Source organism: Camponotus vicinus, unplaced genomic scaffold (assembly GCF_025532165.1).
Source record: "Camponotus vicinus isolate PSW18456_S1 unplaced genomic scaffold, iyCamVici1.0 SCAF_4, whole genome shotgun sequence".
Taxonomy (NCBI): domain Eukaryota; kingdom Metazoa; phylum Arthropoda; class Insecta; order Hymenoptera; family Formicidae; genus Camponotus; species Camponotus vicinus.
Genome location: NW_028141976.1, coordinates 2,508,258 through 2,652,436, shown reverse-complemented (window position 1 = coordinate 2,652,436; position 144,179 = coordinate 2,508,258). Strand labels below are relative to the sequence as shown.

Genomic DNA, 144,179 nt, shown 5'->3' with positions numbered 1-144,179 from the left:
TTACTGCTGTATTCATCGATATCATCACTAAATTTATCGACATATTCAATGCATGAAACTAATTTATAATTAGAATTTAAGAAAATGATATTCAATGGAATTTCTGAAAGAAGGATCGTTTTAGACCTAACAGGATAATTGTTTTTGTAAGCAAAATTAGACCATTGTAACATTTGAATATCTATAAAGAGATGGGCGCCTGTTCTAAAAGTTGTGCATACATTTTCGTTATTACATTGACTACATTTTTGTATTGCAGGTATGACTGCTTCAGTGACAGCCTTTTGTAAATTTACTATACCGTATTTGAATAACAATCTGATATTAATTTCAAGTACAACAATTTCTCTTTGATCTTTCCAATCGCAAATTGAGCATTGTTGCAATATCTTATATGACACTGCATTGGGCAATAATTGTTTAATTAGTTGAGTGATGTTAGTGACACAGTTTATTATTCCATTTTTTATAGGAAATAAAGTGCTCAATATTATAGCTCTCTCTTTATAAAGATCTGGTGTTGTACCAACTACAGACATCAGTTTTATAAAATTCAAAATCTTATTCGGAGTGAAATCTACATAATTCTTATAAGAAACTGAGTCACGATATGCAACTAATAATGATTGCATACAAGCATCAAATGCACAAGTATTTATTACGGTCACTTGTTGCCCATATATTATAAATACTTGTGATCGTAAAATATTACCATTTTGTAATACTGGAACTTTTGAATTTATTTCACACAAGGAAAAATCTTCTTGGTTTTTATAATCATTGAATGTTTTTACATACTTATTATAATAGCATTTTCTTTTGTTTAAAAGATTTTTCTTATTTAAATCTTTTTTCTTTTTTACACATACTTGTTCTATGGTAATGATATGTTTAACGACGATCATTTCATCGTCATTTGCCTTGTTGGTTTTATATAACTTGATATAATTCAAAGTTCCTGACTCTTCATCTTCAGATTTCGTCATCTGTCTGTATTTTCTTCGTTCTTTCGAAATTAATTTTTCTCTTTTACATAGCGATGTTACATCTTCATCTTCACCATTAATTTTTCGTTTTAACTTTTCTGATTTACTTGGTGCAGCATATGAAATGCACTGAGGTATACGTTTTAGAATATGTGAATTTAGCATCGAAGTTGATGAGTCGCTAGTTGATAAGGAAAGACGTTGCGGAATACGTGGGCGTAAAAGACGCGGTGAAACAGACGGAGTATGCGATGGTACACGCGGTGAAATATGTGGTAAAATAAGCGGTGGAACACGCGGTGAAACATGGGGTGAAACACGCGGTGAAACACGCGGTGGAGTACGCGGTGGAGTACGCGGTGGAACACGCGGTGGAGTACGCGGTGAAACATGCGGTGGAGTACGCGGTGGAGTACGCGGTGGAACACGCGGTGGAACACGCGGTGGAGTACGCGGTGGAGTACGCGATGAAACATGCGGTGGAGTACGCGGTGGAACACGCGGTGGAACACGCGGTGGAGTACGCGGTGGAGTACGCGATGAAATATGCGGTAGAGTACGCGGTGGAACACGCGGTGGAGTACGCGGTGGAACACGCGGTGGAACAGGTGGTGGAGTACGGAGTAGCAAACGTGGCGAAACAGGCGGTGAAATATGTAATGGAGCCCGCGGTGAAACACACGTTGAAACATGCGATAGAACTCGAGGTAAAACTAAAGGTAAAATACGTGGTGATGGATCATGTGAAATTGATGCTGAAATCGGTTTTTCTTTTGTACTAATCTGTCGCTCTTCTTTCGATGATAATTGTTTTTCTTCTATGTCTCTGATAATACATGGTGGAATACGTGATAAAACTTTACGTTTTACTTGTTTTTTCTTGAATATATTTTTTTTTATCACATGAGATATGAATTTTCTTCTTTAATTAGTCCTTTATATCGCCATTAAAATGTACACTATATATTGGACTTTGTTCTTCGTTCTCGCTTCTAATATAATTACTTATAGAAGGATCAGCAGAAAATGTTATATTTGTTATCTGTGGTGTGTCTTTATCGAAATATATATCAAGTCTCCAGGGCTTTGAACAAGATGGTGGACACGTAATCCAATTTGAATCGTTTGATTTAACGCTTTTTTCTATCAAATTTTGAGATAAAATATATTAATATATAAAATATATTTCAATTTTTTATTTTAAATTATAGATGATTAATTTCGTTATAAATTCAACGTACAGAAATCTGTAGCGAATGCTTACCTTTTTTTTTTTTGACATGTGTGTAATTAGATAAATGCAATTGATCTTTATCGTCAAAAAGATTTTGTCTTTCAATAATTTAAAACGCCAGTTGATGTTTTTTCTCAACTGATAAGGCATTATATAGTCAATATGCTGTTTCTAATTATACATCAATCAAGAAGTTCTATAGATTTTAAATGTATTATAATTTTAATAAAGCCTTTCTTAATAAAACATAAAACCTTCAATATTTAAGACATATATTGAAAACTTTCATAAAATCTTTAAAATGTCATGTAAAGATTAGTCAAAACCGTTATTATATGATCGTTGATCGTCATTTTATTAATTCGTTTATTAAGCACAGACGTCTATATATAACTAGACTGCTAACTCCCTAAATGTTGCTATATAAAAGAATGGCTGCGTTCAGTAGAAAAAGCTGCTTTGCAACTGTTGTAAAATTCGTTGAATCTACCCAGATAGCAAAGTCTGTAGAAAGCATATCATGCCAAGTGTCTGCTACCAACTAATGTTAGCAAAAAGACTACAAATTTGATACTGAAGTTGTTATTACTAATTAAGTTGACAAATTGATGTCAAAAATCGAGCAGAGCCTGCTCACAGAATCTGACGCAGATTGGTGGCAGAAACCAAGCAGAATCTCCTAACATGACTTGATATCAGATTATCGGCAAAAATCAAGCAGAATCTGCATGCGCGCAATTTGACTGCAGATTGACAGCAGAAGTGCAACAGGGTTTGCATGCGTGATCTGATGGCAAATTGGCAACAATCTGCATTTGATTCGATAGTTCCTTCGCTTACCGCTACGTGATGTATTTTCTCGCAATCAAATTTCTGTCAGAAATATATATAAAGTCGCGATTATTAATAAAAGATCAAAAATATAGTAACTATTTCTATCACTTTAATTTCTGATATGTGATACAAGTAGATAAGATTCAGAATATTAAACTGACTGGAATCAATAGGATAAACGAAAAATTATTCATTTACTGCCTATTTGAAGCATAAAGGAAGAATTTAATTCTAAATAAATTATATCTCAAGTTTTATAAATTAAATTTAATTATTTTCACCATTTACTTTATTATTAATTTAATTAAATTGAACTAGTCCTTTACTATTAGATATAACTACGATATAACATATTACATATATGTTGTATTAGAAGAAAATTGTAATTAACTGATAACTCGCCGATAGTCTTATTTAGCATCTGTAATAATTAATTTTATTGTATTTATATTACTTATTTATATGAATGATCAGAAGCAGCAGATTCTGCTTGGGATCTGCTGCTAATCTGCCGTCAGATTACGCGCGCGCAGATCCTGCTCGGTTTCTGCCGACAATTTGACGTCAAATGATGTTAGCAGATCCTGCTCGGTTTTTGCTGACAATCTGCTGTCAGATTCTGTGAGCAGGTTTTGCTAGCAAATCGTGAGCCTATTGCGGACATAACGGATGCCAATCTGCTAGCAACTTTTGTGGAAATCTGTCGCCAATCTGCTAGCAAATTGCGCGCAATTTGTTTACCGGGTAAGAGCATACACCAATCAGATTCACGAGTTTTACAACAGTTGCAAAGCAGCATTTCCTGCTGAACCACTATTATATATATATATATATATATATATATATATATATATATATATATATACTAGACTTCTATATACAGGGTGATTCAAAATAACCCCTGTGTCCCTGAAATGACATATTCTTGAATCAATTCTAAGACGATTTTTCCTTCGGCAAAATTTCGTCCGAAGCTTAGTTTTTGAATTATTAAAGGAAGTAGTTAACGTATGACGGGTCGAATACAAGAGGCAGGCAAGGGTGGCGCGATTCACCGTCAGACGCGGGAGCTTACGCGGGGCGCCTGCTGCGATCAGCTGATCGCTATACATACAGACACACATGCGAACACATACATTCTCTGTCTGTCTCTCTCTCTCTCTTTCTCTCTCATTCGCTCACTCACCTGTAAATTTTTTTTTTACGAGAGAGGGGAAAATGCATTTTATGCATACCCACCGGTCGATCCAGTGAGTTATGTGGGACTCGAGTACCAAATCGAATTATCAACTCGGTACTCCCTACCCACTAAAAACCCCTCTCTTTTCACGAATTTTCTTTGACACACTGTCCCTCTGACTTCCCGAGATCTGTTTTCACATAACGTCAAAAAATAGTTATCATTACCTTGATCGATGACTTTTGATGTATTGCTGTAATTGCTTGAAGGAGAAATGAATTTTCCGATAGATCGTACGTTCTCAAATTTAACGTAGATATCACGTTGCAAAAGACAAGAAATCCACACTAAATTATTAACTGAATGTTTTTCTTCTTTCATGAACTGTATTCTTTTATAAACTTTAACGTAATCACATTTATTTACTCACTCGATGAGACGAGAAATTTACTAATGACTCTATCACTAATCACTATTAATCACTGTCGAATAATAACTGTTGGCGATTAAAAATCACTCGATGAAAGAAACACGCGCGAACACGTTACTACACGACGCGACGACGCGACAATGCGACGATAATTATTCGGCGACTGCAAGCAGTTTTTTGTCATGGTAGGTTGTGGTAGGTTATTGTACTACATGGTAGGTTGTGGTAGGTTATTGTACTACTGGCGCTATCGAACGCGATCATGTATTTGATTGAAGAATGCGGTAAACACAATAATCATTTAACATATTAATATTATTATTATCATGAATGTGTGTGATACCCATACATCGTATGATATCTATTTAAAAATTAATTAGATTAAATAAGTGTTTTTAAAATATTTATTACTTTTACTATTATCATATAAAATATTAATATTAAATATTTATTTAACTATTTTATCTATTTTATTTATTTATTTATTTATCCATTTCACCTATTTATTTTTAACTATTTATTATCAATGACCGATTTTCGGCGGTGTGGGAAGGATAGCGCTACGTGTGTGAAGAGGACAGTGCGACAAGGATGGCATCAACATGTGACAAGGATGACATCAACGTATGACAAGGATGGCGTCAACGTGGGACAAAGATGACAGATTGTAAGATGCAGCATAGGTGGGAGAAGGACGACGCAAAGGTAAGTGAGCGAGTGATAGCGATGAGCATATGAAAGAGAGAGAACGATAATATCGCGAACAACACGTACGAAAGAGAACGATATTGCAAGAGCATCGTGTGCGAGAGAGAACGATAGCGCGAAGAGAACGCATACGAAAGAGAACTATAATATCGCGAGACTTAGAACGATAATAGCGCGAGAACAACGCGTGCGAGAGAGAGCGAGAGAGCGCGAGAACAACGCATGAGAGAACGAAGATATCGCGAGACTTACAACTAACGCGCGAGAGAGAACACAACGAAGAGATCGCGAGACTTGCAACTAGCGCAAGAGAGATAGAGATGTCAAAGGATGGAAGCGCAAGGAGAGGCGTGTAAATAAATACATTTATTTTTAATTAAAATATAAAATTTATTTTAAAATGTGTGTGTTTGTGTGTGTGTGTGTGTATGCTTAATATAATAAAAGATATAAGATAAAATTTAAAAAATATAATAATAATATAATATTAATATATAAAAAAGTATATAATAAAAAATAAAAATATATATGGGGAGGGGGATGCGTGAGGCTAAGGGGAGGCCGCTCCTGGAACAGAAAAAGACATACATTTCATTAGATTTAATAATTTATTTTAGAACTTTTGATGTATTATAAATTTAAAGTTACTTACAATGTTATCCATTTATTTTAATTTGTACAAATGGGGCACATATTGCATGGTATTATTTGGTGCAAATTTTTCCTGCACTCTTTGCAATAACTGCCTATTAATAGAGCACAATAATCCGTTTTGTGTTTCCGAACGGAGTATACGTTTCGAAACGACAATGCCAATCTCAGAAAACAGTCTGAACAATACTTAGTTCCTTCTTCCGCATCATAATAATAGTATTTGATGCGACACATTTTTATGGTAATATCCAGATTATTTATTTCCATCGCGTTTAAATGTTTATACTTTTTCAGTCTTAATTCGTCATCATTATCACTAGCATAATCTGAATCCACTAAAGATGGTATTTCCTCCTCGGATTCTTCCTCAGAGCCATCCTCGTCTGATTCGTCTAGATTATCAACATCCATTTGGTTGCCATCTCATTACGATAACAACCTCTTCAATGTCCTCGTCGATGATAATAATATCGTCGTCATCGATGATAATAATCTCTTCTTCAGCCATTGCACTAACGTAACACAAGACTAACGAAAAGAACAACGATAGAAATAATATTCTAATGCTGCAGACTCCTCTTCATTATATATCTTTTAATATCTTTTGTCTCATTCCAACTAGAGCATCACGTCTCATCTACCTTAGCATTTCTCTATATCTTTAGCGGAGCGTGTTGAGAAAAATTGTCAACTATTCTTATTCGTATGGAAGGAAAGAATTAAAATCACAGATGGTATAAAAATAATTATTTATTGCACACATCGTAAAGAATATCATTTACAGCACATGTTAATAATTCGCAATCGATTAATGATTCGCTGTTAAAGACACTCTCGCGTATCGTTTTTACAGCATCGCATACAGTAGTAATATTGTTACGTTGTAATACAGTTTCAAATTGTTTAAATATTTCATTCACGAGATACGTATTCTCGCATAACCAATTGTGCATATGATCGATACAATTTTCAAAATTAAATAAATATAATAATGTTTGTGGTTTCATGTACAAAGAATTTTCACATAATGTAAGTTTTACAATTTTCGATTGATACATTTCGATCGATAAATCTCCAATCCTTAATGGGAGAGCAGTCGATTGTAGAAATTGTTCAACGTCTGCTTGCTTCTGCATCAACAAATTCCACGTTGAAAAAGGCAACACTATTTGATTGCCTCGATTATCGCCGAGAATCAGTTCCACGTACGATACAGCTCCAACGCTTATTCGAATGTCCAAATACTTGTACGACGTTGGGGTTAGAGCGTATCTTCTTCCAAGTATATGAGTCACACAACGAGGCTGAATGCTATAAAATATATAAATTAGATCAATATTTAAAAGAAAATTAATAAATAAAATTTTTAAACGATCGAAACTTACGTGTCGCATTTTTGCTTCTTACACGGTGGAGTTTCACCGTTTCGAATCGGAACGTAAAAATTCATGTTGATTTCTTCAGTGAACCTTTCACACGCGCGATTGATGCAATACTGATCGTATTAGAATTAATATCAATTCAAATAGTATCGCAAATTGCAATGTAGAGGGGATTATTGCTGACACGACATTTTAATTTCCTCTAAAATTTTGTCGCGCCGATGTACGGCTGCGATGACATCATCATCCCTAGAACAAAGATTTAGCTGAATTCGCTAAAATCGAGCGCCGATGTACGGCTGCTTCCGACGCAACCACGTTAGATTTTTCAAATGTACGTGACAAAACGCGAAATTATCAAGGTTAAATTGCAGACGCTACTCCGGGAATTTTTTAAAATGAAATCATTCTAGAATGTTCGATGATATGCATGAGACAGTATATAAATCATGTCGTCAAGGTTAAAACACACATCACCCCTAAATTGCGCATCAGAACAAAGATTTAGCTGAATGCGCTAAAATCGAGCGCCGATGTACGGCTGCTCCTGATGCAATCACGTCAGATTTTTCAAATGTACGTGACAAAACGCGAAATTTTCAAGGTTAAGATGTGCATCGGAACAAAGATTAACCGCCAAGGTCAAAACGCACATCACCCCTAGACAAAGATTTAGCTGAAATGTGCTAAAATCAAGCGCCGTTTTACAGCTGCTCCCGATGCAACCACATCAGATTTTTCAAATGTACGTGACAAAACGCGAAATTATCAAGGTTAAATTGCAGACGCTACTCCGGGGAATTTTTTAAGATGAAATCATTCTAGAATGTTCGATGATATGCACGAGACAGTATATAAATCATGATCAAGAGGCACGCCCCGCCAGTAATTTTGCTAAAGTACATCCGGAACTATCATTGGGAAGCGCATTTCGCAAGTGTGTTACAATATGGAGGAACAAAATTTGCGAGAGCAATCCACATTGATTGATTCGCTGGAAGATTACATTGTGTGGGAACAACGATGCGACCAATACATCGAGTCGTTGGAAGAGCAAAGTCGCATCAAGCGACCGCGATTATCGATCGGAAATCGACAATCGCTGATTGCTCGGATCGCGCGCCTCGAAGGGTTGAAAAATTCGGTACGTGGACGTTTCGTACACGCGGGTGCCGGATGTAGCGCGCGTCAAAATAGACTTGTGTGGCGCGAGATTGATACGGCGTTCGAGAGTCGCGTATCGACTGGTGCGGTGATAAACTATAATCACATTGAACCTCGCCAATTTCTCGATGACGCCAAAGACATAGTGATAGAACATGTGCAGGACGTTATGAAAAAACACTGTAATGTGAAAGTGAACACTATATTTAACGGTGAATTCGTGGCTGGGGATAAACACGCCAACAAAAGTATCAATACGCGAAACTATGAACTCTATCGCACATCCGATTTACGCGAGTGGTACGAACGGCGTGTTATCGAACCCACCCTAGCGTCTCTGGAAGAGTTTCAGGAACGCGATAGCGGGTGGGCTTTTTCACGAATACTAAATTTAACTGTAAATATAAATAAGTATAATCCTATGCGTGCGGGGTGTCACATCAAATTACCGCGGGAGATTATGTTGAAAAGAGCGGTGATTAATGTACAATCTAAAGACAATGCGTGTTTCGCGTGGGCAGTGGTCGCCGCCCTATACCCCGCCGAAAGAGACACGAATCGGGAATCATAGTACCCGCATTACACGACAGTGCTGAATCTCCAGAACATTGAGTTTCCAGTGACTGTGAACCAAATAAAAAATTTTGAACTTGCCAATAACATTTCGATCAACGTCTACAACATCGAAGACAAGAACAGCATTGTCCCGATGCGTCTTTCGCAGCAGAAGCAGGACAAGCATATCAACTTGCTTTACATTGAAGACGACAACAGCGTCGGACATTTTGCATGGATTAAGAATTTATCCCGGCTCGTGAGCTCACAAATGAGCAAACAGGATCACAAGAAATATATATGCGACCGGTAAGTTTAATTTATATTGAATAATTATAGGTTATATACACTTTGTTATATAAATCTTTAAAAAATTTTTCTTTTACAGATGCCTGCACTATTTTAATTCGGACGCCAAGTTGCAGTCGCATACGGTCGACTGCGGAAAGATGAACGATTGCGCTGTCCGATTGCCGAGCGATAAGGACAAGTGGTTATCGTTCAACAACTTTAATCGGAAGGAGCGGCTCCCGTTCGTCGTGTACGCCGACCTGGAATGCGTTCTGGCCAAGATGGATGAAGAACAGCGAAATTTGCGTCAACATCACCAAGAATTTAGTATAGCTTATTATGTACATTGTTCATACGACGAATCTTTATCTGCGTACCATTCGCGTCGTAGCGCCGATTGTATAGCATGGTTCGCCGCAGACCTCAAAAATTTAGCGTTACGTGTAAAAAATATTTTAAAAACAAATGTCCCCATGGTAAATTTGACGTCCGAAGAGTGGGAAAAATTCCATAGCGCCACTCAATGTCATATATGCGAAAAACCGTTCGTGCAAGACGATACACGCGTCCGCGATCATTGCCATCTGACCGGGCGGTACAGAGGTCCAGCACACTCAAATTGCAATTTAAATTATAAAGAATCTTTTTGTATTCCCATAGTTTTTCACAATTTATCCGGTTATGATTCACATTTCATTATCGAGGAAATAGCCACATCGTTCGAAGGGAAAATCGAGTTACTTCCGATAACAAAAGAGAAATATATTTCGTTTACAAAAGATGTTTGTATGGATGAAGAATCAAAAAATCATGTAAAATTACGTTTCATCGATTCATTCAAATTTCTCGCATCGAGTCTCGACAAATTGGCATCATTTTTGGACAAAGATAAACTCAAAATTTTAAAATCAGAATTTCAAAATTTATCAACAGAAAATTTCAATTTGTTAACGCGAAAAGGTGTATTTCCGTACAAATACATCGACTCTGTAGAGAGGTTGCAAGATACGTGTTTACCACCGCGCGAATCGTTTTACAGTTCCTTGACCGGTGACACTGTATCCGAGAGCGATTACGCGCACGCCGAGAACTTCTGGACGCGATTCTCCATTCGAACGCTAGGCGAATATAGCGATTTATATCTTAAAATTGATGTCTTGTTATTAGCCGACATTTTCGAAAACTTTCGAGATAAATGTATCGAAAGTTACGGACTCGACACCGCGTATTACTATACTCTCCCCGGATACACGTGGGACGCCATGTTGAAACATACCAAGATCACGTTCGAGCTGCTTACTGACATCGACATGGTTATGTTCATCGAACGTGGTATACCCGGCGGTCTGAGTCAATGTTCGGGTAGATACGCTCGCGCTAATAACAAGTACATGGAGTCGTACGATCCATCGAAATCATCATCGTACTTGATGTACTTTGATGTAAATAATTTGTACGGATGGGCAATGTGTCAACCGTTGCCTTACGCCAATTTTCAATGGGTCGACGATGTGACCAATTTTGATGTATCATCCATCACGCTAGATTCGCCTACAGGCTATGTCCTCGAAGTGGACCTCGAGTACCCGCAACATCTTCACGATGCACACACTGATCTACCGTTTTGCCCGACACGCGACAAACCACCTGGCAAGCGGGAATTCAAACTGCTTGCAACGCTATACGATAAGAAGCGTTACGTGATACACTATCGCAACCTGCAGCAGTGTACGCGTCACGGTCTTCGCGTAACAAAAATACATCGAATTTTACAGTTTTCACAATCTCCGTGGCTTCGAAATTACATAGAATTAAATACACATTTTAGAACATTGGCTAAAAATGATTTCGAAAAAAATTTATATAAATTAATGAACAATGCAATGTTTGGTAAAACGATGGAAAATGTGCGCAATCGTGTCGATGTTAAATTATTCACAAAGTGGGATGGTCGGTATGGCGCAGAGGCAATGATCGCGAAACCAAATTTCCACAGCAGAAGCGTTTTTTCAGAAAACTTAATCGCTGTGGAATTGCGCAAACTCGAGGTGAAATTCTACAAACCGATTTACGTGGGTATGTGCATACTCGACATATCCAAGACATGTTTGTACGAGTTTCATCACGAGTATATGACGCCAATGTATCGCGACAAATGCCAGGTAATGTACACCGATATGGATAGTCTCATATATCACATTGAGTGCGCGGATGTGTATGAGAATATGAAGCGCGATATCATCAGATTCGACACGAGCGATTATGCAGTGGATAATGCGTACGGTATACCGCTTGTAAATAAAAAGGTACCGGGCCTGATGAAGGACGAAAACAACGGTACCATAATGACCGAATTCGTCGGGCTCAGAGCAAAGATGTACGAGTTACGAGTGAATGGAAAAAAGGACACGAAGAAAGTTAAAGGTGTCAAGAGTAACGTTGTTGCGAGAACGATAACGTTTGACGACTACACGCGGTGTTTGAAAGAAGAAATTGAAATGACACGTCAGCAGTCGTGTATACGATCTAAACTGCACCAAGTATACACGATCTGCGAGACGAAAATTGCTCTGAGTCCGTACGACGATAAGCGGTATACAGGGCGATCCTGAAAAACGATCCGTCTATAAAATGACATATTCCTGACACCATTCTAAGACAATTTTTCCTTTACCAAAATTTGATTTGAAGCGTAGTTTTTGAATTATGAGCAAAAATAGTTAGTAAATCACGCGTCGGGTACAGAAGGCAGGCAGGAGCGGCGCGGCGTGCCGCGAGCGCGGGCGCAGCTGACCGCCCGACGGGTGATTATCACCGCATGAGTCGCTAACTATTTTATCTTATAACATAAAATTATGCTTTAAATAAAATTTTGGTAAAGAAGAAAATGTCTTAGAATTACGTCAGAAATACGTGTTGCTTAAAATAACATTATTTTAATAATGAAAAGTTGTTCCGGATCGCCGGCCGTCCGACGTTGCAATCAGCTGATTGCTACACGCGATGTGTGTATGGTGGAGTGTGTGCGTAAGAGAGAGAGAGAAAGAGAGAGAAAGAGGGAGAGAGGGAGGGTAGGAGGGACAGACATTCATACACACGCACGCACTTTTTTTCTCGCTCTCTTCTCTCTTTTACGCAACACTCATACACTCTCTCATTCAGTCTCTCACTCACACTCTCTCGATCACTCACTCACTCACTCACCTGCTTACTCACTTGCTCATTCACCTTGTAGCAGCGTAGCGAATCTTCATGCTATGTATTGTTGTATCTGCTGCACGGTTATGATTGCTAGAGATGCGCGACACATTGAAATTTTTTCGATTATTAGTCTCACACTCGATTGACACAATACAGATTACGCGATAACGAGTTTACTGTTTATTCACTCATTATTGATTTATCGATACCAAAAATTACTTTCAAAGAAACGCGAATGCAAACAGCGCATGACTCGACGCGAAGCGACGGACCGCGGAGACTGCGCGACCACAAGAGTTATGTTGCCAGAAACGCGACACGCGACATCTAACAAACGACTTGCGCGTGGCGCGTGATTGACGCGAGATAAGACGAACGATCGGCTAAAACCTTCGCATTGCGAATGCGGTAGAAAACATGAAACGTATAATGACATACTTAAAAAATTAATTATTTATTATAAATATTATTATATAATAATGAAACATGAAACATGAAACGTATAATGACATACTTAAAAAATTAATTATTTATTATAAATATTATTATATAATAATATTTATAATAAATAATTAATTTTTTAAGTATGTCATTATACGTTTCATGTTTTCTACCGCATTCGCAATGCGAAGGTTTTAGCCGATCGTTCGTCTTATCTCGCGTCAATCACGCGCCACGCGCAAGTCGTTTGTTAGATGTCGCGTGTCGCGTCTCTGGCAACATAACTCTTGTGGTCGCGCAGTCTCCGCGGTCCGTCGCTTCGCGTCGAGTCATGCGCTGTTTGCATTCGCGTTTCTTTGAAAGTAATTTTTGGTATCGATAAATCAATAGTGAGTGAATAAACAGTAAACTCGTTATCGCGTAATCTGTATTGTGTCAATCGAGTGTGAGACTAATAATCGAAAAAATTTCAATGTGTCGCGCATCTCTAGCAATCATAACCGTGCAGCAGATACAACAATACATAGCATGAAGATTCGCTACGCTGCTACAAGGTGAATGAGCAAGTGAGTAAGCAGGTGAGTGAGTGAGTGAGTGATCGAGAGAGTGTGAGTGAGAGACTGAATGAGAGAGTGTATGAGTGTTGCGTAAAAGAGAGAAAGAGAGCGAGAAAAAAAGTGCGTGCGTGTGTATGAATGTCTGTCCCTCCTACCCTCCCTCTCTCCCTCTTTCTCTCTCTTTCTCTCTCTCTCTTACGCACACACTCCGCCATACACACATCGCGTGTAGCAATCAGCTGATTGCAACATCGGACGGCCGGCGATCCGGAACAACTTTTCATTATTAAAATAATGTTATTTTAAGCAACACGTATTTCTGACGTAATTCTAAGACATTTTCTTCTTTACCAAAATTTTATTTAAAGCATAATTTTATGTTATAAGATAAAATAGTTAGCGACTCATGCGGTGATAATCACCCGTCGGGCGGTCAGCTGCGCCCGCGCTCGCGGCACGCCGCGCCGCTCCTGCCTGCCTTCTGTACCCGACGCGTGATTTACTAACTATTTTTGCTCATAATTCAAAAACTACGCTTCAAATCAAATTTTGGTAAAGGAAAAATTGTCTTAGAATGGTGTCAGGAATATGTCATTTTATAGACGGATCGTTTTTCAGGATCGCCCTGTATCGTACCCGAAACCACCGATACGTTACCATGGGGACATTATAGAATACCATTGTAAATAAATGTATATTTTATTTATTATTAATTGTATATTTTGTACATAACCATGTATATATTTTTATATTTAATACATTTTATATATTTTTATATTATTAAATATTTATATATTAAATTATTTATATAGTTTATATGTATATTATTTTAATAAATATTTATAATACACTATTTTTATGTATCCAAGTGTTGTATAATTTATCCATTCCCAACCATTTCACGTATACGTCATCACCCTTTTCCCGCAAAATTTTTTCCACGAGATATACGTCGGGATTAGCGACGCGTTGTAATTCGTATTCGTAGAATCCTCCAGCGACGGGATCTCCACGCGAATCTTCGAGTATGAATGTCGCGGGATTAGTTTTCTGCACCTCGACAATCTTAAAAACTTCGGTCGTCCAATTAGGTGTGAAACCTTTTTCAAAGATGGTCTTGTATTTGTTTACGCGTACCGAATCGCCTACTTTAAATTTTGTCGGAGCCGCAATTTTTACGTTGCTATACACCGTATTTAAAAGTTTTTCGGCGATCGCTGGAGTGACGTCGGCAGGTCTCATACCGATGGTGCGATGTTTTCGCGTATTGTACTCTGCAACGAGTCGAGATAGCTCGTCGATCCATTTGTAATTTCCGTTGAGCGTAAACATTTTCCACATATTGTTTTTCAAAGTACGGTTGAATCGTTCCACGACCGAGGCTTTCATAATGGAATACGTCGAGTAATGATTAATGTTGTGTTTCTTCATGAGTTTCTGCACACTCGCGTTGTAAAATTCTTTTCCTCTGTCTGTTTGAAAATTTTTCGGACACCTTTTATCGTCTCCAATAATCTTTGCAATCGTTTCGGACATTTCGTTTCCGCTCTTACTCTTGAGCGGTACGGCCCACGCATACTTGCTCAACACATCGATAGCTGTGAGTATGTATTTATGACCCTTGTTGAGTCGAGAATACGAACGCATGTCGACCACGTCCGCCTGCCACAGATCGTCGTATCCGCGTACAATGACGCGTCTTCGTGGAAAATTTCTTCTCGCCGGAGCATGTAGTTCCTCGACAAGTTGTCGCTTTTCGGAGGTGTTTATATTCTTTCGCACGTTTGATCGAGGCATAATTAATATTGCGATATTAGTATCTCTCGTTTACTGTGTCGAGTCAGATGTTGCATATCTCAGCACATTCTTTATCTCGTCCATCATTATTCGTAGCGCCTGCACGTGTGTTTCAAGCGTGATAATTTTTTGCTCAATTTCTCCCTGTCGATCTCTCAAAAGTTTATCCACGTATCGTTTGTTGACGGCGTCAGTATCAGTTTCCGGTTGCGCTACACGTTGAATTTTGCGCGACCTTGCGTCAAAGCCGGTAGTAGTCTGGCAGAGAGCGTTATTGCGAACGTAATTTCTCAATAATCCATTCCATTGATAGTACAAATTATTCAACGTTCCGAGCAATAATCCAAATTTATTAATCGACATTTCGGTACCGAGAACTTTGACCGAATGACATGTATCGTTGACGCATAGTTTAATTTATAATAATGCCAGCCTCGCGAAGTTCTTCGATAATTGACAAGATTTCATTGTCGTGAGCATTGTTGCCGGCTCGACGCGAGGCGTCCAGCAATCGCAAACGATCTACCAATTCGTTGGGATCGTTCCAATGCACGTAATCGATCATGTTGTCGCTTAGCGTCATGGTGTGCGGCGCGTCTATACCTCTTCCCACCTTTCTATCGGGGAATAATGGTGCAATTATATATTTGTACTTGTATCCTTTGTTACTTTTAATAGGATTATTAACTTTGTTGTCACGTTTATGCGCATTTGTTGCTTTTAATATACTTTGATATTTATACAAATCGTCTTGAGTGTATTTTTTATGATTTGGAAATTTTTTAAAAATCAAATCGTAGATACCTTCGGATCCCGTATATTTTATTCCATCGATAATTATATTATCTTCCATGTCCACATCGAAACGTTTATCACCGAGCATCATTCCTTCGCTGGTAAATTTAACACCGTAGACGTAATCCATACTCTTATTTTTATCAACACTCATGATAGCTCCTATATATTTTTCCGCTAGTGGACCAAAATGATCTCGAAACGTTTTCTGACCTTCGGACGTTTCTAATTCATGTCGGGCCGATGTTACAAACGAATCGGGCGTGGTCTCATAAATTTCTTCGACGGACGGGGATGGTATTGTTTGACGCGGTTGTACTTTTATCGGAGTAGAAACAGTAGCCATATTAGAAAATTGTTTCCTTCGTTTCGATCGATTCGGTGTCGAATATATCGGCGAATCGTTTATCGGCATATTTATCCGTGCTCGCTTTATTCCTTGCTTCGACTCTTTTATTTTTTCCTCGTGCTTCTCTCCAAACGTTAAACTCAATGGTTCAATTTTCGGCGCATCAGATTCCACAGTATTTTCAATAAGCTGTTTTAAAGGTTCGGTAATTGGCTTAAATTGTCTTTCCAATGCAACGTCTTCCTCCATTTTACCAGTTTTCAAAGCGCGATATTTTTTGCGAATTGATTCGCTCATTTTTGCAATCTCTATCGCAATCTTTTCACGATCGCCGTTCATGATGCTTGATCGATGTGTCGATGACGACTGATCGCTTTACGGTATCGCGAAATCATTAAATCCTCTTCTATATCGTCCATTGATCAACGTGCTGTCTTTATCAATGACTACGAAGCCATATTTGCGTTGCCAACATTTCTGACACAATGCGCGGAAATCGTTGTAAGACATGTCGGTATTTACATGATCGTTGTACACATGTTTCAAGTTTGTGCCGTCTTGTTTAAATAAAATCAAAAGATTCGCATTGTCGCGTATAAGATGCTTAGGTATCTTGGCATACGTTTGACAGAGATAGAAACAGTCGACGCTCGAGTGTCGACCCATTGCAAAGTATTCTCTTATCGTATCTTGCTTGTCACATGCCACGTCATCGAAGATAAAGATGGAATTCGGAAGCGCCTCGCTCGGTGGAATGACATCGCTGTTATTAAAGAATGTGAAATAACCAATTTCGTCTATAGGTGCTAATAAATTTTCCAAGTATCTATATTTCGGTTGTTGAAGCGATTTCGAGTATACGTACGCGTTCTCGAAACGTACACCGTACGGACTTTCTATCAAACTAATCAACACGTTTGTCTTACCGCAGTTTGAAGGGCCGCAAACGATACCGCGTATAGTAGTCGGTAGCATGTTTCCATGCTTGCGTACTTTTTTCTCCGATATTAGTCTATCGTCGAAATTTGATACTTTGATTATCCGCGCTTGTCGCACGAACCGCATGTTTTCTCTTTCGAATCAATTTTGCGAATGATCACGAGGGGGGAGACCTATTTATAGAGGTGTCTCAACTCGAAACCGTTCAGTATCAAAATGTTTCTCCTTCTGTCGGATGAAAGAAACATTTTCCGGCTTACCGCCGAACAACTGCAGTATATCCCAAAGATTGTTTTACTACAAAATTTTGGTGATTACGTGGAACGATTGTGGGACAAGCTTCCAGAATATATAAAGGCTGATTCGGAGGTTCGACAATATCGTTCGTGCATGCGATATCACAATCAGCCGTTGCAGCGAACGCACATCGACGGTCCGCCACCGTTAATAAAAGATTGCTACGAATGTCAGCGAGAATCGTAAGAGGTAGCGGTCTCTTAAATCGTGCGATAAACGCGCTTACCATCGAATTACATATCCCCGGTTATCAGTTTTGCGGCCCGGGAACTCGATTATAGAAACGATTGGCTAGAGGCGATCGAGGCATCAATCCATTGGACGCCGTTTGTCGCGAGCACGACATTGCTTACTCGCGAAGCAACGATCTCGGTCAACGACACGTCGCGGATCGCATACTAGCTGCAAGAGCGCGAGAACGCATTACCGCGAGGGATTCGACTCTTGGCAAAAGAGCAGCCGCTACGACTGTTTGGGCGGCAATGAAGGCAAAGACAAAACTCGGCATGGGAATGAAAAAGCCATCGACGACAAAGAGGAGGAAAAAACGAATACTTCCAGTAGCGAAACGCGGTGGTATTTTACCACTTTTACCGTTGTTGGGAGTTGTCGGTTCTTTGGCCGGCGGTGCGGCGGGAATCGCAAAGGCGGTAAACGATAGCAAGGCGGCGCAACGTCAGCTGGAAGAGTTGCAGCGTCACAATCGCGCTATGGAAGGTCGCGGATTTTATCTCGCTCCGTACAAGCGTGGACAGGGATTCTCAACAAAGTCTAAGAGAAAAAAAAAACGTCGAAAAAACATTAAAAATGCCTACGGGTGCGACAACTAACGTGCAATTGGAACAATTGGCGAAACGTATGCACATACCGTTCTTTAGAGGTGTTTTCATGCGCAATAATTTACCAATAAGCGGTGTACGACGAAACGAGAGCGGTATCGTCAATTTGGATGACGTTGATGGTCCCGGTACTCATTGGGTAGCGTACGCAAAGAGGGGAGATCGTGTCGTATATTTCGACAGTTTTGGAAACCTTCGAACACCCAAGGAACTTGTGCGATATTTCGGACGAGTGAAAATTGAATACAATTATGCATCTTATCAAAGTTACAATCAGAGCATCTGTGGACAGTTGTGTTTAAAATTTCTTCAAACAGTCGACGATCAATTTAAAGGCTGACAATCCATCGTCACGACTCAGTATTCGTTCGACATGTCACTGACACTTACGTTGACTGGCAGAAGCAGCGTTCTCGCTGTAAGCTATTTTCCCGCTATAGATTTGACTGATGCCGATTATGAGCTTGGATTAACGGATTTTGAAACTTATCATACGATTCCAAACGTAAATTTTTCGAATAATAAATTTTACTTTGGCAACGACGACAAGGAAATTACGATTCCCGAAGGATCGTACGAATTGCACGCTATAAATGACTATCTCAAACGTGCAATTTTGCAAGATGAACACCTTTCCAGAGATGTTGAAAACGATTATGATGAGGAATATCCAATAGCGCTTCGCGCCAATCATAGCACGCTAAAGAGCGAAATCAAATGTGCCTACAGAATAAACTTTACCAAACCCGACATGTAGGATCCTTGCTTGGATTCTCATCGAATCGTATATTGCAACCTCGCGAGTGGTACGAATCGGACGAACCAGTTAATATTATAAACGTAAATATTATTCGTATAGAATGTAACATGACTACTGGTGCGTACAGCAATGGCATGCGCGTACACACAATACATGAATTTTCACCGAGCGTACCACCAGGATATAAGATATCGGAAACGCCGGCACAGATCATTTACCTGCCGATCATCGTACGGAGCATTACGGATTTAACGATACGTATTGTGGATCAAAGAGGTCGATTGCTCGATTTTCGAGGAGAGGAAATTACCGTAAGATTGCATATACGGCGGCGACAAACATAGTATGCTCGTGCTGAACGAAACGGAGCACGCGAGAGACAATACTTTTACGAGGGACAATACTATTGCGGTATCGGGTGACAATAATAAGATAGCCATTAAGAAGAAGCTGAGCGCGTTGAATCGTGAATTTTTAAAATCATTGGGATTCATCGTACGAAAAGAATGATTGATATTTTGAATATCGGAGGTGAGCCAGTCTTTGACGATCGCATCGTCAAGATTGAGACTCATACATACAATCCGTACGCCAATACGACGCTTGGATACAGCGACAAGATACGAATACCTATACAACATCAGGATTTGTACACGTTACCGTGCGAAAGCTTTCTTTACATCGAGGGAAGGTTTAATGTGCGTAAAGCGAATGACGAAATGAAGGTTGTATTGGGAAACAATTGCGTTCGCATTCATGTTTGATGAGCTTTGATACGAACTCGACGGAGTAGAGATTGATCGCAACAGAAATGTTGGAATAACTTCGACGCTCAAAAATTATGTCTCTCTAACGCACCAGAAAAGTATAAACTTGAAGAACGCTGCGTGGGATTTGACGTACAATGGTGACAAAAATTATTTCAACTATTGCGTACCGCTCAACATGCTGCTGGGATTTTGCGAAGATTATAAACGCGTTGTGATTAACGCTCGTCACGAATTGATTTTGATACGTTCGCGCAACGATAATAATTGTCTATTCGGACACCCATCGTCGGAAGCAGAGATTGAATTACTCAAGATACAGTGGCGTATGCCTCATGTAATATTGAACGAGATTAATAAATTGTCGATGTTGCGAATGTTGGAAAGCGGACGATACTTGAACATGAGTTTCAGATCTTGGGATCTATACGAATTTCCTCTGCTGCATAGCACGACTAAGCATTCATGGACCGTGAAAGCCGCCTCCCAGCTAGAGAAACCACGATACGTGATCTTTGCATTGCAAACTGGTAAAAAGAATTCAGTGCCACAAGATGTTACATTGTTCGATGACTGCAAATTGACCAACATTAAACTCTATTTAAACTCGGAATTTTATCCCTATGATGATTTAAATTTAGATTTTGAAAAAAATAGATTCGCCATTCTATTCAACATGTACTCTCGTTTTCGCAAATCTTATTACGGATGCGATAACAGCACCACGCTATTAACCATTTCAAAGTTTCTACATTGCGGTCCTCTCGCGGTCATTGATTGCTCGCGACAAAACGAGTCTATCAAAACTGCTACCGTGGACGTGAGAATAGAGTTTGAATGCAGGGAAAATATACCGGCGAATACTACCGCCTATTGTCTCATCTTGCACGATCGGGTTGTCGAATATAATCCATTGACCAATGTAGTCCGCAAAATTACATAAGTCAGCAAATATCCCCTCCATTGCATATGAAAAAATATAAAAGATTGAGATGTTTGACGATCGACATCAGTCTGTGATCAGATCTTGTCATCATGGCTGTGCCAACGTTTGTGGATCTACAAGGATTTATCGTTGACAAAAATTTTGTCGTGAAGGAAGCTGCTGTTCTGAGAAAGGGATCCGTACTTTCTCATTATATTTTTACATGTCCTGAACCATGGCACATGCTCACAAAATCTGAGAGATGTCAGGTTTTATGGCTGATGAAAAATCATCATGGATTATCGTGGAATGATGGACACGTTTCATATTGGAAATCGAAACGTTTAATTATGACGGCGGTGATGGGTGCAACGGGGGAGGATGATGATGCGTCACCTCTCGTGTACGTTAAAGGGCACGAAAAACGAAATGGTTAGCTGATGTACTGGACAATGATGTGAGAAACGATGTGATTATCGGAACTTTGGATGCAGACTATGAGGATGTAGCTTCTTTAAATAAGTTAGATGTTAAGAATACTGTACGTTGTGAAAATCATGTAAAAAATTGCGCTTTAGAAAATGTATTTAAGATTTATAATTGGTGGTTGAAACATCATGATTCATCGAATCCATATTTATAATAAATTGATGATGCAATATATTTTTATCGTCTTTCTTATTCTCTCCTTTCTTTCCTCATCTCTATCTATGTACGTGTGCAGTATCGTGTTTCCGTACGTGACACAGCTTCCACAGATATTGTATTTCGATACTACATTGTGGTACATGATAAAACATTTAAATATTTGATAATTGAATATAGTTTTACGTTCGAAGACCGTTCGACGAGCGTTCATTCCCGTTCGATAGCCGTTCATTTCCGTTCGACGGGCGTTCGTTTCCGTTCGACGAGCGTTCAATTACCGTTCAATTCCGTTCGATTACCGTTCAATTCCGTTCGATGACCGTTCATTTCCGTTCGATGACCGTTCAATTACCGTTCGACGACTGTTCATTTCCGTTCGATGACCGTTCGACGAGTGTTCGTTTCCGTTCGATGACCGTTCAATTACCGTTCGATAGCCGTTCGATTACCGTTCAATTCCGTTCTATGACCGTTCGACGAGCGTTCGTTTGCGTTCGACAGTCGTTCGTTTCCGTTCGATGACCGTTCGACAGGCGTTCGTTTCCGTTCGACGAGCGTTCGATAGCCGTTCGACAGTCGTTCGTTTCCGTTCGATGACCGTTAAATTTTATAGTTTATATGTTTTATATATTTTTTATTATATTTTTTAAATTTTATATTTTTATTATATTTTTTAAATTTTAAATTTTATATTATTATATTATTATTTTATTAGACACACACACACACACACACACACACACACAACACAAATTGTATAATACACGCACACATTTTAAAATAAATGTTATATTTAGTATTGAAAAGAAATGTATTTATTTACGCGCCTCTCCTTGCGTTCCCATCCCTTGCGTCTCTCTTGCGCTAGTTGTAAGTATAGCGATATCGTTCTCTCTCTCTTTCGTACGCGCTATCGTTCCAACAATAAGTCTCGCGTTAGTTGTAAGTCTCGCGATATCTTCGTTCTCGCTCGCACGCGTTATCTTAGCTATTATCGTTCTCTCTCGCACACGTTGTTCTCGCGATATTATAGTTCTCTTTCGTATGCGTTCTCTTCGCGCTATTATCGTTCTCTCTCATTCACAAGCTCGCCGCTATCACTCACTCACTTACCTTTGCGTCGTCCTGCTCCCACCTATGTGGCATCTTACAATGCATCATCCTTGTCCCACGTTGACGCCATCCTTGTCGCACGTTGATGCCATCCTTGTCGCACTGTTCTCTTCACAAACACTTTACGCTATCCTTTTCCCACACGTAGCGCTATCCTTCCCACACCGCCGAAAATCGGTCATTGATAATAAATAGTTAAAAAAAATAGGTGAAATAGATAAATAAATAAATAAATAAAATAGATAAAATAGTTAAATAAATATTTAATATTAATATTTTATATGATAATAGTAAAAGTAATAAATATTTTAAAAACACTTATTTAATCTAATTAATTTTTAAATAGATATCATACGATGTATGGGTATCACACACATTCATGATAATAATAATATTAATATGTTAAATGATTATTGTGTTTACCGCATTCTTCAATCGAATACATGATCGCGTTCGATAGCGCCAGTAGTACAATAACCTACCACAACCTACCATATAGTACAATAACCTACCACAACCTACCATGACAAAAAACTGCTTGCAGTCGCCGAATAATTATCGTCGCATTGTCGCGTCGTCGCGTCGTGTAGTAACGTGTTCGCGCGTGTTTCTTTCATCGAGTGATTTTTAATCGCCAACAGTTATTATTCGACAGTGATTAATAGTGATTAGTGATAGAGTCATTAGTAAATTTCTCGTCTCATCGAGTGAGTAAATAAATGTGATTACGTTAAAGTTTATAAAAGAATACAGTTCATGAAAGAAGAAAAACATTCAGTTAATAATTTAGTGTGGATTTCTTGTCTTTTGCAACGTGATATCTACGTTAAATTAGAGAACGTACGATCTATCGGAAAATTCATTTCTCCTTCAAGCAATTACAGCAATACATCAAAAGTCATCGATCAAGGTAATGATAACTATTTTTTGACGTTATGTGAAAACAGATCTCGGGAAGTCAGAGGGACAGTGTGTCAAAGAAAATTCGTGAAAAGAGAGGGGTTTTTAGTGGGTAGTGAGTACCGAGTTGGTAATTCGATTTGGTACTCGAGTCCCACATAACTCACTGGATCGACCGGTGGGTATGCATTTTCCCCTCTCTCGTAAAAAAAAAAAAATTTACAGGTGAGTGAGCGAATGAGAGAGAAAGAGAGAGAGAGAGAGACAGACAGAGAATGTATGTGTTCGCATGTGTGTCTGTATGTGTATAGCGATCAGCTGATCGCAGCATGCGCCCCGCATAAGCTCCCGCGTCTGACGGTGAATCGCGCCACCCTTGCCTGCCTCTTGTATTCGACCCGTCATACGTTAACTACTTCCTTTAATAATTCAAAAACTAAGCTTCGGACGAAATTTTGCCGAAGGAAAAATCGTCTTAGAATTGATTCAAGAATATGTCATTTCAGGGACACAGGGGTTATTTTGAATCACCCTGTATATAGAAGTCTAGTATATATATATATATATATATATATATATATATATATATATATATATATATATAGAATAGTGGTTCAGCAGGAAATGCTGCTTTGCAACTGTTGTAAAACTCGTGAATCTGATTGGTGTATGCTCTTACCCGGTAAACAAATTGCGCGCAATTTGCTAGCAGATTGGCGACAGATTTCCACAAAAGTTGCTAGCAGATTGGCATCCGTTATGTCCGCAATAGGCTCACGATTTGCTAGCAAAACCTGCTCACAGAATCTGACAGCAGATTGTCAGCAAAAACCGAGCAGGATCTGCTAACATCATTTGACGTCAAATTGTCGGCAGAAACCGAGCAGGATCTGCGCGCGCGTAATCTGACGGCAGATTAGCAGCAGATCCCAAGCAGAATCTGCTGCTTCTGATCATTCATATAAATAAGTAATATAAATACAATAAAATTAATTATTACAGATGCTAAATAAGACTATCGGCGAGTTATCAGTTAATTACAATTTTCTTCTAATACAACATATATGTAATATGTTATATCGTAGTTATATCTAATAGTAAAGGACTAGTTCAATTTAATTAAATTAATAATAAAGTAAATGGTGAAAATAATTAAATTTAATTTATAAAACTTGAGATATAATTTATTTAGAATTAAATTCTTCCTTTATGCTTCAAATAGGCAGTAAATGAATAATTTTTCGTTTATCCTATTGATTCCAGTCAGTTTAATATTCTGAATCTTATCTACTTGTATCACATATCAGAAATTAAAGTGATAGAAATAGTTACTATATTTTTGATCTTTTATTAATAATCGCGACTTTATATATATTTCTGACAGAAATTTGATTGCGAGAAAATACATCACGTAGCGGTAAGCGAAGGAACTATCGAATCAAATGCAGATTGTTGCCAATTTGCCATCAGATCACGCATGCAAACCCTGTTGCACTTCTGCTGTCAATCTGCAGTCAAATTGCGCGCATGCAGATTCTGCTTGATTTTTGCCGATAATCTGATATCAAGTCATGTTAGGAGATTCTGCTTGGTTTCTGCCACCAATCTGCGTCAGATTCTGTGAGCAGGCTCTGCTCGATTTTTGACATCAATTTGTCAACTTAATTAGTAATAACAACTTCAGTATCAAATTTGTAGTCTTTTTGCTAACATTAGTTGGTAGCAGACACTTGGCATGATATGCTTTCTACAGACTTTGCTATCTGGGTAGATTCAACGAATTTTACAACAGTTGCAAAGCAGCTTTTTCTACTGAACGCAGCCATTCTTTTATATAGCAACATTTAGGGAGTTAGCAGTCTAGTTATATATAGACGTCTGTGCTTAATAAACGAATTAATAAAATGACGATCAACGATCATATAATAACGGTTTTGACTAATCTTTACATGACATTTTAAAGATTTTATGAAAGTTTTCAATATATGTCTTAAATATTGAAGGTTTTATGTTTTATTAAGAAAGGCTTTATTAAAATTATAATACATTTAAAATCTATAGAACTTCTTGATTGATGTATAATTAGAAACAGCATATTGACTATATAATGCCTTATCAGTTGAGAAAAAACATCAACTGGCGTTTTAAATTATTGAAAGACAAAATCTTTTTGACGATAAAGATCAATTGCATTTATCTAATTACACACATGTCAAAAAAAAAAAAGGTAAGCATTCGCTACAGATTTCTGTACGTTGAATTTATAACGAAATTAATCATCTATAATTTAAAATAAAAAATTGAAATATATTTTATATATTAATATATTTTATCTCAAAATTTGATAGAAAAAAGCGTTAAATCAAACGATTCAAATTGGATTACGTGTCCACCATCTTGTTCAAAGCCCTGGAGACTTGATATATATTTCGATAAAGACACACCACAGATAACAAATATAACATTTTCTGCTGATCCTTCTATAAGTAATTATATTAGAAGCGAGAACGAAGAACAAAGTCCAATATATAGTGTACATTTTAATGGCGATATAAAGGACTAATTAAAGAAGAAAATTCATATCTCATGTGATAAAAAAAAATATATTCAAGAAAAAACAAGTAAAACGTAAAGTTTTATCACGTATTCCACCATGTATTATCAGAGACATAGAAGAAAAACAATTATCATCGAAAGAAGAGCGACAGATTAGTACAAAAGAAAAACCGATTTCAGCATCAATTTCACATGATCCATCACCACGTATTTTACCTTTAGTTTTACCTCGAGTTCTATCGCATGTTTCAACGTGTGTTTCACCGCGGGCTCCATTACATATTTCACCGCCTGTTTCGCCACGTTTGCTACTCCGTACTCCACCACCTGTTCCACCGCGTGTTCCACCGCGTACTCCACCGCGTGTTCCACCGCGTACTCTACCGCATATTTCATCGCGTACTCCACCGCGTACTCCACCGCGTGTTCCACCGCGTGTTCCACCGCGTACTCCACCGCATGTTTCATCGCGTACTCCACCGCGTACTCCACCGCGTGTTCCACCGCGTGTTCCACCGCGTACTCCACCGCGTACTCCACCGCATGTTTCACCGCGTACTCCACCGCGTGTTCCACCGCGTACTCCACCGCGTACTCCACCGCGTGTTTCACCGCGTGTTTCACCGCGTGTTTCACCCCATGTTTCACCGCGTGTTCCACCGCTTATTTTACCACATATTTCACCGCGTGTACCATCGCATACTCCGTCTGTTTCACCGCGTCTTTTACGCCCACGTATTCCGCAACGTCTTTCCTTATCAACTAGCGACTCATCAACTTCGATGCTAAATTCACATATTCTAAAACGTATACCTCAGTGCATTTCATATGCTGCACCAAGTAAATCAGAAAAGTTAAAACGAAAAATTAATGGTGAAGATGAAGATGTAACATCGCTATGTAAAAGAGAAAAATTAATTTCGAAAGAACGAAGAAAATACAGACAGATGACGAAATCTGAAGATGAAGAGTCAGGAACTTTGAATTATATCAAGTTATATAAAACCAACAAGGCAAATGACGATGAAATGATCGTCGTTAAACATATCATTACCATAGAACAAGTATGTGTAAAAAAGAAAAAAGATTTAAATAAGAAAAATCTTTTAAACAAAAGAAAATGCTATTATAATAAATATGTAAAAACATTCAATGATTATAAAAACCAAGAAGATTTTTCCTTGTGTGAAATAAATTCAAAAGTTCCAGTATTACAAAATGGTAATATTTTACGATCACAAGTATTTATAATATATGGGCAACAAGTGACCGTAATAAATACTTGTGCATTTGATGCTTGTATGCAATCATTATTAGTTGCATATCGTGACTCAGTTTCTTATAAGAATTATGTAGATTTCACTCCGAATAAGATTTTGAATTTTATAAAACTGATGTCTGTAGTTGGTACAACACCAGATCTTTATAAAGAGAGAGCTATAATATTGAGCACTTTATTTCCTATAAAAAATGGAATAATAAACTGTGTCACTAACATCACTCAACTAATTAAACAATTATTGCCCAATACAGTGTCATATAAGATATTGCAACAATGCTCAATTTGCGATTGGAAAGATCAAAGAGAAATTGTTGTACTTGAAATTAATATCAGATTGTTATTCAAATACGGTATAGTAAATTTACAAAAGGCTGTCACTGAAGCAGTCATACCTGCAATACAAAAATGTAGTCAATGTAATAACGAAAATGTATGCACAACTTTTAGAACAGGCGCCCATCTCTTTATAGATATTCAAATGTTACAATGGTCTAATTTTGCTTACAAAAACAATTATCCTGTTAGGTCTAAAACGATCCTTCTTTCAGAAATTCCATTGAATATCATTTTCTTAAATTCTAATTATAAATTAGTTTCATGCATTGAATATGTCGATAAATTTAGTGATGATATCGATGAATACAGCAGTAATAAAACCGGGCACTATGTCGCTTATTGCCATCGAAAAACAAGAAATTGGGAAATGTATGATGATTTAAAAAGATATATAAACATTTGCAGCACTATATCTGGTAAAGCGTTCTTGCGACAAAGAAAAATAACATTATTGATTTTTATTAAGCAAGACTAATATTTGGCAAATTCTTTAGAAATCAATCATGCCATGATTAATCATTTTAACCATTATTAAACACTTTGCGATCATAAAAGTGATCACTCTCGGATTGTCTAGCATCTTGGATACAAGACTTAATAAGAATCGATGTTTTCGCTGAACACGGATATATTGTGCTCCAATGATATAAGTAGAAATTTATAGAACAAATATGAACTCATAATATCCAGAGAAAGAACAATAAATTCTATACTGATGTATATAAGATATAGATTTTCCCGCCAATAATGTCGATGCTCCAATTATCTTTATTATATCATGTACATAAATCGTACGGCTCTTAATAAACGATTTTGCAACGAAAAAATGTTATTAATTTGGAGTTAGATGAGCTCATTGTTTATGTTTAAAATAGTACGATCGTTTATAATTACTGTCTCTTTTGCTAATTTTCATTATTTTTTATATTGTAATACATGTTTTGTATTGTAATAAAATATGTAAAATTTGTCTTATAAGACATATTGTTTTTACATATTGTTTTTAATTATCTTAATTTATTTTTACATAAATCATTAAAGCATTAAAAATTACTACAAAGATTTATATTTATATTAATGCATTTTCCAAAATAAAACTTCTCTTGTATGTAGCATTTAAATGATGATTTTGCAATTATTTAACAGAAGATTCAGATGATGAATTCTAGATCAAACAATTAACGCGAACAGGGCATGATGTTAAACATTTGTGTTTATATTTAATGAGACAAATAAGTCTCAAATGAAGTTGCAGCACTGTACAAATGCTAAAATTTTTTCCCATTTTAGAAGATACATTTGTAAATATTTGTACCATCCCGGCAAACATGATGACGACTAAAAACGTCTTAATACATTAAAACATCTTTAGACGTCATCATGTTTGCTGGGATATTAATCTTATGAAATATGTAAACAAAAATTGATTGTAATAGTAATTGATTGTAATAGTAATTGTAATAGTGATATATTTAAATCACAAAATATTACAAACTTCTAATGACAAAGATATATTTTTTATTAACTAATGGTATTTTTTCGAATAGCAGGTTTGACCGATCCGGGAGCGATTTAATGACCTCTCATTGAACAATCATAGCCGTTCCTCTAAAGAATAGAATGCTATGATTTTAGTCAAAGATATTAATTATTCTTTCGGATCGGTCAAACCTGCTACACTCGAAAATGCTATAAGAAATGAACAGGTAATATAAAAATTTGATATTTTTGCAGGTGTGATCAGAAATGCACGCCTCTGTGAAGGATCAAAATTTTATATGTATTTTTTAAAATAAATGTAATATATCCATATAATTGCAAGTCACAAATTTCATGCAAGATTATGTCATATAATTTTATAAATGTATTCCTATCGGGGCGTAAACTTCTAGATGACAAAATATTATATATTTAAAAGGAATTGTGATTTTTGCTTTCCATCTGAATTGCTTGATGAATTCTGCAATAAATAAAATTAATCATATTTATCAAAATTTTTCAATTTTTCTTCATTTAAAAAAAATAATTTATTTATCTCGATTATCGCAATAATTTATTTAAAGTTCAATAAACATTTTATTTTCACTATCTGAAACTTCGCGATATATATGTATATGAATATATATAATTATAGTATAATTTCCAATTTTGGCTGATTAAATATTTCAATTTATTTTATCTAGAATGACTCAATCTGATACTGAAATGTTCTTTGATATACATATCTTTTTTCACTTTTCTTCTTACTTGTTCAATCATAAAGAAATAATGTCAAAAAATAATTTAACATAAATTGTTCCTTCCTGACGAAATAAAGTGAATAATGTTCACGAAATATTATAATCATAAAGAATATTATAATATTATACAGGGTGTATATGAATTGATGCACTAAACTATAGGAGCGTATTCTAGAGGCCAAAATAAGACATTTTTTTCTTATGAACATTCTTATAGACATGGGTCCGCAAAGGAACCCCTTTCCGAGCTAAAATTCGAAAATGTGTGCTTGGTAAATTAATGTTTTCATGATATACATTTTTATTTTTTCATTTTAGTGGCTTACTTTACTTCATAATTTACTGTGCTTTACCAAATTTCAACCTTCTGCCATTTTTTTTCTGAAATACAGCCAATTTTCAATTTTTGTTCGCCAAAACTTTAGGGGCCTTTAGCTCGGAGGGAGGTTCATTTGCGGACCCACGTTCATAGGAAAAAAAGTTTCATTTTGACCTCTAGAATACGCTCCTAAAGTTTAGTGCATCATTTCAGATACACCCTGTATATTATAATATTATATTTAATTATACGCTCTATAAGCTCTAACCCGGAAGCCAAATCTAGTTTATTGATTTTAAGTATATTTCAACTTACATTTTTTCTAAACATTGTATTAAATATGTCGATATATAGTCTATGGAAACAGCAGTACGATTTTGTAGGTTCTCCTCCAATTCTTGAATTGCAATTCGCAATTTGGCTTCTATTGTAGCAATTATGTATACTTTTTTTGAATGCGAGATCGTGGGCGATTGAGGAATATTGATATAGTAGCTTCCATCTTTCCATGCAGCCTATGTGGCATCACTATGCAATCGACCACGCCTTCAGTTAGCGGAAAAGTTTGAATCACAGAAGCGTTCAATAATTTTGCAAGGTTCTTAACTTTTTCCGGAATGCCTTGATTTTCTGAATATCTTGTGCTAAACATAATAGGTCCTGATCATTGACATCTGAATAGATAGACGGAGCTTTTAAAAGGGGTAACTGATAAATGCAGTAAGGGGGGAGTGCATGAACTTCGGTTAATTCCGTCAACGTTCGACTATATTTGGCACAATTTGACAATACATGACATCATTGATTCCATTGACATCATTGATTCTAAACTAGATTTTCACAGAAATGTTTAAAAAGTGCTTATTTAGAGAAAATCGCTAACGCCGCTAAATATAAAAATAATATGAAAATATAGAATAATATTAAATAATATATAAAATATACATATATATATATATATACATATATATATATATATAATATTATGTATATATATTATTCAATAAATAAATAAACAAAGAAATAAATATATATATATTATATATTAAACAATATTAAATATATTAATATTTAAGATTTCAAATGTAACTTTAGTAGAAACATTACTGAATCATTGTATAAATTGCAGCAACATTAAGATATATCTGTTTTTAAAAATAATTCAATATTCAAAACATTAAATCATAATAAATGTTTAAATAGAAGACATTTGCTTTTCTACTGTATTATTGTAAATATTATTGAATGTGAAGATTTTAATGTTTCTGTAATTTTATATAATGATGCAGTGTTTTACAATAGATTGGCAATATTGCAATCTTTTAATAAAATTATTCAGCAATTTTTGTATGCTGTATGGATTTATTATTTTAAACTATAGCTAAAAATAAAAACCTTTCTAACATATTTTATAATATAATTTTATATATTTATAGAATTTAACGGAATATGATAAAGAACATATCCAAAATTAATAATTAATATGAAAATATGAAAATATATACATAATATTATTTTAATACATTTTACCTATTATTATTAGAAATTGATTTTCTAAAGATCTTGTTCGACTTTCCACGCATCGTTTTTTTTCTTTGCTTAAATGGTATTGTTTTCTTATCACGTCTGAAAATATTTTCTTTTTTTTGGTTAGGTGAATATGCTCTGTATCTCGGCATTGGTTAATTGGTATTGTTAATACTAGATAATCATTCAAATTTTAAAATTATCTTGTAATGTCCAGAATTTATTCATTTTATATTGTATATATCATATAAAATATATTATTATATAAAATAATACATATAATAAAATGTTGTACACTTGTAAAATATAAAATTTGACAATTTGATAGGTAACAAATGACAATACAGTTCATTTTGGGTGCGTTCCGTTTCACGCATTGAACACATTATCGCATTAACTAACGTTCCGTTTCCTTCAATACGGTTTCCATGCGCGCATCAAAAAGTGATATGACGTCATAGTTCGCCATATTTTTTCCGCATTAACTTCACATCGTGTGCCTCTACCTCAGAGTAGAAGCAGTCAATGCAGAGTTAATGCGCTGGCATTTTACATGCAATGCTAATATCGCGCATTGCAAAACGGAACAACTTTAATGCGATGTACAATGACGTCATTCCTGCGCATTCAAAATGAGCTGAATGCGAGAAACGGAACGCACCCTTTATTTGTATCATTTGTTCTTTTTAGCTAAAGTAGTGCTGCACTGGAACCACACTGAACTAAATTTAATAGTGCTGAATTGTATTACATCGCTATAGAGGCAGAAAAGAAAACGCTGTGCAGTAACCAAAACAGCTCATGGAAATATTTAAAATGTAGAAATATTAGAATCTTCTGATGAAGAAATCTTTTAATCACTTTTATTTATATACTGTGTGGGATTTATTTTTAAACTCTCCGTGAAAATAATTGATGATTCCTACAAATTACTAAAGTTATAAACTGGATTATTATCCTTCAAAGATATTCGTTCACCTATGAAAGAACACATAAATATATATTTTTTTTCTTCTTGTAAAAATGTATTTAATTTTTATTATTAATTTATTCTTACCTGCCCAATAACATAATGGTGGTAAAATTCTACGGCCTCTTGAACTAATAGCGGTATTCAATAAATCCAATGAAATTTTATTTTTATTGGCATTGTGTGCGTCATCTAAAAAGTTTCAAAAAACAAAAAATTTTGTAATATATAAACAATAATTGATAGATAATAAATTTTTATTGTTTATTTTATTTTTAATTCATGTCTAATTGTGATTTAAACCATATATCTGTTTTTCTAACGTTTCTTTAGTTTTTTTAACATCTTTTCGGTTCTAACATCTCTTTTTTTATTATCCTTTATTGTTATCTGGAAAATAGTATTTTTCTTTGTTTGCTGTGAGAGCGAGGAATTTCCCATGTTATTGTTACGCGAAAAATTAAAATATATTCTATGTATTTGATGCGTAGTTGTTCCTCTGCGACATTGTGGACAAGTTTTCGATCTGCAAGAATAAATTATAGAAACATAGATGTATTTCATAATTTATTTTTATTAAAAATATATATACAAGTGACTAGCAATAACAATTACCTCCATATATATATATATATATATATATATATGGGGAATTCTTTTTTAAATCAGCCACCCCCCTGCCCATTTCAATTTTGGGGAAAAAAATTTTTTTAGCACACGAAAAAATTTGTCAAGAAGTCTAGTTTTTGATGCCGTTATGTGTTTAAAAAAAAAAAATTTTCTAACCTCAAAAAAACTGTCTAAAGTGAGGCATCTCGCAAAAAAATGCCATTTTTTAGTCAAAAATGATCGAAAAAATTATAATTCGTCAATAATTTTGACCAAATTACTCATTAAAAGTATTTTGGGGGTCGCTGAACAAGAATCCGATGTCAGATTTCAAATTCAAGATGGCGGATCCAAGATGGCGGACAGTATTTTTCTTACTGTTGACCAATTTCTACTAAATTCTGTATGTAGGGGTTTTTGGGATCGCTGATTACGATTCCGAATTCGAATTTCAAATTCAAGATGTCTGATTCAAGATGGCGGACCTTAATTTCAAATTCCAGATTGCGGATCCAAAATGGTGGACAGATATTTTCTTATTATTGGCTGATTTCTACAAAATTTTGTAAACGGAAGTTTTTGAGGTCTCTGATAACGAATTTGAGCTCAGGTTCCAAATTCAAGATGGCGGATCCAAGACGGCGGACATTACTTTTTTAAAAACAGACATTTATGTCCACCATCTTGGGTCCGCCATCTTGAATTTTGTAAATCAGACCTTCGTAATCAGTGACCTCAAAACCCCCCGCGTACCATATTTGATGAAAATCGGATGACTTTCAAAATTTTCATTCGCCATCTTGGATCTGCCATCTTGAATTGAAACCTGAGCTCAAATTCGTTATCAGAGACCTCAAAAACTTCCGTTTACAAAATTTTGTAGAAATCAGCCAATAATAAGAAAATATCTGTCCACCATTTTGGATCCGCAATCTGGAATTTGAAATTAAGGTCCGCCATCTTGGATCAGACATCTTGAATTTGAAATTCGAATTCGGAATCGTAATCAGCGATCCCAAAAACCCCTACATACAGAATTTAGTAGAAATCGGTCAACAGTAAGAAAAATAATGTCCGCCATCTTGGATCCGCCATCTTGAATTTGAAATCTGACATCGGATTCTTGTTCAGCGACACCAAAATACTTTTAATGAGTAATTTGGTCAAAATTATTGACGAATTATAATTTTTTCGATCATTTTTGACTAAAAAATGGCATTTTTTTGCGAGATGCCTCACTTTAGACAGTTTTTTTGAGGTTAGAAAATTTTTTTTTTTAAACACATAACGGTATCAAAAACTAGACTTCTTGACAAATTTTTTCGTGTGCTAAAAAAATTTCTTTCCCCAAAATTGAAATGGGCAGGGGGGATAATTTAAAAAAGAATTACCCATATATATATATATATATACATATACAAGATTTACCAAAAGTGTGGAAACCCCTTAATATTTTGAACAATACGCATTTAAAAAAAAATGTTTCATACAAAAGTTATAGGGTTTTATGTGGCGCATTACACAGCAACATTGTTATGACCTCGAATAGCGTTGTCAAGGTTATGTGAAGGTCACCTCCAACTTTTTAAATGGGACACTCTATATGCTTTTGCATATACTTGTAGCTTATCTCGAGAGCTTTCCAAAACACTAAAATTAAGTTAGTTTTCATTAAGTACTTTCCGAGTTAATTGCGAATTACATATTTTTTCTTAAAAATAACTATGTTTTTTCTTTACACCAATTGATTCCTCTCATTATTTGTAAATAAAAGAATTAAGGTAGGATAATCGAAAAATGAATATTTTACCAGATATTTTATGGTTTATGTAAAATTAAGAAATGATTTCAAGCCTCATAACTTCACATAACCTTGATAACGCTATTCGAGGTCATAATAATGTTGCTGTGTAATGCGCCACATAAAAAAACCCTATAACTTTTGTATGAAACATTTTTTTTTAAATGCGTATTTTTGGAAGTATTAAGGGGGTTTTCCACACTTTTGGTAGTAGGTATACAAGGAGAGTAACCCAGGTCCTCTCAGGGGGGGTGTAGCGCGAGGGGATCTCAGCGGCGCGGGGGAATGACGTCACGCAGGATGGAGGGGGTTTTCGGTGGCGCGGGGGAATGACGTCACGCGGGACGGAGGGGATTTCGTAGGCGCGGGGGCTGCGGGGCGGGGCGGGGGACGCTTGGGGACGTGTTGGATGTTTTATGACAAGTATAAACAATCATAAACCGATGTCCGATTGATAACAACAGTATTTGAAGAGGATTGGTTATTAGGGCCAGAATTATTTTCCATATTTTTTCTAGGAAGAATTGCAACGTATCAGCGCGCCGATGTTCGGCTGCTTTGTACCCTTGCCGCGCGTGTGAGAGAGAACGATAATATCGCGTGCGAAAGAGAGAGAACGATAGCGAGACTTATAATTAGCGCAAAGAATGGGAAAAGGGTAGTGCAAGGGAGAGGTGCGTAAATAATTATACATTTTTCTTTTTGAAATATAAATTTATTTAAAAAAAATGTGTATGTACATGTGAGTATTACAAATTGTGTGTATGTGTGTGTGTGTGTGTGTACTTAATATTAAAATTATATAAAATTTAAAAATTGATATAATATAGAAATAAAAAAAAATGATGAATATAAAATAGGCCGTCGGGCTATGTTGGGGAAGCCGTTTCTGAAAACATATGCATTTCATTAGTTTAAATTATTTAATAATTTATTTTAAGATACTTTTGATATATAATAAATTAAAAGATACTTACAATGTTATCCATGACTAATCTATTTTAATTTGTGCAAATAGGGCACATGTTGCAGGGCAATATTTGATTCAAACATTTTCTGCACTCTTTGCATGACATATTATCCATATTGCCACAAGCTATGGTTCTATGTTCCCGAACAGATCTAGCTTCTAGAAACATATACGATAGTTCAAGAAAGCATTCAGTACAATATTTCAATCCATTTTCCATATAGTAATATGAAATGCAACATATCTTTGTTGCTTCGTTGAATGTTATTATTTTAGGTATGATTAAATTTCGCTGTTTCTTTTGTAACAGTTCATCAAGAGTATCGTCACTATTGTTACTATCGTAATCACTGTCCTTCTCCAAGGGTTCTATATCAGATCCATCATCTTCCATCTCTCTCCTCTCTCTCTCCTCTCTCTATCTCCATCCTCTCCGCCACAACTGGTTATAAAAAGTTTTTTATACCCTTATATATTTTTTTTATAACTTTATGTCATAAACTTATATTTTGAGATATTTCGGGGTCCGACCTTTTCGAGCAATCTGTGAATCATAGCGAGATAACAACACATTTTCAACCCTAGGTTTAGTTACAAAAAAATTTTTTCTTTTGTGCCTCCAACAATCTCTAAAAGTTTGTTGGTTGAATATAAGAAGAATTGAAGCGCATCAGATCATAGTACGTGATTTGAAAGCGCATCGACACGTCGGTATAGTAAAAGTATAGTCAAAAAGTATAGTGTTCTGTCAGAAAGTATAGTGTTCTATCAGAAAGTGTGATAATATATATATATATATATATATATATATATATATATATATATATATATAGAGAGAGAGAGAGAGAGAGAGAGAAAAAATGACGTGTAATAAAAATTTGATATCAAGATGTGTAAAGTTGGCTGCGAATTTATCTCCAAAGATAAATTTCGCGAGCTACATTTCCAAATTAACGGAAACAAGTGAACATAATTATAGTGTATTTTCGAGTTTCGCATGTGCCTGCTCCGATACAATGCTTGCAATTTTATATAAATTGAGGCATTTCGACGGCGACGAGAAATTGCTAAATATTGCCGGCGAATTAATTAGTGCACGAAGAGCCTTGAGAGAAGATGAGAAATATGAAGAAGAGGAAAATGTAGATGGACATGTAACCTACCTACTCCAAAACTACAGCAGGATCCAGTCGGCGGGTAATTATTTTTACTCATTTTATTTACTTTTACTTTCGATGTAAAAATATAAAAAATCGCGATTATAAAGTTAAATATTTAATTACTAATTAATCGCAGGAAACAATAATCCCGCGAGAACAGCGATGGTGCGACCTTCGCGTAGACGCCGCGCTGAGGAAGAACCCGAGGCAGGTCCTTCACGTAAGTTTGCACGTAATAAAAACGCGTGCTAATTTTTCTCTGATAGATTGTTCGGTAGTAATAAAAATAATAATTAATACTAATTAAAATATTCTACATTTCAGGAAGATCGCGATTACTCGAGGAAAATCCGGCGATTCCCGTTGTCGTTCTTGACGATGACGACGGTGAGGAAAACATGGACGATGACAATGCCGACATCGCATACGTGGTCAGCAGCCCCGATAGCGAAGTGTTCTCGCCAAGTAAGATGATGTTGATGTAAAATATATATTAAAACGAAAATCCGAATATAAAAGTATTTTTAAAACTTTTTTTAATTTCTATAATATTAAATATTCAAATCTTAAAATATTATTAGAATTTCTGCGAGAGATGGAGGAGCGCGAGAGAGTGGAGATTAATGAAGAAGAGACAGAGGAGAGCAGGGAAGCAGAAGAAGAAGTGCAGGAAGAGGAAGAAGTGATAGTGGTAGAAGAAGAAGAAGAAGAAGAGACAGAGAGAGAGAGAGGAAGAAGAGGGGGATGAAGAAGAAGAGGAAAATGTAAAGTACAAGACAATTTTTGAGAAAGGTTACACGCCAAATTGAACAACCGTAGTGTTTAAAATTATCTTGTATTTGCTAACGCGTACCGAGTCACCTTACTTTGAATTTCGCCGGACCCGCGATATTTACACGGTTGTACACTGTAGCCAAGAGTCTTTCAGCGATCGCAGGGGTAACGTCGACGGGACGCATACCGATCGTTCGATGCTTGCGCGCGTTGTAATCCGATACGAGTCGCGGCAACGCGCTGATCCACTTGTAAGATCCGTTCAGCGTAAACATCTTCCACATGTCGTTTTTCAGTGTGCGATTGAATCGCTCAACGATCGATGCCTTCAATACTGAATATGTAGAATAGTGATTGATGTCATGTTTCCGCATGAGCCGTTGCACGTCAGCGTTATAAAATTCCTTCCCCATATCAGTCTGTAAGTTTTTCGGATATCTTTTGCTATTTCGAATTATCTCAGCGATAACATCAGCTGTCTCGCTTCCGCCTTTACTCTTGAGTGGTGCGGCCCACGCGTGCTTGCTCAACGCATCGATGACTGTGAGTATGTAGTGGTAACCTCTGTTGAAACGAGAGTACGGACGCATCTCGACAATGTCAGCTTGCCACAGGTCACGTATCAGCCGTTTCTGAGCCGTTTCTGCCCCGTTCGATAGCCGTTTCTGACCCGTTCGATAGCCGTTCGTTGCCGTTCCTGCCCCGTTTGTTGCTGTTCGATAGCCGTTCCTGTCCCGTTCGTTGCCGTTCGATAGCTGTTCGCAGCCGTTTGTTGCCGTAATTAGCCCGTATATATATATATATATATATATATATATATATATATATATATATATACAGGGCGATCCTGAAAAACGTTATGTCTTTAAAATGACGTATTCCTGACACCATTCTAAGACAATTTTTCCTTTACCAAAATTTGATTTGAAGCGTAGATTTTGAATTATGAGCAAAAATAGTTAGTAAATCACGCGTCGGGTACGGAAGGCAGGCAGGAGCGGCGCGGCGTGCCGCGAGCGCGGGCGCAGCTGACCGCCCGACGGGTGATTATCACCGCATGAGTCGCTAACTATTTTATCTTATAACATAAAATTATGCTTTAAATAAAATTTTGGTAAAGAAGAAAATGTCTTAGAATTACGTCAGAAATACGTGTTCCTTAAAATAACGTTATTTTAATAATGAAAAGTTGTTCCGGATCGCCGGCCGTCCGACATTGCAATCAGCTGATTGCTACACGCGATGTGTGTATGGCGGAGTGTGTGCGTAAGAGAGAGAGAGAGAAAGAGAGAGAGAGGGAGGGTAGGAGGGACAGACATTCATACACACGCACGCACTTTTTTCTCGCTCTCTTTCTCTCTTTTACGCAACACTCATACACTCTCTCATTCAGTCTCTCACTCACACTCTCTCGGTCACTCACTCACTCACTCACCTGCTTACTCACTTGCTCACTCACCTTGTAGCAGCGTAGCGAATCTTCATGCTATGTATTGTTGTTATCTGCTGCACGGTTATGATTGCTAGAGATGCGCGACACATCGAAATTTTTTCGATTATTAGTCTCACACTCGATTGACACAATACAGATTACACGATAACGAGTTTACTGTTTATTCACTCACTATTGATTTATCGATATCAAAAATTACTTTCAAAGAAACGCGAATGCAAACAGCACATGACTCGACGCGAAGCGACGGATCGCGGAGACTGCGCGACCACAAGAGTTATGTTGCCAGAAATGCGACACGCGACATCTAACAAACGACTTGCGCGTGGCGCGTGATTGACGCGAGATAAGACGAATGTAATTAAAATTACATTATTCTTGCGATTGACTTAAATCTTCGCATCGTGAATGCAATAATTTCGAAAACGTAATAACATACAACACATGCTTTTTAAAATAATAATTATTTATTATAATTAGAAATAGTTATTATTTATAATAAATAATTAATTTTTTAAGTATGTTATTATACGTTTCATGTTTTCTACCGCATTCGCAATGCGAAGGTTTTAGCCGATCGTTCGTCTTATCTCGCGTCAATCACGCGCCACGCGCAAGTCGTTTGTTAGATGTCGCGTGTCGCGTTTCTGGCAACATAACTCTTGTGGTCGCGCAGTCTCCGCGGTCCGTCGCTTCGCGTCGAGTCATGTGCTGTTTGCATTCGCGTTTCTTTGAAAGTAATTTTTGATATCGATAAATCAATAGTGAGTGAATAAACAGTAAACTCGTTATCGTGTAATATGTATTGTGTCAATCAAATGTGAGACTAATAATCGAAAAAATTTCGATGTGTCGCGCATCTCTAGCAATCATAACCGTGCAGCAGATAACAACAATACATAGCATGAAGATTCGCTACGCTGCTACAAGGTGAGTGAGCAAGTGAGTAAGCAGGTGAGTGAGTGAGTGAGTGACCGAGAGAGTGTGAGTGAGAGACTGAATGAGAGAGTGTATGAGTGTTGCGTAAAAGAGAGAAAGAGAGCGAGAAAAAAAGTGCGTGCGTGTGTATGAATGTCTGTCCCTCCTACCCTCCCTCTCTCTTTCTTTCTCTCTCTCTCTCTTACGCACACACTCCGCCATACACACATCGCGTGTAGCAATCAGCTGATTGCAACGTCGGACGGCCGGCGATCCGGAACAACTTTTCATTATTAAAATAACGTTATTTTAAGGAACACGTATTTCTGACGTAATTCTAAGACATTTTCTTCTTTACCAAAATTTTATTTAAAGCATAATTTTATGTTATAAGATAAAATAGTTAGCGACTCATGCGGTGATAATCACCCGTCGGGCGGTCAGCTGCACCCGCGCTCGCGGCACGCCGCGCCGCTCCTGCCTGCCTTCCGTACCCGACGCGTGATTTACTAACTATTTTTGCTCATAATTCAAAAACTACGCTTCAAATCAAATTTTGGTAAAGGAAAAATTGTCTTAGAATGGTGTCAGGAATACGTCATTTTAAAGACATAACGTTTTTCAGGATCGCCCTGTATATATATATATACAGGGTGACCCATTTTAACTTAGGCAGCCAAATAACTCGAAAAATAAGCAAGATAGAGAAAAATGTTTTAGCCAAAAGTTGTATGGTTTCGAGGGGGCCATAAGATGGTATCATTGGTTTGACCTTGAAGAGTCATTTGAAGGTCACGTGAAGGTCACTTCAATTTTTTTAAATGGAACATCCTATATATTTTTGTACATTCTTGTAGCTCATCTCGAGAGCTTTCCAAAACACTATAATTAAGTACATTTTCGTTAAGTACTTTTTGAGTTATGAGGCTTGAAATAATTTCTTAATTTTACATAAACCGTAAAATATCTTGTAAAATATTCATTTTTCGATTACCTTACCTTAATAGTTTTATGTACAAAATAATGAGAGGAATCAATTGGTGTAAAGAAAACACATAGTTGTTTCGAAGAAAAAATATGTAATTTGCAATTAACAATTCCATATTTTTTCTTAAAAACAACTATGTGTTTTCTTTACACCAATTGATTCCTCTCATTATTTTGTACATAAAAGTATTAAGGTAAGATAATCGAAAAATGAATATTTTACAAGATATTTTACGGTTTATGTAAAATTAAGAAATTATTTCAAGCATCATAACTCAAAAAGTACTTAACGGAAAGGTACTTAATTATAGTGTTTTGGAAAGCTCTCGAGATGAGCTACAAGAATGTACAAAAATATATAGGATGTTCCATTTAAAAAAATTGAAGTGACCTTCACGTGACCTTCAAATGACTCTTCAAGGTCAAACCAATGATACCATCTTATGGCCCCCTCGAAACCATACAACTTTTGTCTAAAACATTTTTCTCTATCTTGCTTATTTTTCGAGTTATTTGGCTGCCTAAGTTAAAATGGGTCACCCTGTATATATCCTCTTCCTAATAGTATAAGACAGCCTGTCATGAATAAGTAGCAAGAATTCCAAGTCCTAGCAGCTGAAAATGACAATCAAATAATATTTGGCCGTATGAAAAAATTTATTTAACATAAATACTAAAAACATCAATCTATACAAAAACCTATTATCATTATAAAAATTTTAATTAATCAAAACTAATATACTAAAAAGGTATAATATTTCACAAATGTATATAACCATATAGGAATGAGGAAACTCAAATAGTAAAATAAGTATGATGAATCAAATATTAATACATTAAATTTTAACAATAAATATATTAAATTAAATAATAACTACAAAAGGGAAAAATTTCAGTATGAATAAAATTTTTATACAACCTTTTCTGCATGCAGAATAATAAGTCACCCTATAAACATAGCCTCACTCGGTTGTCCACCGGGTGTCTCAATATCTTCATCACCTAACGAACACCCTATACAGAAAAATAAAATATATTCATTAGTAAAATTTCCTTAGAAATACATTTCAACAATAACCTACACGTGAATCCATATTCAAAAATACATTACTCAATTACAAATATAAAATTTATATATATATATATATATATATATATATATATATATATTTGAATATACTTGCCAAATGAATTTCAAACAAAGAATTACGGATGTTCTCCGTAGCAGCCTTGTTAAATATTTAAAAGAGGCTCATTTCGTACACACATTATCCATGAAAAATCCATAGGCTTGTGCCTTTCCAGTTATATGTATATACATATACATATATAAAAACCTACATAAAGGAAAATCACATTTTAATAAATCAATTAATAGTAAATAATAACGCCAACAATACTTACTAAGCCTCCTCTAACATATAATAAAGCATAATCGAATGGTTAAACCGATCGAGATTTATACGCGAGACCTCAATAGGTAGTACGTGAAAGTGAGAGACCGCACTATCGGTCGGCCCGCGCGAGCGAAAGAGACAGCGCTATACGTAATCCCGTATGCAAGAATTAATGAGAATTAAATCGCGAAACAAGCTCGGACCGACTTGTCACCCTTGTTATTAGTATATATGTATAATTATTAATAAAAATAACAAGATGAGTTGGGCATACAAAATTTGTAGTCATAAAAAACATGCAATATAGTTTTATATACTTTAAGTATATATATATATATTATCCAGGGAATATCCGTTAGCTTAAGGGCTTTAATTATTCATACAAACATATGTACTCTAGCAACCTAAATACAATAATTTTCTTTCTTTATTAATAACAAACCTAAAACTATAGGTAAATGCGAATAAAATATGATTTTATATGCGTGAATTAATAAGTCAGTCAGGTGGACAAGGCTAAAGATGTGCGGTGCGTTATCTATTGACACGCGTCGACGTATCTTATATCCCTTGATACTTACGACGTTCATGCATTAGACTTCAGACCAAGAAGACTTGGAAATAATATTCTTTTAAAGTCAAAGCGTGGAATAGACTTCAGACCGACCTTTTGCTTTAACCATTAACGCGCATGGTTATTAATAAATATACATTGCAATGTTTTTATTAAATTATTAAGTTGTAAATCGTAAGAGAATACGTAACACATATACATACGAAATTTAAAAGGCGAATTATAAGAACAATATAACTGACAATAAAAAATAAATTTAATGAAGGAAATAAGATATGTTAAATTATATTAAAGGGATTAGAACAAAATTGAAATCCAACAAATATACAATCTTATAAAATTTAGTAAAACACAATTTTATTCGTACTAATAATTAAGCTAAATTATAAATCTTCTTATATATGCCAAAGGCTAAGGCTAAGCCGAACGCAGTGCGTTATCGGTTGGCGCGTGTCAATAATCTTATCTTCCACTATGTCTCAACATACGCGCCCGAGCCTAAAGACAAAGAGGACTCGAGAATAATCGAATATTATAAGAAGCACTTTCTATTGCGAGCGTAATATTCATAAAATTATAAAATTGTTAAAAGAATATATATATACATATATATGTATATACAGGGTGACCCATTTTAACTTAGGCAGCCAAATAACTCGAAAAATAAGCAAGATAGAGAAAAATGTTTTAGACAAAAGTTGTATGGTTTCGAGGGGGCCATAAGATGGTATTATTGGTTTGACCTTGAAGAGTCATTTGAAGGTCACGTGAAGGTCACTTCAATTTTTTTAAATGGAATACCCTATATATTTTTGTACATTCTTGTAGCTTATTTCGAGAGCTTTCCAAAACACTATAATTAAGTACCTTTCCGTTAAGTACTTTTTGAGTTATGATGCTTGAAATAATTTCTTAATTTTACATAAACCGTAAAATATCTTGTAAAATATTCATTTTTCGATTATCTTACCTTAATACTTTTATGTACAAAATAATGAGAGGAATCAATTGGTGTAAAGAAAACACATAGTTGTTTTTAAGAAAAAATATGGAATTGTTAATTGCAAATTACATATTTTTTCTTCGAAACAACTATGTGTTTTCTTTACACCAATTGATTCCTCTCATTATTTTGTACATAAAACTATTAAGGTAAGGTAATCGAAAAATGAATATTTTACAAGATATTTTACGGTTTATGTAAAATTAAGAAATTATTTCAAGCCTCATAACTCAAAAAGTACTTAACGAAAATGTACTTAATTATAGTGTTTTGGAAAGCTCTCGAGATGAGCTACAAGAATGTACAAAAATATATAGGATGTTCCATTTAAAAAAATTGAAGTGACCTTCACGTGACCTTCAAATGACTCTTCAAGGTCAAACCAATGATACCTTCTTATGGCCCCCTCGAAACCATACAACTTTTGTCTAAAACATTTTTCTCTATCTTGCTTATTTTTCGAGTTATTTGGCTGCCTAAGTTAAAATGGGTCACCCTGTATATATATATATATACAGGGAGATTCTAAATAACTTTATGCTTTTGCAACAACATAATCTTGACCGAATTCTAAGACGATATTTTCTTTGGCAAAATTTCGTTCGAAGCTTAGTTTTTGAATTATTAAAGGAAGTAGTTAACGTATGACGGGTCGAATACAAGAGGCAGGCAAGGGTGACGCGATTCACCGTCAGACGCGGGTGCTTACGCGGGGCGCCTGCTGCGATCAGCTGGTCGCTATACACATAAATACACACATGCGAACCAGAGCTGCCAGATCCGAGACGCAAGCAACCGGCAACCGTGAGTGGAGGGGGTAACGGGCATGTGAACGTGAGCGTACGTGTGACCTCGCCGAAGCGCCGAGCTCACACGTACGCTCACGCTCACATGCCCGTTACCCCCTCCACTCACGGTTGCCGGTTGCTTGCGTCTCGGATCTGGCAGCTCTGATGCAAACACATACATTCTCTCTCTGTCTGTCTGTCTCCCTCTCTCACCCCCTCTCCCCCCTCTCTCGCTCATTCGCTCTCACTTTTTTTTTACGAGAGAGAGGAAAATGCATTTTATGCATACCCACCGGTCGATCCAATGAGTTATGTGGGACTCGAGTACCAAGTCGAATTACCAACTCCGTACTCCCTACCACTAAAAACCCCTCTCTTTTGACGAATTTCCTTTGGCACACTGTCTCTCTGACTTCCCAAGATCTGTTTTCACATAACGTCAAAAAATAGTTATTATTACCTTGTTCGATGACTTTTGATGTATTGCTGTAATTGCTTGAAGGAGAAATGAATTTTCCGATAGATCGTACGTTCTCAAATTTAACGTAGATATCACGTTGCTAAAGACAAGAAATCCACACTAAATTATTAACTGAAAGTTTTTCTCTTTTCATGAACTGTATTCTTTTATACACTTTAACGTAATCACATTTATTTACTCACTCGATGAGACGAGAAATTTACTAATGACTCTCACTAATCACTATTAATCACTGTCGAATAATAACTGTTGGCGATTAAAAATCACTCGATGAAAGAAACACGCGCGGACACATTACTACACGATGCGACGACGCGACAATGCGACGATAATTACTCGGCGACTGCAAGCAGTTCTTTGTCATGGTAGGTTGCAGTAGGTTAAGGTACTACTGGCGCAATCGAACGCGATCATGTGTTCGATTGAAGAATGCGGTAAACATAATAAACATTTAACATATTAATATTATTATTATCATGAATGTGTGTGATATCCATACATCGTATATCTATTTAAAAATTAATTAGATTAAATAAGTGTTTTTAAAATATTTATTACTTTTACTATTATGATATAAAATATTAATATTAAATATTTATTTAAGATAATAGTGCTCGCCGAAGCGCCGAGCTCACACGTACGCTCACGCTCACATGCCCGTTACACCCTCCACTCACGGTTGCCGGTTGCTTGCGTTTCGGATCTGGCAGCTCTGGTTCGCATGTGTGTATGCATGTGTATAGCGACCAGCAGATCGCAGCAGGCGCCCCGCGTAAGCACCCGCGTCTGACGGTGAATCACGTCACCCTTGCGTGCCTCTTGTATTCGACCCGTCATACGTTAACTACTTCCTTTAATAATTCAAAAACTAAGCTTTGGACGAAATTTTGCCAAAAGAAAAATCGTCTTAGAGTTCGGTCAAGATTATGTTGTTGCAAAAGCATAAAGTTATTTAGATTCACCCTGTATATTCATACGCCAAATGAGCCTCGAAGTTTAAAAAAAAATTAAGAAGTAATAAGGTTCAAATAAACTCTTATTTTTCGGCATGAAAATATTAAAACACACTAAACTATTATAAAATAAATTTGACAAGACAATAAAAATTTACAAATTTAAAATCTTACAACCAATATATATATATACAGGGTTAAAAAATTTATTTTTAATAAGTAAGAAGCGAAAATTAATCCTCTTTAACTCATTTTTTAAAATGTTAACTGAAAATATTAATTAAATTATCTTGCCTTCTTACTTATTAAAAATAAATTCTTTCATTAAATTAACAAAGTCTGTATCGTGATATAATCACGCAAATTTTTACGTGATGATTGTTCCTGTAAATTATTTTGTTACTCTTATCAAAAAGAAGGTGAGTAAAATAAATAAATAGATCGCAAGCACTTTCCCTCCGCTCGGTACGAGAGCATGGTATGAGTGCGGTAGCCGTCGCGCCGCAGACTTCGCGCGCCTCGCCCCTGGCTTCCTCTTGTAGCTCCGCGCTGATTAACTGATTACAATAATTAATTGCGGCGAAATTATTCATGGGATCGAAAAATTGTATTAGACATTTTTTCTTAAATTCTCCTTCTCTATCGGATGGCACTGAGCGTATGCGATACTTTTTTAACACCCTGTATATATATGTGTAAAGAAAATATATTTCCTTCAATTCAAATCTGCCGCGCTCCACATGCTCCGCGCGCCTTTTAATAAACTTACGTTAGATGGTGGGATAGGTAGGATGACTAGAAGAATAAAAGAGAGATATGGATATAACTAGAGAGACACAGAGAAAGATTAGGTAATCGAGCACATGTGCATAGAAGCAATATGGAGAATAAAAGTTTGGATTAATTAAGATAGATTGTAAAAGTGAACCAAGTCAGTGTAAATAAAGAAGTGATAGTAATAGCTTTAATTGTCGTTTCTTTATTTACAGGTAAGAGTGCACACATTGTAAATAACCATTGTAAATAGTAAATAAATTTTCCACTTTATTTACAGAGAAACACATCTGGTTATTATTGTCGCTGATACCGCAGCCCAACAGACAACTATCTTATATATGTATATATCCTAAATAATAAGTAGCAGAGCTACATGAATTGTTGCAAGTGTTACATCCCGCGCCTGATTTTTCCACGAACTTTCATTTAAATCCTCTAAGTTTCTTTCAGCGCATTTGAAAAGCGCGCCAAGGCGCGCTATGACACCGAACTCCGACTAGCGGCCGAGCGCGGCACTGCGTTAGATTTAAGCCTCCGCCAAGCGCCCAGAGATGGCGCTCAGCTAGGGCCCCTCTCTCTCCAAGCTCCCCACTTTCGACCGCCGCAGCAGTCGAGCCGCCGAAATCGAGGGACCTCGGAGCGGGCCCAGACTTAGTCAGTCTAACTCGAACCGACAAGTCCTAAGCTGGACTCTAACTCTAATTCCATATCGTAATCTTAACTCAAATTCCAAGTTCATTATAAATTCATTCTCGAATCTAAGCGCTAGTTTAAATATATTACATTGTGTGTATTAATTTAGAAATATATACTAGTGTGTGCTAAATTTCGTGATCATTCAAAAGAATCCTAATTCAATAAATCCACATCCCACGCGACGCGACGTTAATATACAGATATTCTTAACCAGGCACGTGCTACTAAATTATAACAATTAAATCGAGTTTTCGTATTTGAAGTGACGACAGAGAGGACAAGCCGCTCGTCGCCTACAGAAAATACGAAGCATAATTGATTACTTCTGATTCAAAGTGACGTCTCAGAGAGGACAAGCCGCTCGACGTCTACAGAAAATCCGAAGCATAATCAATCATTTCTGATTTGAAGTGACGGCTCAGAGAGGACAAGCCGCTCGCCGCCTACAGAAAATCCGAATATGACTTTAATTTTCTACAATGCCTAAAACACGCCGTGCCGGTAGGAAAAATCAACTCCGTCGGATGATAGCGAGACATTACTATGCCGCGTCCACCAATTATATCGATATCGTAGAAACAAACCACTACGATAAAGAATACGAACAATTATTCGCGAATGCAAATAAAACCACGTGCTTAATAAAGTGGCCAGAAAGACTCATCCCCATCGACGTTGATAACCAGCCGCATCAACCCGCTTCCGTTCATCCCGGAGACACGCATGGAGCGCCGCGATCCCCGCCTACCAGTGCAACCTGATTAATCAACGCGGCCAGGCCACGTGGAAATTAATCTTTGAAAGGTGTTACGTCCTATTTTATCGTTTATTCAACGACTCTGCAGGGCTTACCGTGCATGGACGAACAAGGTTGTATCTCTCAATTTCTTTTTCAGGGCAACCTGCTAGGCCGGCTATACCCTGGGACGCCGAGAGATTCAGGATCTTGCTAACGCTTCTTTTCAGAGATAATTTAAGGTTGACAAATAAATAAATGGATTTGTATTGTAATTTTCTAGTTCTTTTTATTTCATTCCCTTATCCGTGTACATTAAATGCAATTTATGTTAAATATAGAAGAATATAATAATAATTTTTTTATTGATACTAATGTTATATTATTTTTATAGGTCTACAATCGTATCAAGGAATTCCTCGCTGCTCAAATAGTCGAGGAGTTGATTTATCTCAAAATCTGTAAAACTCTCGTCGCTCGGAGAGATGTCTATGGGCTCAAAATCTGCTTCTCCAAAAGCAAGCGGAGAAGAATTCGGGGTAAAAGGGCCTGAGAATGAGTCAGGAGTTCGTGGAGGGCTTGGCGGCGGTGAAGTCTGGACTTGTTGGTCCCTTGTCGCAGGGATTTCTCCGTTGCGCTCCCAGGCGCGGAGCAGTCCTAGCGGGATCCCGTCCGTAGGATTGTTTAAATCGACAATTATTGTCGATGCGTCGCTTGAGCTGTCTGAATGGGTTGTTTCAGTAATGTCTTCCTCCTCAGATTCCTCGCCAGCTGATATCGCTGGGCTGTTGTCGTTGTCGTTGATTTCTGGGTTAAATACAGGGGGCAAGGGGGCGAAGGACAGATCGAAGAGGGTATCTTCGCGATCGTTGGCGGCGTGTACAATATTAGGAGGGATATTATCCCTGTCTACAAATAATTGTCGTACAACGGAGGGACGATCTCGGAGCAATCGTTGTCTATATATTTCTCGGCGAGCTACGCCTGCGTTTCGCAGAGGGAATTCGCGACGTGTTATGGGATCTGGACGTCGGGTGTTGACCATCTATTAATGAGAAAAAGGTTCGAAATCCGATACGAATATGATATAATATTTCAATTAATTTTCCCGAAAATTATTAGTACTTACGATGTCGCAAGAAAAAAAGGGGTCACCTGTCAAAAATGAAAGTATCGTGTGAATAATACGTCACACACACGCATATGCACAGTGGAAGAGAAAGTATATAATTAAATAAGTTTATTTTATTTCTTTCTCTGGTACTAAATTATGATTTGAAATCATTAAATAATTTTTAGTTATTAATCATGCCTTTATATTTCAAATCGTGTGTATAGACATAAAGTAAGAAGAGGATTACAGGATATGTCATTGAAATGACAGTTTATCAATGCAGCTGGCTCAGTATATTATAAAATTTTCATATAAGCCTCAGCCAGTGTATCGTTACTAATCTCTGGGATGGATCTCGTATCTTGAAATCAAGGCTAGATTCAACCTGACGTGGTTTACATCAGACAGCTCCAAAATTAAAGGACAACTTCCATCATCAGTGACGCAGCTTCAGGATAATTGTCAATTAACCGGGCTTAAGTTGTATCTTTGCCTAATCAAACGTCGATATGACAGGAGGCCGCTAATTTTTTATTTGCCTCACCAGCACCAAGTCAAAAGGAAACCTCTATCATTGGAATATGTTCCTCAAAATAATTGCCTTTTCACTGTGCCTAAATTAGATTTGTCCTGCTGAAGCAGGTTCTTACTAATTACTGTCAATCGAGTCGTCTTATCAAAGAGATAGGTCCCATGAAAGACTTCCAATTCGAAGTATGATTTAAATAAATAAATGGTGTGTATGGATGTGGGAATATGAATGGATGAAGGTAAGAATTAAAAATATAGAAAATGACAGTCAAGTAGCATGCGACTGTGTAGGTTATTAATTATTAATAAGTATTAGGAAGCAAAGAAAATTTAATTGGTTTAAGATGTACTTACCAGATGATGGAGTTCTTGATGTGTAAGGATGACTGCTCTCCGTCGGAGACCGACTGCCTCGGCGAGGTCCCTGAAGAGAGGTCAGGAGCCGTTGAAGAATAACTGGCAGAAGACCGAAGTTGAATTTGAAATTCACTTTTATTTTAAAGTATACTCGAGTACAATATTTGACGGCTTTAAGATGCTTCCTTCCTTCTAGAGAGCTGGTGGTCAGATGCTAGCTGATGTCCACTCGAGAGCGCTGGGTCAAATGCTAGGTGATGTCCACTCGAGAGCGCTGGGTCAAATGCTAGGTGATGTCCACTCGAGAGCGCTGGGTCAAATGCTAGGTGATGTCCACTCGAGAGCGCTGGGTCAAATGCACGGAAGACTGAGCTGCGCTCCCTGAGGTACCCTCTGATCCCTACTTTGTTCCAGGAGTCAGTGGTAGGGGAACGGGAGCTCTAAGCGTAGGTTGCTTGGCTGCTATTTGCTGCTCTAGTTGCCCTTCCTTTTGGCGCATGTTGTGACATAGTAGTTGCGCTTTTGCGTGGGGGGGAATGGGCTATCCGTGCGTGGGTTTGTTAATTTATAAAATTTTATAATAGTTTTTAGCTACCAGAATTCTCGTTATTTGTATACATTTTCTAATGTAGAATCTTAAATCTCCTTAAGGAAATGCGAAAGAAATGCGAACGGTTCTTCTAGCATGCTCCGTTCAAAAGCTGCCTTAAAATTCCGCTTATAATAAATTTTTTATAATTAGTAAATTCTGGTGTCATAAACTATTATAATTACAATCATTTTATAATATACATATATATATATATATATATATATATATATATGAAGGAGAGTGAATCCGTAGGGCTGCCCAAGTGCTTGAGTATTTTCCTAGAAATAAACAGATAGACCACCCGAGCACTTGAGTTAGGTATAAACAGATAGGTCGCCCGAGCATTTTTCGGTCCGCGATACGAGTAGTCTCTGTGTCGTTGCGAGAGCGCGAAGACGTACGTTAGACGAGCGTATCTCTTTGTTCGTATTAATCCTGTAATCCAACGAATAAATAACAGTCATTTGCCCTAAAAAGTATTCTATTCCATTTTACATCCTTACACCAAAATATCCTACAAATTGGGGGCTCAGCCGGGATGATAACGGATAATAACGGGATAATAACGGTGCATAACGGGATAATAACGAGTCAATGGAATATTTGAACATTTAATCGGGCATTTTCGAGAAGTTTCCGCGAGCAGTGTTGTGAGTTGTGCGAAAGAGAGAGAGACAAAGGACGAGAGATCTTCGAATAGTGTGCGAGAGAGTTTTCGAACAAGAATATTCGAGCATTCGATCGTCTTCAAGAAGGTTCCGCAGTGTGTCCGCGGGATATCGCGTTGTATTGTGTGGAAGAGAGAGATATAGAGGACGAGAAAGTGTTCGAGTAGTGTAGAGATGAGAGATCTGAATAAACTCACGGTAGCTGCCTTAAAAGAGTTGCTGTCAGCGCGTGGTTTGTCCAGTTTCGGCACGAAAACCGAATTAATCTCGCGCATAATGGAAGCTGATCCATCGGGAGCGTGGTTGGACGATAGACGAGAAGATGATGAAGATGTCGGGGATTCTTTACAAGGAGCTGGCACGTCAAATGCGCAGCTAACGATTAATCCACAGCAACGAGAGATCGATTTATATAGAAGAGAGAGAGAGTTGTTAGAGCGTGAGTTAGCATTGGCACGTCTTGAAATAGAAGCAATGCGACGAGGAGTATATACCGAGCCAGTTGCAGAAGACGAAAGTCGACAACAATCGACGCATAGCATTGCTGCCGCGAACAACAATGTTTTGGCCGGTCAGCCGCGAGCAAATATTACGGCAATAGCGGATTTGCTCAGTAATTTCAGCGGTCAATCTAGTGATTATGAGATTTGGGAAAAGCAAGTCAAGCTACTCAAAGCGACATATAAATTGGAAGACGATACTGCGAAAATACTTGTGGGCATGCGGCTTAAAGGAAAAGCACTCGAGTGGCTACATTCCAAACCGGAATACATTGCGATGACATTTGATCGTCTTCTGGACGAGCTGAGAGCTATGTTTCATCGTCGACAGAGCAAGGTGGTAATTCGGAAAAAATTTGAAGAACGTATGTGGAAGAAAGACGAGACTTTCCACGAATATTTCCATGAGAAAATCATTATGGGCAACCGAGTACCGATCGACGACAGCGAGATACTTGAGTACGTGATTGAAGGCATTCCAGACGAGGCACTTCAAAACCAGGCGCGTATACAACGATTTACGACAACAGATGGATTGCTAGAAGCATTTGAGAAGGTAACTCTTCGAGACCGAGCAGGCACACCAGGATCATCGACATCGAACAAACGAAATGGTAATCAAAATAAAGGCGAGCGAAAAGAGACTGTTAACGGTGGAGGAAACAAAAAGCATTCGACTAAAGTGGTACGTTGTTTTAATTGCGGCGAGCGCGATCATGTAAGTGCAAGCTGTCCGACAAAAGAGCGAGGCGCTAAATGCTTTAAATGTGGCGAGCGTGGGCATATCGCGTCGAAATGCTCCGAGAAGACGAACGCGAATAAAGAAAGTTGCGCGGTGACGGGGGTTTCGCCTTGTAAATATTTTAAAAATGTTCTGCTTAACGGTTGCGAGATTGAGGCGGTGATAGATTCAGCAAGCGATGTTACCTTAATTCGCGCGGATGAACATGTTAAGCTTGGATCTCCTCGATTAAGTTTAGGCGAAATATATTTCGACGGCGTGGGTTCGAGCAATAATGTGACGTTAGGAGGGTTTCAAACAGAAATCATTGTAGACGGGCATTCATATCCGATTTGCGTACATGTAGTTTCAAATAATCTGCTCCGGTATAAGCTATTGATAGGAACGAGCTTTTTAAACATGACTAATGTTAATCTTAAAGGCGTCGAAGAAGTAACTATTAGTCCGTTATCGGAAGCGACGTATGCAGACGCGGGATGCGAAGATAGCGTACCCGAGGTATTAAAGATTGACGTAGCTAACAACGAAGTGCATCGAGCAGATCTCATAGACGTTTCGCACGTTAAAAATTCCGATCAACGTTTAGCGATAGAAAATCTCGTAAGTAATTACAGGCCGAATAAGACGCGTGAGCCGGACATAACGATGAAACTTGTACTTAAAGATGAAGAACCCGTATATCAATCCGCGAGACGTTTATCCGCATCTGAAAAAGAGATAGTTAATACGCAGATTGATCAATGGATTACGGATGGAATTGTTCAGCCATCTACCTCTGACTATGCTAGTCCAGTGGTACTCGTTCGAAAAAAAGATGACTCTTATAGATTATGCGTTGACTATCGGATGGTGAATAAGAAAATTGTTAAAGATAGATATCCGTTGCCGTTGATCGAGGACCAGTTAGATTTATTGCAGGACGCTCGTGTCTTTAGTACACTCGATCTCAAAAATGGATTTTTCCATGTGCGGATGGACAAGTCGAGTCAAAAATATACTGCGTTTATTGTACCGGACGGTCATTACGAATTCTTGCGAGTTCCTTTCGGTCTTTGCAATTCGCCGGCAGTATTTCAGCGATTCGTTAACACGATATTTAGAGATCTTATACGAGAAAAAATAGTTTTAGCTTATATGGATGACTTAATTGTTCCGTCTGACGACATTGAGAGCGGCATAAAGAATCTTAAAAAAGTTTTAGCGACAGCTAGTGAAGCGGGTCTTATAATTAATTGGAAAAAATGTTGCTTCATGCAAACTACAGTCGAGTTTTTGGGCCACGTAATTAGCAACGGTTGCGTCCGTCCTTCAGATCGTAAAACAGAAGCGGTTCGGCGATTTCCGAATCTTACGAATGCCAAGCAGGTACAGAGTTTTCTTGGGTTAAGTGGGTACTTTCGTAAATTTGTCCCTGGGTATTCTACTATTGCGCGACCCTTGACGAATCTGCTGCGAGCAAACACTAAATTTTATTTTGGAGAGGCTGAGAAAAATGCGTTCGTGCGGCTTAAAAATATAATGAGTGAAAAACCGGTGTTATATTTGTATCGAAGTGGAGCGGAGACGGAGTTGCACACGGATGCTTCTGCGCTAGGGTACGGTGCGATTTTACTGCAACGAAGTAGTGAAGATCAGAACTTTCACCCCGTTTATTACTCTAGCGGTAAAACTACTCCTGCGGAGTCGAAATATGCTAGTTACGAACTGGAAGTTTTAGCGATAATAAAGGCGTTGAAGAAGTTTCGCGTTTACTTATTAGGTATCGCTTTTACGATTGTTACTGATTGTCGCGCGTTCGCTCTCACTATGAATAAGAAAGATCTTTGCGTGCGTGTTGCTCGATGGGCGTTACTTTTGGAGGAGTTTAATTATTGTATAGAGCATCGGCCAGGAAAAAGAATGATACACGTCGACGCACTCAGTCGGAATCCACTTCCGGTCTGCTTTGTGATCGATAAGTCGGAAGCTGGTTTGACGGCTCGTTTGCGAAAGGCTCAAGAGGAGGACGACAGCGTGAGAAAATTCCGAGATCTAATAATGCAGAACAAAACGAAAGATTACATAATACGAGGTGATCTAGTTTATAGAGAATCCGGCGGTGATGTCCAACTTGTAGTACCGAAGAGAATGCAGACACAGCTCATACGACGAGCTCACGAGCGCGGACATTTTTCAGCTGGAAAGACTGAAGCCCTTGTGCGTACTGATTACTGGATCCCGAATTTGCGACAACGAGTTGAAAAGGTTATACGAAATTGCGTTGCATGCATTCTGGCGGAGAGAAAACATGGAAAACAAGAAGGCTTGTTAAATCCGATCGAGAAAGGAATTGTTCCTTTAGATACGTTGCATATCGACCACTTAGGACCTCTACCCTCTACTAAGAAGTCATATCAATATATATTTGCTGTGATTGACGCTTTTTCAAAATTCACATGGCTGTATGCTACCAGATCTACAGGCACAGCTGAAGTTATTGTACGCCTTAAAAAACAAGCTGCAATTTTCTGCAATCCACGAAGGATTATTTCCGACAGAGGTACAGCATTCACGTCGAATGAATTTAGAGAGTATTGTCGTGACGAAAATATAGAGCATTCTTTAATAACGACGGGAGTTCCCAGAGCTAACGGACAAGTTGAGCGCCTCAACCGGACGCTCATACCATTATTGACAAAATTAGCTGCACCAAAATCTGATGAATGGTATAAATATTTGGATGCTGCTCAGCAATGTCTAAACGCAACTATACATCGAAGCATCGGCATGTCGCCGTTCAAACTTCTTTTGGGAATACGTCCACGGCTTAAAGATTTTCCAGATATCAAAGAGTGGCTCGAAAAGGAATGGGTTGAGTCATTCCAAGACAAGCGTGACGAACTGCGAGCCCAAGCGAGCGAGAATATAGCAAAAATCCAGCGTGAGAATAAACACACTTATAACAAGAAAAGGCGACAGGCTTCAAGTTATCGTGAAGGAGATTTGGTCGCCATCAAACGCACTTAACAAGGTCCGAGATTAAAGGTCGCTCACAAATATCTTGGCCCTTACGAGATCATTCGAGTTCTGCGTAATCAACGATTTGTGGTACAGAGAGTCGGCGATGGAGAAGGTCCCCAACGAACGTCAACATCAGCCGACAATATAAAGCTATGGGTCAACACTAATTCATCGGAAAGTGAAGACAGTGATGACGGAGACATTCGGGACGAATGTATGAGCAGGACGGCCGAGTGAAGGAGAGTGAATCCGTAGGGCTGCCCAAGTGCTTGAGTATTTTCCTAGAAATAAACAGATAGACCACCCGAGCACTTGAGTTAGGTATAAACAGATAGGTCGCCCGAGCATTTTTCGGTCCGCGATACGAGTAGTCTCTGTGTCGTTGCGAGAGCGCGAAGACGTACGTTAGACGAGCGTATCTCTTTGTTCGTATTAATCCTGTAATCCAACGAATAAATAACAGTCATTTGCCCTAAAAAGTATTCTATTCCATTTTACATCCTTACACCAAAATATCCTACAAATATATATATATATATATATATATAGTTGCTTAACATAGAAGAAATAATTGTTAATAATAATTGGGTGGTATAGAAGTGTTCTAATTATTACGGTTCGATATATCGAATTAATTCTGTTGTAGCGGATGGCCGTAATACCAGGCGGTCGTGCCGGGTCTCTTATCGCTAAATGAGCCCATGTACAACTGTTCTGAATGAAGCTCGGAGGATCGCTTATCTCTTGGTGAATAATTTTATTCTTATATTATTTTATAGGACGATTTAATAATTTTGCTTGCAACAATTCATGTAGCTCTGCTACTTATTATGTAGGATATATACATATATATATATTGGTTGTAAGATTTTATAGTTGTAAATTTTTTATTGTCTTGTCAAATTTATTTTATAATGATTTAGTGTGTATTAATATTTTCATACCGAAAAATAAGAGTTTATTTGAACATTATTACTTCTTAATTTTTTATTAAACATCTAGGCTCATTTGGCGTATGAATATACAGGGTGTTTCATTTTAATCCGACCAGTCGAATATCTCGAAAACCAAGCCCGGGAGAGAAAAATATTTCAGACAAAAGTTGTTTGGTTTCGAGGGGGCCATAAGATGGTGACAATGATTTGACCTTGAACAGTCATTTGAAGGTCACATAAAGGTCACCTTAAATTTCTTAAATGGAATACCCTATATATTTTTGCACATTCTTGTAGCTGACATCGAGAGCTTTCCAAAACACTATAATTAAGTACCTTTTCGTTAAGTACTTTTCGAGTTATGAGGCTTGAAATAATTTTTTAATTTTACATAAACCGTAAAATATCTTGTAAAATATTCATTTTTCGATTATCTTACCTTAATACTTTTACGTACAAAATTATGAGAGAAATCAATTGGTGTAAAGAAAACACATAGTTGTTTTTAAGAAAAAATATGGAATTGTTAATTGCAAATTACATATTTTTTCTTCAAAACAACTATGTGTTTTCTTTACACCAATTGATTCCTCTCATTATTTTGTACGTAAAAGTATTAAGGTAAGATAATCGAAAAATGAATATTTTACAAGATATTTTACGGTTTATGTAAAATTAAGAAATTATTTCAAGCCTCATAACTCAAAAAGTACTTAACGAAAAGGTACTTAATTATAGTGTTTTGGAAAGCTATCGAGATAAGCTACAAGAATGTGCAGAAATAGGATGTTTTATTTAAAAAAATTGAAGTGACCTTCACGTGACCTTCAAATGACTCTATAAGGTCAAACCAATGATACCATCTTATGGCCCCCTCGAAACCAAACAACTTTTGTCTGAAATATTTTTCTCTCCCGGGCTTGGTTTTCGAGATATTCGACTGGTCGGATTAAAATGAAACACCCTGTATATATGTATATATTCTTTTAACAATTTTATAATTTTATGAATATTACGCTCGCAATAAAAAGTGCTTCTTATAATATTCGATTATTCTCGAGTCCTCTTTGTCTTTAGACTCGGGCGCGTATGTTGAGACATAGTGGAAGATAAGATTATTGACACGCGCCAACCGATAACGCACTGCGTTCGGCTTAGCCTTAGCCTTTGGCACATATAAGAAGATTTATAATTTAGCTTGATTATTCGTACGTATAAAATCATGTTTTACTAAATTTTATAAGATTGTACATTTGTTGGATTTCAATTTTATGTTCTAATCCTTTTAATATATTTTAACATATCTTTTCCTTCGTTAAATTTATGTTTTATTGTCAGTTATATTGTTCTTATAATTCGCCTTTTAAATTTCGTACGTATATGTGTTCCGTATTCTCCTACGATTTATAACTTAATAATTTAGTAAGACATATTACACTATATATTTATTAATAACCATGCGTGTTTATGGTCAAAGCAAAAGGTCGGTCCGAAATTTATTTCACGCCTCGACTTTAAAAGAATATTATTTCTAAGTCTCCTTAGTCTGAAGTCTAATGCATGAACGTCGTAAGTATCAAGGGAGATAAGATACGTCGACGCGTGTCAGTAGATGACGCACCGCACATCTTTAGCCTTGACCGCCTGACTGACTTATTAATTCACGCATATAAAATCATATTTTATTCGCATTTACCTATAGTTTTAGGTTTGTTATTAATAAAGAAAGAAAATTATTGTATTTAGGTTGCTAGAATACATATGTTTGTATGGATAATTAAAGCGCTTAAGCTAACGGATATTCCTTGGATAATATATATATATATATATATATATATATATATATATATATACTTAAAGTATATAAGAATATATTGCATGTTTTTATGACTACAAATTTTGTGTGCCTAACTCACTTTGTTATTTTTATTAATAATTATATATATATATTAATAACAAGGGTGATAAGTCGGTCTGAGCTTGTTTCGCGATTTAATTCTCATTAATTCTTGCATACGGGATTACGTATAGCGCTGTCTCTCGCGCGGGCCGACCGATAGTGCGGTCTCTCTCACTTTCACGTACTACCTATTGAGGTCTCGCGTATAAATCTCGATCGGTTTAACCATTCGATTATGCTTTATTATATGTTAGAGGAGGCTTAATAAGTATTGTTGGCGTTATTATTTACTATTAATTGATTTATTAAAATATGATTTTCCTTTATGTAGGTTTTTTATATATGTATATGTATATACATATAATTGGAAAGGCACAAGCCTATGGGTTTTTCATGGATAATGTGTGTACGAAGTGAGCCTCTTTTAATTATTTAACAAGGCTGCCACGCAAAACATCTATACGGCAAGTATATTCGTTTATATATATATACATATAAATTTTTATATTTGTAATTGAGTAATGTATTTTGAATATGGATTCACGTGTAGGTTATTGTTGAAATGTATTTCTAAGGAAATTTTACTAATAAATATATTTTATTTTCCTGTATAGCATGTTCGTTAGGTGATGAAAATATTGAGACACCCGGTGGACAACCGAGTGAGGCTATGTTTATAGGGTGACTTACTATTCTGCATCCAGAAAGAGTTATGTATAAAAATTTTATTCGCACTGAATTCTTCCTTTAGTAGTTATTATTTAATTTAATATATTTGTTGTTAAAATTTAGTGTATTAATATTTGATTTATCATACTTATTTTACTATTTGATTTTCTTCATTACTATATGGTTATACACATTTGTAAAATATTATACCCTTTTAATTACATTAATATATTAACTGGCCATTTATTTTATATTTTAATTTTATAATTAAATAATCAAAGTAAATATATACAGGGTGATTCTGAACAGACGTTTGTCTTTAAAAAGATAAATTGTGGAGTCTATTCTAAGACGATTTTCCCTTTACCAAAATTGTCTACGAGGCTTAGTTTTTAAATTATTAAATAAAATACTTCGCGAATTACGGAACGAGTACAAGAGGTAGACAGGGACGGCGCAACTCACCGTCCGATACAGGCGATCATGTGGGGCGCGCGACGCGATCAGCTGATTGCTGCACACGATGAGTGTAACAATCAGTGTGTGTGTGGGAGGGGGGGGTGTATTTATGCACGCGTATCCACACATGCACCGTACTCTCTCTCTTTCTCTCTCTTTCTCTTTCTCCCTCTTTCTCTCACTCTCTCACTCACTCACTCACTCACTTATTCTTACCTTAATAGTGAGATTCTTCATACTGCTGATAAATAGCAGTGCCCAGTGTGTTGCACGATAATAATCGTCGTCGACGAGACGTCGTTTCTTCAACACGCAGTCTGATACAAATAAGCGAAGTTTTTTCTTTCATCACTTTCGACACTTTTACAAATTTACTCGCGCACTTAATCACTCACGATTGATAAAAGGAGGAATTTACCAACGGTTACGGTACGAATTTAATAAACGGTTAACGCATTTAATTATTAATTACACACTCGATTAAAGAAACGCGTTAACAGAACGCGATACTCGATGCAAAGCGCGCGACGCGACGACCGACGACAAGCAGGTCAGGTTAATACTAGCGCCTCTAGCGCTGCCAAACATAAACGTGTAGCATTACGCGCTAATATCAAAAATATGTTATTTTTCTTTTCCTTTTATCAGGAACTCTGGAACTCCTTAAGATGAAACAAATGTGCTATTAAGAACTATTTGATCTTTAAATCGAGTGTGAAGTTAGCACCCCCTTTTTAAATGTTGTTATAATGATGTTAATCGCCGGAACTCTTTCAAATTTTAATAAGGAACTCTAGAACTCTTTAAGAGGAAGCTGGAACTCTAATCAGAATTATCAGAACTTTCAGTCGAAATTCCAACTTCACACCCTCAGATTTACACGAATCTACTTCAAAGAGGCTGTACAGAGATGTGCATACAATAACCGCAAGCGACTGAGACTGCTCTCAAAATGTCCTGTCAAGTCCCTCTTACAAAGGAGAAGAAAGACAATCGCATGATAACGCGTGTAAATAAATATCGAGTGATATACGAGGTGTGATATGTGTGTCATTCAAGATATATATATATATATATATATATTGTGACCGTTAATTTATTAAGGGCTAATGACATTAAATGACCGGTGATAATGGCCCACGGCACACCTTCGGCGCGATCTTCTAATATAAAAGAAAAGTGCTTCTTCTCCAAAGTAAAATATATGGGCGCCAGGTGCGGGAATCCGCACCACTCTAATAACATTTAACGTATCGGCAGTACACACAAAAAAAATGCAAAGCTCTCAGAAAAACCGCGACGGACGCTCGGCTAGCCCCGTCTCGAAATTGGTAGAGGGGCGGTCCGTTTTAATAATTCACAAGGAAGGATCGAGAATACAAGGTGGCTGCAAATAAAACATAATATTTTAGTAACAAGAATTAATATATTTAACATATGAATAAATTTCAACGGCGGACAGACTCGCGTAGATGTAGAACGATTTTATAATATTGATTATCAGATTATTAGCCGGCAGCGACGGGCCGGCATTCGAGCGCGATCACCGCAGTATCACGTGTCACGCGGCAGGAAGAAAGCGTAAAAGAAAAGTCCCGGAATTCCGCGCTAAACGAAACTTGTTAGAGTTTCGGCAGCTACGAATTCCCAAATAATTTTTAATAATGAACACCGCGGTTTTGGCTCCTTTAACATCCGTCTGTCGCAAATAAAATAATTAATTACAATAGTAGATCTACTCGCCACACGCACAGTTAACAGAATCGATTATAGATGCGAGTCGATTATTCAGATCTACTGCTTTAACGAAAGAATTGAGCGACTACTAACGTATCTAACATAGACGGTTGAATCTAGACATGAAAAACTATCAATAACAAGAAAGTATCAAATGATTTGAGCCTCGGAAGTATGCGAGCCGATGCCGCGACGTATTTGTCGGTTATCGGATATCGCAATCGCCTTTGTGCGTGAGCTCGGTTACAGTACTTTAACAGACAAAGTTTTACAGCTAACAGTAATAATTGTACAAATGAACATTTACAGTGACTGTCGGCGCGCAACTGGGAGAGAGGGCACTTAATTTTACGAAAGCTCGAACAAAGTCTTTCGGCCGACCGTCATACTCTAAGACGCAAATATCGAGAACGCAGAAAAAGAATTTCACAATAAATTTAATGACGGCAGCTATACGGCACCGACATTGTTCGAGCTAATTCTACCTGATACTCTAAACGATAAACGGCCTGATGGGGTCGACGCTCGTCTCACCGATGACTCCGTGAGATCCTCGGCGCTCTCGGCATCCGCTTGAGAAAATCGATGGATTTGGGCCGTCGTGCTCCTCGCCGGTCCGCCGAACAGTGACGAGCGGAAGGCCCGTCGGATTCACGCCGGCAAGTTAATGTGTAATTAGGCCACTTGTGGCGCTTCCGCTACCCTCAGGATCGTCACGCGTCTCAATGAATCCTGCGGCCTTCAGGGCCGTATTCGCGCCTGTCGCTCCCTGTCTCTTCTCTGATTATTTTTCTTGGCCCTCCTGTTGAAGCCCGGTGTGAGGGGTTTTTACGGTAGCCGCTCGCCGTAACTATTATGGTTCTTCGGTAGCGCTTAATTCGGCCGCAACGGCTCCGTTTTCGGGGTTCCGGGGTTCGATCTCATTTCTCGGTCGACCTTCCCCGATTGTTCCTCGTACCTGCTGAGTATAGGGAGGTTTACAGGGGCGGCAGCGAAGTCTTAAATTGACGTTACAATTTTAGGAAAGTAGAGAGAGAGGTACTTAGCTCGGCGTTCTCCTTCCGGTCGGCGCCTCCGCTCGTCCCGTATCTCTTGGTCCGGTCTTCTGCGCCGTGTCGAGTCACCGGGTGAGATTCCGCTAGCGTCCCCCATTACAGTAGCGTCTAATCTTAACATTACTATCGCCATAATAAAAAAAAATGAATTTTTACGCAAGGGAGGCGGGTCTACTCCCGCCCCCAAAATCCGCTCTTTCTCTCCCTAAATCAGGGGAGGACGAGGACCCAAAAATTCCTCCCGGTTGGATCTCGCGATCCTTGTGACGTGCCGCCAGGCGTCACGTCACAACTCCCCCCTCCTAAGAGAGGACCGAGGAGGTCTCGGCTACCGACCAACGTCGACAGCCGTCAGCCTTCTAATGCTCCTAAATCTCCAAATTCAAAATTAGGCCACTCTCCTCCATAGCCGCGCCTGCAGTCATCCTCATACAGGTTACGAACACGCAACACCACAATGATCATGCGACCACAAAGCCACAGCAGAGTACTACTGAAACAAAGAGGAGCTCTTATCCTAGGGGGCGTAACAGTAGGAAAGGGCTAGGAGGATAGAAACCGACTAAGGCGATGCTGTGGTCCCTCAATCTATTTTTATTCTCCACCAGAGAGGAGCCGAGAAAAAAAAATGGTACAAAAGGAAGGCAGAAAAGAGAAAAAAAAATATAATACATAGATGGAGGGGTTGGCGGCAGCTATTAATGGCCCAAATGTCCTCTGTCGGGGTGGTAGGGCCCCAGGTCTCTCCACTCCTCCCGGCATCTGGGGCAGGTCCGAAGGGTGACTCCGTCCCGACCACATCCATAGCAGTACTGGCGGTCCCCCTTGGGCCACGGACAGGTGGAGTAACGATGGTCGGGGGAGCGGCAGTTCCAGCAGGTCGTGGAACCTCTGGTTGGTGGCCTAGCGGCCACCACCGCCCCCGAACGCTGTGGTTCCCCCACGAGTTGAGCGGCGGCACGACCTGTCTCCGGTGGAGGCGGAGATGGGGGAGTATGACCCCCCATCGTCAGGCCGGGGCGCCTCAGAGAGGCTGACAGTAGGAGGCTTTGGCCTCTTCCCCTTCCGGGAGTGCTCCGGTGCACGGCAGCTATTGCGGATGGAGGGGTGTCCACCTGGACCCCTTGGGACTGGGTGACGGCCGCTTCCGTCTGGGTACCCGCGTCTTGTGACTCCGGTGCGGCAACCCCGAATAGGCGTTGTCCCAGGGTCCTTCCTCCGGAGGCCTGGGTCCCCCGCTCCCTAGTACGGGGAAATTCCCGGACGGTCGCTCCTCGGGTGGTAGTGCGGCGGCGGTCCCTATTTTCTGCGAGGTCCCCGAGTTCTATCCAGAACCCCGGGTACCGCTCGTGTATTTCTTCGATGGCATCCCGGTATCGGAGCCTGAAAGTTCGCCACTCATCCATTTTTCGCTCGGTTTCCTCAACGCTTATACTTTCGGCAGCTATCTAGGGAAGCGGAATATGGTAGGGTTTAAGATCCTGCACGTGCACCTTACCCGCAAAATCGCCACTCAAATGGACGAGCTCACACACAACAGGCGAAAGCATGCGATCAATGCGAAAAGGTCCGTGGAATTTCGGTGATAACTTTGCGACAATATTCTGTGCCGCTGACGATAGAACATGGTGACGTTTTAATACTAGATCGCCAATCTGAAAAGCAACATTGCGTCGCTTCAAATCGTAATAAGTGGCTTGTTTGCGGTAGGCCTGCTCTAAATTCTCGTCCACCCAGTCGTATAGGGTACGTAATCCTCTCATACGCTCGGACCAATCCGCGGGGTTCCGCGGTTCGATTTCGGCCGTCCCTCGGCAACGATCGCGTAAACTATTAGAGGGATCTAACTCTCGCCCTAAGTTTAAGAACGCGGGTGATGCTCCGATCGAGGAATGATGAGCCGTGTTATAGGCGAAACGAAAGTCTTTCAAGTGCTCATCCCACTCCCGATGGTCTCGATCCAGGAACGCGACAATCATTGTTTTTAAGACCCGATTCACCCGCTCTACGGGATTCGCTTGTGGGTGGTACGGCGGAATAGTGGTGAGTTGGATTCCGTGCTCTTCAGCGAACGTTTGCAATGTTCGGTTCGCGAATTCCGTGCCGTTGTCCGTAAGCAGGAACTTTGGTGTACCCCACCGCGAGACTACTTCCTCTAAAGCCTCACAAATCTTTTTCCCGTTAGCGGCGCGTAGCGGAAAACACTCTACCCACTTTGTAAATAAGTCCTGTACGACCAGGACGTATGTGAATCCGGACTTACCTTTGGGAAACGGTCCCATTATATCGGCAGCAATGACAGTCCATGGGCCCTCTACGATGCGTCGGCCCATAAGTCCTGTCGGGGGAGCCTGTTCCACCTTCGTACGTTGACACGTGTCGCACCGCCTAACGTATCTCGCGACATCCCGAAACATATTCGGCCAAAAGTACGCGACCGCGAGTCTCTGGAAGGTCTTTTCCACCCCTAAATGTCCGGACTGCGGCTCGTCATGCGCCTCTCTCAGAGCCTCCCCTCGCCGTTCTTGCGGTAGTACTAATTTCCACCGATCTAAATCCTCGACAATGTCCGACACGATCGCCCTTGGTCGACAGTAATACATTTGACCATCTACAACTCTCCAATCCGTATATTTTTTAGTTCGGTCAGATACCTCCCTGAAACGCCGGCGATACCACTCATCTGCGGTATCGGCAGCTGAATCTGCTTCCGCGGCAACTAATACTTTAACCTCGGTGTCACCTTCATACATTCTCGACAGAGCATCCGGTACGTGATGTAACGCGCCTTTTCTATGCACTATCTCGTAATCGTATTCGAGTAGCTCTAAGGCCCACCTTGCGAGTCGACCCGTAGGATTCTTAAGATTATGCAACCATCGCAGGCTACTGTGATCGGTTATTACCGTAAACTTATAAACCTCTAGATATGGTCGAAATTTCTTAATAGCCCATACGACAGCTAAGCACTCCTGTTCTGTGACGGAGTATTTCTTCTCCGGATCGGACAATGCTCTACTCGCGAAAGCTATAATATTTTCTAGTCCCTCGACTGTTTGTGTCAAAACTGCTCCGATCCCGACAGAACTCGCGTCTGTTTGCAAAACGAATGGAAGATTAAAATCTGGACACGATAAGGTTGGAGCGGCCATCAAATGTGAACGGATCTGTTCAAAAGCACGGGCTTGATCTTCCGCCCATTCCCAACGTTGATTCTTTTTCAGTAATCTTGTTAGCGGTTCACTGAGAGTCGCGAATCGCGGGATAAAACGCCGATACCAGGACGACATACCTAGGAGCCGGCGTAACTGCTTAACATTCCGTGGTGGCGGGTATTCTAAAATGGGTTGAACTTTGTCAGGATCCACGGTTAGCCCGTCCCTTTGTGCAATAAACCCGAGGTAGCGAACCTGTGAGCGACAAAACTCACATTTCGCCGGATTTATCGTGAGACCGGCAGCGAAGATTTTGTCTAGTACACGTTCCAACCATTCCAAATGTTCGTCAAAAGTGGGCGTTACGATTACTATGTCGTCCAGGTACGCGAACGTGTGCGGTTCCATCTCCGGCCCGATTAATTTGTCTAATAAACGCTGGAATGTCGCGGGCGCTCCGGTAAGTCCATAAGGCATCCGCGTGAAGTGGTACAACCCCTTTCCGGGAACACTAAAGGCAGTAATCTCTCTGCTCTCCTTGGCCAACGGTATTTGAAAGTACGCCTGGCTCAAGTCGAGAGTTGAGATATATTTAGCAGATCTAAGTTTATCTAAAATACCGTTCATATTCGGCAGCGGATACGCATCTTTTTTAGAGATGCCATTCACTTTCCGAAAGTCCAAACAGAATCTATATTTCCCGTTAGATTTCTTTACCATAACGATAGGATTTGACCACTCACTAAAAGAAGGCTCTATAATTCCAGCCTCTAACATTTTATCCACTTCATCGCGAATAGCCTCCTGAACCTTAGGCGAAACCAAATAACATCGCTGTTTAATAGGTCGATGTTGGCCAACGTCAATAACATGCTCTGTAAGAGAAGTGACACCGGGGTTTTCGACAGCTATCGGTACCCTATTCTCCAAAAATGACTCTAGGCGTTCATTCTGCAAGGGTGTCAACTCGGGGAGTCCACAGCATACTCATGATTCCTCGCTCTCCGACTCAAACGGATATCTCACGGCAGGACTATCTCTAAAATTCCATTCCGATAACTCATAATCCACAACTACGCCCAATTTTCGCAAGAAATCCATGCCGATTAAACACGAGACGGTCAAGTCCGGCAGCAAACGAGCGGAAATGGTACGAATCCGATCCCTTAGTCGAAACGATAGATCGACCTCCTCGCGCGCTCTCGCTATCTGCCCATTCGCGGTGCGAATCCGAGTAACTCGTTGCCGAGTAGGCAGATTCAACCTTCGAACTATTTTAATGGCCTCAGCCCCGAGGATCGTACGAGTCGATCCCGAATCGACAAGCGCCCTTAAAGGTTCCTTATTAATGGCAACGATAAGATAATGCAATGGTGGTAGCTCTAAAGAATCGGTGGGATCGACCATGTTCGAAGACAAGACTATCTCGCGCGTGGAGCTCGCGACGCGGGCCTCCCCTTCAGTATTCAGAGTCGCAGCGGCCCTCCCTAACGACTCTCGGCCTCGTTTCCCGAACACGAGGGGCACGTTTTCACGGTGACATTCGCCTTGCCGCAACGGTAGCAGTATTGGCGGCGCGATTCCGAGCATTCACGCGCTATATGGCCGGTCTTTTCACAATTCCAACACTTCACCTTTCGGTTGGAAGTCGCTGAATTGCTAGAAGTCGGAGCGGAAGTACCGGCGGTCGCGGCAGCAGGAGGCGCAACGGCAACGGTCGCCGGTGCCGTTCGGATGTCGGTCGCCCCTTTCTGGGCTCGTCTGTCGTTCTTCTTCTTCGTGGGCTGCACGTCAGTTATTCCGGCGGCAGCTACGGCAGTCGGGCCTTTCGCGGTCTTTCGCGGAGGACGATACGCTAAATCAGGAAAAATAGACTGATCCGGAGTCGGCGGGGGGCGATACTGCGCTAAAGCGTCGTAGCTGCGTTCAACACGCGTAGCCGCATATTCCAGCGAGGCGAAATCGTAAACATTACAGCGGTGAACCGAAATCTGTAAGCGCGGCAGCATATTACGATGGGCGTAATTTAACTGTTCCTCCGAACTCCACGGAGGACTTAATCTATCGAAAAGAGCGCGAATACAGGTTAAATAATCCGCGATAAGTTCGTGTTCGCCCTGCGTACGCCGCATGATCTCGTCTCGTAAGGCAAATTGGAAGTAAGGATTCCCGAATCTTTCACGCCATGCAGTCTCAAAATCTCGCCATGTCCTCCACTGATTACGTTCACCACGGTACCAGTATAGCGCGATGCCCGTTAAAAAGAATGGAATGCATTTAAAAATTTCTTCGTCGCTGACTGTTATCAACGCGCGGCCCTCCTCGATACGCGTTAGAAACGTCTCCGCGTCGCTACCTCTCGCGCCGGAAAATTGCAAATTCCGCCGACGCATGATATGATAAACGTCCATGGCGGAAGACGCTGGTCTCGGAGTGGTTCGATTATCCACGGGTTGCGGGGGTAGTTCTATTCGCGGGGGTCGTACACGCAACCGAGAGCGATCCCCCTCTGCCGCCCCCTCGGCAGCTACGGACCGCTCGTCCCTGTCACTGGGCCTTCTAGGCGCCCTTTCCGGCTGTTCGAACGCTTCCAGATCGACTCCGGTGGGTGTCCGCGGCGTCTCCCATCCCAGTAGTGTGCAGTTCTCATGCTTAATTAATCGAGCTCTTAACGCGGGGATGGTACCCTCACTACTCTGACCCCGTCGCTCCAACTCCGCCCTAAGCTGGTCCACCGACAGCGTGTGAACCCATTCCGTATCGTTCCTATTTTCTACGCTCATCGCGACCACTCTATCTCGAAATAAAATTCAAAATTGGCCGTTATCTCACGGCAACTATACGAGTCGAAAATATACGTGTTTCGATCGACGAAAGCTGTGGTTCCCCGAGGACGCAAATATTTGTGTTATACTGCGAAAGCTTTATTCGAGAGATCCTTGAGAGAAGCTAACAATGACAATCGTTAAATTCGAAAATAATAGGCGAACGCTCCGAACGGTAACACACAAAAATATAAACACTAACGCGAAGACAAACGACTCTAATGTTCCGAAAACTCCGAGCAAGCAATCCTTACTAATATAATTTTCCCAATTAATTTCCCTGTTATAAAATCACACCGAAATTCCACAGATAAAAAAAAAGATTGGTTTAAAATAAGGATTTTACTATGGCAATTCAATCCTGAAAGAAAGGCACATTAATACACAGAATATACGTCAAGATAAATAATCTCAGTCGCTAACAAGGCAAACGGTAAAAGAAAAAAATACACAAGAAAAAGAATCCAAAAATAGCACACATCAATATACAAGTTATAAAGCCGAATATTATAACGGTAGGCAGCAATTAATGCGCCAATAAATGAAAGAAAGGAGGAGGGGTGCGCAAGCATTCCAAATTTAAATAAATAATAAGGTCCTCTATATTGACTTTTAATTCGCTACGTTGACTTTTCAACAGCTTACAAAACAAAAAAAAACGAAGAATTAATTATAATATATAAAAAAAAATTAAGCAAAAGATTACGAAATTTTCAAGAAGTTATCAACAATCATTAATAATAACCGAGAGACAATAATAAAAGCTCTAGAAGGGAATAAAATTCTTAAAAAGTTGAATTCCAATATATAGTATCTCAGAAGTTTTAATATTGAAAAAAAAAATTAATATTTTCATTAAATTAAAATAAATTACAAAATTTTTTTTTTTTCCAATCGACAGCTATAATTTTAGATATTTTATTAAATCGATTAAATAGACGATATTACTAATACTTGAAAAGTTTCCCGTACGGGAAAAATATTAATCTGTATTATATATGCTTCTGAGACTTTCCGATACTTTCAAAACGGTTGTTTGCAAAATCATATTTGCTTGCGACCCTCAAATACAAGAGAAATACATGTTCAAATATCAGACACAGAGAGATATCACAACATTCAAAATTCAATATATATTACAGTTGACCTTGTTATTCTCGAGTTTCTTCTTCCTTGTGCCAACGAATCTCTAACGGAAAATTTGAAATCATGAGATGCCCTGTTTTTAGTGGGCCCCAAGTTGGGCGCCAATTTGTGACCGTTAATTTATTAAGGGCTAATGACATTAAATGACCGGTGATAATGGTCTACGGCACACCTTCGGCGCGATCTTCTAATATAAAAGAAAAGTGCTTCTTCTCCAAAGTAAAATATATGGGCGCCAGGTGCGGGAATCCGCACCACTCTAATAACATTTAACGTATCGGCAGTACACACAAAAAAAAAATGCAAAGCTCTCAGTAAAACCGCGACGGACGCTCGGCTAGCCCCGTCTCGAAATTGGTAGAGGGGCGGTCCGTTTTAATAATTCACAAGGAAGGATCGAGAATACAAGGTGGCTGCAAATAAAACATAATATTTTAGTAACAAGAATTAATATATTTAACATATGAATAAATTTCAACGGCGGACAGACTCGCGTAGATGTAGAACGATTTTATAATATTGATTATCAGATTATTAGCCGGCAGCGACGGGCCGGCATTCGAGCGCGATCACCGCAGTATCACGTGCCACGCGGCAGGAAGAAAGCGTAAAAGAAAAGTCCCGGAATTCCGCGCTAAACGAAACTTGTTAGAGTTTCGGCAGCTACGAATTCCCAAATAATTTTTAATAATGAACACCGCGGTTTTGGCTCCTTTAACATCCGTCTGTCGCAAATAAAATAATTAATTACAATAGTAGATCTACTCGCCACACGCACAGTTAACAGAATCGATTATAGATGCGAGTCGATTATTCAGATCTACTGCTTTAACGAAAGAATTGAGCGACTACTAACGTATCTAACATAGACGGTTGAATCTAGACATGAAAAACTATCAATAACAAGAAAGTATCAAATGATTTGAGCCTCGGAAGTATGCGAGCCGATGCCGCGACGTATTTGTCGGTTATCGGATATCGCAATCGCCTTTGTGCGTGAGCTCGGTTACAGTACTTTAACAGACAAAGTTTTACAGCTAACAGTAATAATTGTACAAATGAACATTTACAGTGACTGTCGGCGCGCAACTGGGAGAGAGGGCACTTAATTTTACGAAAGCTCGAACAAAGTCTTTCGGCCGACCGTCATACTCTAAGACGCAAATATCGAGAACGCAGAAAAAGAATTTCACAATAAATTTAATGACGGCAGCTATACGGCACCGACATTGTTCGAGCTAATTCTACCTGATACTCTAAACGATAAACGGCCTGATGGGGTCGACGCTCGTCTCACCGATGACTCCGTGAGATCCTCGGCGCTCTCGGCATCCGCTTGAGAAAATCGATGGATTTGGGCCGTCGTGCTCCTCGCCGGTCCGCCGAACAGTGACGAGCGGAAGGCCCGTCGGATTCACGCCGGCAAGTTAATGTGTAATTAGGCCACTTGTGGCGCTTCCGCTACCCTCAGGATCGTCACGCGTCTCAATGAATCCTGCGGCCTTCAGGGCCGTATTCGCGCCTGTCGCTCCCTGTCTCTTCTCTGATTATTTTTCTTGGCCCTCCTGTTGAAGCCCGGTGTGAGGGGTTTTTACGGTAGCCGCTCGCCGTAACTATTATGGTTCTTCGGTAGCGCTTAATTCGGCCGCAACGGCTCCGTTTTCGGGGTTCCGGGGTTCGATCTCATTTCTCGGTCGACCTTCCCCGATTGTTCCTTGTACCTGCTGAGTATAGGGAGGTTTACAGGGGCGGCAGCGAAGTCTTAAATTGACGTTACAATTTTAGGAAAGTAGAGAGAGAGGTACTTAGCTCGGCGTTCTCCTTCCGGTCGGCGCCTCCGCTCGACCCGTATCTCTTGGTCCGGTCTTCTGCGCCGTGTCGAGTCACCGGGTGAGATTCCGCTAGCGTCCCCCATTACAGTAGCGTTTAATCTTAACATTACTATCGCCATAATAAAAAAAATGAATTTTTACGCAAGGGAGGCGGGTCTACTCCCGCCCCCAAAATCCGCTCTCTCTCTCCCTAAATCAGGGGAGGACGAGGGCCCAAAAATTCCTCCCGGTTGGATCTCGCGATCCTTGTGACGTGCCGCCAGGCGTCACGTCACAATATATATATATATATATATATATACAGGGTGACCCATTTTAACTTAGGCAGCCAAATAACTCGAAAAATAAACAAGATAGAGAAAAATGTTTTAGACAAAAGTTGTATGGTTTCGAGGGGGCCATAAGATGGTATCATCGGTTTGACCTTGAAGAGTCATTTGAAGGTCACGTGAAGGTCACTTCAATTTTTTTAAATGGAACATCCTATATATTTTTGTACATTCTTGTAGCTCATCTCGAGAGCTTTCCAAAACACTATAATTAAGTACATTTTCGTTAAGTACTTTTTGAGTTATGAGGCTTGAAATAATTTCTTAATTTTACATAAACCGTAAAATATCTTGTAAAATATTCATTTTTCGATTACCTTACCTTAATAGTTTTATGTACAAAATAATGAGAGGAATCAATTGGTGTAAAGAAAACACATAGTTGTTTCGAAGAAAAAATATGTAATTTGCAATTAACAATTCCATATTTTTTCTTAAAAACAACTATGTGTTTTCTTTACACCAATTGATTCCTCTCATTATTTTGTACATAAAAGTAAGTAGTAAGACTATGAGGTTTCTAACGCAGGGGCTCCGAGGGGGGGTGAGGGGCGAGGGGGAACTGCGGGGGGGTGACGTCACGGAGGGGGTGATGACGTCACGCGGGGGGTGACGTCACGGGGGGGTGATGACGTCACGGGGGGGTGTGACGTCACGTGCGGGGGATGATGACGTCACGCGGGGATGATGACGTCACGTGCGGGGGATGATGACGTCACGCGGAGATGATGACGTCACGCGGGGGATGATGACGTCACGCGGGGATGATGACGTCACGCGATGGATGAGGGGGTCCGCGCGGGTAGGGGGGATCCGCGGCGCGAGCGATGGACGAGGGGGTCCACGCGGGTAGGGGGGATCCGCGGCGCGAGCGATGGACGAGGGGGTCCGCGCGGGTAGGGGGGATCCGCGGAAAGAAGACGGTGGTGTGAGAAGAATAGCGCTACGTGTGGGAAAAGGATAGCGTAAAGTGTGTGAAGAGGACAGTGCGACAAGGATGACACGTGACATCATCAACGTGTGACAAGGATGGCGTCAACGTGGGACAAGGATGATGCATTATAAGATGCCACATAGGTGGGAGCAGGACGACGCAAAGGTAAGTGAGTGATAGCGACGAGCTTGTGAATGAGAGAGAACGATAATAGCGCGAAGAGAACGCATACGAAAGAGAACTATAATATCGCGAGAACAACGTGTGCGAGAGAGAACGATAATAGCTAAGATAACGCGTGCGAGCGAGAACGAAGATATCGCGAGACTTACAACTAACGCGAGACTTATTGTTAGAACGATAGCGCGTACGAAAGAGAGAGAGAGAACGATATCGATATACTTACAACTAGCGCAAGAGAGACGCAAAGGATGGGAACGCAAGGAGAGGCGCGTAAATAAATACATTTCTTTTCAATACTAAATATAACATTTATTTTAAAATGTGTGCGTGTATTATACAATTTGTGTGTGTGTGTGTGTGTGTGTGTGTGTCTAATAAAATAATAATAATATAAAATTTAAAAATTTAAAAAATATAATAATAATAAGAATAGTAATATAATAATATAAAATTTAAAATTTAAAAAATATAATAATAATAAGAATAGTAATATAATAATAAAATAAAAATATAAAAATATAAAATACATGGGGAGGCCGCTCCTGCAACAGAAAAAGAGACATGTCATTAGCTTTATTTTAATAATTAATAATAAAAATTATAAAAAAATAGATATACCTTAGCCCCCTGGGGCTACTAAGTCCTCCCACTCCTCCTCTTCTTCCCAATCTTCCTCTTCTTGGACCCATATCTCTTCTTCTATTTCTTCGTAGGGCTCTTCCCCGAAGAGCCGCCGCAGATCAAATATATCTCCATCTAGGCCCTCCGGGGTGTCGCCCCACACGTCTCCAAAATTCTCCCTCCCGGCCCGGCGCACCGCCCGCACCCACTGGCGGTGCTCTATGTTCATGAAGCCCGGTATGCGGACTTCATCCTGGAACTACATAAAAAGTATAATTAATATAAATACAAAATTTTTTACACTTTTTCACAAAATAATCACAAAACACTACTTACGTTCCACGTGAAAGTCATGTTGAGTGCTACGATACATAATATGTCCATCAATTTCGTCTTCCAGTCCTTGTACAATGATGCAAGATGATCCATTGTTTTTTAAACTTTTACACACTTCTTACTCGTGCACTTCTAAACTCTTTCTGATGAGAGAACGAGGTCTCGGCACGAGATTTTATAGCAGAGATGCGGCATTATCACCATATCAAAAACGCGTCGTAAGACAAAAGTATATGCGGTCCCATGCAACTCTCAGCGTGGTATATAATATAATATTAATATTATCATATCGCTACTTTGTGAGGAGACAACGAGGTCTCGACACGAAACTTTAGAATAGGGACATATCATTATCGCTTTACCAAAAACGCGTCGTAAGACAAAAGTATGCATGATATAATATAACATTATAATGTGTCAACCCTGCTCGAACGGTCATCGAACGCAAACGAACGCTCGTCGAACGGTCATCGAACGGAAACGAACGACTGTCGAACGCAAACGAACGGTCATCGAACGGAAATGAACGGTCGTCGAACGGTAATTGAACGGTCATCGAACGCAAACGAACGCTCGTCGAACGGAATTGAACGGTCATCGAACGCCCGTCGAACGGAAACGAACGCTCGTTGAACGGTCGTCGAACGGTAATTGAACGATCATCGAACGGAAATGAACAGTCATAGAACGGAATTGAACGGTAATCGAACGGAATTGAACGGTAATTGAACACCCGTCGAACGGAAACGAACGCCCGTCGAACGGTAATCGAACGGAAACGAACGGTAATCGAACGGAATTGAACGGTAATTGAACGCCCGTCGAACGGAAACGAATGCCCGTTGAACGGTAATCGAACGGAAACAAACGCTCGTCGAACGGTAATTGAACGGTAATCGAACGGAAACGAACGCCCGTCGAACGGAAACAAACGCTCGTCGAACGGGAATGAACGCTCGTCGAACGGTCATCGAACGTAAAACTATATTCAATTATCAAATATTTAAATGTTTTATCATGTACCACAATGTAGTATCGAAATACAATATCTGTGGCAGCTGTGTCGCGTACGGAAACACGATACTGCACACGTACATAGATAGAGATGAGGAAAGAAAGGAGAGAATAAGAAAGACGATAAAAATATATTGCATCATCAATTTATTATAAATATGGATTCGATGAATCATGATGTTTCAACCACCAATTATAAATCTTAAATACATTTTCTAAAGCGCAATTTTTTACATGATTTTCACAACGTACAGTATTCTTAACATCTAACTTATTTAAAGAAGCTACATCCTCATAATCTGCATCCAAAGTTTCGATAATCACATCGTTTCTTGCATCATTGTCCAGTATATCGGCTAGCCATTGCCGTTTTTCATGCCCTTTAACGTACACGAGAGGTGACGCATCATCATCCTCCCCCGTTGCACCCATCACCGCTGTCGTAATTAAACGTTTCGATTTTCAATATGAAACGTGTCCATCATTCCACGATAATCCATGGTGATTTTTCATCAACCATAAAACCTGACATCTCTCAGATTTTGTGAGCATGTGCCATGGTTCGGGACATGTAAAAATATAATGAGAAAGTACGGATCCCTTTCTCAGAACAGCAGCTTCCTTCACGACAAAATTTTTCCCAACGATAAATCCTTGTAGATCCACAAACGTTGGCACAGCCATGATGACAAGATCCGATCGCAGACTGATGTCGATCGTCAAACATCTCAATCTTTTATATTTTTTCATATGCAATGGAGGGGATATTTGCTGACTTATGTAATTTTGCGGACTACATTGGTCAATGGATTATATTCGACAACCCGATCGTGCAAGATGAGACAGTAGGCGGTAGTATTCGCCGGTATATTTTCCCTGCATTCAAACTCTATTCTCACGTCCACGGTAGCAGTTTTGACAGACTCGTTTTGTCGCGAGCAATCAATGACCGCGAGAGGACCGCAATGTAGAAACTTTGAAATGGTTAATAGCGTTGCATTATCATCGCATCCATAATAAGATTTGCGAAAACGAGAGTACATGTTGAATAGAACGGCGAATCTATTTTTTTCAAAATCTAAATTTAAATCATCATAGGGATAAAATTCCGAGTTTAAATAGAGTTCAACGTTGGTCAATTTGCAGTCATCGAATAATGTAACATCTTGTGACACTGAATTCTTTTTACCAGTTTGCAATGCAAAGATCACGTATCGTGGTTTCTCTAGCTGGGAGGCGGCTTTCACGGTCCATGAATGCTTAGTCGTGCTATGCAGCAGAGGAAATTCGTATAGATCCCAAGATCTGAAACTCATGTTCAAGTATCGCTTTCCAACATTCGCAACATCGACAATTTATTAATCTCGTTCAATATTACATGAGGCATACGCCACTGTATCTTGAGTAATTCAATCTCTGCTTCCGACGATGGGTGTCCGAATAGACAATTATTATCGTTGCGCGAACGTATCAAAATCAATTCGTGACGAGCGTTAATCACAACGCGTTTATAATCTTCGCAAAATCCCAGCAGCATGTTGAGCGGTACGCAATAGTTGAAATAATTTTTTTCACCATTGTACGTCAAATCCCACGCAGCGTTCTTCAAGTTTATACTTTTCTGGTGCGTTAGAGAGACATAATTTTTGAGCGTCGAAGTTATTCCAACATTTCTGTTGCGATCAATCTCTACTCCGTCGAGTTCGTATCGAAGCTCATCAAACATGAATGCGACGCAATTGTTTTCCAATACAACCTTCATTTCGTCATTCGCTTTACGCACATTAAACCTTCCCTCGATGTAAAGAAAGCTTTCGCACGGTAACGTGTACAAATCCTGATGTTGTATAGGTATTCGTATCTCGTCGCTGTATCCAAGCGTCGTATTGGCGTACGGATTGTATGTATGAGTCTCAATCTTGACGATGCGATCGTCAAAGACTGGCTCACCTCCGATATTCAAAATATCAATCATTCTTTTCGTACGATGAATCCCATTGATTTTAAAAATTCACGATTCAACGCGCTCAGCTTCTTCTTAATGGCTATCTTATTATTGTCACCCGATACCGCAATAGTATTGTCCCTCGTAAAAGTATTGTCTCTCGCGTGCTCCGTTTCGTTCAGCACGAGCATACTATGTTTGTCGCCGCCGTATATGCAATCTTACGGTAATTTCCTCTCCTCGAAAATCGAGCAATCGACCTCTTTGATCCACAATACGTATCGTTAAATCCGTAATGCTCCGCACGATGATCGGCAGGTAAATGATCTGTGCCGGCGTTTCCGATATCTTATATCCTGGTGGTACGCTCGGTGAAAATTCATGTATTGTGTGTACGCGCATGCCATTGCTGTACGCACCAGTAGTCATGTTACATTCTATACGAATAATATTTACGTTTATAATATTAACTGGTTCGTCCGATTCGTACCACTCGCGAGGTTGCAATATACGATTCGATGAGAATCCAAGCAAGGATCCTACATTGTCGGGTTTGGTAAAGTTTATTCTGTAGGCACATTTGATTTCGCTCTTTAGCGTGCTATGATTGGCGCGAAGCGCTATTGGATATTCCTCATCATAATCGTTTTCAACATCTCTGGAAAGGTGTTCATCTTGCAAAATTGCACGTTTGAGATAGTCATTTATAGCGTGCAATTCGTACGATCCTTCGGGAATCGTAATTTCCTTGTCGTCGTTGCCAAAGTAAAATTTATTATTCGAAAAATTTACATTTGGAATCGTATGATAAGTTTCAAAATCCGTTAATCCAAGCTCGTAATCGGCATCAGTCAAATCTATAGCGGGAAAATAGCTTACAGCGAGAACGCTGCTTCTGCCAGTCAACGTAAGTGTCAGTGACATGTCGAACGAATACTGAGTCGTGACGATGGATTGTCAGGCTTTAAATTGATCGTCGACTGTTTGAAGAAATTTTAAACACAACTGTCCACAGATGCTCTGATTGTAACTTTGATAAGATGCATAATTGTATTCAATTTTCACTCGTCCGAAATATCGCACAAGTTCCTTGGGTGGTCGAAGGTTTCCAAAACTGTCGAAATATACGACACGATCTCCCCTCTTTGCGTACGCTACCCAATGAGTACCGGGACCATCAACGTCATCCAAATTGACGATACCGCTCTCGTTTCGTCGTACACCGCTTATTGGTAAATTATTGCGCATGAAAACACCTCTAAAGAACGGTATGTGCATACGTTTCGCCAATTGTTCCAATTGCACGTTGGTTGTCGCACCCGTAGGCATTTTTAATGTTTTTTCGACGTTTTTTTTTTCTCTTAGACTTTGAGAATCCCTGTCCACGCTTGTACGGAGCGAGATAAAGTCCGCGACCTTCCATAGCGCGATTGTGACGCTGCAACTCTTCCAGCTGACGTTGCGCCGCCTTGCTATCGTTTACCGCCTTTGCGATTCCCGCCGCACCGCCGGCCAAAGAACCGACAACTCCCAACAACGGTAAAAGTGGTAAAATACCACCGCGTTTCGCTACTGGAAGTATTCGTTTTTTCCTCCTCTTTGTCGTCGATGGCTTTTTCATCCACATGCCGAGTTTTGTCTTTGCCTTCATTGCCGCCCAAACAGTCGTAGCGGCTGCTCTTTCGCCAAGAGTCGAATCCCTCGCGGTAATGCGTTCTCGCGCTCTTGCAGCTAGTATGCGATCCGCGATGTGTCGTTGACCGAGGTCGTTGCTTCGCTAGTAAGCAATGTCGTGCTCGCGACAAGCGGCGTCCAATGGATTGATGCCTCGATCGCCTCTAACCAATCGTTTCTCTAATCGAGTTCCCGGGCCGCAAAACTGATAACCGGGAATACGTAATTCGGTGGGAAGCGCGTTTATCGCACGATTTAAGAGACCGCTACCTCTTACGATTCTCGCTGACATTCGTAGCAATCTTTTATTAACGGTGGCGGACCGTCGATGTGCGTTCGCTGCCACGGCTGATTGTAATGTCGCATGCACGAACGATATTGTCGAACCTCCGAATCAGCCTTTATATATTCTGGAAGCTTGTCCCACAATCGTTCAACGTAATCACCAAAATTTTATAGTAAAACAATCTTTGGGATATACTGCAGTTGTTCGGCGGTAAGCCGGAAAATGTCTCTTTCATCCGACAGAAGGAGAAACATTTTGATACTGAACGGTTTCGAGTTGAGACACCTCTATAAATAGGTCTCACCCCTCGTGATCATTCGCAAAATTGATTCGAAAGAGAAAACATGCGGTTCGTGCGACAAGCGCGAATAATCAAAGTATCAAATTTCGACGATAGACTAATATCGGAGAAAAAAGTACGCAAGCATGGAAACATGCTACCGACTACTATACGCGGTATCGTTTGCGGCCCTTCAAACTGCGGTAAGACAAACGTGTTGATTAGTTTGATAGAAAGTCCGTACGGTGTACGTTTCGAGAACGCGTACGTATACTCGAAATCGCTTCAACAACCGAAATATAGATACTTGGAAAATTTATTAGCACCTATAGACGAAATTGGTTATTTCACATTCTCTAATAACAGCGATGTCATTCCACCGAGCGAGGCGCTTCCGAATTCCATCTTTATCTTCGATGACGTGGCATGTGACAAGCAAGATACGATAAGAGAATACTTTGCAATGGGTTGACACTCGAGCGTCGACTGTTTCTATCTCTGTCAAACGTATGCCAAGATACCTAAGCATCTTATACGCGACAATGCGAATCTTTTGATTTTATTTAAACAAGACGGCACAAACTTGAAACATGTGTACAACGATCATGTAAATACCGACATGTCTTACAACGATTTCCGCGCATTGTGTCAGAAATGTTGGCAACGCAAATATGGCTTCGTAGTCATTGATAAAGACAGCACGTTGATCAATGGACGATATAGAAGAGGATTTAATGATTTCGCGATACCGTAAAGCGATCAGTCGTCATCGACACATCGATCAAGCATCATGAACGGCGATCGTGAAAAGATTGCGATAGAGATTGCAAAAATGAGCGAATCAATTCGCAAAAAATATCGCGCTTTGAAAACTGGTAAAATGGAGGAAGACGTTGCATTGGAAAGACAATTTAAGCCAATTACCGAACCTTTAAAACAGCTTATCGAAAATACTGTGGAATCTGATGCGCCGAAAATTGAACCATTGAGTTTAACGTTTGGAGAGAAGCACGAGGAAAAAATAAAAGAGTCGAAGCAAGGAATAAAGCGAGCACGGATAAATATGCCGATAAACGATTCGCCGATATATTCGACACCGAATCGATCGAAACGAAGGAAACAATTTTCTAATATGGCTACTGTTTCTACTCCGATAAAAGTACAACCGCGTCAAACAATACCATCCCCGTCCGTCGAAGAAATTTATGAGACCACGCCCGATTCGTTTGTAACATCGGTCCGACATGAATTAGAAACGTCCGAAGGTCAGAAAACGTTCCGAGATCATTTTGGTCCACTAGCGCAAAAATATATAGGAGCTATCATGAGTGTTGATAAAAATAAGAGTATGGATTACGTCTACGGTGTTAAATTTACCAGCGAAGGAATGATGCTCGGTGATAAAAGTTTCGATGTGGACATGGAAGATAATATAATTATCGATGGAATAAAATATACGGGATCCGAAGGTATCTACGATTTGATTTTTAGAAAATTTCCCAATCATAAAAAATACACTCAAGACGATTTGTATAAATATCAAAGTATATTAAAAGCAACAAATGCGCATAAACGTGACAACAAAGTTAATAATCCTATTAAAAGTAACAAAGGATACAAGTACAAATATATAATTGCACCATTATTCCCTGATAGAAAGGTGGGAAGAGGTATAGACGCGCCGCACACCATGACGCTAAGCGACAACATGATCGATTACGTGCATTGGAACGATCCCAACGAATTGGTAGATCGTTTGCGATTGCTGGACGCCTCGCGTCGAGCCGGCAACAATGCTCACGACAATGAAATCTTGTCAATTATCGAAGAACTTCGCGAGGCTGGCATTATTATAAATTAAACTATGCGTCAACGATACATGTCATTCGGTCAAAGTTCTCGGTACCGAAATGTCGATTAATAAATTTGGATTATCGCTCGGAACGTCGAATAATTTGTACTATCAATGGAATGGATTATTGAGAAATTACGTTCGCGATAACGCTCTCTGCCAGACTACTACCGGCTTTGACGCAAGGTCGCGCAAAATTCAACGTGTAGCGCAACCGGAAACTGATACTGACGCCGTCAACAAACGATACGTGGATAAACTTTTGAGAGATCGACAGGGAGAAATTGAGCAAAAAATTATCACGCTTGAAACACACGTGCAGGCGCTACGAATAATGATGGACGAGATAAAGAATGTGCTGAGATATGCAACATCTGACTCGACACAGTAAACGAGAGATACTAATATCGCAATATTAATTATGCCTCGATCAAACGTGCGAAAGAAGATAAACACCTCCGAAAAGCGACAACTTGTCGAGGAACTACATGCTCCGGCGAGAAGAAATTTTCCACGAAGACGCGTCATTGTACGCGGATACGACGATCTGTGGCAGGCGGACGTGGTCGACATGCGTTCGTATTCTCGACTCAACAAGGGTCATAAATACATACTCACAGTTATCGATGTGTTGAGCAAGTATGCGTGGGCCGTACCGCTCAAGAGTAAGAGCGGAAACGAAATGTCCGAAACGATCGCAAAGATTATTGGAGACGATAAAAGGTGTCCGAAAAATTTTCAAACCGACAGAGGAAAAGAATTTTACAACGCGAGTGTGCAGAAACTCATGAAGAAACACAACATTAATCATTACTCGACGTATTCCATTATGAAAGCCTCGGTCGTGGAACGATTCAACCGTACTTTGAAAAACAATATGTGGAAAATGTTTACATACATACATTGGCGTCATATACTCGTGATGAAACTCGTACAAACATGTCTTGGATATGTCGAGTATGCACATACCCACGTAAATCGGTTTGTAGAATTTCACCTAGAGTTTGCGCAATTCCACAGCGATTAAGTTTTCTGAAAAAACGCTTCTGCTGTGGAAATTTGGTTTCGCGATCATTGCCTCTGCGCCATACCGACCATCCCACTTTGTTAATAATTTAACATCGACACGATTGCGCACATTTTCCATCGTTTTACCAAACACTGCATTGTTCATTAATTTATATAAATTTTTTTCGAAATCATTTTTAGCCAATGTTCTAAAATGTGTATTTAATTCTATGTAATTTCGAAGCCACGGAGATTGTGAAAACTGTAAAATTCGATGTATTTTTGTTACGCGAAGACCGTGACGCGTACACTGCTGCAGGTTGCGATAGTGTATCACGTAACGCTTCTTATCGTATAGCGTTGCAAGCAGTTTGAATTCCCGCTTGCCAGGTGGTTTGTCGCGTGTCGGGCAAAACGGTAGGTCAGTGTGCGCATCGTGAAGATGTTGCGGGTACTCGAGGTCCACTTCGAGGACATAGCCTGTAGGCGAATCTAGCGTGATGGATGATACATCAAAATTGGTCACATCGTCGACCCATTGAAAATTGGCGTAAGGCAACGGTTGACACATTGCCCATCCGTACAAATTATTTACATCAAAGTACATCAAGTACGATGATGGTTTCGATGGATCGTACGACTCTATGTACTTGTTATTAGCGCGAGCGTATCTACCCGAACATTGACTCAGACCGCCGCGTATACCACGTTCGATGAACATAACCATGTCGATGTCAGTAAGCAGCTCGAACGTGATCTTGGTATGTTTCAACATGGCGTCCCACGTGTATCCGGGGAGAGTATAGTAATACGCGGGGTCGAGTCCGTAACTTTCGATACATTTATCTCGAAAGTTTTCGAAAATGTCGGCTAATAACAAGACATCAATTTTAAGATATAAATCGCTATATTCGCCTAGCGTTCGAATGGAGAATCGCGTCCAGATGTTCTCGGCGTGCGCGTAATCGCTCTCGGATACAGTGTCACCGGTCAAGGAACTGTAAAACGATTCGCGCGGTGGTAAACACGTATCTTGCAACCTCTCTACAGAGTCGATGTATTCGTACGGAAATACACCTTTTCGCGTTAACAAATTGAAATTTTCTGTTGATAAATTTTGAAATTCTGATTTTAAAATTTTGAGTTTATCTTTGTCCAAAAACGATGCCAATTTGTTGAGACTCGATGCGAGAAATTTGAATGAATCGATGAAACGTAATTTTACATGATTTTTTGATTCTTCATCCATACAAACATCTTTTGTAAACGAAATATATTTCTCTTTTGTTATCGGAAGTAACTCGATTTTCCCTTCGAACGATGTGGCTATTTCCTCGATAATGAAATGTGAATTATAACCGGATAAATTGTGAAAAACTATGGGAATACAAAAAGATTCTTTATAATTTAAATTGCAATTTGAGTGTGCTGGACCTCTGTACCGCCCGGTCAGATGGCAATGATCGCGAACGCGTGTATCGTCTTGCACGAACGGTTTTTCGCATATATGACATTGAGTGGCGCTATGGAATTTCTCCCACTCTTCGGACGTCAAATTTACCATGGGGACATTTGTTTTTAAAATATTTTTTACACGTAACGCTAAATTTTTGAGGTCTGCGGCGAACCATGCTATACAATCGGCGCTACGACGCCGATAAAGATTCGTCGTATGAACAATGTACATAATAAGCTATACTAAATACTTGGTGATGTTGACGCAAATTTCGCTGTTCTTCATCCATCTTGGCCAGAACGCATTCCAGGTCGGCGTACACGACGAATGGGAGCCGCTCCTTCCGATTAAAGTTGTTGAACGATAACCACTTGTCCTTATCGCTCGGCAATCGGACAGCGCAATCGTTCATCTTTCCGCAGTCGACCGTATGCGACTGCAACTTGGCGTCCGAATTAAAATAGTGCAGGCATCTGTAAAAGAAAAATTTTTTAAAGATTTATATAACAAAGCGTATATAACCTATAATTATTCAATATAAATTAAACTTACCGGTCGCATATATATTTCTTGTGATCCTGTTTGCTCAGTTGTGAGCTCACGAGCCGGGATAAATTCTTAATCCATGCAAAATGTCCGACGCTGTTGTCGTCTTCAATGTAAAGCAAGTTGATATGCTTGTCCTGCTTCTGCTGCGAAAGACGCATCGGGACAATGATGTTCTTGTCTTCGATGTTGTAGACGTTGATCGAAATGTTATTGGCAAGTTCAAAATTTTTTATTTGGTTCACAGTCACTGGAAACTCAATGTTCTGGAGATTCAGCACTGTCGTGTAATGCGGGTACGATGATTCCCGATTCGTGTCTCTTTCGGCGGGGTATAGGGCGGCGACCACTGCCCACGTGAAACACGCATTGTCTTTAGATTGTACATTAATCACCGCTCTTTTCAACATAATCTCCCGCGGTAATTTGATGTGACATCCCGCACGCATAGGATTATACTTATTTATATTTACAGTTAAATTTAGTATTCGCGACAAAGCCCACCCGCTATCGCGTTCCTGAAACTCTTCCAGAGACGCTAGGGTGGGTTCGATAACACGCCGTTCGTACCACTCGCGTAAATCGGATGTGCGAAAGAGTTCATAGTTTCGCGTATTGATACTTTTGTTGGCGTGTTTATCCCCAGCCACGAATTCACCGTTAAATATAGTGTTCACTTTCACATTACAGTGTTTTTTCATAACGTCCTGCACATGTTCTATCACTATGTCTTTGGCGTCATCGAGAAATTGGCGAGGTTCAATGTGATTATAGTTTATCACCGCACCAGTCGATACGCGACTCTCGAACGCCGTATCAATCTCGCGCCACACAAGTCTATTTTGACGCGCGCTACATCCGGCACCCGCGTGTACGAAACGTCCACGTACCGAATTTTTCAACCCTTCGAGGCGCGCGATCCGAGCAATCAGCGATTGTCGATTTCCGATCGATAATCGCGGTCGCTTGATGCGACTTTGCTCTTCCAACGACTCGATGTATTGGTCGCATCGTTGTTCCCACACAATGTAATCTTCCAGCGAATCAATCAATGTGGATTGCTCTCGCAAATTTTGTTCCTCCATATTGTAACACACTTGCGAAATGCGCTTCCCAATGATAGTTCCGGATGTACTTTAGCAAAATTACTGGCGGGGTGTGCCTCTTGATCATAATTTATATACTGTCTCGTGCATATCATCGAACATTCTAGAATAATTTCATCTTAAAAAATTCCCCGGAGTAGCGTCTGCAATTTAACCTTGATAATTTCGCGTTTTGTCACGTACATTTGAAAAATCTGATGTAGTTGCATCGGGAGCAGCCGTAAAACGGCGCTTGATTTTAGCACATTTAGCTAAATCTTTGTCTAGGGGTGATGTGCGTTTTAACCTTGGCGGTTAATCTTTGTTCCGATGCACATCTTAACCTTGAAAATTTCGCGTTTTGTCACGTACATTTGAAAAATCTGACGTGATTGCATCAGGAGCAGCCGTACATCGACGTTCGATTTTAGCGCATTCAGCTAAATCTTTGTTCTGATGCGCAATTTAACCTTGAAAATTTTACGTTTTGTCACGTACATTTGAAAAAATCTGACGTGGTTGCGTCGGGAGCAGCCGTACATCGGCGCACGGTTTTAGCACATTCAGCTAAATCTTTGTCTAGGGGTGATGTGTGTTTTAACCTTGACGGCATGATTTATATACTGTCTCATGCATATCATCGAACATTCTAGAATGATTTCATCTTAAAAAATTCCCGGAGTAGCGTTTGCAATTTAACCTTGATAATTTCGCGTTTTGTCACATACATTTGAAAAATCTAACGTGGTTGCGTCGGGAGCAGCCGTACATCGGCGCTCGATTTTAGCGAATTCAGCTAAATCTTTGTTCTAGGGATGATGATGTCATCGCAGCCGTATATCGGCGCGACAAAATTTTAGAGGAAATTAAAATGTCGTGTCAGCAATAATCCCCTCTACATTGCAATTTGCGATACTATTTGAATTGATATTAATTCTAATACGATCAGTATTGCATCAATCGCGCGTGTGAAAGGTTCACTGAAGAAATCAACATGAATTTTTACGTTCCGATTCGAAACGGTGAAACTCCACCGTGTAAGAAGCAAAAATGTGACACGTAAGTTTCGATCTTTAAATATTTTATTTATTAATTTTTTTTAAATATTGGTCTAATTTATATACATATTTTTATAGCATTCAGCCTCGTCGTGCGACTCGCATACTTGGAAGAAGATACGCTCTAACCCCAACGTCTTACAAGTATTTGGACATTGGAATAAGCGTTGGAGCTGTGTCGTACGTGGAACTGATTCTCGGTGACAATCGAGGCAATCAAATAGTGTTGCCTTTTTCAACGTGGAATTTGTTGATGCAGAAGCAAGCAGACATTGAACAATTTCTACAATCGACTGCTCTCGCATTAAGGATTGGAGATTTATCGATCGAAATGTATCAATCGAAAATTGTAAAACTCACATTATGTGACAATTCTTTGTACATGAAACCACCGACATTATTACATTTACTTAATTTTGAAAATTGTATCGATCATATGCATAATTGGTTATGCGAGAATACGTATCTCGTGAATGAAAAGTTTAAACAATTTGAAACTGTTTTACGACGTAACAATATTACTACTGTATGCGATGCTGTAAAAACAATACGCGATAGTGATGTCTTTAACAGTGAATCATTAATCGATTGTGAATTATTAACATGCGCTGTAAATGATATTCTTTATGATGCTTGCAGTAAATAATTATTTTTATTCCATCTATGATTTTAATTCTTTCCTTCCATACGAATAAGAATAGTTATATTTTTCTCAACACGCTCCGCTAAAGATGTAGAGAAATGCTGAGGTAGATGAGACGTGATGCTCTAGTTGGAATGAGACAAAAGATATTAAAAGATATATAATGAAGAGGAGTCTGCGACATTAGAATATTATTTCTTTCGTTGTTCTGTGTTTCGTTAGTCTTGTGTTACGTTAGTGCAATGGCTGAAGACGATGTTATTATCATCGATGACGATACGGATGATGATGATTATTGGATGGAAAGAGAGAGAGAAATGGATGAGATGGAGAGAGAGAGAGAGGAGAGAGAAATGGAGGAGGGATCATCCGATGGGAAACCTGATTTCCGTTTTCGGACTAGTGATGAAGAATTACTTCAATACGAGCGGGAACAACTTTCAAAGAAGAATCTAGAAACTTCAATCGTTCAGTTTATAAGACATCAAGAGCTCGACTTGGAAAAACCTCGCACAAATTCGTTGAGGACATTTCTTCTAGCTCGAGAAATATGTGCGCGAGATTTTGCAAAATATCATGGATGTAAATGTTTCAATATAGAACCTAATCATTCTAAAGTAAATTGTATTGGAAACAAACTGCGTGAAAATCTCGAATTAATAGAAGATTTTGAAAAATTGAAAGAAGATGATCATGAGAATATACTACGGCGGAAATTGGAAACGTTGAAGGTAAAATATTTTTGTCGATGTGTAATAAATTTAAAACATAAAATTAATATGTTTGATTTTAGAGTTTACGCGATGATATGAATGGTCGACGAGAGGATAAACAGATATGTGAATCCAAACCTGCATCAAAATATAAATTGTGTGTATTGTATAACGGTGAATGGAAAATGCCATGGAAAGTATTGTAAGTAACTTTCAATTTATAATACATCAAAAGTTCTAAAATAAATTATTAAAAAACTATTCAAATGTCTTTTTCTGTTCCAGGAGCGGCTCCACTCAGCCCGGCACATCGACCCCTTAGCCTTCTAGGAGCGGCCTCCCTTTAGTCCGGTGCATCGCCCCCTCCCCATATATATATATATATATATTTTATATTTTTATATTTTTATTTTATTATTATATTACTATTCTTATTATTATTATATTTTTTAAATTTTAAATTTTATATTATTATATTATTATTTTATTAGACACACACACACACACACAAAACACAAATTGTATAATACACGCACACATTTTAAATAAATGTTATATTTAGTATTGAAAAGAAATGTATTTATTTACGCGCCTCTCCTTGCGTTCCCATCCCTTGCGTCTCTCTTGCGCTAGTTGTAAGTATAGCGATATCGTTCTCTCTCTCTTTCGTACGCGCTATCGTTCCAACAATAAGTCTCGCGTTAGTTGTAAGTCTCGCGATATCTTCGTTCTCGCTCGCACGCGTTATCTTAGCTATTATCGTTCTCTCTCGCACACGTTGTTCTCGCGATATTATAGTTCTCTTTCGTATGCGTTCTCTTCGCGCTATTATCGTTCTCTCTCATTCACAAGCTCGCCGCTATCACTCACTCACTTACCTTTGCGTCGTCCTGCTCCCACCTATGTGGCATCTTACAATGCATCATCCTTGTCCCACGTTGACGCCATCCTTGTCGCACGTTGATGCCATCCTTGTCGCACTGTCCTCTTCACAAACACTTTACGCTATCCTTTTCCCACACGTAGCGCTATTCTTCTCACACCACCGTCTTCTTTCCGCGGATCCCCCCTACCCGCGCGGACCCCCTCGTCCATCGCTCGCGCCGCCGATCCCCCCTACCCGCGCGGACACCCTCGTCCATCGCTCGCGCCGCGGATCCCCCTACCCGCGCGGACCCCCTCGTCCACCGGTCGCGCCGCGATCCCCCCTTCCCCGCATGTGACGTCATCATCTCCCGCGTGACGTCATCATCCCCCGCGTGACGTCATCATCCCCCACGTGACGTCATCATCCCCGCGTGACGTCATCACCCCCGCACGTGACGTCATCACCCCCGCACGTGACGTCATCATCCCCCGCATGTGATGTCATCATCCCCCGCACGTGACGTCATCATCCCCGCGTGACGTCATCACCCCCCGCGTGACGTCATCATTTCCCCCCCGCGTTACGTCATCCCCCCGCGTGACGTCACCCCCCGCCCGCGGTTCCCCCTCGCCCCTCACCCCCCCTCGGAGCCCATGCGTTAGAACCGGCTTAGTCTTACTACTAGGATAATATACTAATAAAAGAGATATATTCTTATATGTCGGTAAGGTTAGCAACAGTATTATCCTAAGTCGGTAAAGTAGGAAGTAGCCTTATCCTCAGTCGGTAAAGTAGGAAATGTTATTATCTCCAGTCGGTAACGTCGGTAACTGTGTTATCATGTGTCGGTAACTTTTGTGTCGGTAACTTTTACTCCGTCGGTATGGTAGGAAACTATTTTATCTTCCGTCGGTAACTTTTGTGTCGGTAACTTTTACTCCGTCGGTAAGGTAGAAAAACTTATTTTATCTTCAGTCGGTAACTTTTGTGTCGGTAACTTTTACTCCGTCGGTACGGTAGGAAACTACTTTACCATCTGTTGGTAACTTTTGTGCGGTGACTTTACCTACTGTCGGTAAAGTAGGAAATTACTTTATCTTCCGTCGGTAACTTTTTGTGCTGGTGACTTTACCTACTGTCGGTAAAGTAGGAAATTATTGTCGGCAATTTTTATACGGACGATATTATACATGGGTAAATGCTTAAAATTATTTCTATCATTCTTAAGTGAGGTTATGTTATGTATAGCTAGCTTCTTAATAAAGAAAGATTATTTTCGGAGACATTGACAATAGTATATCGCGCGGCGGAATGAAATTGATGTACTACAAGTATTGGTGATAATACATTGCGCGGTGGGATTTTATAATAAGAAATATTGGTGATAATAGATGGCGCGGTGGAATTTTAATTAACAATATTAATTATATTAACAATAATATGCTACGCGGTGGGATTAAGATTTATATGTTCGTCGGTGGAATTACATTTTAAAGATTATAAAGGCAATTTTTGCGTGTTTAAATGATATAAAAATTTTGTTGCGGGACGTAACAAAGGTACTTCCTTTCTGATTGATGATGACAACTTGAGCTGTTACTAACACACATGAGGTAGCATGATCTGAATTAGTATTCAAATGTAAGACTTGAGAAGAACCGGCTTTTGTGACAGTCTCCTGTGGTGCAGTAGCTTTTGTTGAATCAAGATGGTTTTTCTTATCTAAGCTGATTTGTTTATGAATGGTGGTATCATGTTTTCGACCACACTTTATGCACCGTTTAGTTGAACGACAATCAGAAACTCGATAAGCTCCCAAGCAATTATAACATCGTCCGTGTTTTGTGAGGATTGAGTAACACTAGCAACTCATGGAGACCATTAATCATTTTTCTAATCGGATTTTTACTTAAAATCAAATAGGTGCTTTCGTCACTAAACATATCTGTCATCTTTTTTAAATAAATAATATTTAGCGTCACCTACGTGTCGAAAACAAATTCGTTTAATGTAACGCGTCACTATCTGTAATATATATTGTTAACATCGCGCTGAAGAAGGATCAAAAGATGGTCCGAAACGTTCGCTTTTTGTTATTATAATGTGTTTTTTAATAAACTAATATTGAAAATAGAAAGAAGTGTTGTTGCTTCTTTGCGCTCCAACTACCGCGCGTTGGCTCTTATACTATTTTCTTTTTAATTTTTTGATTATTTGAGCCAAATCTCTTATTATTAGTTATTTAGTTGTTATCTGTTTAACTATTTAACTGTTTAAATGTTTGTCTATTTAACTATTTGACTATTTGACTATTTGATTATTTAATATATATATATATTTTTTATTTATTTTATTTTATTTTATTTTATAGGAAAAAAGAAAATAGAATAATAGGAAAATTTTATTATAAGGAAAACTAACTTGCTTCACACATTTCTATATTTTTTGTAATAATATTTATTTCCTGAGGTTCTCTTGTGCAAGCAATCCTCTCTTCAGATAACTACAAATAAAAATTGGTAATTTTCGCAAAATTATATAATTATATAAAATACATTACTCGAACATTATATATACATAGTAGTAATAAGAACGGGTGAGACTAGATCAGTCCCTGATGTTACCTAGATCTAAAAGATCTTCTGTAACCCCGTGGTTGTCTGAGGTTATATGTGGCGATCCAATTTGGCTCTTACAAGAAGGTTATATAGATCGCCCACCCTCACGTTTTGTAATGCACTGGGTTCAACGAACATGTGACCCCAAAGTGTGTATCTCCTAAGAGCAAGTGCGGGACAGTAGCACAGAATGTGAATGCTGTCCTCTTTTTCTTCGCCGCTTAGCCGGCAGTCTCCGCTCGGCAAAACCGAGATTGAATAAGTGGGCCCTGAGGGCCACATGGCCCGTGAGCAGGCCAATGGAGATATTAAGCTTCTTTCTGCTCGTGGTTAGGAGTTCATCCGTCCTTTTAGAAAGGGGTCGGTTCAGCAATAACTTGGCTTGACGACAGCCTTGAACCTGGCCCTACGAAACCAGATGTTCCCGTTTTAAAGACTCTTTGATGAGTCTTTTACCTATGATAAAGGGGACGCCGACGACCTGTCTAGCCGGGACCTCGAGGGTGCCTAGCTTTGCCAGGCCGTCCGCCACTTCATTGTCATGAATTCCCTGATGACCGGGAACCCAGGCTAAGGTGATCCTATTGGATTAGCCTAGTCTGTTGAGCGCTAGCATACAGTCCCAAACCACTGAGGACTAGTGGTGGTCTTGGCTAGAGCGTTAATGGCTGCCCTACTATCAGAGCAGATGAGTATATTTCTATTGGTGGCTTTAACTAAGGTTAAGGTGTTTGCACACTCAAGGATTGCTAGAACCTCAGTTTGAAAAACCGTGGCCGTCTCCCCTAGGGAGTAAGATTCCTTGTGGTTAGTTCTTGAGCCGTAGACTCCAGCTCCAAATCGTCCTTCCGCCCCCGAGCCATCCGTGTACCAGATGTCCCAGTTTGGCCGGCAGATTCGTTCTGGTTTACTCCAATATTCCCTAGAAGGTATCTGGGTTTTGAAGAACTTAGAGACCTGGGAATTCTTAGGTATTCTATCCTGCAGCAAAGAGAATGGGTGTTTATGGAGGAACGAGCCTGGTATGATCAAGATGCTGTCCTCTCCACTCACCCTGACACTTTAATCTGTAGGCAAAAAGTTTGGCTGTGCTGATAATAAAGCGGTCCAGGGGTGGAAGACAGTGCAATCTCAAGCGCCTCTGTAGGGGTGGTTCTCATGGCCCCCATCGCCGCCCTGAGGTAACAACCCTGAAGGCTTCTGAGTAGGTTCCTGGCCCCCACTTTCTCCACCCTGGGCCAACAGACCACCGCAGCATATGTGAGACGGGGCAGTAAAATGGCTTTGTAGATCCAGAAAGCAATATTGGATTTAAAAGGATGCCGGACCTTCCTTTTTTATCGATAAAATAAATAGACCGAAAACTTATTAGTTGCACAGAATAATAAATGTTTCTCCACGATTAAAGTACATATAAAAATAACCCCGGAAGTTCCCGGTTTTATATAAAAAAAATCAAGAAAATTGCAAAATTACAGTTTTTTTATCGGCTTCTAGCGTCAAGTCGGAACAATATTTGCTTAATATAAAAGTTTTGCAGTTTGTATGTGCAAAATAAGATTACTTCCTGGAAGAGATTGCATGAAGGAATATAAGTGAGCTTTCAGAAATGAGTTTAGAAACCTAATAAAAAAGATTTCGGTCTATTAGACTTTCGTGCATATATGTGTGTGCAAAATCGAGGCACGTGAGTAAAGCAGTCCTGTAAATTAGTTGCTCGCTATCGCGACAGACGGCGCTGTAATCGGTTTGTGTGATAAGAAGAGTCAATCTCGTACCATCCTTCTCTTTCATCTTGCGTGTAATAGTATACGTCAGTATACATGTACGCGCACACTAAAGCATTACACTCTTGCGTTTTCTTTCTCTAATTTCGCGTCATAGATACTCGCTGTCACGCAGTGACGTAACAATCGTACGCGTAACAAGCTGCGGAAAAACAGCGTTACAACGTGTTCCGTAGAAAATATTCTGTGTAAGTTATACATATACACAATATATACAGGGTGCGCCAAAAGTCTGGATACACTTAAATTTCTCACAAACGGTGCATTTTAGAAAAAAATGTTTCAGACCAAAGTTGTATGGTTTCGAGGGGGCCATAAGATGGTACCATTGGTTTGACCTTGAAGAGTCATTTGAAGGTCACGTGAAAGTCAATTCAATTTTTTTAAATGGAATACCCTATATATTTTTGCACATTCTTGTAGCTTATCTCGAGAGCTTTCCAAAACACTATAATTAAGTACCTTTTCGTTAAGTACTTTTTGAGTTATGAGGCTTGAAATAATTTCTTAATTTTACATAAACCGTAAAAATATCTTGTAAAATATTCATTTTTCGATTATCTTACCTTGATACTTTTACGTACAAAATAATGAGAGGAATCAACTGGTGTAAAGAAAACACATAGTTGTTAAGAGGAAAAAATATGTAATTTGCAATTAACAATTCCATATTTTTTCTTAAAAACAACTGTGTTTTCTTTACACCAATTGATTCCTCTCATTATTTTGTACATAAAAGTATTAAGGTAAGATAATCGAAAAATGAATATTTTACAAGATATTTTACGGTTTATGTAAAATTAAGAAATTATTTCAAGCCTCGTAACTCAAAAAGTACTTAACAAAAAAGTACTTAATTATAGTGTTTTGGAAAGCTCTCGAGATAAGCTACAAGAATATGCAATGACAAATAGTAGATTCCATTTAAGAAATTGAAGGTGACCTTCATGTGACCTTCAAATAACTCTTCAAGGTCAAACCAATGATACCATCTTATGGCCCCCTCGAAACCAAACAACTTTTGTCTGAAACATTTTTCTCTAAAATGCTTTGTTTCCGAAATAATTGCGTGCGTTAATTAAAATGGCTCACCCTGTATATATTTTTTTTTTATTGTAAATCTTAAACCTTTTTCTGAAATAATTATTAAATAAATAACAGTTAGCCATAGATATCTGATTTATTTAAATTTCTTATTTTCTTTTTCTAATTTCTAATATTGTATTTAAAAAATATTTTTTACATTAATTTTAATTTATATAAAATATCACAAATTACATAATATTATTTTAATATCGTCTTTATAAAACGTTAAATATTTATATGGTACCTTATAATATTAAAAAAATAAAATACAATTGATTTGAATTATGAATATTATATTGTGGTATTAAATTACTTAAAAATTATTAACTAATAAAAGGAAACAACAAAAAATTTCTTTCTAAATTTTATTATATTTTTTAAAATTTTGTATATCAAAATATTTAAAAAATAATAATATAATATTTATTGATATCTACTTCATAATTTATTACAAAATTTGTAAATAGTATATATATTTTCATATAATGCCTAGACAGAAATCTTATTTGCAACTTGGAGAATAAAGAAAATTTATAAGCTAAAATATCACAATTAATAAATTTAAATGAGTCTGTAAATATATACGTATCAATTTATTTTTCAATTGGAATATTGACATTTACTTTAAATTTAAATTGTATTATAACTTTTAAATTCTTATGTTTTACGTATAATGTTTTAATTAATTTATATTTATTTTTATCTATGTATGATTTTTATCTCATACATATTAATTGAAAAGAATTATATAAATTATATTTTCAAATATATAAAAGAATATATACGTATACATTTATAAAACTTAACGTGTATATATAAAAATATAAATTAATATAACAATATAAAAATATTTACATTTTATTCATAAAAATTTTTTTTGTCTTTATACATGTAACTTCAATATTTTTATATTTTTATATTTATATATTCAATATTTTAATATTTCAATCTTAAATCATAAAAAAATTGTAATATATTAAAAATATTATTAAATATTATTAAATATTGTATAAAATAATTTTAAAAAAAGTTGACAATTAATGTAATACTTTAACATAATTTTAATATCTGTTTAATATCTTTTAATATCTGTTTTTTTTCTTATATCTGCTATTTTTTTTATTATATATATATATTTGTATAATACTTGACAGACAAGAATCAGTTATTCCTAACTTAGAGAATAAAGCACAAGAAAAAATGTCACAATTAAATTCAAAGGAGTCGCCTACGTAAGTATATATGTACATATCAATTCAAATATAATTAAAATAAGTAAGTATATAATATCAATTTGTACAATTAAACTTATAAAATTATTATTATAAATATGTAAATATAAAATAAAATATATATATTCTTCTTATTATTAAAAATTTTTTTACATTACATGTAGAAATTCAAAAAGTTTCCAAGACGTTTCAATTCTAAATCAAAATGATCAAGTAGAATATATACAATTTTCAAGTGATGAAATATTAGAAACAATACAATTTAAAGATGCAACTGTGTAAGTTTATAATTTTAATCTTTAGTAATTTCTTTTTTTTTTTTGACAAATATATTATTTCTATTTTAAATCGACAAAATTATTATTTTTATTTTAAATCAATTAATAATCGTTGAAAATTAATTTAAATAATAATTTTAAAAAATGACAATTAATTTACTTATATAATTAAATTTTTGCAATTAAAGTACTTATAAGTTAAAATTAAATTAAAAGTAATAATTTATTATTAAGGTAATGTAATTAAAATAAAATTACATTTATGTATTAACATGAGAACACTAAAATTAATTACATTTCAAGAAATTCCTGATTTTTTTAATAAATGCATACGTAAGATATTTAGATATATTTTAAATAATAATAAATACGTATTAGTAAATACAAAAATATATTTATTGTTTAGTTATTAATATTATTATTAATATTAATATACAGAGTATTATTATTAATATTAGTATACATATATAGAATGCTTGTAAAGATTAAATCAACACTTATAAACAAATTCTCTGGCTATATATTAAAGACGATTTTTTCTCATTGAAAATGTTAAGATATCAATAATTTTCAAATTATAAGCTATTTAGAAAAAGGTTCTTCACAAACTAAACTTTGAGTAAAAGATTAACACAATTACATTTCTCAGTTAATTTCAAGTGATATTTAATTTAATAAAAATTTAATTTAAAACTGAATTACATAACTATACAATATCGAAAATTAGGAATTCAAAATTTATTCTGACTGACGTTTTTGACGTAAAAGAAAAATTAGATTCAAAATGTTCCCCAAAAATTTATTTACAAGCATTGATTCAATCTTTATCAAACATTCTGCATATATACCGTCAGCAGTAATAAAATAATCTTTCTCTTATTATTAGTTATACAAGCATTTATTAAAACTAATTTTTACACGACATCCAATTATACAATATGTGGATATGGTTCCATAACTGATGGATTTTACAAGTTGGAAGTGCAAATAGATGAATATGAAAATAATAATTCTTTCGAAAAAGGACAAGAGATTGAACTAAAAGGATATGTACAACTTACATCAAGTTAGCTTTTAATTAATTTAAATTAGTTTAAAAAATTAATTTTTCAATTATAAATATTATAAATATTTATTCATATTATTTCTAATTTTTTTTATTTAAATTTTAATTTTTCAAATTTAAATTTAAATTTTTTTATTTTTAATTTTAATTTTTTAAATTTTAACTTTTTTAATTTTCTTTTTAATTAAAAAAAAATTTTTTCTTTATTTTAATTTACTTGAGTCCCTCTTTTTTAAATTAAATTATATTTAAATTTAAATAATTAATATATATTATATATTTATTATTATAATAGGGGGGATACATGTGACACGTGTACGAGGTAGACGTGCCGAAGCTAGCTGTCAAGAAAAGCGATAGAGAAATGGAAATAGCGTAAGAAACAGACGGAATAAAGAACAGAACATCAAAAGCAAACGTCGAGGTTCGTAGAAATATAATTCTTGAAACGATCGGACGCGTAGAAGGAAAGATACAAAGGGAAGAAAAGGGAGCGCTATATTTTAAAGGTTAGGAATACACACTGCAATCGCTGAGCGATCGCATGGATGAAAAGTCGCAGAATAGAGACACAGATATGACATCTATGGAGTAGCAATCCAACGATAAGACGGACGCTACGTACCGACGAATCAAGACCTATGAACGAGAAGAAGACAGAGTGCGAAGGGGACAAGGAATATCAGGAGGTACAAAATATAGGGGAGAATAAAGAAATAATACAACGCAGGAGGGGAAGACCTACGAAAGCAGAACAACTTGGCAGGATAAGATCAGATAGCCAATCCCCAACCAGCGCATATTTTAAAAGAAAAAGACCGGAGAAGGAGGAGCGAAACGAGATAGAAGCGGGCTCGACAGGAGAACCAGGAAAATCCAGAAAGGTAGGATTATCGCCAACAAGTAGCAGCAATACGGAGTGGGAAGTGGAGAAGAACGAAGAGCAGCAGGAGAAAGGAGATATGGACGCGGCAAAGCAATTAGAAGATTTGGCGAGGCTTATAACGGGAATGAGAGAGGACATGAAAAAGGAAAGCGAACAAACGAGAGCAGAAATAAGAGACTTGAAAGATGAGTTGATAAGAAAAGGAAATGAGTGGAAGGAAGAAAAAGAAGAAATGAGCAGAAAACTGGAAAATCTGGAAGGAATGATAGAAACTAAAGACAAAACCATCAATTGGCTGGTACACAGGGAGGAGATGAGAGAGAGAAGAGAACGAAAAAACAATATCGTAATCAAAGGATGGAAGGCTCCAGAGAAAGAAAACTTGAAGGCAGAAGTAACAGATTTCCTTAAGGATAGGCTGAAGGTAGAGGCAAAAGTAAAAGATGCGAGATGGATAAAAGGAGGGTGGCAGGAGAAAAGGGTGGTACTCGCCGAGCTACACACATGGGAAGAAAAAAAAGAAGTGATGAAGAAGAAAAATATTTTAAAAATATTCGGAAAGTCGAATTTGCAAGAGGAAATTTATATAGATAATGACATGACATTCAACGAACGGGAAGTGCAAAGAGAAATTCGAAGAGAAGCCGAGGAAGAGAAAAAACTAGGGAAAACAGTGATAGTAGGATTCAGAAAACTAATAGTGGACGGCAAAGCATGGAAATGGAATGAAGGCAAGGGGCTAGTGAAGGAGAAGGAAGACTTTCGGAAAGGACCAGGCAACAGGACAACGAACAAGAACGCGGGAGATAAAGATAAATAAGACAACTGAGGATGACACAAACGAAACGGAGAAGGGAGGAGAAACATTTGTGGTAGGTTTTTGAAACGTTGCAGGCCTGCTGAACAAAGATAGGCAATTCTGGAATACATAGAGAAATTTGACGCCATAGGATTAACGGAAACTTGGGTTGATGGAAAACAGTGAGAGAGATTAAAGGAAAAATTACCGGATAAATTCATATGGAAATGCGCTGCAGCCAAACGAGAAAAAATTAAGGGAAGAGCAAAGGGCGGAATAATAACAGGGATAAGAAGGAGTGTCAGGGAGGAAGAAACAACGAACGAGCTGGATGACATTCAAGATAGAAGAGTTATTGTAAACAACACAGAGTGGAGAATACTAACAGTATACAGCAGAGACATAAGAGAAACAGTAAAAGATTTACAGCAGGTAATTCAGAGCCCAGAAAACAGAAGAGTGTTAGTCGGCGGGGATTTTAACGCAAGAATAGGAGATGAGGGCACAATAAATTGGGAAAACAGTAAAAGGGAAATTAGAAGGAAAACAAAAGATAAGATAAAAAATGTAGAGGGAAGAATAATGCTGGAACTGATAGAAGAAGAAGGATGGAGTATACTCAACGGAAATTTGGAAGGAGATGAGGAAGGAGAATGGACTTACGTAGGTTCGAGTGGTAACTCGGTAATAGATTACGGGATAGTCAATGCAGAAGCCAGAGAAGAAATAGAAAACTTTGTGGTGGAAGAGAGAATAGAATCGGATCACCTGCCGATCAGAATAGATATATCCTCCACAGAAAGTAGAAAGTACACAGAAGACTACCAAGAAGAGACAAGCACAGAAAGAAGAATATGGACAGAAGAGGGCAAAAGAAACTTCGCTGAAAAAACAGAAGAAATATTTTTCACAGCACAAAGAATAGATGAGATAGTAGAAGAACTGACAGAAAAACTAAATAAAGCAATAAGTAGGAAGACAGTCAAGGTGAGGAAATGGAGGATGGGAACCAACAAATGGTGGGACAAAGAGTGCACGGAGCTGAAAAGAATAACCACAAGGGCATTAAAGAAGTGGAGGAAAGGAGAAGATAGTAAAGATAACTACGAAAAAAAGAAGAAAAAATATAAGGACAAATGCAAAGAGAAGAAAGCAAGATGGCAAGAAAAGGAAGAACAAGAAATACACAAATCACCAATGAAAATCAAGCATGGGAATATATTAACAGAGGGAGGAAAAAAAGAACAGAAATTACAAAGAAGATCGAGACGGACAAATGGAAAGATTATTTTATGCAATTATTAGATGGAACGGAAACACCAGGACACATCAGCGACGAGACAAAGGAGGCCGCAGAAGAGAATGAAGACGAGATAACAGGGGAAGAGATGCGAAGACAGATAGCTAAACTAAAGAGGAGGAAAGCCCCAGGAGAAGACGGATTGGAAAATGAAGTATGGATAAATGGAAATAGGAAGGTAATACAGAGATTAAAAGAAATTATAAATAGAGTGTGGAGAGGAGAGGGGTTCCCGGACAGATGGAGGGAAGGAGTGATCGCACCTATCTTCAAAAAAGGAGACAGGGAAAATCTGAGAAATTACAGAGGTATAACGCTACTCAACACGGTGTATGAGATATATGCAATGGTACTGGAGGAAAGACTGAAGGATGAATTAGAGGACAAACACATCATTCCAGAGACGCAGGTGGGCTTTAGACGAGGAAGAAGCACGATAGATAATATCTTTATACTGAACTACATCATAAATAGAGAATTAGTCAACAAGGGAGGGAAAATCTACTCCTTCTTTGCGGATTTAAGCGCCGCTTTTGACAAGGTGGACAGAGAGGAACTACACAAGATAATGGAAAGAACAGGAATCAGCCAGAAGATTAGGGAAAGAATAGATGAGATTTACCAGGAAACGAGGAACGTCGTCAGAGTAAATGGACACACATCAAGCAGTTTCTGGACAACTAAAGGAGTAAGGCAAGGCTGCCCTTTGAGTCCAACGCTTTTCACGCTATATATGGCAGATCTGGAAGAGGGGAGGTCAAGCAGGAGGGATAGTGATCGGACGAGAAAAACTGTGGACACTCACCTACGCAGATGACCTGGTGCTGCTGGCTAGGAGCCCAGAGGAACTTAAGGAGATGATAAACAGATTTCGGAAGTACTTAGAAAAGAAAAAACTAACCCTGAACGCCGAAAAATCTAAAGTTATGATCTTCAAGAAAGGAAGGAGTAGGAAGAAACGGGAAGAATGGAGGTAGAATGAAGAAAGATTGGAGGAAGTTAAAGAATTTAAATATCTGGGGTTTCACTTCCAAAAAAATGGAGGATTTGAAACGCATATAAAAGAAACAGTCAAGAAGGCAGCGATAGCAATGGCACAGGTATGGAGTATAGACCAGAGGAAATTTAGAGAGAATGTGGACAGGAGAATGAAAATGTTCAAGAGTTTAGTGGAAAGCATCCTCTTATATGCAGCGGAAATATGGGGATGGAAAGAAGAAGAAAAAGTAGAAAAGTTGCAAGAAAAATATATAAGATGGACATTGGGACTGGATTTCAACACACCGGCATATCTAATACGAGAAGAAACAAAAATTGACAAAATGAGGATAGAAGCGGGAAAAAGGGCGCTGAGGTATGAAGAGAAGATGAAAAACAGGCAGACAAACAAAATAATCTCGGAATGCTAGAAAGAGATACAGAACAAACAGGAAGGGAAGAAATCGAATTGGGAAAAAAACAGGGAGCAATACTACAGGAAAATCAGTAACAGAACCCGAGGAACAGGAAACGAAGGCACAGAAAGAATGAACATGGAAGAAGAACTAACATTGGCAGATCGGAAAGAGCAAATAAACGAGCAGAAGAAAAGGATAGAGGAAGGAAGATACTGCACTAGATACAAAGAACTGAGAACAGAACATATCCCAAGGTATCTACAAAAAGAGTACAAGGGAAGAGACCAGAGAATGATAGCAAGGTTCAGATGCGGGAACGAGGAGGAAGGTAACAAATACTGGAGAAAAGAAGAGGAGAGGATATGCAGAACATGTGGCCAGAAAACGGAGACGCTAGAGCATCTGATGAGGGGCTGCGCGGAGCTCCTAAGGGTTCACAGAAATATTAAAGAAATCTTGAAAGACACAGGAGAGGGAGCAGATTGGATGAGAAAAGTGATGAAGTACAGGAAAGACCGAAGAAATGTACTAAACCTAGAACACAACCAGCAAAGAAAAGTAATAATTGGAAATTATAAATAGAGTATTGTAATGTATGTAAATCTCACAAAACATGACATGTAATACCCCCTTTCAAGGCCGAAAGGCAAATGAAATAAACAGTATCTATCTATTTATTATTATAATATATTTAAATTTATTATTTAAATTTTATATTTTAATATTTTAAATTTATTATTTTAATAACACACACACACACACATATATATATATATACAGGGTGACCCATTTTAACTTAGGCAGCCAAATAACTCGAAAAATAAGCAAGATAGAGAAAAATGTTTTAGACAAAAGTTGTATGGTTTCGAGGGGGCCATAAGATGGTATCATTGGTTTGACCTTGAAGAGTCATTTGAAGGTCACGTGAAGGTCACTTCAATTTTTTTAAATGGAACATCCTATATATTTTTGTACATTCTTGTAGCTCATCTCGAGAGCTTTCCAAAACACTATAATTAAGTACATTTTCGTTAAGTACTTTTTGAGTTATGAGGCTTGAAATAATTTCTTAATTTTACATAAACCGTAAAATATCTTGTAAAATATTCATTTTTCGATTATCTTACCTTAATACTTTTATGTACAAAATAATGAGAGGAATCAATTGGTGTAAAGAAAACACATAGTTGTTTTTAAGAAAAAATATGGAATTGTTAATTGCAAATTCCATATTTTTTCTTCGAAACAACTATGTGTTTTCTTTACACCAATTGATTCCTCTCATTATTTTGTACATAAAACTATTAAGGTAAGGTAATCGAAAAATGAATATTTTACAAGATATTTTACGGTTTATGTAAAATTAAGAAATTATTTCAAGCCTCATAACTCAAAAAGTACTTAACGAAAATGTACTTAATTATAGTGTTTTGGAAAGCTCTCGAGATGAGCTATAAGAATGTACAAAAATATATAGGATGTTCCATTTAAAAAAATTGAAGTGACCTTCACGTGACCTTCAAATGACTCTTCAAGGTCAAACCAATGATACCATCTTATGGCCCCCTCGAAACCATACAACTTTTGTCTAAAACATTTTTCTCTATCTTGCTTATTTTTCGAGTTATTTGGCTGCCTAAGTTAAAATGGGTCACCCTGTATATATATATATATATATATATATAATAAAAATATTTAATTATAAACTTTAATTAAAAAATTAATTTTTTAGTTTGTTAATTTAAATAATATAATTTAATAAATTCTAAAAAAATTATTTCTTTATTTTTAACAATATCATAATTTAATTTATAGATAACACATATTTTCTTAAAGTTGAAAAAATGTCTGACATTAAAGTAATTGAAGAAGGTAGAAGATTGTCATTTTCACAATGCATGTTGGGCACAAAAATTTTAAAAAAGAAATGTGAAGAAGAAAACGAAATTGAAAAGGAATTACTCCAATTAAAATTCAACGAATATAAAATAAAATAAAATAAAATTTAAATTTCGTTATTTACTATAGTTATTTAAATATAATTATAATATTTAAATGTGTTATTGTTTGCGCGGATTACTGCGATAGCGACGAGTTTAGAGAGCACGACAAACGGACAACTAATGACAGTTTAGTAAAAAACTGAAGGGCTTTACACCACGTAATTTTTTTTGTATTTTTAGATTTTATTATTCAGACACTACACAACAGAATAAATGAATGTATCTATATATGTATAAAAATTTTCAGGAACTGAAATTTAGAAGTGACAAGTCCAAAATTGTACAAGCGGCGTAACTGAGCGGATTAAGCGGTTTTTCTGAGAGCGGTTTTGCGAATGCTAAAAGCGGCGAAAAGTGCTAGACTTTTGGGAGGCCCACGTGCGGTGTCCGTTATATAGCGTGCGCAATTTTGGGCCCGCTGCGACGTGGACCAATAGGTTTCAGATTTGGCGGTGACCTCAGGGCGTCGCGTATAATTGGTCGCCGATGAGATCTGACGTAGACTTTTTCGCGGTTGTCATGCGCGCAGTCTTTTTAGATCAGCTGATTGGCAATCAGCTGATCGTGACGTATGAGCGCGCATGCTCGTGGGCAACGCTGACTTTGTCGACGGTTGACGTTGTTTTGACTAATGTTTATTACAAGCATTTCTTATAAGACACAAAAAACGGAAGATAACGCGAGCGGTTGAGTTTTTCTAATGGACCGAAAATTCGAGAAGATTTTCGACGCCCGTTGAATTCGAATTTTCGAATTTCATTAGATATTAACATCGATTTTTAACTAATTGAATTTTATCACGATGCCATCGGAAATGCAAATTACTTTTTAGTTTCTCGAACAGTTATTATAAATTTTATAATTTCATAATTATTACTTATTATTCAATTTCTTATATATAATTCAATTAGTTATAATTATTTATTAAATTATAATTATACATGATTCTCAAATACAATTTTATGTAAAATTTCTTAAAATAAATTAAAAAATAAAACATAATTAATATATATGTGTACCTATAGTAACAGATATAAACTAATAAATAAATAACTAATAAATAAATAAATAAATAAATAAATAATAATTAGATAATAAATAACTAATAAATAAATAAATATATTATATATATTAGTGTATATACAGGGTGGGGCAATAACCTAATAACTCTTCAATTTAATATAATTATTAAATATTTTGTTCAAAATAACATCCAACACAAAGACAAACACTCCTATCAATAAGAGTATCAATAAGAGTAGTTGACTGACATTGTGCGTCTAAAATTTCTTCGCACGGATTTAACTCCATCGATCAAACTATCTGAAAAAAGATATAACTAATTTACACGTGTAATAATATAAATTTATAAGTATTTATTATTTTTTTATATTTCAAATAATATTATATGATATAATACATACCTTTTTTATTCGTCACTCTTCATTCTCTCTTCTCTCTCATTCTCATTCTCTCTTTTCCTTTATTCTTCATTATTATATTTATATTATTATATTTATTAATATAACCCTGTTCGCAAACTGTCACCGCACTGTCACCGAACTCAACAACATTCAATCAACTCTCGCATCATCGACCGCCAATCACGCGCGCGGAAAAGGGGCAACAATACAAGCGATACATATCGACTCGAAACGCAAACTTCTCACGTCTACATGACTTTTTTTATAAAGGACTAGCACGCAGCGCGCGCTAACGCGCGCGCCATGTTTAGTCGTCATTACTTAAATAATTACTTAAATAATATAAAAAATTAAATATAATCAAATGATTAATAAGTAATTAATGATGATTTATTTTAATTATTATGAATTAAATGAATTCATAAATTAATTAAATAAATTTTATTAATTTTAAAATTCAATTAAAATATAAGTTTCATTCGTTAATTTAAAAAAATTAAAATTAATATTAAATTTTTTTATTTGTTTTTTATTTTTTAATTTTTATTCTAAATGCAATTAAAATGTTATAAAACGATAATTATTATTTTTTAATTAAATTACACATACAAATATTTAAAACAAAAATTCTTTTAATTTTTATTTACTTTCTTATCTTTGACATTATTATAACATAATTATATATCACTTTTTCGTTTGTTATGTTTTGCTAATCAAATATTTCTTTATAAACATAGTTTTTTATTTTTTTGGACAAATTATCATCCTTTAAATAAACTTTTAATGAATCCCAAGAACGAACTCGTGAAAATGCTACATACAGTTGTCCATGATTGAAAATATTTTTTCGAAGATCTATTGCAATTTTTTCGAAAGTTTGTCCTTGTGATTTATTTATTGTCATAGCAAATGCCAATTTCACTGGAAATTGTCTTCTTTTAAAAGTAAATGGATATACATTTTCGCAATATAAAGTGATACGATTAAGAAAAACTATTTCTCCAATCTTATTACCTGTTAAAATTTCACAGCGTAATAAGTTATTACTTAAATCTAAAATCAATAATCTTGTACCATTGCATAAACCTTCGCTGATACTAAGATTTCTAATAAGCATGACAATAGTATATTTTCTTAAGCATAATTGATAAGGTGGAAGACACGTTGGATTTAAAGAGTTGAGATATTCTATCGGAATTGTTTCATATATATCTTGATTATCTCCAGTCGTTTCAAGAGTATCTATACTTGTATAAACTCTTTCCGTCGTTTCATCCAACAAATTTACTACTTTTTCATTTATTTCATTAACATCGGCATTTCTTGCAGATAATATAACGTAATTAGCCATAGTTTTATATTGTTTATGTTTTATAATGTCTCCGTACATGTCTTTAACCATATCCAAATTTGGGTTTGCTATACATTTTTCTGGAATATGAATATTATCTGAATGATCATTTAAAGAACCATTACCTAAATTTAGTAAAAATTGTGCAAATTCTTTTTCCTGTGGTAAAGTTCTCATATTTTGTGTCAATGAAAATATTTTAAATTGCTTCCATAGAATACTAAATTTTATCGATAAATTTATAATTTCACAACGCGTAGCTCTTTCTTTTACAGGTAATAATTGTCTAAAATCTCCACCAAGAAGAACGATTTTACCACCAAAATATAAATCATTTTGCATTATATCACGTAATGTTCGATCCATTATTTCTAATACATAGCGTGGTGCCATAGGAGCTTCGTCTATAATAAAAATATCTACAAGTTTTAAATTTTCAGCCTCTTTAGATTGAACTTTAATGTTTGATGTAGAATCAGCGAAAAGAGGTACAGGTAATCCAAAAACTTTATGTATTGTTTTCCCATTTGGAAGTAATGTTGCAGCAATACCAGTAAATGCCATCGTATTAATTATTTTTCCTCTACTTTTAAGTAGATAATACAAGGTTGTATAAATGAAAGTTTTACCAGATCCACCTGGACCATCAATATAAAAACAGTTATTACTATTGTTACTTGTTGCTATTAAAATAGTATCAACAATTTCTTTTTGTTCTATATTTAATTGTTCATATTGTCGCATACCTATCGATATATCTTCTTCAATTTGTTCTTCGTCGTTTATTTCTTGTTCTTCTATTTCTTGTTCAATTTCAAGAAAATTAGCAATATTTGATCCTTCTTTTTGAAGTAAATTAATAATATAATTATAAACCTTCTTTATTCCTATTATAGGTCCAAATCGTCTTATATAATCTTCTGACATATCTTTTTTAAACTCATCCCATAACTTTTTCGGATGAACTGGTTGACAATGAATCAAAATTCGTACGAATAAATTACGAAGTCGTCTTGGCATCATCCAAATTTTTGCTTCATTCATTGCGCGATACCATTCTTCATCATCTTCTATGAGTCCTAATGCTAAACATGCAGCAGTAAAAGTTTGATGTATCTCGTTATTAACTGTTCTTAATTGTTGAAAACTTGTAGCTCCTTTAACATGTAGTAAAAGTATACGTAAATGAAACAATTCTATTTGAGATGGGCTAACGGAATACATACGACCAATACAATTAAAATATCTTTGACGTTTCTCCCAGCGATTAATAGTTCTGCCGTTAATTGTAAGTTTTTTAAATACATAATGAGATGGAATATCACTGTATAAATATTGTTTTGCTTCCTCATCTCGAGCATTTAACTGAAAATAATCCAATAACATTGTTACTCGTTCTACAGCAAATCTTATCGCATCATTATTAATATTATCATCGATTATAATATTATGTTCGTTTGGTAAATGAACTGGTAAACGAAATATAGCGTGACTTTTTTCTTGTAAAGGTTTACTTAAAATGCGCCAACACGCTTCTACGGGTCCAACATATCGAGCTTCGATAAAATCTTGAATTTCATCATGTATTATTGTTTTATCTATATTTTCTCCAATGATTACAGACGCAGCATCGTGACCCTTATAAATATATTTATATAAATATTTTACAGATTTTATACTCGAAACTATTTCAACATTAATATGACTATTAAATAAAAGTAAGAGTGTTGAATTATATGGAACAACATATCTATTATCAACAACATATCGTCTAGGTCTTTCGTACAGCAATCCATTATTTCTTCGACGATATTGTGGATAACCATCTTCATCCATAGTTGTTTCAGGTCGAAATGGTTTTGGAAAATGTTTTGAACATTTATCATTTATTAAACACCAATTTCCACATGGCCCATGAATCATATGTTTCATTACAACATTATGTAAACTTTCATTTTCATTAGGATCAGGAATTTCTGCAGAAATAAATTTATCAACTATTTCAGAATTTGATATTTTACAATTCTGTTTTAATGTAATCAATAAATGTATATGTGGTAATCCACGTTTTTGAAATTCTATTACATAAACGTATGCTAAAACTTCACCAAAAAATTTTTGTCTAACGATAACATCGATTAAATAATTTTTTTTTATATTAAATACTCGAGCACATATATCTGGCCTATCTGCAGGTTGTTGATTTGGAAGTAAATTTTCTTTAATTTCGCGCCAATTTGGATTACAAGTCATAGTAACAAAGATATCTGGTTTTCCATATTTCCGAACAATAGCCATCGCATCTTGATAATGTTGCAACATATTACGCGGTGAACCCACAAATGTCGATGGGAGTATAATCATTTTTCCAATGTGAGCATCGTTATTATTGGCGGTGTTTGCTAAATAATCAATTAATCCTTGATAAGTCTCAGCTCGCAATTGTTTTTGATTCTGTTTACAATAATTAATTCGGTCTTTTTCAATTTTTATATAACTATCTACCAGCCATTGTTGAAATAATCGTCTTCCCATAATGAAAATATTAAAATTATCACGTATAGCTATTCGATATTTTACGTATGCAGCTCTACTTACTCGTTTATTACTATTCTTACGTTGTAAATTATCATGCCAACCTTGATTACCGTATGGGTAATACAATGGATAAATCCATGGTTCTACATTTGGATCCATCGTACTGACTTGTTTTAATGTTTTAGTATTTTTATTATAAATTGTTACATAGGTTTCAGGAATTTCACCATCAGCTGTAGTAGAAAAAACTGCTGCAACTTCATTTATCTTATGTACATTGTATCGGCCACGATCGATGCCTTTTTTAGTTAAAAATCCTAATTGTAATTCACGTATATTGTTATCAGATGTTTGCTGTTGCATTTGAATTTCTTCGTGCATCATTCGATAAGATTGTGCAAAAATGTTATTTGTACGCATTATATTATCTATTGAATATAAAATTTCTTGATCAAGATTCGAATTTTGATGTAATCGACACTCTGTTGCTTCATTACTATCCACAATAAAGAGTTGTCCATAATTTGGTGTTTCGTTAGGTGCCGGATATAACGTGGTATTAATTTGATAATAGATTTGTCCTTGAATTTTAAAACAATAAGGTCCATATCTTTGCGCACTAAAATCTGCTATATTTGCATTAAACGATGCGAATGAAAATGTATTATTGTAACCACGAATACGATTATAAAAATGATTTGATTTTGGATGATTTCCAGTAAATAATTTATAAAGTTCATACGGAGGTTGAGGTAAAGGATTTAATTCAATAGTCCCATGGCTACAACAATCCTTAAATGAGCTTTCTTTATTAACTACTTTTTCAGAATTAAAATGTTTCGCACCACAATGTTCGCAATATAAATTCATTTCTCCTATATAATGTTCTACAATATTTTCTAATTGAATAATGTGATGATTAATATCCGTATATCCTTTTTTTAAAGCTCGATTTTTTTCGTACCATCTTATTTGTTTACTTTTATTATTATCATTTATTATATCATTTTGTGATGTTATTTCCTGTAAATTAATATAATTTGCAATCCTATTATCTAAGTTTATTAATCTATTTGATGTGTTAGGTATTGAACAAATAGTATTGCTATTTAATGGAGTTTCTATATTTAAGTTATGAACATTTCTAATTATATTAATATCATCGTTAAATAACTTTATGTTATCATTTATTATACTAACTTCATTATTATTTTTTATTATAGGAACATTTGTAATGATTGATGTATTAATTGCTTGTGACGCAGTAGTAACTGTTTCATTTGCTGAATATATTACTTCTGTAAGTAAAGTAGAAGTTTGAGAATCTACTACTATATTTTTTGAAAAATTTGCAGAAGTTTGTGTTATATTTAAGCAAATTTCATCATTTGACAAAGATTGAGAATTTTTCATAAGCGTTTTTCGCTTTGCTTCTCGTCTTTCAGCTTGACATTTTGCCTTTCTTTCTCGTTTGTTACGTTGATATTCCTCTTCTTCTTCAACAGATCGAACTATCTTTCTTCGAGGCATAATTATTATTTAGATAATATCAATTAAAATTAATAATATAATAAAATATAATAAAATATATATAAATTTCAAATAAAAATGATAATAAATCTTTTATTTAATTTTTTGTACATAAAATTCAACTTATAAATAATAAATAATAAGATAATGAAATAATCAAATAATTAAATAATAAAAGTATAATAGCCTCTCGAGCGCTATAATTAAAATAATTAAAATTTCAATTTAATATCACAATATAAATATACATTAATATAATAATTTAATTTAATAATAATTTAATTTAATATTAATTTCGTTTATATAATTATTATCAAATTAGTTTAATTATATTTCAACTTGACATTAACTTAAAAATCAAAAATAATTGAATACAATAATTTTATAAAAATTAATTTTAAATTTATTTCAACAATTTAAATCAAAATCAATTCAATTTAATAATCCAAATTAAAGCCAATTTTAAATTAAATCAAAGCCAATTTCAAATTAAGTCAAAGCCAATTTTAAATCAAGTCAAAGCCAATTTCAAATCAAGTCAAACCCAATTTCAAATCAAGCTAAAGCTAATTTCAAATCAAGCCAAAGTCAATTTCAAATCAAATCGAATCCAATTTCAAATCAAGTCAAAGCCAATTTCAAATCAAATCAAAGCCAATTTCAAATCAAGTCAAAGCCAATTTTAAATCAAATCAAAGCCAATTTCAATCCAAGTCAAATCCAATTTTAATTCAAGTCAAAGCCAATTTCAATTCAAGTTAAGGTCAATTTTAAATTAAATTAAAATTAATTTTAATTCAAGTTAAAGCCAATTTTAATTAAATAATTAAATAAATAAAAATAAAATTCAATTCAATATTATGTTTAGCTTATTTTCTATTTTTAACTTATTCCGTTGGATCTCTGAAAAAGAAAATATTAAATATTAGTAATTATGTAAATAATTTAATTTTTTTTCTACTTTTACGATATTATAAGATTTGTATATATACATACTTTTTTCTTACTTTTCTTTTTTTTCACCTTTTTTTGTTCTTTCTCTCTCTCTCTCTCTCTTTCTCTCTCTCTTTTTCTTTCTCTTTAAACTGCAAAAAGTAAATATTTATATGTTTAAATATATAGATATTAGATAAATTTCATTGGAAATTTATAATCTCCATTATGAGTATTGAACGTAATGTATTACAAAATGTTTCAATCTTATTTTGTCGAAATTAAAACAAGAAATGGTTTTAATGAATTTCATAATATAATTAAATTAATTATATGTTATAAAACATGAAAACTCTTTTATTTCAGTTTTGATAAAAAAAATTCGAAAACAAAGCAATTTCAAATTTCAACGTAAGAATGGCAATAACTCGAAAACAACATTTCTGGATCTATATTTAACAATATCAACTATCTTTCTAGCGTCGTCTATAATAAGTAGAGTAAGTTTGGTGTAAAAAATAAGAGTAGGTGTAAGAAATAAAAATAATTCATTTCGCTTACGTCCTTATTCCAGCTCTCCTAAACCGGAAATAGTTCTCTTAAGAGTAAGAGAACTATTTTCGGTTTAAGAGAACTGGAGTAAGGGCGAAATGAATTATTTTTATTTCTTACGCTTACTCTTACTTCTTACGTCAAACTTATTCCACCTATTGTAGACGACGCTTCTTGTTTTTGGATCTCTATTCATCTCCTGAGCGATTGACCTCGACGTAGGAGACACCCTGATGTATATATGTGTATGTATACATACATATACAGGGTGTCTCATTTTAAAAGTTCCACCCTCATAACTTTTCAGGATCAACGTTTGAAGGAAAACGACTCGGATAAAAGTTGTAGGGAACAAAGGGGGCTATCTAATAGTGACCTTGGATTCGACATTAAAAGTCATTTTCAAGATCATTTGAAGGCCACCTTCAATTTTTTAAATGGAACCCCCTATTTTTTCTTATTTATTCCTGTAGCTTATCTTGAGAGCTTTCCAAAACACTATAATAAAGTATTTCTTCATTGAATGCTTCTTGAGTTATGAGGCTTGAAATAATTTCTAAATTTTACATAAACCATAAAATATCTAGTAAAATATTCATTTTTCGATTATCTTACCTTAATACTTTTATGTACAAAATAATGAGAGGAATCAATTGGTGTAAAGAAAACACACAGTTGTTTCGAAGAAAAAATATATAATTTGCAATTAACAATTACATATTTTTTCTTCGTAACTGTGTATTTTCTTTACACCAATTGATTCCTCTCATTATTTTGTACATAAAAGTATTAAGGTAAGATAATCAAAAAATAAATATTTTACAAGATATTTTACGTTTTACGTAAAATTAAGAAATGATTTCAAGCCTCATAACTTGGAAAGTACTTAATGAAAACTAAATTATAGTGTTTTGGAAAGCTTTCGACATAAGCTACAGGAATAAGTAAAAAATAGGGAGTTCCATTTAAAAAATTAAATGTTACCTTCAAATGACCTTGAAAATGACCTTTAATGTCGAATCCAAGGCCACTATTAGATAGCCTCCTTTGTTCCCTACAACTTTTATCCAAGTCGTGTTCCTTCAAACGTTGATCCTGATGAGTTATGAGGGTGGAACTTTTAAAATGGGACACCCTGTATACATATAGAGTATTCCAAAAGTCTGAAAACAGTTGAATATTTTATAAACTATGCATGTTAGAAAAAAATCTTTGTGACACAACTTGTAGAGCTTTAAATAGCGCATTACATAGTAATATTAATATAACCTTGAATAGCACCATCAAGATCACGGAAAAATTATTTTGAATTTTTTAAATGGAAACCCCTACATTTTATTGCATATTTTTGTAGCTTATCTTGAGAGCTTCCCAAAACACTATAATACATTACTCAAAAAAATTGGGGGAGCACTTTAAAAATTGCAAAATTTGATGATTTTCAAGAAGTCATATCTTCACTTAGGGAGATCGTAGAACAATATTCTTGGGCGTATTTTAATGGATGAAGCCTCTACTTTAAAGAGGGTAAGATCGCATTATTCATTTCATCGAACTATGTTTCGTGTGAACTCCAAAATTAGATCGTGAAAAAATTCTGAAAATTTCATGACTTTGTAGTCGTCTTTGTAGCAGGGATGAAACCAAAAATATCACCACATTAGCTTTAAAGTGGGAAGCTTTCCCTTTAAAATGCTGCTAAGAACATTGTTCTATCATACCTAGGAGCCGAGTTATCGCGTTTTCAAATAATTGCGTTTTGCATAATTTTGAGCAATACCGCCGACATTCGCGTTATAACTTGGCTCCTAAGTATGATAGAACAATGTTCTTGACGGCATTTTAAAGGAAAAGCTTCCTACTTTAAAGCTAATGTAGTGGCATTTTTGGTTCCATCCTTGCTTTATCCGTGGACGACTATAAAGTCATGAAATTTTCAGAATTTTTTTACGACCTGATTTTGGAGCTCATACGAAACATAGTTCGATGAAACGAATAATGCGGCCTTACCCTCTTTAAAGTAGAGGCTTCACCTATTAAAATGCGCCTAGGAACATTGTCCTACAAGCTCCCTAAGCAGAGATATGACTTCTTGAAAATCATCAAATTTTGCAATTTTTAAAGTGCTCCCCTAATTTTTTTGAGTAATATATTTTTATCTTAAGTAAGTACTTTTTGAGTTATAGTACTTGAAGTTTACAGTATTTTGACATAAAATATAAAATATTTAGTTTTTGGTAATCTTACCTTAATACTTTTATGTACAGAATAATAAGATCAATTAATTGGTGTGAAGAAAACACATAATTGATTAAAAAAAAATATGTTGCAAATTATGTAATTTTTTTTTAAAGCAATTATATTTTCTTTACATCATTTGATTGGTTTCGTTATTCTGTGCATAAAAGTATTAAGGTAAGATTACAAAAAACTAAATATTTTATATTTTATATCAAAATACTGTAAACTTTAAATCTTATAACTCAAAAAATACTTAAGAGAAAAATATTTTATTACAGTTTTTTAGAAAGCTCTCGAGATAAGCTACAAGAATATGCAAATAAAAGTAGGGATTTTCATTAAAAAAAATTCAAAGTAATTTTTTCGTGATCTTGATGGTGCTATTCAAGGTTACATTAATATTACTATATAATGTGTCATTTAAAGCCCTACAAGTTATGTCTGAAAGATTTTTTCTAACATGTATATAGTTTATGAAATATTCGACTGTTTTCAGACTTTTGAGACATCCTTTGTATACAAATATACATATATATATACATATATAGGATATTTTATTTAACTCTTACACTTCAAATATTAACTATTTTATTTTTAATTGTACAACAAAATATTTTAAATAAAAATTATTTGATTTGAAAGGGGATAAAAGACGCTACTACTGACATTTTTTCAAAAGGCTTTTTTTCAAAGTGATTTAAAGGTTATTTATGTTTTTTTAAATGAGACTACTATATTTTTTTAATATAAATCAATTTTAAGCAATATTTTATATAAAAGTTATAGGAGTAGAATGGCCAAAAAGTGAATAGTTTACGAGATACTTTAGACATAATTTTACGTAAATTATGCAATATCTCGTAAAATATTCATTTTCCTATTATTTCACCTTAATACTTTTATACACAAAATAATAAGAGAAATCGATTGATGTAAAAAAAACATCTATAGTTATTAAAAAAAATGTAGTTGATAGTTATGTATAAATTATATATTTTTTTGGAACAATTATGTGTTTTCTTTGCACCAATCGATTCCTCTCGTTATTTTGTGCATAAAAATATTAAAAGATAAGATTGGAAAATGAATATTTTACGAGATATTTCATAATTTACGTAAGATTATGTCAAATTAAAATATAAAATATCTCGTAAACTATTCATTTTTTAGCCATTTTACCCTTATAACTTTTTACACAAGATGTTACGTAGAATCAATTTATATAAAAAAATATAGTAATTTTATTTAAATAAACATAATTAACATTGGTTTTTTAAAAAAATATCAGTAGCGACATCTTCTGTTCCCCTTCAAGTTAAACAACTTTTATTTGAAACATTTTGTTATACAATCAAAAATAAAAAAATTATTTGAGGTGTAAGAGATAAATGAAACATCTTATATACATATACAAGGTGGCTTATTTTAATTTATCCATTTAAATATTTTAGAAAGTATGAAAGATACGAAAAAATGTTTCATACAAGTTTTTTAACTTCGAGAGGAACATAAGATAATATTATTGGTTTGACTTTAGACAGTCGTTTGAAGATTACAAAGTCTCCTTTAATTTCTTAAATGGAAATGCATATTTTTTAATGCACATTTTTGTAGCTTATCTCAAGAACTTTCCAAATACTATAAGGAAGTATTTTTCTCTTAAATATTTTTTAAGTCATAAAGTTTAAAGTTAACAATTTTTTGACATAAAATTGTAAAATATCTTGTAAAATATTCAGTTTTCAGTAATGTTACCTTAATATTTTTATGCATGGAATAATGGGATTAATCAATTGATGCAAAGAAAACATATAGTTGCTTAAAAAAAATATGTAATTTGAAACATACAGCTGCGTAATTTTTCTTAAAAAAGTAACTATGTGTTTTCTTTATATCAATTGATTGGTCTCATTATTCCAAGCATAAAAGTGTAAGGTAAGATTACTAAAAACTGAATATTTTACAAGATATTTTATATATTATGTCAAAAAATTATTAACTTCAAACTTTATAACTTAAAAAATATTTAAGAGAAAAATACTTTCTTATGGTGTTTTGGAAAGCTCTCGAGATAAGTTACAAGAATATGCGATAAAAAATGGGAATTTATAATTAAGAAATTGAAGGTGACCTTTATGTAACTTTCAAATGATTATCCAAGATCAAATTTTTGCCATCATTGTCCCCCTTTAAGTCAAACTACTTTTATTTGAAACATTTTTTTGTACGATCAAAAATAAAAAAGTTATTGGGGTGGATAACTTAAAATGACTCACCCTGTATACATTGCAGTGTCCCATTTTAATTTTCGCATTTTTTAAAAATGTTTCAAATAAAAATTGTATGGTTTCAAGGGGGACTTAAGATAATGATAAAAATTTAATTTTTCTTTTATTTTTCGTGTTTACTACTAAGCCGAGAATCTGTATTAGTATACTTGCTTCGCGCTGCCAAGATGAGTCGAGCCTAGTCGAGCTTAGTCTCGTCGATTTTAACTCGTGTGTATGATGAAACGAGATGCGGTTGCTCTCACCGAAGGCAAAAATTGTTGATAGTTGCAACCGAGATCGATCGAGGCGTTATATACTTTCTTGATACTGGCGTGTGTCAGATTAGGACGGATATGGGGTATACATGATATACTTTTTTTCTTTTTTGCAATTGTGCTTCTTGTCTGTGCGTGAAGAAATTTAATATTATAATTAAAGATTTTATAATAGAAATTGTATGCTACATTCTTAATATTTAATTTTTTACATGTATTTAATTATTTAATGTATTTAATGAAAAAAGTTGTACATATAAGTTGTAATATATAAAAGTTAATTTGTATTTCTTTATTAGTTAACAATAGAAATAAAAATTAATTTTAATTTAACAATAAAAAATATTAATTTTAATTTAATATTCTACACACTTACTCTTGTATAAATTTGCAGAAGTTTTAAAGCGCCACACTTTTTTTAACCTCGTACAACATAACACAAACTGTCATATCACATAACAAAACACATCATTTCGTGAAGCTTACCGCATAACTCAATAAATTTTATACATTCAAGATTTCACTATTATTTTTAAAAGAAAGAGAAAACTTGAATATTGATAAGCAAATAATAAATATTTTACTTAAATCTTATATGAACGATGAATTAATGTAAATACATTATCTTTTCTTTCAGCGTTTCACATACATATAATTTATCGAATAATTACGCATAACGAGGACTTGGATTATGCAAAAAAAGTCAAAAGTGAAGTGATCGGAACTGAGAATTAATGTAAATAATACAAATAAAAAATATAAATAAATAAATAATATTATTATATTTTATATAATATTTTTATTTATAATAATATATTATTTATTGTATAAATAAATAATAATATAATTATAATATTTTTTATTTATAGTAATACAATATGTAATTTATTCATTGTATAAATAAATTATACAATATACATATACAATAATACAATTTATAGGGATTTAGTTATAAACATCGAGAGAACATCAAGTAAACCAAAATATGTTATTATACAAGTTTATTACAGTTAAAAATCTCACCAGTAAATAGTTCGATAACTTCGCAAAAACCGTTGAGTTAATTAAGTTAACATAACATTAATAAATTAAAAATTATTTATAAACTAAAAATAAAAAACAAAAACTCATTGAAAACATGACGAATACTTTTTAAATTATTTACGAATAATCTTGTTAGTTAGCGAATCAAAAGTTTCATCTTCTTTTGGAAATGATCTTTTCATAATAGGTTTTGTACCTTGCAATAACAGTGCCAATGATAACGTTTGGTTTCCTATCAATTTAATGTCACAAACTTTTTCCACATCAAGATAAAAGATATTATCTGTAAAATAAATACATAATTCATAAAAATCCAAAAATGATACAATATTCTATTACGAAATTAAAATTTTTAATATAATTTACTTGAATTCTTTACATATCCTTTTATTTCTACATTTTCTCCTTTTTCGAAACCATCATTTGCTTCATATTCAGCAATTTGAATCTCTAATTTGAAATTACCATCTGTAATCGATCCAGTTCCAATAGTTTTGAAACTATTTGATAAAGTATTAAATCTTGTTTTAATATATCCTCGTACAACTGAAAAATATTTTATTTAAAGTATTTATTAAAAGTATTTATTTTAAGAAAATGTAATAGAAGAAAACATACATAAATATTAGAACATACTATATATAGTGCTAGCAAAAAGATCAGAAATGGTTAAAAATTTTAAAAAATATTTATTTATTGGAAAAATGTTTAATACCATGGAGTAGGGAGCTTAAAAAAATCTATTAGATGATGGTATTCATTTGACCTTAGGATGACTTTGAAAAACATGATTCTCGTCAACATAAAAATCTTAAATAGAAATCCCTAATTTTTATTACATATTCTTGTAGCTTATCTCAAGAGCTTTCCAAAACACTATAATAAAACATTTTTCTCTTGAATACTTTTTGAGTTATAAGGCTTAAAATTTTCAATTTCTTGATATAAAATGTAAAAAGTCAGGATACTCAATTATTGCCTTATTTTTTTTTTCAATTAACTGTGTTTTTTTCACACCAATTAATTGGTCTCATTATTCCGTGCATGAAAAAAAAGTATTAAGATAAGATTACCAAAAACTAAATATTTTACATTTTATGTCAAAAAATTTCAAGTCTTATAACTCAAAAAGTAAAAGAAAAATACTTTATTACAGTATTTTGGAAAGCTCTTGAGATAAGCTGCAAAAATATGTAAAAATTAGGGATTTTCATTTAAGATTTTTATGTTGACGAGAATCGTGTTTTTCAATATCATCCTAAGGTCAAATGAATCATCCAATAGACTTTTTTAAGTTTACTTCATGGTGTTAAACATTTTTCCAATAAATCAATATTTTTCAAAACTTTTAACCGTTTTTAACTTTTTGCCAACACTATATATGACAATATTAAATTATATATAATATATTAATAATTATGAAAAAAATTTAGACGCAAAAGAAAAAATGTTAATAATAAAATTACTTACGAACACATGAATTCAAATGATCCGGAATATTTGATAGTTCTATCAATTTAGGTTGAACTGCGTGAATTTTTTTTTTAAGATCAAACGATCCCAAATTATTAATAATTGTATTCGAACGAATAATAAGTTCGTAAGGAAGAGTTCCTTGATTAAACTCTGGTACTTTCGTTTTTTTAGCTTTCGCTCCATCAATATGAATAATCTGTAAAGTATATATAAAGTAATATTAGATTAGAAAGTAACATATATAATTATTATTATTATTATTGTATATTAAATTAAATAAGAATAAAAAGTATATTTAAATATATTTACTCGATTTGGTTTTATGTGAAACTGAATCCGTTCAATTTCAGTATTCCATACCACGACTTGAATTCTATGACAACTATTATTGTTCAAAATAAATTTTAGCAATCGATAATGTTGTGCTTTGCCAACAATTTTCGGACCATCAATCTCATCAATGAAACCAATAACCTCTCTAAAAAAGATTTTAAAATCATCTTTTTATTTTTCAAAATATTAAAAAATTTAAATATATGTATATACATATAATTATACAAGATATCTCACAACCTTGATACAATATTTTATTAGTGTATTCTAGAAATAAAATTGAGTAAAAATTTCTAATATAAAAATGTTGAGACTATAATAGTTTTTGAATTATAAATGATCAAAATTTGAATGATATAGCATAGAACTCGCGTGCTCAGGCTCATAACTAAACATACACATTTATCGATCTGTCATCTGTTAATGATTTTTTCAAATTAGTGTGATTGACTTTTCAGCTAATTTTATTTTAAAAATAAAATCAATAATAAATGACAAATTGAAACATGTGTATATGTGTAGTTCAGTGCATATATCATTGGCAAATTTTGATCGCTTATAACTCAAAAACTGTTACAACCTCAGCATATTTATATTAGAATTTTTTATTCAATTTTACATCTAAAATAGAATTTTTTATTCAATTTTACCTCTAAAATACACTAATAAAATATTGTACTGAGGTTGTGAGACACCCTGTATATGTACGCACACATACACTTATATAAACAATGTATCAGAATTTATTAACTACTGAGATACAATATTTATATGTAAAAAAGTAAAATGTGTAGATAAATATAAAAACGTGTATTTTTTATACTATAAATTAAAAGTAAAAAACTTACACAGTGGAGTCCTCAAGTTGAACTGATTCTAACATCTCATCTGTCGCAAAAGTAATCATCTCTATTTCATCATTTTTATTTGAAATCATGACATCTTGTTTATTATTCGACGACCTATAAATTAACAATCAAGATATAAATATCAAACATTAAAATATGTTACATAAAATGATGTATAATATACAGGGTATCTCAAAATGATGGGGACTAAATTCGTATGCAAGTAGAATGGACCAAACTAAGTCGAAAAGTCCTCTACCATTTTACAATTTTCACAATAGTTAACAAATTAATTATAAAAAATCGCCATATTAGTTCAGCCTATTATCAAATACAAACGCGCGGCAAGATGCGGCTGATTCAATGATCGAATTTGCTAGGCGCGAGAAGTTGTTTATTATAAGTGATAATATTTATTACAAATTAGAAGCCTAGCAACCTCAATCGTTGGGTGATCGCATCTTGCCGCGCGCTTACATTCGACAGTAAACTGGGCTAATGTGGCGATTTTTAATAATTAATAACTCGTTAACTATTGCAAAAATTGCAAAATGATAGAGGATTTTTTTATTTAGTTTGGTCCGCTCTACCTACAGGGCGATCCTGAAAAACATTATGTCTTTAAAATGACGTATTCCTGACACCATTCTAAGACAATTTTTCCTTTACCAAAATTTGATTTGAAGCGTAGTTTTTGAATTATGAGCAAAAATAGTTAGTAAATCACGCGTCGGGTACAGAAGGCAGGCAGGAGCGGCGCGGCGTGCCGCGAGCGCGGGCGCAGCTGACCGCCCGACGGGTGATTATCACCGCATGAGTCGCTAACTATTTTATCTTATAACATAAAATTATGCTTTAAATAAAATTTTGGTAAAGAAGAAAATGTCTTAGAATTACGTCAGAAATACGTGTTCCTTAAAATAACGTTATTTTAATAATGAAAAGTTGTTCCGGATCGCCGGCCGTCCGACGTTGCAATCAGCTGATTGCTACACGCGATGTGTGTATGGCGGAGTGTGTGCGTAAGAGAGAGAGAGAAAGAGAGAGAGAGGGAGGGTAGGAGGGACAAACATTCATACACATGCACGCACTTTTTTCTCGCTCTCTTTCTCTCTTTTACGCAACACTCATACACTCTCTCATTCAGTCTCTCACTCACACTCTCTCGGTCACTCACTCACTCACTCACCTGCTTACTCACTTGCTCACTCACCTTGTAGCAGCGTAGCGAATCTTCATGCTATGTATTGTTGTTATCTGCTGCACGGTTATGATTGCTAGAGATGCGCGACACATCGAAATTTTTTCGATTATTAATCTCACACTCGATTGACACAATATAGATTACACGATAACGAGTTTACTGTTTATTCACTCACTATTGATTTATCGATACCAAAAATTACTTTCAAAGAAACGCGAATACAAACAACACATGACTCGACGCGAAGCGACGGACCGCGGAGACTGCGCGACCACAAGAGTTATGTTGCCAGAAACGCGATACGCGACATCTAACAAACGACTTGCGCGTGGCGCGTGATTGACGCGAGATAAGACGAACGATCGGCTAAAACCTTCGCATTGCGAATGCGGTAGAAAACATGAAACGTATAATGACATACTTAAAAAATTAATTATTTATTATAAATAATAACTATTTCTAATTATAATAAATAATAATTATTTATATAAATAAAAATTAATTATTTATTATAAATAATAACTATTTCTAATTATAATAAATAATAATTATTTATTATAATTAGAAATAGTTATTATTTATAATAAATAATTAATTTTTTAAGTATGTCATTATACGTTTCATGTTTTCTACCGCATTCGCAATGCGAAGGTTTTAGCCGATCGTTCGTCTTATCTCGCGTCAATCACGCGCCACGCGCAAGTCGTTTGTTAGATGTCGCGTGTCGCGTTTCTGGCAACATAACTCTTGTGGTCGCGCAGTCTCCGCGGTCCGTCGCTTCGCGTCGAGTCATGTGTTGTTTGCATTCGCGTTTCTTTGAAAGTAATTTTTGGTATCGATAAATCAATAGTGAGTGAATAAGCAGTAAACTCGTTATCGTGTAATCTGTATTGTGTCAATCGAGTGTGAGATTAATAATCGAAAAAATTTCGATGTGTCGCGCATCTCTAGCAATCATAACCGTGCAGCAGATAACAACAATACATAGCATGAAGATTCGCTACGCTGCTACAAGGTGAGTGAGCAAGTGAGTAAGCAGGTGAGTGAGTGAGTGAGTGACCGAGAGAGTGTGAGTGAGAGACTGAATGAGAGAGTGTATGAGTGTTGCGTAAAAGAGAGAAAGAGAGCGAGAAAAAAGTGCGTGCGTGTATATGAATGTCTGTCCCTCCTACCCTCCCTCTCTCTCTCTCTTTCTCTCTCTCTCTTACGCACACACTCCGCCATACACACATCGCGTGTAGCAATCAGCTGATTGCAACGTCGGACGGCCGGCGATCCGGAACAACTTTTCATTATTAAAATAACGTTATTTTAAGGAACACGTATTTCTGACGTAATTCTAAGACATTTTCTTCTTTACCAAAATTTTATTTAAAGCATAATTTTATGTTATAAGATAAAATAGTTAGCGACTCATGCGGTGATAATCACCCGTCGGGCGGTCAGCTGCGCCCGCGCTCGCGGCACGCCGCGCCGCTCCTGCCTGCCTTCTGTACCCGACGCGTGATTTACTAACTATTTTTGCTCATAATTCAAAAACTACGCTTCAAATCAAATTTTGGTAAAGGAAAAATTGTCTTAGAATGGTGTCAGGAATACGTCATTTTAAAGACATAACGTTTTTCAGGATCGCCCTGTATATACAAATTTAGTCCCCATATCATTCTGATCATCACTATATCACCCTGTATAATTATAAAAATAAAATAAAATATAAAAAAAATTAATATTAATAAATAAATTAATAAATAATCAACAATTAAATAAATATTAATATTAATAAATTATTTAATAAATTTTTATTTAAAAAATTAATAAATAAACAGATAAATAATTGTCAAAAATATTTTTTTTTAATTATCTCATATAGAATTGTCAAATTTAGATTTTTATATTTATAATTAATATATAAATTAATAATATTAATATACTTACTCAATAGATTTACTAAAATTTGACGTGTATAATATATCGCTCGTATCCATTTCATTTGTATTCTCTTTTGCAATTTGTTTTGATTCCTTAGTATCAACTTTTCGTTCCTTTGATTTATCTAAAATAATTATATACATATTAATTAACGTATTAATATACGTAATAATATACGTATTAATTAACACTCATCATTTGAAAAATAAGTAAGCCCTCATAAAAACATACAAACAGATAAATGTACAGTAATAACAATCCGATTAAGTTTTTGTTAAATTTAATCAAAAAATTTTGGATTTAAATTATATAATAAAATGATCGTTATTATTACTCTATAAATATAAACGGAAATATCATGTAAAACTCTGGGTACCTATTATGAAACTGTTCGAAAACGTTTCCGATCGGAATAATTTTGTTTTTCCCTAGATTTTCATTGTGTATTTAAAGGAAAACAAAATTATTCCGATCAGAAACATTTCCGAACAGTTTCATAATAGATATCCTGATGTCAGAATTTTTTATTAAGAAACGTAGGAAAAATTTACAACTAAACCGTTTGACAAAAGATGACATCAGTGACACTCGCGTATCGATTTTATGAATTACGACCGTAATTCACAATAACCTTTTTATTGTGTGAAATTGATAACAGATGCTTCACAGATGACATAGTGCTGTAGATTTTAAAATTGCGTCTACATGAATTGTTTACGTATTGTAAACAAATATTAATAATAAATATAAATATGTATATTAATAATATATTAATATAAATATTAATTTAACAGTTTAATATTAATATATTTTTAATTAATATATATTATTTATATTTATTATTAATATTTGTTTACAATACGTAAACAATTCATGTAAACGTAATTTTAAAATCTACAGCACATTGTCATCTGTGAAGCATCTGTCATCATTTTTACACAATGAAAAGGTTATTGAATTACGGTCGCGATTCATAAAATCGATACGCGAGTGTCACTGATGTCATCTCTTCTCAAATGGTTTAGTTGTAAATTTTTCTGTCGTTTTTTAATGAAAAATTCTGACATCAGGATTTTACATGATATCTCTGTTCATGATATTTATAGAGTAAGAATAAAGATCACACACATTTTATTATATAATTTAAACCCAAGTTTATAATTTACATATTTATAAGCTATTAATGATTATATTTGTATAATAATATTCATATAATTATATATATAGAATTTCCCATTTTAATTAGAATAGGGTAATATCTCGAAATGATGAGGTTTTAGAAAAAAATGTTTTAGATAAAAATTGTTGAGTTTCAAAGGGAACATAAGATAATGTTGTTAGTGTAACTTTGCATAGTCGTTTGAAAGTCATACAAAGATCACTTTCAATTTTTTAAAATAAAACCTATTTTTCATTACATATACTTGTAACTTTCTCGTGAGTTTTCCAAAACATAATAAATTTTTTTTTTTTTACTATTTTTCGAGTTACAAGAGCTTCCAAATTACAGTATTTTGACAAAAAATACAAAATATCTTATAAAATATTTAGTTTTCAATAATGTTACTTTAATACTTTTATGTATAGAATAATAAGACAAATTTATTGGTATAAAGAAAACATATATAATTGCTTTTAAGAAAAAGTATAAAATTCGCAACATGCAGTCTTATATTTTTTCTTAAAAGTAATGTTTTCTGTACACCAATGGATTTGTCTTATTATTCTACATATATATATGTAATAAAAAATAGATTTTATTTACAAAAAATTGAAGGTGATCTTTATCTTTTCTTTTTATTCAGTTGGAGGGTTAATATATTAATAATATATTATTTTATATAAATATAATATATTAATATATTTATTCAACATATTTACCTTGAATCTGCTTTGAATTATTTTTCGACATTATACGACTTGTAATACCAGATATTTGTTCAATAAGAATCTTATGTAGTCTAACTTGTGCACAAGATGTGATAAATAACTGTAAATATTAAAATCAATTTTTTATTTTATATATATATATATATATATTATATACATATATATATATATATATATATTTAAAAAATATAAATATATATATATATGTGTGTATTATCATATTAACTGAAAGACAAAAAAAATTTATCAATCAAAAACACAAAATATCAAAAATTAATTGTGATAAAGAAGCATTTACCTTTATTATAACTGTATGTTCACATCACCAAAATGAATCAATAATATTAGATGCACAAATATTTATTTTGTTGCTATGAGACTTCTGTAAAAAAAGAATGACGAATTTCTCATTAATTACTATACAGACGAACTTCATGCACTACGCATGCACTTTTTATATTATTAGAAGATTTCTATTTATTTTTTTTTATCTCCCTTATCTTACAGTATAACTAAGAACTATATACATACAACTGAATATTTTATAAAATAATATTTTGTATTTAACACAAAAATATTAAATATTATTAAATAGATACATTTATTGGTTATATATTTATCTAGTAAAAAAAATAATTATAATACTAAAAGCGCATGTCAATAGAAATCCTATCCTTTAATTCATATTTTAAAAATGTTAGACTTTATGGAAGAACATTACAAAATGAATAGAAAATTACTCTTTTATATTTTATAATTTAAAAAGAACATTGTTTTAGCTTTCCGATGCTCTTAATTATTTGATATGTAATTTTCTTTAAACTTTATTAATTATTAAAAAAAAAGATAATTCATGATACTTACATTAGCGAGATTCGGTGTGAGTGTAGGTTCTGAATCTGTGTGTTGTTGAAAGATCAGTGTTGATAGCAGCGCTACTATTTCTGCTGATTGTAAAACTGTTAACACATTCTTGAGAATCAGCTCTATTATCAGCAATTCGTTACTACCTATTTGCAACGCGACTCTTCCTTTTAAAGCAACTACAAATCAATATTAATTGTGTTAGAAAGAAATATTATTCACATGCCGATATATTTAAAACAAGTTTACCATTGCTGTCGAGTTTTCTACAATTAACATCTGCCACTTTAAAATCCTTACGCTCGAAAATATCGGGTTTCAACAGAACTCCAATCACTATACCACTATAAGTGTCATGGAAGAATAAAGCATAATCATTGTAATCATCCTAGAGAAATAAAAGAAAAATAAATGTAGAATACGAAAAATGATTTAGATATAGCAGTAGCGTCAATAATACAAATATATAATTTTTTTTCTTTCTTTGTTTTTAAAGCGTGTATAAACCCATTCATACAATTTAACAATACAATCGCTTGTTAATTATTTCAAATACTAACTCTTAGATCTTTCAGGAAACATTGCACAGGATCAAAGTCTATGACTGGAATTTTTTTAAGTGAATGCGCTTTATACGGATGCAGATCAATTATTTCCACATTATTGGATACATCGACCGCCTGCAGTTTTCTAGGATTCATATTTGACTTCAGATATAACAAACAATCATATTCTTGCAATGAAGGACGAAATATAGATTTTATATCTATATTATCGAACAATAGATTATCAAATAATCTTAATGATTCCTTCACGAGTACACTCATACGATTTAAAATCAACTGAGATGGCGCTCTCCTTATCCACAAGGATTTCTGTTGATCATAAGAGGTAGATATGAATAAGGGTGGTAACGAAGCGCGAGTTGTATTAAATAATGTTTCTACGGCGGAGATTTCTTCATCTGGAAAAAAAATTAATGTAATATATTAATATATATATTATGTAAATAAGCTCAAAAGCAATTACACATACATAAATTTGGAATAAAAGAGATTGCAATTCTGTTTATCTTTTTATATATCTGAATATATATAATAAATAATAGAATAATAAATAGAATATATAATAAATTTTCCGAGTAAAAAAAGAAAAACAGAAAAATTTATCAATTATTTTAGTAATTTAATTAATTATTTAAATAATTATTTTATAATGATTCATTTGCAAAAATTTTTATAGTAATGAAAAATTGGAAATATATCAAAACTTAGTCATTTCACCATTGAAATTAATGATGACAGGATCAGTATTCCAATGAGATCTTGCAACAACTTCTAGAAATCGTAGAAATGCCACTTGCGGCATCTGAGCTAATTTATAAGGTTCTGGCATTAAATATATTGACGCCATAAGCAATTCAATTACAACTTCCGATACGTGAAAATCATCTAACAATTGTGCTGATAATCATCGTTTTGCCAAACGGACCGAAGCAGGACCGAATGACGGTTGTTGAGAATGCAATCTATGAAAATGAAAATTGAAGATACATATCACAGAATGTCTATTTCGAATCTTATAAAAAATTTGCTGAACAGTTTCTCTCTGATCTTTTAGATATTTTTGTTAAAAATTTTAAGTAAAAAGAGAGAATATCCTAAAGATTTTTTTAGTACAATTTTCTAAAATAAGTTTATTATTGTATATATTTTCTATATTTGTATATGTTTTTCAATTTCTACGAAGGAAAAACAGAAAATTATAAGTTTCAAGTGTTAGATTTGTAAATATACCGAAACGTTTCTAGAGAAAGGAAATAGCAAAGAATAAGATATAAAAATTTTTGCTGCTTTGTTATACATATTAATTCTTACTTACATCGTGAGATTTGCTGCTTTTCCCAATCATTCAGTAGTAAAGAGCAATCGACTTTTATCTGGCACTTGGTTATTTTCAATATATGCCATGAGTACAAAGTTACCTCGTGCATTGCATTAGTGCTCGGAACAAATAGCCTTTTCTTCATTAAGCCAATAATTTCGCATCATTTTTCGTACATCTCAGGACTCTTGAATTCAGCAGCTTCGGAGTTGGATGCATCCGCATTCTTGAGTATCAATACTCAAGTTGATAACAAGTATTGAGTAGAACTTATATGATGCACGACTTGCAGTAATAAACCTAATTTGTTGTAATGATTCGCGTATGATATTAACAAGACTTTGCCTTAGGTCAAAGCTTTTGCTGATTTTTTAAATTCGAACAAATAGGGATTTAAAAATTTAACGTCTTCTATTCAACTGCAACTTGATAAAACATAGAGAGCTTCTTTTGTATCTCAGTCAAAGTAGGTAGATTTGATAATTCTCGCTCGACTTTTCGTAACTCGCTGTTATATGTCGCTGTTTTACTGTTTCTCAATTGTTGTATTACATAGGATAAATCTCTGTACACCTGATAACAGCTAAAACAATCTTAAATAATCTTAAATAAAAAAGTGTAACATTGAAACATAATAACAAAAAACATAAATTGCTCACTAAAAAGATTTTTACCTGCTTGTCTTTCATCAGTTTCTCATCTCCAGAAGTCCACAATCTCCAGGAATCATTATCAATAATATATCAGCAATTAAAATTGCATCATCTGAATCCACACTAAAATTTATTTTCATATCTATCGAAGCACTATATACAGCGCAAACTCGCTCAAAAATCTCAAAAATAACAAAAGTAATATGTTTCATAATATCCACTTTTATTTTTTGTTATTTCCTTATGCCATCCATTACGAAACCTGCAGAAACGATTTGTTCATCGAACTACTGTGGATTATGATTAGCATCATCTTTAAAAAATGTTTCCTGCAAGGTGAGTTGAAACTATAACCCTTTGGCATTCCTGTAAAATGTACAATTATACATAAATGTCTTATCTATTCTGACATACTCCTAGATTTGTTAATGGCAAAAGAACAGTATCAAAAATCAAATCCTCTTGGAAAGAGGAAAGCACAAAAATTGCGAACTGATGCGAACAAAGGACTCGTACACGTAATCATGTAAAATGTACAATTATACATGAATGTCTTATCTATTCTGACATACTCCTAGATTTATTAATGGCAAAAGAACAGAATCAAAAACCAAATCCTCTTAGAAAGAGGAAAACACCAAAATTGCGATCTGATGCGAACAAAGGACTCTTAAGGTGGAAGCATATAAAATTGCAGGAGCACATAACCATAAGCATAAGAAAATTGATTGGTTCATTTTCTTATGTATATATTTGTGGACCAATCAATTTCCTTATGCTTATGGTTATGCGCCTATGCAGTTTTATGTGCTTTTACCTTTACACGTAATGTACAAACGTCCGATTCTGTCGAAGGCCTGGCACCGTCGCCATTATACATATATATATAAGATGCGATCGGGAAGATGCTCTGGATGCTCTAAAGCGTTTGATTGACCAATCAGATAAAAGGAGGAAAGATTTCTTTAATCTGAATGGTCAATCAAACACTTCAAAACATCCAGAGCGTCTTCTCGACTACCTAAATAGCGTCTTCTCGACTACCCTTTTTTTATCTTTTCTTTTAACGGATTCGTGTTAACAATACTGAGCATAAACAACATATGAATATTGACAGGACATTACACACAATTATTAATTATTAATTATTAATTACACACATATAATATATATACTTACTTTCTTTCATTCATCACTGCTTCATTCTATCCTTCCTATTTATAAATTTGCCTTCGTTTATTCTACTAAATCTTGCGTGACACGACACAAGCTCTTAAGAGATATTAACACCGCGATCACCACAACATTTAACCTTTATCACTGTTAAACTGACACGATACGAACTGTCATTATCATAACCGCGATCAAGTTCGCCTCGTACCTCGAATCGACCGCCAATCACATACGCGGAAAAGCGGCAACAATACGAACGATATCACAGGCACTTCAGGGTACAAATGACTTTTTTTATAGTAGAAAATCTATCATTTTGTATTATTATACAGGGTGATTCTGAACAGACGTTTGTCTTTAAAAAGATAAATTGTCGAGTCTATTCTAAGACGATTTTCCCTTTACCAAAATTGTCTACGAGGCTTAGTTTTTAAATTATTAAATAAAATAGTTCGCGAATTACGGAACGAGTACAAGAGGTAGACAGGGACGGCGCAACTCACCGTCCGATACAGGCGATCATGTGGGGCGCGCGACGCGATCAGCTGATTACTGCACACGATGAGTGTAACAATCAGTGTGTGTGTGTGGGGGGGGGTGTATTTATGCACGCGTATCCACACATGCACCGTACTCTCTCTCTTTCTCTTTCTCCCTCTTTCTCTCACTCTCTCACTCACTCACTCACTCACTTATTCTTACCTTAATAATGAGATTCTTCATACTGCTGATAAATAGCAGTGCCCAGTGTGTTGCACGATAATAATCGTCGTCGACGAGACGTCGTTTCTTCAACACGCAGTCTGACACAAATAAGCGAAGTTTTTTCTTTCATCACTTTCGACACTTTTACAAATTTACTCGCGCACTTAATCACTCACGATTGATAAAAGGAGGAATTTACCAACGGTTACGGTACGAATTTAATAAACGGTTAACGCATTTAATTATTAATTACACACTCGATTAAAGAAACGCGTTAACAGAACGCGATACTCGATGCAAAGCGCGCGACGCGACGACCGACGACAAGCAGGTCAGGTTAGTACTAGCGCGTAATGCTACACGTTTATGTTTGGCAGCGCTAGAGGCGCTAGTATTAACCTGACTTGCTTGTCGTCGGTCGTCGCGTCGCGCGCTTTGCATCGAGTATCGCGTTCTGTTAACGCGTTTCTTTAATCGAGTGTGTAATTAATAATTAAATGCGTTAACCGTTTATTAAATTCGTACCGTAACCGTTGGTAAATTCCTCCTTTTATCAATCGTGAGTGATTAAGTGCGCGAGTAAATTTGTAAAAGTGTCGAAAGTGATGAAAGAAAAAACTTCGCTTATTTGTGTCAGACTGCATGTTGAAGAAACGACGTCTCGTCGACGACGATTATTATCGTGCAACACATTGGGCACTACTATTTATCAGCAGTATGAAGAATCTCATTATTAAGGTAAGAATAAGTGAGTGAGTGAGTGAGTGAGAGAGTGAGAGAGAAAGAGGGAGAAAGAGAGAGAGAGAGAGAGAAAGAGAGAGAGTACGGTGCATGTGTAGATACGCGTGCATAAATACCCCCCCCCACACACACACACTGATTGTTACACTCATCGTGTGCAGCAATCAGCTGATCGCGTCGCGCGCCCCACATGATCGCCTGTATCGGACGGTGAGTTGCGCCGTCCCTGTCTACCTCTTGTACTCGTTCCGTAATTCGCGAACTATTTTATTTAATAATTTAAAAACTAAGCCTCGTAGACAATTTTGGTAAAGGGAAAATCGTCTTAGAATAGACTCGACAATTTATCTTTTTAAAGACAAACGTCTGTTCAGAATCACCCTGTATAACTATCTTTTCTCCATATCAAAAACTCCTACATATTTTTGGGGGCTCTCGTCCAGGATAGGCGCGAATCGTGCGGCGAGGACCGAGAAGACGAAAGGTATTAAAAAAAAAGAGACGTTATCGCGAGATAGATAAAAGACGGTTGCGAGTGTGTAGTGTTAATTGAGACGTACTATTTGAAGATTAAAGAAAAGTGGATCTCGAGGCGCGAGAAACGCGTTGGACATTCGGCGTGTTGAAAAAGGAGAGAGACACTGCGTATGTGTGTGGTGAATAGACAGCAACCACACATACAAAAAATCGGTGACGAACGTTGCGCGGTGTGTGTGTGTGTCGACGACGAATACATTTCTAAGACGAGCCTTATAAAGACGAACATGTCAGATCCCACTGCTTTTAGTGTAACGCAGTTAAAGGAATTTTTGAGGGACCGCGGACTGTCTACTGCTGGGGCGAAAACTGAGCTCATTACACGCTTGGTGGAGGCAGATCCGACGGACGAATGGATGGGCGGTCAGAGCACGGACGATACTCGCCGTGTCGGCGGTAATGATAATGAAAATATGCGCCGTGAAGATCTTATGCGGCGCGAAATCGATGTGTATAGGCGCGAAAAAGAAATCGTCCAGTGCGAGCTCGAGCTTGCTAGTCGCGAAATCGCGTTATTGCAGGAGCGCCAAGGTATGGGCCCCGTGAGTTGTGAGCGTCGGGAAGCAGCGACCGCGAGAGACGATGACAGCATATATCAACGGTGTCGCGTCTGCGATTGAGTTTGACGGCAGTTGCGGATTTATTGGCAGATTTTGATGGCGATTATGACGGCTTTGTGACATGGGAGAAGCAAATAATACTCCTAAAGACGACGTATCGACTAGACGATGATCATGCGAAAATTCTTATTGGAATGAGACTGAAGAAAAGAGCCCTTGACTGGTTTCACTCGAAACCTGAGTTTATTAGCATGACCTTCGATGTTTTGATGCTCGAACTGAGAGCGATGTTCGGCCAGCGGCAAAACAAAATAGCGATTCGAAGAAGATTCGAGGCACGTGTTTGGAGAAGGGACGAGACGTTTCGAGAATATGTACACGAGAAAGTAATACTGGGAAATCGTGTACCGATCGAAGCTAATGAAATGATCGATTATATTTTGGACGGCATACCCGACAAGATGCTGCAAGACCAGGCACACGTTCAGCGTGTTTTACAGACACAGAATCGTTGTTAATGGCGTTTGAGGCGGTGACATTACAAGATTGCCGTATGATAAGCTCAAATCGACCGGATAAGCGAAGCGGCAAATCGTGGGCGAGAGAGACAGTGCCGGTCGGAACGAGAGAGAGGGAAGCACCAACGGCGAGAAGAAGAAAGCAACGTCGAACGTCAAACATTGTTTCAATTGCGGAGCGTGTGCTCACATTAGTGCCGATTGTCCGGTGAAGAACTTGGGCACTAGGTGTTTTGGGTGCCGTGAATTTGGACACGTAGCGTCGAAGTGTCCGAAGAAGGACGGTATAGTTAGTAGCTTCTGCGTGGAGCGTTCCTCGGGGAAAAAATACATGAAAAACGTTATGATAGACGGCGTGAAAATTAAAGCGCTCATCGACACGAGAAGCGATATTTCTCTTATGCGCGCGGACGAATACATAAAGATAGATGCACCTCGATTTCAGACAACCAAAACGCGTTTTTCGGGTATAGGATCGGGCGAAATGGCTGCCTTAGAATTTTAAGCGCGACTCACGATCCTTATACACGTCGTTTCAGATACCGTATCGCAGCAAAAACTGTTGATTGATGCCGACTTCTTTGACACAGTAGAGATTAACGTCAAGCTCGGTGTGATAATGATTACTCCGATTTGTGAACAGACGAGCGACGCGAATGACACGGCAGATGTATTTCATATTGATGTAGAAAATGTGTACGAGGCGAACGCGTTAGACGTATCTCACGTGCGGAATAAATATAAGTGAGCCGTCGCAGCAATGGTGGAAGACTATAGACCTAATAAGATTATCGACACCGATGTTAAAATGACCATTATTTTAAGAAACGATGAACCAGTATATCAAAAGGCGCGGCGTTTGTCACAAGCTGAGAAAGACATTGTTAATGCGCAGGTAGATGAATGGCGAGCGCAGGGCATTATACGACCCTCTACCTCTGACTTTGCAAGCCCCGTTGTACTCGTCAAGAAAAAAGACGGTTCCCACAGACTTTGCGTAGATTATAGGTTACTTAATAAAAAGATAATAAAAGATCGGTATCCGCTTCCATTGATTGAGGACCAGCTGGATCAGCTGCAGGATTCGAGACTCTTTAGCACACTCGATTTAAAAAATGGATTCTTCCATGTGCGCATGGATAAGGCGAGCGTGAAATACATATCGTTTGTTGTTCCTGACGGTCAGTATGAATTTTTACGAGTGCCTTTCGGTTTATGCAATTCACCGGCAGTCTTTCAGAGATTCATTAATATAGTGTTTAGAGATTTAATCAGAGAAAAAATCGTGCTAGTTTATATGGATGATCTAATCGTACTTTCCAAAAACGAAGACGATGGGTTGAGAAATTTAGAAACCGTTTTGACGACGGTGAGTCAGGCCGGTTTGACAATCAATTGGAAGAAATGCTTCTTTTTGCAGAGAAAAGTTGAATTTTTAGGGCACTTTATTGAAAATGGCACCGTCCGACCGTCGGAGCGAAAAACGAAGGCTGTTAGATGTTTTCTGGAACCGCGGAGCGTAAAACAGGTACAGGCTTTTCTCGGCTTGAATGGATATTTCCGTAAATTTGTGCCGAAATACAGCTGTATCGCTCGACCATTGTCAAACCTCTTGAAAGCGAATGTTAAGTTTTAGTTCGATGTGGCCGAAAGAAATGCGTTTAGACAATTGAAAACTATATTATGCGAACAACCAGTTCTGAGTTTGTATCGTGTCGGTGCGGAAACGGAGCTGCATACGGATGCATCCAAGTACGGGTACGGAGCAATTCTGCTTCAGAAAAGTAGCGAAGACCAGTGATTGTATTCAATTTACTATGCGAGCGGCAAAACGACGTCAGCGGAAGAGAGATATTCGAGTTACGAGCTAGAAGTTCTTGCAATAATTAGAGCGCTCAAACGTCTATTTATTAGGTATATCATTCAAAATTGTGACAGATTGCAAGGCGTTTGCATTGACTATGACGAAGAAGGACTTATGTGTGAGAGTTGCGAGATGGGCGTTGTTATTAGAAGAGTTCGATTATACCATAGAGCACCGACCGGGTAAGAACATGGTGCACGTCGACGCCCTCAGTCGAAGTCTTCTGCTATCCTGCTTCACCGTGAATGAATGTGAGAAGGGGCTAATGGCACGATTAAGGGGGATGCAGAGAGAGGATGACGAACTGAAGCAGCTCGTTGATGCTACGGAGCGGGCAGAAGAAAACGAGTATCTGATTCGAGGCGGAATTCTATACAAAGAAGCAGGCGGCGATATCCGAGTGGTCGTCCCAAGATTAATACAGACGCAAATTATCAGAAGATCTCACGAGCTGGGACACTTTGGAATTGGTAAGACGAAGGCTTTGGTGAAGAGAAATTATTGGATCCTCAATCTCCGACCAAAGATTGAAAGAGTCGTGCGGAATTGCGTGACGTGTATCCTAGCAGAGCGAAAGCGCGGAAAGCAAGAATGCCTACTAAATCCAATTGAGAAGGGAACCACGCCGCTAGACACGTTTCACGTTGACCATTTAGGTCCTTTACCGTCGACCAAGAAGAGCTATGCCTACGTCTTTATTGTCGTCGATGGCTTTTCGAAGTTTCCGTGGCTGTATGCGACAAAATCTACGACTGCAGCCGAAGTCACGAGACGTTTGAAGAAACAATCATCAGTGTTCGGTAATCCACCGGAGAATTATCTCCGATAGAGGTAAAGCATTTACACCCAAAGAATTCGAAGAGTACTGCAACTCGGAGGGTATCGAACATCAACTTATCGCCACGGAAATCCCAAGAGCTAACGGTCAAGTTGAGCGCTTGAATCGCACGTTGATACCGTTGTTAACCAAGTTATCAGCTCCACGACCTCATGAATGGTACAAATGTCTGGACGCTGCTCAGTTATGCTTGAATACAACGCTTCATAGAGGCATTGGCGAGACGCCCTTCCGTGTTCTATTGGGGGTGCATCCCCGTGTCAATTAAAATTACATTATTCTTGCGATTGACTTAAATCTTCGCATCGTGAATGCGATAATTTCGAAAACGTAATAACGTACAACACATGCTTTTTAAAATAATAATTATTTATTATAATTAGAAATAGTAATTATTTATAATAAATAATTAATTTTTTAAGTATGTCATTATACGTTTCATGTTTTCTACCGCATTCGCAATGCGAAGGTTTTAGCCGATCGTTCGTCTTATCTCGCGTCAATCACGCGCCACGCGCAAGTCGTTTGTTAGATGTCGCGTGTCGCGTTTCTGGCAACATAACTCTTGTGGTCGCGCAGTCTCCGCGGTCCGTCGCTTCGCGTCGAGTCATGTGCTGTTTGCATTCGCGTTTCTTTGAAAGTAATTTTTGGTATCGATAAATCAATAGTGAGTGAATAAACAGTAAACTCGTTATCGTGTAATCTGTATTGTGTCAATCGAGTGTGAGACTAATAATCGAAAAAATTTCGATGTGTCGCGCATCTCTAGCAATCATAACCGTGCAGCAGATAAGAACAATACATAGCATGAAGATTCGCTACGCTGCTACAAGTTGAGTGAGCAAGTGAGTAAGCAGGTGAGTGAGTGAGTGAGTGACCGAGAGAGTGTGAGTGAGAGACTGAATGAGAGAGTGTATGAGTGTTGCGTAAAAGAGAGAAAGAGAGCGAGAAAAAAAGTGCGTGCGTGTGTATGAATGTCTGTCCCTTCTACCCTCCCTCTCTCTCTCTTTCTCTCTCTCTCTCTCTTACGCACACACTCCGCCATACACACATCGCGTGTAGCAATCAGCTGATTGCAACGTCGGACGGCCGGCGATCCGGAACAACTTTTCATTATTAAAATAACGTTATTTTAAGGAACACGTATTTCTGACGTAATTCTAAGACATTTTCTTCTTTACCAAAATTTTATTTAAAGCACTTTATGTTATAAGATAAAATAGTTAGCGACTCATGCGGTGATAATCACCCGTCGGGCGGTCAGCTGCGCCCGCGCTCGCGGCACGCCGCGCCGCTCCTGCCTGCCTTCTGTACCCGACGCGTGATTTACTAACTATTTTTGCTCATAATTCAAAAACTACGCTTCAAATCAAATTTTGGTAAAGGAAATATTGTCTTAGAATGGTGTCAGGAATACGTCATTTTAAAGACATAACGTTTTTCAGGATCGCCCTGTATATATATATGATTTACATTTAATAATGAATCACAGAAAACATAACTGAAATTAAAATAAAAGTAACACAAATTTTGAACCTATAGAGTTCTAGAATGATCTAGTAGATCTAATAAATTTAATAGAATTTATAGAATTCTATTTTTTTAATATTTAATATTTCAAAATAATGAAAAGGAGAGTTATTAATAATAAAAATAATATATTATGCGTACTTAAGTTTAAACAAAATTATATGAACGATAATAATAATAATACTGAAGCGATAATAACTGAAAAATATAATAATAAAAATTTCATCAGCAATAATAACATAATTCGCAATTATTATAATATCGTGAAAATAATATTTTTTTAGAATAGAAACAGTAATATTACAAACAGAAAATGAAAATGAAATATTAAAAATTATATACTAGATACTGACAAAAAATGACAATATTACTGTAATTTTATTGTAACTCTCCTTTCTAGTATTTTAAACTGTTAAATATTTAAAAAAATAGAATTAAATTTAAAAATAAAAATAAAAACATAATAACTGACTATGTTAGCAATTCAAAAATTTTTGAATTAATGAAAAATCGAATATAATTCCCTAACTTACAAAATTAACACAGTCAATTTTAATCGATTTCTTCCTCATTTTCTTTATCTGTATTGCCTTGATGAGTTGATAATAATCGCCGTACATTTCGCTGTCCATCCCAGTCTTTCGCATTATTAAAAATGCTTCTTAACGCTTTATTAAACTCTTTTTCTGTTACTGCTTCATTTTTATTTGTACAATAATTACAAACCAAGTCTGCAATAAAAATGAAGAATTACAATAAAAGAATATAAAAATTATACAATATAAGAATTTTATTATTTAATACATTGATATATAGATGACGGTATAAATTATTAACTCACCGAAAAGAGTTTTATAAAAAGTCGTTTCTTTTATGACATATTTATTTTTTGATTGCCGTATCACTGTAAACTGCATCGCTAAATCTCGAGTAAATATTTTTTTTAATATTGTCAGTAACGTTTTGTACATAGTTTTTTCTAATAGATATTTTAGTGATGTCTTCTGTAAATAAAAATATATTTTGTTAAATTATATAAATTATATGTAAATTATAAATTATATGTGAATATATGCATAAAATAAATTACTAACAAAATCCGAAAGAAATTGTTTATCTTCAGTTAGTCGTTTCTCAAAATCTTTAACTCATTTAAGTTTTGTAACTTAAGAGTTATATTATATTTCTCAATAAATTTTTGAACTGTCATGCTATCAGTTTTGACTTTCAAAATTTGTTCAATAGCATTACGAAGTTGTTTAATTTCTTCACTTTGTATCTGCATTTCTACAGTTAAAGCTTTTATTGTGGTTTGGAGCAAAAGAACATCTGCAAAAAATGAATATAAATGTATATTTATACTTATTATACATATATAAAATGCTTATTTTATTTACTCAATTTTTGAAGTTTCTGTATACAAAATGTCTGGTAGATCCTGTTTCACTGTTTGTGAGTGTAGCAGATTAAGCTGAACAGAAAAATCCTTTATTGTTTTATAATTTTCACAATAGTCATCGAAATTAAATTTAAAAAATCGGCGAATTAGCGCACATTTCACGTGATGAGGTGAAGAATGGGCACTGTGGCCACGGCGAGCATATGCACATCTAATTTGCAAGTGTAGGCACGTTATTTTTTTCTTTCAAAATTTGCTATTTTGTCATCAAGTTGTGAGCTGCGCGTTCATCGCTGAGCTTTCTTATTAATTTCTCAATAATTCTTATATAAAGTATAAATGATACAAGACTGTTTTATTGAGCTTAACATGCTCTATGTCCACGAACAGTGAGATGGCAATTATCAGACATATACAGGGTGTCCAAAAAGTTCCGATACAGCTGAATATCTCACAAACGGTGCACTTTAGAAAAAAATGTTGCAGGCAAAAGTTATATAGTTATATTTTTTCTTCAAAACAACTATGTGTTTTCTTTACACCAATTGATTCCTCTCGTTATTTTGTACGTAAAAGTATTAAGGTAAGATAATCGAAAAATAAATATTTTACAAGATATTTTATGGTTTATGTAAAATTAAGAAATTATTTCAAGCCTCATAACTCAAAAAGTACTTAACGAAAAGGTACTTAATTATAGTGTTTTGGAAAGCTCTCGAGATAAGCTATAAGAATGTGCAAAAATATATAGGGTGTTCCATTCAAAAAAATTAAAGTGACCTTCACGTGACCTTCAAATGACTCTTCAAGGTCAAACCGATGGTACCCTCTTATGGCCCCCTCGAAACCAAACAACTTTTGCCTGAAACATTTTTTTCTAAAATGCACCGTTTGTGAGATATTCAGCTGTATCGGGACTTTTTGGACACCCTGTATATGTATATATATATATATATATATATATATATATATATATAATATCTGTACCTTTTGAAAAATCACTTTTCTTATTCTTTCCACTATTTTCTATAAGCTGAAAATAATAATATATGAAATTAAGTAATTGAATATTTTATTAGAAGACAGTTTTATTTTTAAATTTATTATAAATAAAAAATGAAATTTAATTTAAAAATAATGTTCAAACCTGCGTATTTGAATTTGAAGTAGATCCTATAATAGGAATATCTGTATTTAAATCTTCAATATTTTTTGTTTGCACATTTGTTTTTTCTTTCAGTTTTAAATATTTATTTCTTTTTGCAGATTTAGAAATTGTCGGAAACTGATTTTCATCATTAGCTGCAGCAAATAAAAAAAAATTAAATAAATATATTAACAAAAAAAACTTTAGATCGGCGCGAGCGAGTATAGAGGTGACAGGTGTGGAGGTGTGGGCCGATAGGAGAAGGAAAAGAGAATGGTTGGAAGAGGAGTTGAGAGCTGGGAGTGGAGGAGGAGGCGGAGGTAGACCGGGGGAGTGGATGGAAGTGGAGGCGGAGTTGGAGAGAGAAGGGTCAGAGTGTTTTTTGAGTGAGAAAAATAGATGGAAAAGTGCTGAGTTGGGAAATGGAAGATGGAAGGAGAGGCGTGAAGAGTGATGGAGAAGGAAAGTGAAGATGGCACGGGAGACAGAAGGAAGGAGAGAGAGAAACAGTAAGGTGGAGAGTGGAGATGGCGCCAGAGGCTGGAGTAAGGAAGCGAGTGACAGATGGATGGCGCCAGGGGTGCGAGAAAGGAAGCGAGGGATAGAGAGACGGGGAGATCGATGCGTAGATCAATTGTGGTGACGAAGAGTTCGGGAGTGTCGGCAGAAAAGGAGAAGCAAAAGACGGACAGCAGAATGGAGGGCGGAGAACTGGTAGAAGAGGTCAGGGAACTGAAGAAGGTGATGGTGGAGTTGGTTCTGGTGCTGAGGAGATTGGTAAGGGGAATAGAGAAGAGAGGGGAGGTCGATAGGGAAAGTGAAGGAGCTGAGGTTAGGACGGAGAAGGAAGGCGCAGGAGAGGAGGGCAAAGAAGAGGAGGAAAGGAGAGAAAAGGAGGATGGGGGTGGAAGAGAAGAAGATTGGAAGGTGGAGGAGCTAAAGTTAAGGAAGGGGAATGCAATAATGGGGAGGAAGGAGACGAGAGAGAAAAAGGCGGAAGGAGAAAGAGCGGAGAGAGGAAGAGCAAGTGGAGGAAGGGGGAGGAAGGCAGAAGAGGAGTAGATGAGGAGGAAGAAAAGGAAAAAGCAGGGGATGGAGAAGGGAAAGAAAGGAAGCGGGGGGAGAAGAAGCGGATGGAGGAGATAGGTGGGAAAATGAAGGGACGGGGGAGGATAGGAAGGCGGAGGAGTTAGGGGAAGGAAAGGGAAATAAAACAGAAGGGAGGAAGGGGACAAGAGAGAAGAAGGAGGAAGGAAGGGGGAGGTTGATGGGGAGAGGAGGGGCAGGTGGAGTGGGAGAGTGGACGACAGAGAAGTAGAGGTGGTGGAGGAAAAGAAGAAGGTGAAGGATGAAGAGGGAAAAGAAAGGAAGCGGGGGGAGGGAAAGCGGGGGAAGAGGTAGGTAGGGAAAGGGAGGGACGGAGGATAGAGAGGGAAAGGGAGAGTGGAGGAGAAGAGAGTATAGAAGATGAGAAAAGGGAACAGGAGTGGTGGAGGATGGTGGAAGAGGAACAGGAGGAAGGAAGGAAGAAGAGGAAGGATGGGGAGGAGAAGGAGAGAGGAAAGGAGATGATTTAGGAGAGGAGGGCAGGGGGACAACAGGAGGGGAAGTGTGGAGAAAGTTTGAGGAGAGGAGGGAGAGAGTGAGAAAGGAGAGAGAGAGAAGGGAGTTGGAGAGGAGGGAAAGAATGAGAGAAGGAGAGGAGGAGAAGAGGAGAGAAAGAAGGAGGAATGTGGTGTGGAGAGGTGTAGAGGGGGGGCAGCGCGGAGGAAAGGAAGAGGGTGATAGAGGGGATTATGAAGGAGGAATTGGGGAGAAGGGTGGAAATTGGGGAGGTTAGTGAGAGGAGGGGGCGTGTAGGAGTGGTATTAATTGTGAGGATGAGGAAGATGGAAGAGAAGAAGTAATTGCTGGAGAGAGGATGGGAGATAAGGAGGAATTGGGGGTGGGGGTAGACGAGGACTTGACGTTGGAGGAGAGGAGGGTAAGGTGGAAGCTGGTGGAGAGGGCAAGGACAGAAAGAGCGAGGGGGAGGGTTGTGGTAGTTACAAATAGAAGGATATGGATAGATGGGAAGGCTTGGGGATGGGATTTGGAGAAAGATGGGTGGCATGAGGAGATAGAGGAAACAGAGGAGGAAAGCGATGAATAGAAAGAAGGGGTGAGAGGGGAATGAGTGTGAGGAAGGTAGGAAGTGGAGAAAGGGAAGGGTAGGAGGAGGAAGGGGGGATGAGTAGGGATAAGGGGCAGAGATCAGGGGTAGAAGAAGAAGGGTAGGGAGGGATAGGAGAGAAGGCCGAAGGGAAAGGGTGGAAAGGGAGGGTGTAGAGAGGAGGAGTCGATAGCCGCTGTATTTTGGATTAATTTTGTTCTGTCTAGTCTGTACAGTCATATCCGGTGCAGAAAGGAAAAGGAAAGGAGAGGATGAGAGCGAAAGGAAAAAATACGAGGGAGGAAGAGAGACAGGACGGAGGAAATAAGGAACAGGAGAAAAGAGAGAAGAGGGAGAGGTGCAGAGGAAGCAGTCAACCACAAAAAGGAAACAGAGGCGGAAGAAGGAGGGTCAGGAGCCAGGCGGGTGATAGGGGGGACGAGGGAGAAAGGTCAAGGAGGGGGAGGATGCGTAGGGTGGGTGAGGGTATTGTAGTCTGTAATGGTCGCACAAGGGCCAGGTCGGGGGGGAGAAGTGGTATAGATTTGTTAAAGGTTCGGGAACGCTCCTTGTAAAAGCGCCTTGTAATCCCCAAGGGACAACAATAAACTATCTATCTATCTAACAAAAAAACTTTAAAGCAATTAAAATAAAATATTAATAAAATTTGATTGTACATACACGTTGAAGAAGAATTATATTCACTATCAGAGTAGTCTAATTCTGCAGCATCTTCATATAAAATTTTATTACATATATCTTGTTTTGTTTTATTTTTATCTTTTGTTTTAGTTTGGAAATATTTTGTGCAATGAATTGACATTTGTTTAGCATGACTTTCATTTTCTGTTGAATAAGCATATGCTTGTTTATCATTAACAATTTTATGTATTTTTTTCTATGCTTCTTCGAACGTATCTGGAATTAAAGTTATAACAGTGAATTAATTTTAAAATTATTTTGTTTATTATAAAAAGAAAGGAAATTATTTAAATATTACAATAATTTGTATGTTTACCTGCTTCACCTCTTAAATGTATAGGATAGCAAGGCCAGTGTTCTAATGCATTGAATTTTGTTGCAATTAAATTGTACAATTTGGCTTTTCTTTTCTTGTTATAAGGAGGAGGCATAAATTTATTAATACATGTATGTGATTTTTCATCATAAGATACCCATTTAGATGGAACACAATCAATAGACATAATGTCATTTCCTTTCTCATCATTAATAAACTCTACTATTTGATACTCTTTGGCACTCACTAAACACAACAATAATAAAGAATCAATTATTTTCAAATTTTAAAATAATTAGAATTTTTTAAATCTTCTGAAAAAAGTCTGAAATAAGTAAAAAAGAAAGTTGCCTAAAGCAACAGACTAATAACCATTTCTTCTTAACCTTAACCTAATTTATCGTAGCACAATGCCTAATCGTATTTCTTATTCCTTCAAATGTAAAGTGAACTTCATGAACTTCATAAGGAAAGAACAAAATACACGATTGTTGGCTAAAAGTGCATGGATAAAGTAAGAGGCAAAAACAGGACATTAAAAGTAAAGAGCATATTGTAGGTTAGATTTTATAATATACGTTGAAGAATATAATTGATACGTATTTGTTATCGTGACTTTTTTCTTATTAAAAATTGATACGTACTTATTATTATGACTTTTTTCTTATTAAATATTGTTTACTGCTTACTCGTATATTCGAAGAGCACTGATTTTTTGCTACGACACGCGTGATAATACACAAGGACCTTCTTTATTTACTGTCACGCGTAATGCCTAAATAAAAGACGAAAAGATAAAGGCTATAGCGACAGAGTGATACCACAAAAGAAGACGCAACTCACGTGGTCTGGCAGTAAAAGAAGATCACATACATGCAAGCGCGAACCGCGATATGCGATATACAGAGGGGATACATACACGTTCGCGCTTATTGTGTGCGTATTAGCTTCTGCTGGCAGCACTGTGCGTGAATCCCGCCAAATAAAAATTTTTATCTTGTTTAGTGACGCCAGTTAGGTAAAGTTATTTCAACTTAATTAACTGAACTGCAGTTGCTATAAAGCAAATAATGAATAAACAGTCTCGAAATCATGTTCAAAAACATCGAGCAGTGCAGAAAGCTAAAAAAGAAGAAATTGAACAAATTGAGAAAATAATTGCCGAGTCATGTTTGCAAGATGATACATCGAGTTTAATAAAGAAT

General features: G+C 36.5%; 7 protein-coding genes across 21 annotated transcripts; 2 read left to right on the top strand and 5 right to left on the bottom strand.

Annotated features, from left to right (window-relative positions):
• Positions 1 to 26,313: 26,313 nt before the first annotated feature.
• On the top strand, positions 26,314 to 28,817 carry LOC145969708 (uncharacterized; the record flags this gene model as incomplete). The annotated part of the gene is made up of 1 exon (XM_083095903.1): positions 26,314 to 28,817. A coding segment is annotated over one exon (2,082 nt), but the record flags the coding sequence as incomplete, so codon positions are not given.
• Positions 28,818 to 29,415: 598 nt separating this feature from the next.
• Positions 29,416 to 125,478, bottom strand: LOC145970096 (uncharacterized). 9 transcript variants are annotated; one of them, XM_083096565.1, is made up of 13 exons: positions 125,383 to 125,478; positions 123,508 to 123,625; positions 120,369 to 120,482; positions 119,497 to 119,665; positions 119,182 to 119,383; positions 118,078 to 118,257; positions 117,908 to 117,994; positions 116,564 to 116,796; positions 33,300 to 33,502; positions 33,064 to 33,168; positions 32,010 to 32,984; positions 30,795 to 31,123; positions 29,416 to 29,880 (listed from the first exon to the last, which is right to left on the bottom strand). In XM_083096565.1, the coding sequence occupies exons 1-8, from the start codon at positions 125,411 to 125,413 to the stop codon at positions 116,735 to 116,737; spliced, it is 963 nt and encodes a 320-aa protein (XP_082952691.1). In that variant the 5' UTR covers positions 125,414 to 125,478; the 3' UTR covers positions 29,416 to 29,880; positions 30,795 to 31,123; positions 32,010 to 32,984; positions 33,064 to 33,168; positions 33,300 to 33,502; positions 116,564 to 116,734. The 9 variants fall into 9 exon arrangements, 5 of the variants coding, with proteins under 5 accessions (XP_082952691.1, XP_082952692.1, XP_082952688.1 ...); XM_083096566.1 differs by lacking the exons at positions 29,416 to 29,880; positions 30,795 to 31,123; positions 32,010 to 32,984; positions 33,064 to 33,168; positions 33,300 to 33,502 and adding an exon at positions 117,044 to 117,110 and having other exon boundaries at positions 116,713 to 116,796; XM_083096562.1 differs by lacking the exons at positions 29,416 to 29,880; positions 30,795 to 31,123; positions 32,010 to 32,984; ... (1 more) ...; positions 33,300 to 33,502; positions 116,564 to 116,796 and having other exon boundaries at positions 117,512 to 117,994.
• LOC145970242 (uncharacterized) lies at positions 73,972 to 74,787 on the bottom strand. 2 transcript variants are annotated; one of them, XM_083096816.1, is made up of 3 exons: positions 74,674 to 74,787; positions 74,335 to 74,596; positions 73,972 to 74,258 (listed from the first exon to the last, which is right to left on the bottom strand). In XM_083096816.1, the coding sequence occupies exons 1-2, from the start codon at positions 74,764 to 74,766 to the stop codon at positions 74,336 to 74,338; spliced, it is 354 nt and encodes a 117-aa protein (XP_082952942.1). In that variant the 5' UTR covers positions 74,767 to 74,787; the 3' UTR covers positions 73,972 to 74,258; position 74,335. The 2 variants fall into 2 exon arrangements, with proteins under 2 accessions (XP_082952942.1, XP_082952941.1); XM_083096815.1 differs by having other exon boundaries at positions 73,972 to 74,596.
• Positions 87,874 to 88,725, top strand: LOC145969876 (uncharacterized). The gene is made up of 3 exons (XM_083096175.1): positions 87,874 to 88,251; positions 88,314 to 88,435; positions 88,519 to 88,725. The coding sequence occupies exons 1-3, from the start codon at positions 87,874 to 87,876 to the stop codon at positions 88,553 to 88,555; spliced, it is 537 nt and encodes a 178-aa protein (XP_082952301.1). The 3' UTR covers positions 88,556 to 88,725.
• On the bottom strand, positions 92,126 to 92,888 carry LOC145969872 (uncharacterized). Its single transcript, XM_083096171.1, has 3 exons — positions 92,773 to 92,888; positions 92,348 to 92,695; positions 92,126 to 92,300 (listed from the first exon to the last, which is right to left on the bottom strand). The coding sequence occupies exons 1-3, from the start codon at positions 92,886 to 92,888 to the stop codon at positions 92,126 to 92,128; spliced, it is 639 nt and encodes a 212-aa protein (XP_082952297.1).
• Positions 125,406 to 129,658, bottom strand: LOC145970097 (nucleolar protein 6-like). Of its 3 annotated transcripts, none has more exons than XM_083096569.1 (9): positions 129,616 to 129,658; positions 128,814 to 129,158; positions 128,137 to 128,742; positions 127,539 to 127,783; positions 126,816 to 127,219; positions 126,505 to 126,643; positions 126,256 to 126,434; positions 125,690 to 125,773; positions 125,406 to 125,491 (listed from the first exon to the last, which is right to left on the bottom strand). In XM_083096569.1, exons 4-8 carry the CDS (start codon positions 127,666 to 127,668, stop codon positions 125,714 to 125,716), a joined length of 912 nt encoding a protein of 303 aa, XP_082952695.1. In that variant the 5' UTR covers positions 127,669 to 127,783; positions 128,137 to 128,742; positions 128,814 to 129,158; positions 129,616 to 129,658; the 3' UTR covers positions 125,406 to 125,491; positions 125,690 to 125,713. The 3 variants fall into 3 exon arrangements, with proteins under 3 accessions (XP_082952695.1, XP_082952694.1, XP_082952696.1); XM_083096568.1 differs by having other exon boundaries at positions 128,137 to 128,732; XM_083096570.1 differs by having other exon boundaries at positions 128,137 to 128,722.
• A 7,540-nt stretch (positions 129,659 to 137,198) lies between these two features.
• LOC145970145 (uncharacterized) lies at positions 137,199 to 143,906 on the bottom strand. Of its 4 annotated transcripts, none has more exons than XR_014438336.1 (8): positions 143,664 to 143,811; positions 142,975 to 143,220; positions 142,638 to 142,874; positions 139,805 to 139,959; positions 139,645 to 139,690; positions 138,353 to 138,587; positions 138,096 to 138,262; positions 137,199 to 137,989 (listed from the first exon to the last, which is right to left on the bottom strand). XR_014438336.1 is itself a non-coding variant. In XM_083096647.1 (8 exons), the coding sequence occupies exons 4-7, from the start codon at positions 142,777 to 142,779 to the stop codon at positions 138,382 to 138,384; spliced, it is 549 nt and encodes a 182-aa protein (XP_082952773.1). In that variant the 5' UTR covers positions 142,780 to 142,874; positions 142,975 to 143,220; positions 143,664 to 143,749; positions 143,818 to 143,906; the 3' UTR covers positions 137,199 to 138,262; positions 138,353 to 138,381. The 4 variants fall into 4 exon arrangements, 2 of the variants coding, with proteins under 2 accessions (XP_082952773.1, XP_082952774.1); XR_014438335.1 differs by having other exon boundaries at positions 138,100 to 138,262; XM_083096647.1 differs by adding an exon at positions 143,818 to 143,906 and having other exon boundaries at positions 137,199 to 138,262; positions 143,664 to 143,749.
• Between the last annotated feature and the right edge of the window lie 273 nt (positions 143,907 to 144,179).

What these genes read in the sequence shown, in the direction of transcription:
- LOC145970145 (XM_083096647.1), bottom strand. Translation starts at nt 142,779, where the DNA reads ATGTCAATTCATTGCACAAAATATTTCCAAACTAAAACAAAAGATAAA. An exon ending in CTTCAAATTCAAATACGCAG is followed by an intron (nt 139,691 to 139,804) that starts GTTTGAACATTA and finishes TATTATTTTCAG; the next exon opens with CTTATAGAAAATAGTGGAAA. An exon ending in GAAAAGTGATTTTTCAAAAG is followed by an intron (nt 138,588 to 139,644) that starts GTACAGATATTA and finishes CATTTTTTGCAG; the next exon opens with ATGTTCTTTTGCTCCAAACC.
- LOC145970096 (XM_083096562.1), bottom strand. Translation starts at nt 125,413, where the DNA reads ATGTCGAAAAATAATTCAAAGCAGATTCAAG. An exon ending in TTCACATAAAACCAAATCGA is followed by an intron (nt 119,384 to 119,496) that starts GTAAATATATTT and finishes TATACTTTACAG; the next exon opens with ATTATTCATATTGATGGAGC. An exon ending in TCATTTGAATTCATGTGTTC is followed by an intron (nt 118,258 to 119,181) that starts GTAAGTAATTTT and finishes AATATTTTTCAG; the next exon opens with TTGTACGAGGATATATTAAA.
- LOC145969876 (XM_083096175.1), top strand. Translation starts at nt 87,874, where the DNA reads ATGGAGGAGGGATCATCCGATGGGAAACCTGATTTCCGTTTTCGGACT. An exon ending in GGAAATTGGAAACGTTGAAG is followed by an intron (nt 88,252 to 88,313) that starts GTAAAATATTTT and finishes GTTTGATTTTAG; the next exon opens with AGTTTACGCGATGATATGAA. An exon ending in AAAATGCCATGGAAAGTATT is followed by an intron (nt 88,436 to 88,518) that starts GTAAGTAACTTT and finishes TTTCTGTTCCAG; the next exon opens with GAGCGGCTCCACTCAGCCCG.
- LOC145969872 (XM_083096171.1), bottom strand. Translation starts at nt 92,888, where the DNA reads ATGGGGGCCATGAGAACCACCCCTACAGAGGCGCTTGAGATTGCACTG. An exon ending in CTACAGATTAAAGTGTCAGG is followed by an intron (nt 92,696 to 92,772) that starts GTGAGTGGAGAG and finishes GCTGCAGGATAG; the next exon opens with AATACCTAAGAATTCCCAGG. An exon ending in ACCACCACTAGTCCTCAGTG is followed by an intron (nt 92,301 to 92,347) that starts GTTTGGGACTGT and finishes CTAATCCAATAG; the next exon opens with GATCACCTTAGCCTGGGTTC.
- LOC145970242 (XM_083096815.1), bottom strand. Translation starts at nt 74,766, where the DNA reads ATGGATCATCTTGCATCATTGTACAAGGACTGGAAGACGAAATTGATG. An exon ending in ACATGACTTTCACGTGGAAC is followed by an intron (nt 74,597 to 74,673) that starts GTAAGTAGTGTT and finishes CTTTTTATGTAG; the next exon opens with TTCCAGGATGAAGTCCGCAT.
- LOC145970097 (XM_083096569.1), bottom strand. Translation starts at nt 127,668, where the DNA reads ATGGCGTCAATATATTTAATGCCAGAACCTTATAAATTAGCTCAGATG. An exon ending in TGTCATCATTAATTTCAATG is followed by an intron (nt 127,220 to 127,538) that starts GTGAAATGACTA and finishes TTTTTTTTCCAG; the next exon opens with ATGAAGAAATCTCCGCCGTA. An exon ending in TCACACCGAATCTCGCTAAT is followed by an intron (nt 125,774 to 126,255) that starts GTAAGTATCATG and finishes CTTTTTTTACAG; the next exon opens with AAGTCTCATAGCAACAAAAT.